At 36.5% G+C, this 138,336-nt stretch overlaps 10 protein-coding genes across 43 annotated transcripts; 5 read left to right on the forward strand and 5 right to left on the reverse strand.

The window, feature by feature from the left end:
• Window positions 1–9,287: 9,287 nt before the first annotated feature.
• LOC126628044 (RING-H2 finger protein ATL52-like) lies at window positions 9,288–10,715 on the reverse strand. The gene has a single exon (XM_050297625.1). It carries the CDS (start codon window positions 10,533–10,535, stop codon window positions 9,450–9,452), a length of 1,086 nt encoding a protein of 361 aa, XP_050153582.1. The 5' UTR covers window positions 10,536–10,715; the 3' UTR covers window positions 9,288–9,449.
• Window positions 10,716–11,742: 1,027 nt separating this feature from the next.
• Window positions 11,743–12,515, reverse strand: LOC126628045 (uncharacterized protein C24H6.02c-like). The gene has a single exon (XM_050297626.1). The coding sequence runs from the start codon at window positions 12,407–12,409 to the stop codon at window positions 11,864–11,866; it is 546 nt and encodes a 181-aa protein (XP_050153583.1). The 5' UTR covers window positions 12,410–12,515; the 3' UTR covers window positions 11,743–11,863.
• Window positions 12,516–32,713: 20,198 nt separating this feature from the next.
• Window positions 32,714–43,499, reverse strand: LOC126628047 (uncharacterized). Of its 4 annotated transcripts, XM_050297629.1 has the most exons (21): window positions 43,166–43,499; window positions 42,787–42,907; window positions 42,383–42,642; window positions 41,306–41,384; window positions 41,151–41,228; window positions 40,973–41,032; window positions 40,744–40,848; window positions 39,679–39,789; window positions 39,019–39,060; window positions 38,200–38,322; window positions 37,953–38,095; window positions 37,132–37,250; window positions 36,943–37,049; window positions 36,797–36,839; window positions 36,575–36,666; window positions 36,418–36,466; window positions 35,983–36,053; window positions 34,862–34,981; window positions 34,381–34,466; window positions 34,136–34,181; window positions 32,714–33,048 (listed from the first exon to the last, which is right to left on the reverse strand). In XM_050297629.1, the coding sequence occupies exons 3-21, from the start codon at window positions 42,457–42,459 to the stop codon at window positions 33,016–33,018; spliced, it is 1,584 nt and encodes a 527-aa protein (XP_050153586.1). In that variant the 5' UTR covers window positions 42,460–42,642; window positions 42,787–42,907; window positions 43,166–43,499; the 3' UTR covers window positions 32,714–33,015. The 4 variants fall into 4 exon arrangements, with proteins under 4 accessions (XP_050153586.1, XP_050153587.1, XP_050153584.1 ...); XM_050297630.1 differs by lacking the exon at window positions 42,787–42,907 and having other exon boundaries at window positions 42,383–42,604; XM_050297627.1 differs by lacking the exon at window positions 42,787–42,907 and having other exon boundaries at window positions 42,383–42,628.
• A 14,288-nt stretch (window positions 43,500–57,787) lies between these two features.
• LOC126628049 (crossover junction endonuclease MUS81-like) lies at window positions 57,788–67,213 on the forward strand. Its single transcript, XM_050297633.1, has 12 exons — window positions 57,788–57,957; window positions 58,053–58,131; window positions 58,224–58,310; window positions 58,408–58,542; window positions 59,102–59,336; window positions 59,610–59,758; window positions 60,312–60,369; window positions 62,590–62,748; window positions 64,792–64,871; window positions 65,703–65,940; window positions 66,441–66,527; window positions 66,902–67,213. Exons 1-12 carry the CDS (start codon window positions 57,894–57,896, stop codon window positions 67,004–67,006), a joined length of 1,476 nt encoding a protein of 491 aa, XP_050153590.1. The 5' UTR covers window positions 57,788–57,893; the 3' UTR covers window positions 67,007–67,213.
• Window positions 67,214–67,745: 532 nt separating this feature from the next.
• LOC126628050 (probable pectinesterase/pectinesterase inhibitor 51) lies at window positions 67,746–70,151 on the forward strand. Its single transcript, XM_050297634.1, has 2 exons — window positions 67,746–68,949; window positions 69,348–70,151. Exons 1-2 carry the CDS (start codon window positions 68,028–68,030, stop codon window positions 70,025–70,027), a joined length of 1,602 nt encoding a protein of 533 aa, XP_050153591.1. The 5' UTR covers window positions 67,746–68,027; the 3' UTR covers window positions 70,028–70,151.
• Window positions 70,152–70,798: 647 nt separating this feature from the next.
• Window positions 70,799–73,025, forward strand: LOC126628048 (probable pectinesterase/pectinesterase inhibitor 51). The gene is made up of 2 exons (XM_050297632.1): window positions 70,799–71,958; window positions 72,286–73,025. The coding sequence occupies exons 1-2, from the start codon at window positions 70,938–70,940 to the stop codon at window positions 72,963–72,965; spliced, it is 1,701 nt and encodes a 566-aa protein (XP_050153589.1). The 5' UTR covers window positions 70,799–70,937; the 3' UTR covers window positions 72,966–73,025.
• A 1,939-nt stretch (window positions 73,026–74,964) lies between these two features.
• Window positions 74,965–79,107, reverse strand: LOC126628051 (putative pentatricopeptide repeat-containing protein At5g37570). 6 transcript variants are annotated; one of them, XM_050297638.1, is made up of 5 exons: window positions 76,819–79,107; window positions 76,132–76,293; window positions 75,912–76,038; window positions 75,449–75,619; window positions 74,965–75,366 (listed from the first exon to the last, which is right to left on the reverse strand). In XM_050297638.1, exon 1 carries the CDS (start codon window positions 78,756–78,758, stop codon window positions 77,079–77,081), a length of 1,680 nt encoding a protein of 559 aa, XP_050153595.1. In that variant the 5' UTR covers window positions 78,759–79,107; the 3' UTR covers window positions 74,965–75,366; window positions 75,449–75,619; window positions 75,912–76,038; window positions 76,132–76,293; window positions 76,819–77,078. The 6 variants fall into 6 exon arrangements, with proteins under 6 accessions (XP_050153595.1, XP_050153593.1, XP_050153594.1 ...); XM_050297636.1 differs by having other exon boundaries at window positions 75,907–76,038; XM_050297637.1 differs by having other exon boundaries at window positions 75,728–76,038.
• Window positions 79,108–80,341: 1,234 nt separating this feature from the next.
• Window positions 80,342–85,349, forward strand: LOC126628052 (uncharacterized). The gene is made up of 6 exons (XM_050297641.1): window positions 80,342–80,586; window positions 80,721–80,770; window positions 81,217–81,322; window positions 81,407–81,465; window positions 84,900–85,253; window positions 85,312–85,349. Exons 1-5 carry the CDS (start codon window positions 80,473–80,475, stop codon window positions 84,949–84,951), a joined length of 381 nt encoding a protein of 126 aa, XP_050153598.1. The 5' UTR covers window positions 80,342–80,472; the 3' UTR covers window positions 84,952–85,253; window positions 85,312–85,349.
• A 32,528-nt stretch (window positions 85,350–117,877) lies between these two features.
• Window positions 117,878–132,541, forward strand: LOC126628053 (serine/threonine-protein phosphatase PP2A-2 catalytic subunit-like). Of its 26 annotated transcripts, XM_050297643.1 has the most exons (19): window positions 117,878–118,357; window positions 118,456–118,522; window positions 118,631–118,723; window positions 118,850–118,909; window positions 119,184–119,235; window positions 119,609–119,693; window positions 121,882–121,938; window positions 122,070–122,153; window positions 122,328–122,399; window positions 122,532–122,832; window positions 122,904–123,011; window positions 123,304–123,370; window positions 123,643–123,786; window positions 124,681–124,797; window positions 124,911–125,033; window positions 126,070–126,128; window positions 129,162–129,228; window positions 130,168–130,251; window positions 131,726–132,140. In XM_050297643.1, the coding sequence occupies exons 4-10, from the start codon at window positions 118,885–118,887 to the stop codon at window positions 122,562–122,564; spliced, it is 408 nt and encodes a 135-aa protein (XP_050153600.1). In that variant the 5' UTR covers window positions 117,878–118,357; window positions 118,456–118,522; window positions 118,631–118,723; window positions 118,850–118,884; the 3' UTR covers window positions 122,565–122,832; window positions 122,904–123,011; window positions 123,304–123,370; window positions 123,643–123,786; window positions 124,681–124,797; window positions 124,911–125,033; window positions 126,070–126,128; window positions 129,162–129,228; window positions 130,168–130,251; window positions 131,726–132,140. The 26 variants fall into 26 exon arrangements, 2 of the variants coding, with proteins under 2 accessions (XP_050153600.1, XP_050153599.1); XR_007625222.1 differs by lacking the exons at window positions 119,609–119,693; window positions 131,726–132,140 and adding exons at window positions 127,742–127,811; window positions 132,268–132,541 and having other exon boundaries at window positions 117,917–118,357; window positions 122,070–122,185; window positions 122,328–122,832; XR_007625225.1 differs by lacking the exon at window positions 119,609–119,693 and adding an exon at window positions 127,742–127,811 and having other exon boundaries at window positions 117,918–118,357; window positions 122,070–122,185; window positions 122,328–122,832; window positions 129,167–129,228.
• Window positions 132,542–135,872: 3,331 nt separating this feature from the next.
• LOC126630056 (uncharacterized) lies at window positions 135,873–136,929 on the reverse strand. Its single transcript, XM_050300224.1, has 2 exons — window positions 136,420–136,929; window positions 135,873–136,243 (listed from the first exon to the last, which is right to left on the reverse strand). Exons 1-2 carry the CDS (start codon window positions 136,927–136,929, stop codon window positions 136,241–136,243), a joined length of 513 nt encoding a protein of 170 aa, XP_050156181.1. The 3' UTR covers window positions 135,873–136,240.
• Window positions 136,930–138,336: the final 1,407 nt, after the last annotated feature.

The following is a 138,336-nucleotide window of genomic DNA, read 5'->3' on the forward strand; positions in this document are numbered from 1 at the left end:
ACAAACCAACCCTAGCATTAGCATATGATATAAGAAACAGAACACTAACGTGGAAGGAAGCAGATCCTCTCCGGATTACATTTAGAGCCCAACAATTCTGACTTTTAAAATTTGATCATACAATCAAAAACGGAGAACTTACTAAAAACTTTTGAAAGATACAATAATTTTGGATCAAATTTTGAAGGCAATGATTATTTTATCTTTGAACTTTGGAGGTATAGATCCATAAGGGATCTGCTCCCGTGATCTAACGGTTAATCTTAACCAAGTTGTTTTCAAATTAGAAAATATGGCGTAGGCCATCACATCCACAAATTAATAATGATATACCCGATGAAACCAAACTGAGATGAAATCATGATTCGTCACCACCATCGTTGTAGCTTGTACGTTTCTGTGGGCGGGTGAAGAGGCTGCGGGTACAAACCGTGTATCTATATGGTTCCTTCCTCCCGAACCCTACTTGCACTCTGGACTGTTATATTGGGGGTATCTCTGGCTTACCGACGTCGGTGCACCTTTTTTTGGAGGGGCTAGGCTCTTTTGGTTGTATTGTACTTCGAATCACCCACAAAGGTAGTAGAAAACAGTTTCCAATGCTATGTTTCATTTCGTGGTATGTTTTATGTAAGATTTAACTATATTTCGCCGACGTCAATATCGTCTTATGCCATAAACTTCACCCCCCTTCCATCGACATTCCCTTTTTCAAATTATTCATTCATCGTGTCCTTGTCGCCCCAAACTTTTTATTTCGAGAGAGAGGACCAAAATAATAGTATAGATGTAGAGAGAAGTGCAACAACTTGTGAAGTATAGAAATTTAGGTGTAGGATATTCTTTTCTACATTTTGTGTGGTCAAAAGTTTATTGTATGATAATATAAGTTATGAAACTTAGGTGTGCAAGTTATGCTAACGAACAGAGAATATGCTATGCGTGTAATATTACTAAATTGGCACAAGGAGTTGTATTGGCCAAAGTAGCTAACCTTAATGGTCAACAAGAAACCAATTCTATTGAGATTGTCATGACTTAAAAAAATAATGTACACTAAGAGATCAAAGAATGTTTATACAGAGTTTGTCATTCACAAAAAGATTAAACTTCAACTTTGAGAAAATGTGAATTTAGACCTAAACAGAAGGAAAAAACTTAAATGGGCCTTTACGAGCCTCTAATATATCTTTTATACCATGACTAATGCCCAGTTGGTCCTAAACATGTAACCCGCTATCAAAAAAATAATTGCAATAGTTAAATGATAGAGTGTAATATCAGTCAACCATAGACCTCAAGTCATACAAATAGAGAATGTTCGAAGGAAGACATAAGAGATTAGATGGTTGAATTGTTGATTATAGAATAGGCCCATAATGTGTGTTAAAAAATGTACATCTCCCAAAGTGCGTCAAAAAGTGTGTCGAAATGACAATTTTTAACACATATTTTGACACTATTTTGTAAGGCCACTTATTTTCTAACAATTAGACCGTCTATTTTTAAACTTTATTTCAAAGATCATGTTTATTAAAAATCACCTAAATCCAAAACTACATGATCATTGAATTAAATAAGTCATTTTAGTATTTATTCGTGAACCTGTGTTCGTCTATTTTTTTTACTACAAATTAATGTTTTAATGTTTCAAAATTTGTCTATTATTTTGCTAAGATGATATATGAATGACTATCCTTACAAATGAATGTCTTATTATCTTGATATTTCTTTGTGAATCCATATTCGTCTGTCTATGAATAATAGAGCTACGACATAAGAAAAAACAATTATATGGCATTTTAGAAAACAAAAATAAGAAAAAGAAACATATTTGCCGTATAATAACCGCTGAACATCTCTTGTTGCCACCTTTGGATTAGTCCATTAGGTCCTTTTTTCCTCCCATGAAACAAAACAACATAGCTGAACATAACAAGATAAAGCTGGTACTTTTGAAAGGCCTTTTTGTTTTTTTTGTTTTTTGGTGCGTATAGTACAATAAAGCACTATAAATGTAACGAATCGAACAACATTCACTAAACAAAACATGTTTCAAATCACATCTAATTCTCTAGTCAAGATCTAATACATATGAACGTCAACGTATTAGTTACGATCATTGTAAAGCATTTCAGCTAATTTATAAAAGGGAACTTTAACGAAAAGCACCCGGTACTGTTCACTTTAACGAAAAACCACATTTTTACACTAAAAAGTCAATCCTGGTACTATTCACTTTACCCTTTATTTTGTCCTTATCATTAAAACTCAAAGTTTTCAAGCCCTTTTCATGAGTTTTCCTTTTATAAAAATAACAGCATATAACTCACTAACTATATTTTTTTTAGGGTAATGTTAGGGAAGGTAAACTTGTAGACAAAATTTACAAACTAAATGATGTGTTATCAATATAAATGAGCACATCTATCAACGCTTAAGTAATAATCCAATCATCAACTCTTTTTTTTCATTTAGTTTACAAAATTTAGCTTATAAATTTAGTCTCTCTATCATTACTTTTTTTTTTTTTAATTTATCCAACAATGGTACACAAATAACTGAAGCCTAAGTCCACCTAATTTAGATGGTAAAGCAATTAGCTCAAATCAAATTGGAGAAAATCGGCTTTCAAGCAATTAACTCAAATCGATTGGAGAAAAACGACATTTCAAGTATAACAACAATGGCAACTGGCTCTTAGAAGAAATCAGTCTAAAACCAACTAAAGACTAAAGGATGGTTCTTTCCCGACTTAAAAGAAACCTCAAATACAGGGGTGAAACAAGAAAAATTACTCAAATCCAACTCTATAAACCAACTAGAAGTGGGAACAAAGATTTAAATGAGAAGTAGCCAGTTAAGGGAATTAAGGCGAAAAGAGCAAGAAAACAATTTATACAGAGAAAGCATGGTTGAACTTAACAATTTAAAAGTATGGATTATTTGATCCTTGAACTTTGAATGTGTAGATCCAGAGACAATCTGCTCCCGTGATCTAATGGTTAATCTTAACCAAAGTTGTTTTCAAGTTAGAAAATATGCGTAGCCCATCACATCCACAAATTAATAATGATATATTACCAAATTGAGATGAAATCATGGGAAAGGGATCCTCTTGGATCCCTTCCACTAAATCCATCAAGTTTGAAAATTCGGATCATTGAAATTTGATCTAACGGCTAAAGTTATTATAACTTTTAAAGTGGACCCTTTTTGTAGCCGTTTGATCAAATTTCAATAGTTCAAATCTCCAAACTTAATAGATTTGATAGAAGGGATCCGGAGATGACCCTTTCCGAAATCATGAACCGTCACCACCACCGTTGTAGCTTGTAGGTTTCTCGGGGCGGGTGACGAGGCTGCCGGTACAAATTATGTATTTATATGCTTCCTCCCGAGCCCTAATTGCACTTTGGACTCTTATATTGGGGTATCTCAGGTCTGGCCTACTAACGTCGGTGGACTTTTTGTGGAGAATCGTCTGGGAGGGGCTAGGCTCTCTTGCTTGTATTGTACTTCGAATTAGCACAACACTTATTACAATGCTATGTTTCATTTCGTGGTATGTTTTATGTAAGATTTAAAAAAAATAAAATTTAAAAAAAAAAAAGAACAAACAAATGATGACAAGTCATGATTATCCACTCATTCCGGACCCGAAGAGGCTATGGAAAATTTCACTATACCCGTGACCACAATCAAATAGACACACCAGCATCGATATCGTCTTACACCAGAAACTTCATCCCCTTCCATCGACATCCCTTCTCCCATATATACATACACCTTGTCACCCCAAATTTTTAGGAAACTTTAACAAAAAGCTCCCGGTACTGTTTACTTTAACAAAAAATCATATTTTTATACTAAAAAGTCAACTCTAATACTATTCACTTTACTTTTTATTTTGTTCTTATCGTTAAAACTCAAAATTTTCAAACTCTTTTCATTAGTTTTCCTAATTTTTTATGTTGAGAATAAGTACCAAAATAATAGTATAGATATAGAGAGAAGTGCAACAACTTGTTAAGTATAGAAATTAGAAATTATGTTTAACACTGTTTCGAGGAAAATAAATTTAACATTTTGATAAAAGTTAAATTTATAAACTAACTGGACTAATTTTTTTGTTTGGATTTATAAACATAAAAATTTAGAATTTTTTTTTCAGTAATGCACCATTATTACTTTAGTACTAGTTTAATGTGACGACCCGTCCCGAATTAAAACATATTTTATCCTCGAATGTGTGAAAATGACGAGTATACCCTCAAGTCATAGTGACGTGGATGTACATTTTTAGTTTTAAATTATTTGTAACGGACGTGAGTAAATTATACGCGACGTCACGAGTGCATGAATGCAAGTTTGGGCCGAGTCGGGTGTAGAGGAAATGTTGTGGAGGAATAAGGGAGTTGTGGGTTGTTTTGATTTAAATTGTTAGCCTTAAACCTTATGGCCCAATCAGGGCCCTACTCTTCTATTTCTGCCCAATCCCGTGAGACACACACACCTACACACGTGCTCCTTCTTCCCTAACTCTCTTTTTCTCGAACTCTCTCTTTCCGTACAACCTGATCTCATAGCTCTCAAAACCCTTCAAAACGTCATAGATCGAGTGTAAGGATAACACTATTGTGCTTCCCTCGACCTTACGAATCGAGCCGTACCCTTGGTTTGAAGGGAAGACTGGTAGAACTCGAGATACCCGAGCTCCGGCAAGGAGTGTAATTTTCTCCGACGTGATCGTCGAGGTTTTACTTGCTATTGAGACTTGGAAAGGTATTATTACAACTCCTCTAATGTTTTAGACTATTTTTGGTTAAGTTTGGACGTCGAAATAAGCTTGGTACGTATTATGAAAGAAAAATTGTGTTCTTTTTATTCTTGTAAAAATACATGACTTCAATTCTTTTGTGCTTTGGCGAGAGAAGAGAAGGAAAGTAGATTGCTCTATGCAAATAATAGATTTATCAATGCTTATGAAAGTGGATTGCTCTTTGCTTTTTTTTTTTTTTCCTACTACGACCGAGAGAAATGCCAGTAGAGATGAGCATACAAAATTTAACGTATGCTGGAAGACTGCATAAATTCAAACCAAGAACAAATCCAAATATCCACATATCACTATATTAATAATTCCAAAAGCATTTCCACAAATCCATCATGCTTGACTTGAAATAGAGATATTTGAAAATAAATATAATTTGCAACACATTACATAAACCACTCACCTTTGATAATTCGAGCTTTAACAAGATAACCCAACTGAAAATCTCCAGAAGTTAAGCTTACATGCATACTGACTAACTCCTTTGCATGATAACAAAGGAGCGCATTTGCTCTCCTGCTTATAAAACTCGGGCCTCTCTGTGCGTGCAGAAGAATGAGAGAGTTTGAGGGAAAGAGAGATGTAAAATAGAAGGACAAAGTGAGATGGCAGAAAATATAAAAGGAAGGGGGAGAGTTGAGTAGAAGTCAGTGGTAAGGGAGAGAAAGGAAGAATATTATATTGGTTGAGTGGATAGGTAGAGAGTGCGTGGGAGATGGATTGTTTGCTTCCTCTTCTCATATCCTTCTTATGCTCTCCTGTTTTATGCGATCACGGTTAAATCACGTCAATATTTTATATTAATTTATTTATAAAAATAATAAGATAAAAAATAAATATTTATATGACTGTGATCACATAAAACAGAAAATAAGAAGATATGAAAAGAAGATGACAGACAATCCATCTCGGAGTGTGTGTGGTTCGGCTGAAAATGGGGAAAAGAGAGTTAGTGAGGTGTGAAAAAGTAATAAAATAATAGAAGGTAATGATGTGCTGTTGAAAACATAAAAAGGTTATGATATGCTGGTAGAAAAAAGAAAGAAGGCCGGCTGATGGAAGTGGGGAAGGATCCCATTTTCTCATCTTAAAACTTCACAGAAACCTAACCAAATACGGGTTCTCACAAGTCTAATCATTGAAAATGAATGGAAAAAAACAACAAATGGGAACCGCTTGTAAAACTGTGTGAATGACCACTTCATTTAACTAAGGATAAAAGAATAGAAGTCAATATTGTAGGCTTAAATAGTATAAGTATACGAAAAATGAACGAAGGTTAACCAAAGTTTTGTGAACCTCTCTCATTTTTAGATGTGCATCTTGATAATGGGATTTTATTTCTCTCACTTTACGAAAATTGAGAACTATGGTTGTAATGGAAATATGCTTTCAATTAGTGTGCTTGTGAAGTATGAATTCCAACTATTTTCTCTCCTATGTTAGTATGAGGCCCTTTCACAAGGGAGTGTGATATTCACACACCATTTTTTACTTCTCACACACTCTTCTAATTTTCGACTGTCGGATTGGATGAATTGAAAAAGATCAACGGATAGAAATTAACAAAGAGTGTGTGAAAAGTAAAAAATGATGTGTAGATAGCACACCCCTTTCACAAGTGGTCCGCCATTGTGCAGGGCTTAATTTGCCATTAGTATGATAATGATTCAAGTGAAGTGTTACGTGTTTTAATTTTTAATTTATATTAAAAGAATAAACAAAAAATACCTAATAACTATTTCTAAATAGGAAAAATAAACAATTAAATTATAAACGTATCTCCTTAAGAATTCCATGAAAATGATAAAGGACATTCCTAATCCTCCCTACAGAAAACGAATATGATCCACAATTTTTTTTATTTTCTAATTATGATCTAATTAATCGAAGAGAAGTTGTATTCTTGACGGATAAAGAATCCCCGATGATTAATTTACAATTATGAATATGATAATTTTCGTAATTGTAGAAATGAATATAACATTTCTATCCCTAAACTGAACCATTACCATCCCTAACCGTTTTGAAGCTGATATTGAAGCAACAAAATAACAAAAAAAATAATAATTCCAAGAGTTGGCAAGGCAGTATGGATGAACTACGATGCTTCAACATAATTTATTTTTTAGACGAAATTATAGCAATTTATTAGAAATTAAGGATTGCAATCATTAAATTAGCGATGCTAAACAAAAATGATTTAGAATATAGAAAGAACTTACTAGATATTGAAATATTTCCAGAAAACTACAATCCGGGTACATATTTAAAAGGTACAAACATTTGAATGGCATAAGTAATTAAATCAATATTTGATACACAAAAATTACTTTCTTGATGAAGAAATTCTTATAAAAAGAAACCCAAGTCCACCTCATTCAGAGAATTCTTCAAAACTAAAGACATATATAAGAGATTGCTAAACATTTCAAGATTTATCTCCAAATCTTCCTCCTGATATGAGAAAAACAATGATTCCGGAGAGGGGACTATGTGACGGGTGGAAGAAAGGGGGCGGCGTACGACTATTTATAGTTGGTTTGTCTTCCTGAAACCCTAGTGTGCCGTGACAGTATTTGTGGGCTGCTGAGGTCTATCTTAGAAGCCCATATATTGGGCTTTACCTAAGCTTTTACAAAGCTCTATTTGTTGATCATGTTGGGCTTACCCACTCAATCGGGATGTCCTATCATACAATTTGACAATTTTTTCCCTTTCTTTTTGCAAATCAAACCTGAAAAATGAGTTGAGTGTTTACTAATTATTACAATAACTTAGTAATACGGTTTAGTGATATTCCTCTTTACTTGTGAATGAGAGACTTTAAGTTTGATTCTAGCCAATGATGAATTTGAATCAGATTATTACCAGTCAATTGTAAGACTTAACTCACTCTCAAACACCCTTAGTATAGATAATATCATTTATTCAATAAAATTAATTACTACCCACCTCTTAAGAGGTTGGGGTGTGCTTTACTTATCCATGGTCTTAGAGCATGTTTAATGGGAATCAATAGAGGTGGTAATGAATTTCTCATTATGACTTATTTTTAGTACAAGTTAATCACTTTAATGTCTTGCTTAATTATAAATTCACGTAATAAGGTTCAGTTCGGTTTTTTTTTTTTCAATGCACCAATTTTGTTATTTTGTTTTTCGGCAATGCACCTTTTTTATTTTAGTACTAGTTTGAGATAATGTTATTACTTAAATCCTGCACGAGATCAAGATTGAGATAATCTCATTTTAAGTAGTAGTACTGTACTAATTTTGCTTTATAAATACAATTGGATTCTCATTGAAGATGTTATGCTAAAACGTAGCTAGCCACACTATGAAAATAGAACTCATATCTTGAATACGAGAGCAAGTACTCTACCATTGGTAGAAATTTAGAAGGTATGGTCCTTGTGCGTTTTGAAAGTGGATTCTTGAAATTCTTGAACATGACCAATTTTACTGTCAATTTGCATTCACGAGGAAAAATCAGTACTAATGACCTGTGTCGAAATATAAAATTATTCATCGATCTACACTAAATTTCCTTATCATGTTATTTTGTGACACTGGTCTTACATTTTTTTCATTTCTAGTTTAGCGGTTGAGATTGTTACATCGAACTTTTTAATCCACATTACCAACACCGTTTGTTTTTTAAATCAAAAGTACAAGGAGAAAAATCTAGTTTTCAAAAGGATGTGAGATTATTTGAGAATAGCAGTATTTTGTAGATGCCCTGTCCATATCAGTAGTTGAGTGCCTTGATACTCTAATGTGTTCTATTGGTCCCAATCTAATTCTTCTACTCTTTCTCACTTGAATATCATGATATTTTAGAGTCTAGATGTTTATTCCTTAAATTCAAGTCTATGGTTTCAACTCAACCAAGTCATGATTGATTTCGTGGTGGTTTGTGATTCCTCCTTATGCTCTTCCTCAACGAGAATTCTAGGGTATGTACATTGACGATGACGTACTTTCATGAATTTAACGATAAAGTGAGTGTTCAAGAATTTAACATAATTTAATTGCTGAATGCGGTCCCCTCAAACCTTCATGCTTATGGCACCACTCAAAGATGGATGGGGCAAAATTAGGTAACCTTCCAAGCCTTTATTTCTAAGGAGCTTGCCCCAAAAGTCAGCCTCTAGACCTTAATGGAACCAATTTGGACTGATTTCCTAGATTTCTCGTTTACACTTTATTTTTTCGTATGTTTAGTGGACCTAACAAAAGAGTAAATGATGAAGATTCCTGACCAAAGGCAAATAATCATATAAATGGGGCAATTCTTATTTTCACAAGCATTTGTACTTATTGTGCCATAATATAAAGAAGTATAAAACAAATGAGTTCGAGAGTATTTAGTTTATGTTTTTTTCAAGAATAATAACAATGTAGTAATTTTTTTTTTAGACAACTGTCATTCATAAGATTTGAACTAAACATTCTCGGACAAAACGGAGAATTTATTCCATTAGATCAAATCAGTTAGTATCATATTTTTATGCATGATCTCTCCTTTTGTGTATATAATATGATACAAAAGCAAAAGAAGAAATTGTGGGGTTTTCACACTAATTTTGGAAAGGGGGAAACAATTAATGGTTTCAATTAGGAATTATAGAATTCTTTTCCTTTCCATACCTTGACAACACTAATCGCCCTGTTGAACTTGATCTCTTCAGTACCAGAGGACCCTTTACCAAGCTGAAAACTCCACTACTTCTAGGGTTGTTACTGGATTTGGAATTCTGTTCTTGATCAACTCCTTTTGATGATCCAATTTCCATGGAAAATTGAAGATTTTCGCTATAAAATTGGGCACTTCCCATATGATTTTCCAAGTCCTCGTCATCATCTTCACTATCATGCAAATGCAACACATCAGCAATGGAAACTGATCTCCTCAATTGCTGCTGGATCCCATGATCTTGTCCAATCTCACAACTGCTCACTCTACTCTCCAACTGACCAACAACCTCGTCCGAATTATCTTGAACCACCAAAATACTTACATTACTCCTGTGTTGGTATTCCGAAGCAGACGCGTTCACCTCCTCCTGTTGATTTCCATCGACCGGAGGCACCGCTTGTTGTTGATGAGGCACCAAAGCAATGGCAGGAGCAGCAATGTTCGACCGGCACAGCGGACAACTAGAATGAGATTTGAGCCAAGTATCAATGCAAGGAACATGGAAAGCATGGTTACATTTTGGCAACAGCCTCAGGCTCTCATTTTCTTCAAACTCACTTAAGCAAACCGAGCAATCTGTGCCTTCCACAAGCTTATCACCTTTCTTGTACTTGTGAACCGTGATGGACTTGATCAGGGACTCATCCAGACCGTTATTTGAGCCTGGCATCGATTCACTAACTAGGCTTGGATTCGAGCTGTCCATTTCCATGTGTCGAGCGCCATCACTGCCTCTTCGCCGGCAGTATCTGGTTATGATGGTGTAGTAAGTGACTAGAATGAAGGCACTAGCAAAGATGCCAATGATTGCTATAATGAGAGGAGAGAGATCTGTTGGGGAGTCTTGTTGGTTTTGATCATCGGCTTCGGCCAAATCAAATGCAGGTGGAGGACCAACGATATAGCACCACTGAGGGCAGTAGATGCTGCAAATCCCTTGGGAACAATCTTTGTATGTGTCATATGTTGCCCATGGATTTTGGTTTCCTGCAGAGCCCATATGACCAAAAAAAACTCAATAACCCTAGCGCCTGCCAGATCTTGCAAGTCTTTTTCTTTTCTTAATTTGGTCACTCCCCTTTTACTTTGCTTGATTTATGCTAATGTTAGAGAGAGAGAGAGAGAGAGAGAGAGAGAGAAAGGGAAGCAAAGTAGTAGAGGAGAAGGGAGGTGGATTATTGATGTGACTCCCTTGTATTCCACAACTTTTTCTTTAATTTGTTTTCTTTTTCTTTGGAATTATTTGTGGGAGGTGATGCTTTGTTATCTTGTATATTTGGAAGTAGATGATTGGTAGTTGAGTTTCTATCAAGTGATTAACCTAAAAGCTTAAGAAAGCATCAAATCCAAGTCTCTGTAGTCGGTGAATATAGGTGGGAGTGTACTCTTTGCGTTTTAAAAATATGCAAAGCAACACCACACTTCAAACTAACTCAACCCTCGGCCTTCTTGCCTCCTTTGAAAAAAAGGACTCAAGATTCTTACATAATTTAATATGATTTTTTTCCTTTTAAAAGGGGGACAATTAATGGCAAACCAGGGTTATCCATCTTTTCCGGAGGCTGGAAAGATTCACAGAGACATTTCAGCCTCCTCTTGACCACAATCAAGCAGACGCACTAGCTTGAAGCCTCGAATGCGGGACCTCCCTATTTCTTGTATTTTGAGAGCCGGAATCCGTGCCCTTGGCACCGGACTACTTGCTTTTCAAGACCTTAATCTAATCAATTTTGTATGATTGTCACTTAGTACTACGGTCTAATGATGTTTCTCTTCATTTGTAAGCCTTAGATTCTATTCTCATCAAAGACGAATTTAAACCACATTATTGTTAGTCCATTATGAGACTTAGTCCATTCTCCTACTCCTTTAGTGTAGATAAATTGTCTGTTTAAAAAAATCATTTTGTATTATTCATTTGTAAGAAAATAATCAATATTTTATGTTTAGTTACTATGACAACCTAGTTAAAGTCGCCAATTACTTTAGGAAAATTTTATTTTAACCCATCTAACTTATTTCTACACCCAACTTACTCTTTGCACCCATTTGGTTTTTCACTGAACTATTAATATCTCTTTAAACCGAAATTTAATTCCTAATATACCCCGTAAACCTAATTCAATTATAACAGCACCAATCAAAATCGAATTATACATATATGGGTTGCTTTTCTTGTATTTGATCAAAAAACACCACCACCAAATCAAAATAAAATTAAAATAATACTACATAAGGGTTAACGCCGAACACAGAAGCATATTCGTCTAAAAGAAAACTCTAATCTACATGCCATTAAGCTTCTGAAACTATTCAAATTGCTTAAGTTCAACCCTGAGGTTTTATTCCGGCTATGTCTTCGAGAGTCAGATTCAACGTATCAGCAGAACCTTTCTTCACCTCTTCCCCACGGGCAGCCAGAAATTGCTCAACGTTGGATGGTTTTCCAAAATACCCGAGATGATCAGCAATCAGGTGGAGATTGTTACACCCACCACAGCAAGCTACCACCACACCTTTCTCGTATGATTCTCTACTGCACGTCTTCATGGATCTTGTTTCACAGACAGTGCAGGTAAAAAGCATGGCCAGGTCATGCCTTGGGGATATTTTCTGCTCGAAAGAAGCAGAAGATTTGGTATCGGAACTGTTGATAGCGTTCGCATCATTATTCGGTTTCGAACTGCCATCTTCAAGATTTGCCAAATCCTCATTAACCAGATTAGTTGGATTTGTTTGTGCCTGAAGATCTATTTTGTCAAATCCATATCTTTTGAGTATAGAACTTGTAGAAGGAACAAATTGATTTGCCGCCAACAATTTGTATGAACAAAAACAAGAAAAGTTAAACGGAATAGTATACAGTTTAAGCATGAAAATATTTATCTTTAAAAGAAATCCATGGAGAACGTATAAATGACGGACTGAACCAACAAGTTCTTCAGCATAAAGAGAGAAACAAACGGAGGACTTCGATGGAAATAGATCAACAAATTCAACTTAGTATACAAAAACAAGAATAGTTTTCTGTGTCTAAATTGATGGATAGCATTATCAGATACTATGGGTGTCCATTTTTGTGTTTTGTGCGAACAAACAAGTAACGCGGATATGTCCGTACACCATCAATAAAAGAGTAAACAATAGCCATCTACTTATGAAAAATTTCTGAGTTTCCTATATATTTTCCACCATCACATTTCTTTTTCTTTTCTTGATTAGCAATCTTCCGCAAAAGAAATGAAATGAACGTAGGGTTTAATTATAGTGTTTGGGTTTATTGATAAATTTGAGATTTATTATTAATTTCATTTTGTACTTAATAGTAATTATGCAATAGGGTAAAATAGACAATTAACATTCAAAATTTTAAGTTGGATGTAAAAAGAGGTTGCATAGGTTTAAATAAAATTTCCCTTACTTTATTATATTGTTGATTCTGTGATTTTCTTTTGTCGATAGTTAATTATAACATTATCTATTAACTATAGTCTGGTGAAGTCGACAATAATTTTAATTTAGTGGTGCTTCCTTTGTAATGTTGAAAAATATTCATATGGATAATGCTGGGGGACACAAGGATTTTTCATCTAAAATTAGTATGTTTCATCCCAATTGATTAAAGAAAAAGGTAATGCTAGGAAGATTATATATTTTGTTGATGCACAAAACCGGAGGGGTCTTGGAATAACGTAAATCCGACCGTGAATATGCAAGAAAGTAAATAACACAAGATGTATTGTGGTTCACCCCAATGTTTGGGCTACGTCCACACATATATTATATTTCTCTGAGAGGATTGTGAGGGTGAGGGTGAGAGCTTCTGAGGGTGAGAGAGTTCTTCCCATGGCCTAAGAATTGGCCTCCCTTAATGAGGAGAGTGAGGGATCCTTTTATAGAATAAGGGCTCCTTACTTATTACATATTTGCCCCTCCATTTATTGCATAATGACATTTGAGTCCCCCGAGCATTTATACAAGGTCTAAATATGGAGGCCCTAAGTATGGTACAAACAGTAGTCCCCCAAGTCTTCAGTCAAGAAAGTCTTTTGGCTGGATACTTGAAATTTAGTCCATGTGTGGGCCGAAGTAACTAGATGTTGTCTTGAACTGATGCTCGATATGATATGCGAGACTGCTCGGTTTGTGGCTTTTGTTACTTTGGTTTGCTCGGCTTGTGGCTTTGAAGGTGAGGGAGTCCCTTTCATAGAATAAGAGCTCGCTCCTCAATACATAAGTGATGGGCTAAGAGTTGATGCTCGCGGCGAGGCTGTTGCTCAGTTGGCGGCGATGCTCTCTAATGATGGTGAGGGGGTCCCTTTTATAGAATAAGGGATCGCTTCTCAATACATAAATGATGGGCTAGAGTTGATGCTCGCGGCGAGGCGGTTGCTCAGCTGGCGATGATGCTCTCTAATGATGGTGAGGGAGTCCCTTTTATAGAATAAGGGCTCGCTCCTCAGTACATGAATAATGGGTTAGAAGTGATGCTCGCGGCGAGGCGGTTGCTCAGCTGACAGCGATGTTTTCTAATGAAGGTGAGGGAATCCCTTTTATAAAATAAGGGCTCGCTTCTCAGTACATAAATAATGGGTGTTCTCTAATGAAAGTGAGGGAGTCCTTTTTATAGAATAAGGGCTCGCTCCTCAGTACATAAATAATGGGTTAAGTCTCCCAAGTATTTTACATGAGGCCCAGTTGAGGCCCAATATATGGTACATAATATAGTCCCCCAAGTCTTCGGTCAATAGAGTTTGTTGGTTGGAGACTTCAAATTGAATCCATGTATGGGCCGAAATGACGGTTGTTCGGAGGCAGTATTTGCATACCCTGAATTGAAGCTTTGTAGGTGAAGCTTTGTAGGTGAAGCTTTGCAAGTGAAGCTTTTGAAGATGGAGTTTTATAAATGAAGCTTTTGAAGCTGGAGCTCTGTAAATGAAGTTTTTGAAGCTGATTGACATGAGTGATGCTCATGAATGTTGACATGAGTGATGGTCATGAATGTTGACATGAATGATGGTCATGAATATTTATGTATGATTGACATGAGTGATGCTCATGAATGTTTATGTATGATTGACATGAGTGATGCTCATGTATAACTTTGGAATACTGGACGTACTTTTGATCACCTGGTTGGTGATAATAGCGGCAGGCTGCCGAATAATTTTGGAGTACTGGGCCTTTTGATCACCTGGTTGGTGATAATAGCGGCATGCTGCCGAATAATTTTGGAGTACTGGGCATACTTTTGATCACTTGGTTGGTGGTAATAACTGCAGGCTGCCGAATAATTTTTTGTAGTACTGGACGTACTTTTGATCACCTGGTTGGTGATAATGGAGGGCATGGCTCTTTTGGGCATATGAGCCTTCGCCTTCCACATAACATTCCAGCCCTTTTTTTTTGGGCTTGCTGTTTTTTTTTTTTATAATTATTATTACCCTCTCGATGGAGTTTATACAGATGTCTCCGAAAGATAAGAAAAATAAATTACATCATTCAAAAATAAATAAAGCAGTCATTAGGGACCAGACGTGCTATCCATCGTGCTGTCATCTCTCTGTGGACCCCTTTCCAGCAAGACCGATTCCATTGCCTAAAATTTCAGAAACCCCACTTTACTCCATTGTTGGTCTCTCTGTTTCCGCCAATGTGGCTAAAAATCCTCATCTTTTTTTTTTATTCCTTATCCTCCTCCTTTTTCTTTTTCTATTCTTTTCCTCCTTCTTTTTCTTTTTCTTTAACATCATGGTGTCGTCTGTGAAGAGTGGGAACATGCACTCCTTCATGATGAGAGTCTTTATCTTTTTCAGAAGTTGATGCCTTTTTGAATGGCTCTAGCTATCACGTTTGAGAGCATCTTCTGTAGCAGCATCAAGCATCTCAATCATTGAGGGGTGAACAAATGTAGTAACCAAAGGTATGCCTTCTGGAAATTCCACAAAGATTGGTCGTTCTAAATCCTCAGTTTCCTCAGGAAAAGGGGCTTCTGTTTTGGGCGAAAACTCATTAGAAGTGGAGAGAAAGAGACGAAAAGCAAGACCCATCAGAAGGATTGCAACTCTAAACTTCACCATCAAATGCTTGTGCTTGTGATTAAACCAGTCCATTCAATTCAGCTTCATTGCCTTCACTGCGTGCTTCTTGCTTTCTTTCTCTCTAGATCTTTGAATGTAGTGGATGTTGAGCTAGAATTTTCTTGGAAAATTCAGGCCGGATTTTCCCAGAAAGTTGTTGTAAAAGCTAGAGCAAGAGCTGCACTGCAGTACCTTCGGATGAGGTGGCCAGGGCGGGGAGCTTGGAGATAAGGCAAGGGGACGCAATGGCAGTGTGGAACGGTTGAAGAGAGCTCAATTCTCGCTGCAACAGCCTTGAGGAAGGGGAGCGACGGGCCATGAAATTGGACGGAATCGAAGGGCATGGCGCTGCTAAAATTCTTGTTCTTGCTGTTGACATCGCTGCTCGGAAAAACGCGCGCAGAATTGTCGATCTTCCAGCAATCGAAGCTGACATTTTTTTTATCTTTGTTCGTCTGTGTATTTCGATTCCAAACCCTAAAACCTCTGTTTCTCTCTGGCTCCATCACCTTCTCCTACTGTAGGCCCCGAAGCCATCACCGTGACAGTATAGATTTGATGGATGGCTAAGATCAGTTGGAGGTTAATGGCCAATTGGTTGTGTTATCTGTCTCTGTGATTTGCTTGTGGAATTGGAGGCTATTTGTCAGCGGATTCAAGAGAGATGCACCTGAGTTTCTCTTTCTCTCTGTAGATTGAATGGGTGTGTCTCTGAGTGTGGGTGTTGGGTTCCTGCAAATTCACGGCAGAGGTGAAAAAATGAAAGATAACTGACACAACTTTTCGTATTGCTTCACACAGCGACAAATGTTGATGCACAAAACCGAAAGGGTCTTGGAACAACGTAAATCCGACCGTGAATCTGCAAGAAAGTAAATAACACACGATGTATCGTGGTTCACCCCAATGTTTGGGCTACGTCCACACTGATATTGTATTTCTCTGAGAGGATTGTGAGGGAGAGGGTGAGAGAGCTCTTCCCATGGCCTAAGAATTGGCCTCCCTTAATGAGGAGAGTGAAGGGTCTTTTTATAGAATAAGGGCTCCTCACTTATTACATATTTGCCCCTCCATTTATTGCATAATGACATTTGAGTCACCCGAGTATTTATACGAGGTTTAAATACGGAGGCCCTAAGTATGGTACAAACATATTTAAATCATATTTTGTAACTCATATGACGTGATTATTGATGATCAGATTATTACTTAAGTATTGATTAGCATGCTTATTTTCTATTGGTGACACATCACATGATTTGCAAATTTGGTTTAAAAAATTAGTCTACCTAGCATTATCCTAAAGCAAATGATAAACACACGTACTTTTTCTCCATAAACACACCCCTATTTTTTTTTTTTGTTTTTTGGAAAACAACACACCCCTATTTAATCTTACTAGTTGTTTTCGTTTGAGATATTAAAGTCAATGACTAATTTTTTTTTAATTATTATTATTAAGGGGAGGGGAAAGACTTCAAAAATATTACATTAACTTAGGTGAGAGAGAGTTTCGAACCCAAGAAGCATAAGTAGAAATCCAGCATATCCACTAGAATAGCGGACCACATGCAATTCGATAACCAAAAATAAAAAAGAGTGAGAAGCTAAAATAAGTGTCACAATCACCCATTAATTAATTAGATAAATTTGATTTTATTGACAAATATTATGTCAAAGAAATAAGAGATTTATGATAGCCATTTAATTTTCTACCATTAATCTCCACTTGTTAGGTCATCTTCATTGGTTGGGATACCCCCCCCCAACAAAAAAAAAACCATCTCCAATGATTGAGCTTTAATAAGTAATGGGGAGACATTTAATTTTCTACCATTAATCTCCACTTGTTAGGTCATCTTCAGTGGTTGGTATACCCCCCCCCCAACAATAAAAAACCATCTCCAATGATTGAGCTTTAAATAAGTAATGGGGAGAAAATAACATTTTGGGCTAGATTTCCTCCCCATTTTAAGCTAGGGATAAGAAACTGGGTCAACCATGCACGTTCACGCGCTACACAAAACATCACACACGAGGAGTTGACGCGCCTCACTGCCCCTCGTGACAAAGCTGCTAGCGGTGGAACCCATTGGCTACAACATTGTCAGCCACTTGTTTTGAGCCCAACAACTCTTTTCTTGATCCAACGACTAGCGTGACTAGACCGTTGGTTAATCCAACGGTCCAAATTCAATTTTTTTTAAATTTATAATTACATTAATCGAATGGTTGTGGTCGAATATAAGCAAATCTAACTATATAAAAAAGAGAGGATTTGACGGTACAAATTCATGTAGTATTTTAATTGTCGTTTGTATTATTGTTTTAAGATCGAATTATGAACTTTTGTTTAAGAATGGGGTAGGTTGTGCAATTTTTCATTATTTATCAGAATTTAAATATTTTTAGATCAAAATATTCATAAAAATAAATTAGGATAATCCACATAAGTTTTATTTTTCAAAGAGTTAAAAAAAAAAAGCTAAAATCAATTTTTAATAATCTCGGGCTAAAATTTTAAGCCATAACCATTGGAGAATAAAAATTATTTCTGGATTATTGCTTAAAATTTTTTGGTTTAAAATTTTAAGCTTCATCTCCAACTATTGGAGACGGTCTTAGAAGACTTTGTTTGACAATGGTGTCGTTGTGAAATAGAACAAAGGAGAACTATTCTAGGGAATGTGATTGTAATGGGATAATTTAGGTGTTACCGTATCATGATTACATGAGTTACTAATTAACTCATATTATAATATTTGTATATAAATTAATTTTTCTTCAAGTAAATATGTGTTGTTGTCTCATTTAATACGTGAACTAATACTATTACGTGCATAATAATATTACAATATAACAATAATTTCTCAATGCAAAGACTTTCATATCCTTGCTTAATCCTATATAAGTGTCGTTGAACAAACCTATGAGGCTTTAAAGATTCCCGAATTTGAACGAAGTTGTCTCCCTAAAATGAAAATAAACATTGTTTGAGTTAGGCTTTTTAGTGAAAATTATCTTTGAGACTGACATAATGACACACCCCGTCCCGAAGGAGGGCATGCTGGCCGTCACGTGAGAGTGACGTAACCATTTGCACAGTACGGAAGCTTTAAGATACAATTTATAAGTTGATACACCCGAAGGTGAGTCCTAATTTTGTCCATTCTGTCAGAACACCGTCGAATTCCTCGTAGTCACCACACCTTTGTGATTCCTGAACCTGGAGGGGCGCAAAACCAAAATTGAGTGGGTCAGTAAAACAATTCTTTTCCAAATCCAAACATTTCTCAAAACGTTGTAACCCCTCTCCGTAAAACCTGTATACTTTCCCAGAAATGTAAAATATAAATATACATATATATTCTCAAAACTTCATTTTTACTATCTCAACATTTTTCTTTATCAATCATGCCATGCCATGTCTAATTCAACAGTTAAGTATGGATGCATCAACAATAATCATATCAGGTGCAAGAAAGTAATCAACCGGAGGCCCTCTAATAGCCCTATACGGTTGAACCTAGAGCTCAAAATCTATCACTCTCACTCTGCCGGAGTCACCTCTGTGACCTGTCCGGCCTTCTGCACATAAGTTACGCTCTAGTGCTTTCTCATCAATCATCTGTGCACATAATCTAAGGTCACCCACCAGTCGAAATCTCACTAACACTCTTCGACTGGCCCGTCGCACCCACTCCGCGTGGACTGTGCGACCAGCATCTACTTGGATCCAAGGCGAGCGTGCGATGCGGTGAATACTATAAGCACTAAACTATGGTGCAGGATTTGAGCTCAATATACATCAACATCATCATAACAGTAATTAAATACTCACCTGATACTCACCTGTGCGTCCGCCGCACCATTCATTCATATGCATCATATCTCAATTCATACTTTTCATATCATTTCATGCATGGCAATTCGATTCACATTTCTATATACTTTGCATATAATTTTATGCATGGCATCTCAATTCACATCTCAATATACTTTTCATATAATTTTATACATTGCATTTAAAGCATAATTTCATGCATTTTCAATTTCTGGGAAAACGGTAAGTATATATGTATACGGAAAACAAAACTGCCCACTCACCTGGAGTTCGCCCTACAACTCCCTAGCACAATACGCCAAGACGTCATGACGATCGGCGCCTAAAACAATAATCAATTCCAACCTCAGAATTCATATCGATAGAATATATAACTTATATAAAATACGTCACTACGTAGTTCAATCCGGAAGATCCACTACTCAGATTTTAAATCCATAACTTCCAGAGGTCCACAATATATCTCTAGGATAACATCCTAAAATTTCATTACCATCCAACGGTCGGATCGTCAATTCACATTTTCACCTAATGCGAAAACTATAAAACGTTATTCGAACACCTAACCAACAATCCTTAATAACTTTCTCATACGGTGCTCAATTTGGGTATATGAATATACCACAGTGATCTACTCGACGTCACGGACGTCGACATATTTTTAAAATAATTTTTTACTGTAGCACGCGCCCCCACGCGCCAAGGAAGGCACGGGTCCACGCGCCCCCACGCGCACTTCTTCTTCCTTGGGTCGCCGGACTGGTTTTTCCGGTGACCAGAAAACTGGGCATTTTTCAAATGCCTTGTTCTCCTTCGTTTCTCAACCATTTTCTTCGTATAATATATCAATTTAAAGCCCTCAACATGTAGAATCACAATATACTACTTTTAAGCTTCAAAAACAACTAAATCTCACCGGAAAAATCCAAGCAAAACCGGCCAAACTTAACCCTCGTGATCCCGACGTCCAAATCCTTCCAACGAAGCACTCCGAGCTTCCTTGGGACATCACTAAGCTCACTATGAGCTTGGATTGTCCTAAAAATCAACCAATTCAAAGCTCATGAACAGTACACATTCACGGCAACTTTAGAAACTAGGGTTTTCGAAGTGAAACTTACCTTAAACTGGTACCTACGTGATCGTGGAGTCCTCAGGAGTGCAATGGTGGTTTTAAATCCGGCGTTGGTAATAGTTTTAGGTGGTTTTGATGGTTGCCCGTGTGTTCGAGAGGGTGAGAGAGAGAGAGTGAGGTCTGAGGAAGAGAAAGAGAGTATGAAGGACAGTATACGGGAAATGGGGAGGGAAATAAGGAATGGGGATCCCACGTGGTCCTTTTCCAATCCCCAACTCTAAACCACAAAATTTTAACCTAAAAATCTAAGTTCCATCCTTATTAAATTCCATTTTATTTTCAAAACTTAGGAACCTAGATAATTATCAACTTGAGCTTCACATACTTAGTATTTCTTAAGGGCAATTTCGTCCATTCACAGCCACGAATGTAATATTTTGGAACGGGCTGTGACGATCTCCCCTCCTTATAGAATTTCGTCCCCGAAATTCCAGCAACCAACTAAATCAACCATACTCCAACAATAGCTTCGGGTAAATCTCTCTCATCCGATTCTCTTTCTCCCACATAATTTTCTACTGAATGATTTCCTTCACAAAGCTTTTACCACTTACTTTGTCTTAATTCTCAGGACCTTCTTTTTCCAATCCAAAGTCGTCCTTGGTTCCTTAACAAGTCGAATCCAATTTAATTCTCAATAGTTGCACCAGAATCTCATGTGACGACTCTGCCACCTAGTGACAACGCATCGAAATATAATACATTATGCACCTTAGCCAATTTTGAAGGCATCACAAACTTATATGCAACTTCATCGATTCTTTTAATGATCAAAACGGTCTGATGTGTTTAAGACTTATCTTGTCTTTCTTTCCAAATCTCACTATTTCTTTTCTAAGATGAAATCTTAAATGATATAAATCATCTACGTTATACACTTGATTAGTGGCATATCCATCTGTTAATCTCTTTTGCCATGCTTGGCTACTTTCAGGTTAAACTTAATCACCTGAATACTTTGAGGAGACTCATCCATAGTCTCAGGGTCTACTAAAACTCTTTCTTGATTGAATCTTTCTCTATTCAGAAGCATTTCATTCACACGACACGCTTCAGGGACCCTATGGCGTTATTTCGGAAACTGCGCACCCAACATACTTAAGAAACTCAGCAGTTCCGTAATCCAATTCTCTTTCCATAAAACAATTAAGTACCGTTGTCCTGTCTGGGAAAAAGTTATTACTCAATACTGGAGTAAATATACTAACTTGTTACGTTGCCCAACCATCACTTCACATTCGATCGTAACCATCTTGTATACAAGGAAACTTGTACACATAGTCCAAAGTAATATCTTTCCATTTCCGTTTCAAAACAGACAATAGTTATCTCAATCCAAAGGTTTATCTCTTTCTGCCTCAATCTGCTGACCAATAAAAACTGTCGAATGGTATGATAAATCTTATTACTTTTGGAATATTGCAGAAGTTGAACAGTGAACTTCGTCCAATATTTGCTTGCTTCAAATCCTCAGCATTAGGCACATACTTTTTGTTTTCTTATATCCACATACCATTTGATTCACGAATCATGTACTCATTCTTTTTCCCTTCTTTCTCTGCCTTGGTTAATTCTTAAATTTCCTCATCAAACATTTAAGTTTCGAGTACGACCTTACCAAACAGGCCTAACTTGAAAATTAGCAAGTAGAGCTTCTTCTCGATCTCCAATTCTCAACTTTACTTCAGTTGATTTCCAATCCACAAGAAGATAATCTTGGCAAGCGTACCAAGCATTAATTCTTACTGGAGTCATCTCATCAAGTGCTTCAGCTACAACAATTCACGATCACCCTGATCGTACAATCATAATCACTAAGTAATTCAATCCACCTTTGTTGCCTCATATCAAAATCCTTCCGAGTAAACAAATATTGGAGACTCTTTTGATTTGTAAAATCTTGCATTCTTACCAAATATAATGTCTCCATAACTTCACAGCAAGAATGGTAATCATGACTTCCAAATCACCAGTAGGGTAATTCATCTCATGAGGTTCCATTTATCGTGAAACGTATGCAATCACCCTAACATTTGCATCAATACGCATCCAATACCATTCAAGAAACATTACTAAAAATTTATGATTACCACTATTCTCTGGGATTACTAAATTATGTGCATGAGTGAGGAAATACTTCAGTTGTTGAATCCTTTGCTCACAATTTCCTTCCCACTCATACATAACCTCTTTTCTCAACAGTCTCGTCAATGACAAAGCAATGGCTGAAAAATCTTTCACAACCATCCAAGATAGCCTGGTAAGCTAAGAAATTCCGAATCTCAATTATGACTTGTGGTTGTTCCAAATTTTTAATTTCTACTACTTTTTAAGGATTCACTTGAATACCTTAAGAATATATAACATATCCCAGAAATGCTGCTTGATTCATCCAACATTAGCATTTGCTAAACTTAGCATACAACCAACGTTCTCTTAATCTTTGCTTCACCGACTTAATACGTTTACATGCTCTGCTCTGGCTCAGAATATGCCAGAATATCTTCAATGAAAATGATATCAATTTATCAAGGCATTATTGGAATACTTCATCCATCAACTCATAAAACAGCATGAGTATCCATATAGCATCACCAAACTTCATAAAGACTATAACAAGTCCAGAAAACCATCTTATGATCAACGTCACTTATAATATTCAATTGGTAGTAACCAGATCTCAATTCAATCTTTGAATCTTCGCAATTACTTCTGAGCTGGTTAAATAAACATCAGTACATCACCATGGATAACGGTTCTCAATCGTTACCCAACTCCATTGTCTATAATCAATGGATAGCCTTAAAAATCCATTTTCTTCCTCACCAACGAACTGGGGTTCCCCCAAAGCGTTGTACTAGGTTGAATAAAACTTTTATCAACCAATTCTTTCAACTGAATTTCCAATTCCCTTAACTCATCCTGAACCAATCTCCAATATAAATTTATACCTGGTAACAAATCAATAATGAACCTCATATCTCTGCCTGAAGACAATCCAGGTATACTTTCAGGGAAAACATCAAGAAAAGTCTAACCCCTTTTTCATTTTTTCACACTTCTCCGAGCAACATCTTTTAGTACCACATGAACTAAGTATTTTTTGGGCAGCCTTTCAAAACAATCTCTTTGCTCTCACAGCATAAATAACGGCATGACTCAATCCACTTTGCATACTTACAAAAGTAATCTCTGGTCATCCAGATCGATGGAAAGTACTGGTTTCCCGTAACATTCCGTCTTGTCACAATTATAACCAACCAATCTAATGGAACAGAATTAACTGATACAATATATATTCTATTATTATTAAGCATTCTAAATAAGTACAATACTAACATAAAATAATCTACCGGGTTGCTTGCTTAACGAATCCACGAAGGAGTTATTAATATTACGGTCTGCAGCCCGCAATACTGATAAATCATCGTTGTCTCGATAAGTAAGCAACAACTCTCAAAGATATAACATTACTATTTTGTCACTCAATGCAAAATACATACACTCGTCTCTACTACATTTATTTACTACTCTCTAGGTAATAACATACATAATAAGAAATATATCAGCCGAAGTCAACTAGAATGACCAATACGGCTGATTCAACTCTTATCTCAATAATACGTCGGCCGGATCCACTCCGCGTGGTCGGTACGGCCGAGCCTATAACTCACCAATTTCTCATGCGTCAGCCAGATCCACCTCTCATGGTCTGTACGGCTGAACATATAACTCATCAAATCTCTCTGTACCCACGGTCAATCCGACCAAACTACTAAGTTCATAAACTTGCTGAATCGACACTACGCTGTCATAGAAAACTGTTGGGTACAACTGATTCTAGGGACGATTCACAATTCTGTGTCCCCTCTGTTCACATAAACACATTCATTAATTTCACACTTCCCAAAGTGTTAATTTTGTACCTGCTGCACAAAGTACATTTCCTTTACTCGAGACACCTTGTCTCAAATATCTGGGATTACCAGTATATCCATCACTTTTACTCTGACCAGCGACATTAAAACCTCAGCTGGAAGAATTAACTCTAGCTTCACTTCTTTCGAAGCTCTGAATCTTTCTATATCCTTGATAAGACGAATCATTAACTTTATCGTCTTCTTTTAATTCCCATTCATTTCTTATTCTTCTTTATTCTCGTTGATCATGTTCTCAGAGTCCTCAAGACTCAACAGCATCTCGTATATTCCTGGTAAGAAGTATAATGGATAGTGGTCACCCAAAATACCACTTCCCTTTTTGCCACCCAGCTTAAAACAACATAACACCTCCACCAATAACAACCATATCTGGATGGAACGAGGCAAGTCTGAAAACTTTCTATAATATCCCTCGATCATCACCTTCCTTGTCTCATATTTGTAAACTCTTGTTTACTACCATCGATAAATGCCGGAGGGATAAACTTTTCCTTAAACAAGTCCTTAAACAATTTTAAATCGGCTGATTCCTCTGGTGACAACAAATCATACTCCTGTTTCCACCAGGATACAAATTCATACCCAAAACCAGGTAGTCGTCTCGACCCCTTGTCAGAAGGAAATTTCCTTTGACTTGCATAATCTGAAACATCTTTTCCAAATGGTTAAACCGTTACTTCGCTCCCTCAGGTTCATCATTTCATAAGGTGATTCAAATTCAACTCATAACCCGTCTTAAAATGTCCATTTTGATAATATACTGAATCACCATAATAATAGTTTCCCCCTAAACCGCTAAATCAGGGAGACTAAGTTCCTCTAACTACGTGGCTTGCTACGAGGCGGTGTAGTTCTGACAGAATTCACTAGAACTTCTCAAGATGTCCAAGATTGCAACCATGCTCTGATACCAACTGACACACCCCGTCCCGAAGGAGGGCATGCTGGCCGTCACGTGAGAGTGACGTAACCATTTGCACAGTACGGAAGCTTTAAGATACAATTTATAAGTTGATACACCCGAAGGTGAGTCCTAATTTTGTCCATTCTGTCAGAACACCGTCGAATTCCTCGTAGTCACCACACCTTTGTGATTCCTGAACCTGGAGGGGCGCAAAACCAAAATTGAGTGGGTCAGTAAAACAATTCTTTTCCAAATCCAAACATTTCTCAAAACGTTGTAACCCCTCTCCGTAAAACCTGTATACTTTCCCAGAAATGTAAAATATAAATATACATATATATTCTCAAAACTTCATTTTTACTATCTCAACATTTTTCTTTATCAATCATGCCATGCCATGTCTAATTCAACAGTTAAGTATGGATGCATCAACAATAATCATATCAGGTGCAAGAAAGTAATCAACCGGAGGCCCTCTAATAGCCCTATACGGTTGAACCTAGAGCTCAAAATCTATCACTCTCACTCTGCCGGAGTCACCTCTGTGACCTGTCCGGCCTTCTGCACATAAGTTACGCTCTAGTGCTTTCTCATCAATCATCTGTGCACATAATCTAAGGTCACCCACCAGTCGAAATCTCACTAACACTCTTCGACTGGCCCGTCGCACCCACTCCGCGTGGACTGTGCGACCAGCATCTACTTGGATCCAAGGCGAGCGTGCGATGCGGTGAATACTATAAGCACTAAACTATGGTGCAGGATTTGAGCTCAATATACATCAACATCATCATAACAGTAATTAAATACTCACCTGATACTCACCTGTGCGTCCGCCGCACCATTCATTCATATGCATCATATCTCAATTCATACTTTTCATATCATTTCATGCATGGCAATTCGATTCACATTTCTATATACTTTGCATATAATTTTATGCATGGCATCTCAATTCACATCTCAATATACTTTTCATATAATTTTATACATTGCATTTAAAGCATAATTTCATGCATTTTCAATTTCTGGGAAAACGGTAAGTATATATGTATACGGAAAACAAAACTGCCCACTCACCTGGAGTTCGCCCTACAACTCCCTAGCACAATACGCCAAGACGTCATGACGATCGGCGCCTAAAACAATAATCAATTCCAACCTCAGAATTCATATCGATAGAATATATAACTTATATAAAATACGTCACTACGTAGTTCAATCCGGAAGATCCACTACTCAGATTTTAAATCCATAACTTCCAGAGGTCCACAATATATCTCTAGGATAACATCCTAAAATTTCATTACCATCCAACGGTCGGATCGTCAATTCACATTTTCACCTAATGCGAAAACTATAAAACGTTATTCGAACACCTAACCAACAATCCTTAATAACTTTCTCATACGGTGCTCAATTTGGGTATATGAATATACCACAGTGATCTACTCGACGTCACGGACGTCGAAATATTTTTAAAATAATTTTTTACTGTAGCACGCGCCCCCACGCGCCAAGGAAGGCACGGGTCCACGCGCCCCCACGCGCACTTCTTCTTCCTTGGGTCGCCGGACTGGTTTTTCCGGTGACCGGAAAACTGGGCATTTTTCAAATGCCTTGTTCTCCTTCGTTTCTCAACCATTTTCTTCGTATAATATATCAATTTAAAGCCCTCAACATGTAGAATCACAATATACTACTTTTAAGCTTCAAAAACAACTAAATCTCACCGGAAAAATCCAAGCAAAACCGGCCAAACTTAACCCTCGTGATCCCGACGTCCAAATCCTTCCAACGAAGCACTCCGAGCTTCCTTGGGACATCACTAAGCTCACTATGAGCTTGGATTGTCCTAAAAATCAACCAATTCAAAGCTCATGAACAGTACACATTCACGGCAACTTTAGAAACTAGGGTTTTCGAAGTGAAACTTACCTTAAACTGGTACCTACGTGATCGTGGAGTCCTCAGGAGTGCAATGGTGGTTTTAAATCCGGCGTTGGTAATAGTTTTAGGTGGTTTTGATGGTTGCCCGTGTGTTCGAGAGGGTGAGAGAGAGAGAGTGAGGTCTGAGGAAGAGAAAGAGAGTATGAAGGACAGTATACGGGAAATGGGGAGGGAAATAAGGAATGGGGATCCCACGTGGTCCTTTTCCAATCCCCAACTCTAAACCACAAAATTTTAACCTAAAAATCTAAGTTCCATCCTTATTAAATTCCATTTTATTTTCAAAACTTAGGAACCTAGATAATTATCAACTTGAGCTTCACATACTTAGTATTTCTTAAGGGCAATTTCGTCCATTCACAGCCACGAATGTAATATTTTGGAACGGGCTGTGACACATAACTTCTTATTTTAGTCCATACCAATGAAAATTAATAGTCCCTGAATTTGTCCACCGTAAATCATTTTGGTTATTCCATGAAAAATTTGTCAATATCCTCGTTAAATTGTCACGTGAACGACCACGTGATCACCTTTTAAAAGTATTTTTGTCAAATAAATCTCTCTACTTGACGAAGATAATGACATTTTTTTTTCTTCAGAATAACCATTATTTATGGTGGACAAACTTAAGAGCGACTTCAAAAAACTATTGATTTTCATTGGTCAATAAAGTGAGGAATTATATCAATATCAGAGATCGTTTTAATTGAATACATTAATCGAATGATTGTGATCGAATATAAGCAAATCTAACCGTTAAAAAATAAAAAAAAAGATGATTAACGGTAAAAATTTATTTAATGTTTTAATTGTCGTTTGTATTATTGTTTTAAGATTGAATTATGAACTTTTGTTTAAGAATGGAATAGGTTGTGTAATTTTTCATTAATTATCGGAATTTAAATATTTTTAAATTAAAATATTTATAAAAATAAATTAGAATAATCCACATAATTTTTATTTTTAAAAGAGTTACCTAAAAAAAATGCTAAAATCATTGTTTAATAATCTCAGGTTAAAATTTTAAGCTATAACCATTGAAGGATAAAACTTGTTTCTGGGTTATTGCTTAAAATTTAAGTTTCATCCCAAACCAGTGGAGACGGTCTTAGAAGACATTGTTTGACAATGGTGTCCCTGTGAAATAGAACAAAGGAGATCTATTGCAGATAAAGTTTAGGGAATGTTATTGTAGTGTAATAATTTTTAGGTGTTACTGTATCATGATTACATGTGTTACTAATTAACTCTTATTATAATATTTGTACATAGATTAATTTTTCTTCAAGCAAATATATGTTGTTGTCTCATATTTAATACGTAAACTAATACTATTACGTGCATAACAATATTACAAATTTACAACATAAACAATAATTTCTCAATGCAAAGACTTTTGTATACTTGCTTAATCCTATACATGGTGTTGTTGAACAAACCTATCAGGCTTTAAAGATTCCCGAATTTTGAAAGGAGTTGTCTTCCTAAAATAAACGTTATTTGAGTTAGGTTTTTTAGTGAAAATTGTCTCGGAGATTGACATAACTTCTCATTTTAGTCTCTAACAATGAAAACTAATATAAGTGATTCATGAGTTTGTTCATCGTAAAAAGGTTATTCCATGAAAAATCTGCTTATATTCTCGTTAAATTGTCACGTTAACAAACCACATAACCCTTTTAAAAGTATTTTTATCAAACAAATCCCTCTACTTGACAAAGATAATGACATTTTTTTCTTCAGGAGAGCCATTATTTATGGTGGACAAACTGAAGAGCAACTTTAAAAAAACTGTCGATTTTCATTGGTTAATAAAGTGATGAATTATATCAATATCATATGTCGTTTTAACTTCAAACCCCTTTAATTAAGGCTCTACCAAATTGAATATGAGATGTTTATCCTACGTAGACGCAGGCAGGCCTTAGGAGGCCGACGTTAGTTACAATGATTATTCCTTTGCATTAAACAAATTAACAATAAATCCTATAACAAAACTACTTGAAAATGAAAAGTTAGTAAAGTAAATTATTTAAATCCGACAATCATTTTTCACTTAGGAGAGAAATGTGATGTGAGTTAACCACGTGCAACCATGTGAGTCTCATGCAAGGACAAGGATTGTATGCCCTCTTACTTTCGGTGTCATTTTGTTTTGTGTAATCACTGTTAAGCCACGTCAACATTTTATATTAATTTTTTATAAAGATAATAAGACAAAAATGAATAGTAATATAAAATGTTGACGTGCCTTAATTGTGACCACACAAACAGGAGGGTACAAGAGGGCACTGGAAGTGGAAGGGCAGACAATCCTTGTCCCTCATGCAAGGCCTAGATCTGGTTTATCAGCTCAAGAGAATAAATTGGGAATTGGGATAAATGACTTATACAAAACTGATTCATTGTTATCAAAGCATCTCAATATGATTATATCATATTATTTATAAATATTTTTTAAAAATGATATTACATTATTGAATCAAATAACGATGAACCTATTCTATATAAGTTGCTCTTAAAATTTTGACTAAGGATTTCCATGCATTGAGATAGGAGTTTTACCCATCCCAAAGTAGCATAGAAAATTGGGTAAATTACACAAAACTACTTCAATTATGGGTCAAACCACAATCTTATACCTCATGTTTTAAACATTACAATATCATACCTCAATTTATGAATTTGTTGCAATATTAAACCTCTGTTAAATTTTCTGTTAATTTGACAGTTAAATTATGAGGTGGCAGGGGCAGGATCCACTCCTCCTCCTATTGAAATAAAAAACTAATTTTTATTAATAAATTAATAATTTTTTATTTAACAATATTTTTAATCCCTCTTTTCTTGTCTTACTTTCCTTCTTACTGGGCTCTTCAATTCGCAATAACATCAGCTGTCAAACTCATCAAATCCATCTCTGCCGAACCTGCATCTCGCCTGCAACCACCCACAAACCTGCATCTATACTCGTTGGCACTCCCATGTCGTCGACCCACCTGCACCGCTCGAACTCGTTTTTGACGACTTTGAATCAACCATGTCGGCAGCATCGTGTAAAAGGAATCTAGAGCTTGATGGTATGCCCAGACCCGTTTTTTACAAAGCCCATACCAGATCTGGAGCCTGATGTGCTCCGCTCGAACCCAGTGGACTGGCAGAGGACTTGGTGAAGGTTTTGGCGGCGAGGGCGGGAGGTTTTGGCGTGGACGAGGGGTTTGAAGTGCGAGTAGAAAGAGGAGGAGGGCAAGAAGGAGGGAGACAATGGCTGCCATTGATCTCTGCAAGTTAGATTAGAGAGGGTGAGGGAGACAACGAGAGCTTGGAGAAAAAGGAGGCAAAATAAAAAAGTAATAATTTATTAAATAAAAATGTATTAATTGTTTAATAAAAATTATTAATTTATTAATATATATTTTTTTTATTCCAATAGGTATAGGAGTGGGTCATGCTCCTGCCACATCATCATTTAACAACTAAATTAACAGAAAGTTTAACAGATGTTTGACATTGCAACGAATTTATGAGTTGAGATATGACATTGTAATATTTAAAACATGAGGTATGAGATTATGGTTCGACTTATAGTTAAGGTAATTTTGTGTAATTTACCCTAGAAAATTACATGAATGCAACACCACCCAATAGTGCCTTTCCAATTTTGTGCCGTCCAAATAGGCCTGAAATCCTCCCCGGCCAAATAAAGACGGCTCCAAACTTGATCTTTTGGCTCTTCCAAGTTCCAGCCAGTAATAAAGAACACACCAATTTGCAAATATTTTTTGTTGGAAACTGGTTTTGTTCAATTTTTGGGCTATTATTGGCCAAATGCTCTTGGATGGAGACTATTTTGTTCAAATTTGGAACTAATATTGGCCAAATGCTCTTGGTTAGAGATGGCCTCACCGTCATCCTAACTTCCAGATCCAAACACATGTCATAAGGTCTCATCTGTTCCTGTTTTGGCCTTATCAAGTTAGCCTAATAATATGTTGTCGTTGTGAATACAATGATAAAAACCAGACGAAATCAAACTCAAAACCTCAAATGAAAGGATGAATACTCATAAATGATTTACAAGCCTCTTACACAGTAACATGTTTTTAATAAATCACGTTAACGTTCAATTACTTATGCTATATAGTAAGAGTTTTAATATTTGTATTAAAATTGAGAACAATCCAGTAAAGTGCAATTACAATACTCACTTTCTCCTTTACACACTACTTCTTTCTCCATATCTACTTCAGTAACTTCAGAGCACATTTATAATATTATTTAAAACTTGTATTAAAGAATGTGATTTTCACACACCTGTTTCGTTTCTCACAATTTCTCTTTATCTATGGTCATCGAATTGAATAAATCAAACAAAATCAACAACCATAATTAAACAAAAGTTTGTAAAAAACTTAAAAGGGTGTGAAAATCACATTTTGCGCTTGTATTAATCCTAAGTATCTCTATAAGCTGAAATATCTACAAAACATCCAGACCTTTTTTTTAAGGGTATGTTATCCACACACCTATTTTTACTTCTTACACACCCCTTGTTAATTTCTGTCATTTGATATTCTCTACGGCCGAAAACTAAAAAGGTGTGGAAGAAGTAAAAAAGGGTGTATGGATATCACACCCCATTTTATTTACTTATTTATTTTTAAATTGCCTACTTTTGGCCCAAAAGAAGGGCTCTAAATGTTGGACAAGGATTGTCTGCCCTCTACTTTCGGTGCCCTTAATGTGCCCTCCTGTTTTGTGTGGTCACGGTTAAGCCACGTTAACATTTTATATTATTTTTTTTGTATAAATATAATAAGACAAAAATAAATAGTAATATAAAATGTTGACGTGGCTTGACCGTGACCACACAAAAGAGGAGGGCACGGGGAGAGCACTGGAAGTGGAGAGCAGACAATCCTTGTCCCTAAATGTTAGCCTAAATGATACTCAAAATGGCTCACTACCAATTTTGCCTTCATTTGCTCCACCACATTGATCATGCTTTCAAAATTCAAAAGCAACTTATTGTCCCAAAACAAACTAGAGAGATTACAGCCTAAACCTAAAGGGTGCAAAATGACTTTTTCGAAGTGCCAAACAGTTAATTTTATTACGTATGGTCAAAACCAAGGCACTCGACATGGATCAAGTGGTAGATCGCCATGATAGCTAGTCTTCTTCTTCAACCTACTGTGTCCAGCGTTCAAATATTGAACGAGAAGGAATACGGATAAAGAAAGGATTCCAAAATATAAGATAATTTGACTAGTAAGTCATATCCTTACGCAGATGCAACAATTTAAACTAACTAATTGATCTTCACTGAACGGTGAGTCATTATAATTTAAAGTTGTAACATCATTATCACTCTTCTACAACAGGATACAAACTCAATCTATGCAAAAAGTATACATGGTTGAATAAAAGATGAGTTCATACAACATGATACTGTGGTTCACAAATAGACATTTTACTATGTATCATAATACAAGTTATAAACGATTTTCCTTTTTATCTTTTAGTTACACATTCTACAATTTAAATCGCCGTCGTCTAATTCATTATTTCTCGTTTCTACTATGAATGAATAATGGGTATAAACATTACGCTCAAATACGGGCTATGCTCTTCCTTTCCTTCTGTCATCCAGTGCCTGCTCCAAAACACAAAAGAAACGAAAGTTTCCGCGGTTGATGGTCAGAAATGATTAAGAGTACGTATGACCGGAAACTAAGCATTCCAAATAGAAACATGTTCAACGATGGATGGAAGTTCAGATAAAAACGTATACATGCATATTAACGATCCACTGATATACAAATTAACCATACAGAAGGGCCCTTTGTGGGTTAGTCAATCACAATTGTTGATCGAATACACACACGACACATTTAGACGATATTCCACTAAATCAAGAATCTTAATCAGCAGTCTAGCAATATAACTTCTTGATTGTCTGCAGATCATGTGTTCTGTGTATTTGTTTTGTGTGTGCATAATACATACGCATTGATTCTCTTATGTATCCATCCGTCGTTATAATCGCTCCTTATCAGAAAATGATTGTTTCAAATATTTCCATGCTTCTTCAATCAAAAATAGAAAAAGTATCTCCATGCTTCAACTTGTTGAGTTTTATTGTAATCCAGATATTCTGGTTTAGGTAAACTAACATCAGAACAGTATGATGCAAAGCATCTCTTTGTACTCCAAGAAAGGTCAACTAAATCCGTACTGCTTTCTTGACTATGACACAAGTATTTTATTCAGTGTACGCAACAGAATAGAGCTGCAATATTTTCATTTGTGACAAAACCCCTGAACTTAAACAGTGTAGGTTAATGATGGAGTCGCATCGACAATCCATAAACACTACCACAATCCCGTCTTTTGTATTGCTCACTAGGAGGAATCAATTAAACATTTGTATCGTAGGCAAGAAAGTGGCACAAATTCAATTGACCTTTTATAAGCTTGGAGTACAAAGAGATGCTTTGTAACGTATTGGTTTGATGTTAGTTTACCTACAACAGATTATGTGGATTAGAGTCAAACGCAAAAGTTGAAGCATGGAGATACTTTTTCTTTTTTCGGTCAAAGAAGCATGGAAGGAATTATATCAAAAAGAAATTTCTCATCCCAAGTACTAAAAAAAAAATATCCCCATTAATATCTTAACCATAAAAGTATGGTCCCAGAGTTAGGCAAAATGTGAAGTAAATTTAGGTAAGAAGGAATACCTTGCTTTGGAGTATTCTCATGGTCAACACGAGAGTATCACGCAACCTACAAAAGAAATTGAATAATCATATTAGATGAGATATTCTTGACAGAAAGAAGAGTGTTTAGTATGCTTCAAATAAAGGGAAAATAATAATAATAACAACACAAAGTTATTATCAAGATGTTCTGTTTTAATATATAACTACAATAATTTATGGAAAAAAATTAAAATCGACACATAAATATAAAATTAATGTATTACTGAATACTGTATGTTGCACAAGGATGAGAAGATCCATCAGAACGTGTCAACACAAATTGTGTCGAGAAGCCACAAGGAACTTTGATCTGCAACCAGAAAATTATAGAATGTTGAGTATACTTTGGAAAATACAAATATCCAACGATACATTTTATATATTGTTTTGATTAGTGGAGAAATCTATAACTACCATCATGTGCTTAAGGATATTAGCTTTAGCTTTTACTTCTCTGAGGAATACGTATTTTCATAAGGAATTTTCACTCATTGTGAGAAAGTGTGAGAACATAAAGTTTGATCAACAACCTTTCCTAGACCCACTTGATACAACTTCACTTGATACCATTGTATACTACTAATTATATTCATTAGGATAATGCCGTTAACTCAGCCAATACTTAAAACAAGCAACTTCAAGAGGATCTCATGACATAAAAACTTAATTACTCAAAAATGAAGTATCACCAAGTAAAGAACGTACCGATAACTCCTTCGAGAACTTTTCTTCAAATAAAACAGCGTCTGCACTATTGATCCTGATTTGATAGCCTGACCGTCTCAGAACCAGAGTTGCTGGCTCCCAATCATCAGAAGAGTCCATCTGTTTTTCAGCAAAAGTATATGGGAAAAGTTTTTTCACATGATACATAAGCCATAAGTTGGTTGCAACAGATTTTGAATATTGTTTATATACAAGCCAACTGAATTAGATAATGGAAAGGAAAATAATCTGTTGCGATAGGTACAAAGGGATGACTAAACCATATAGCTAAATTGATGTCATTTTGACCAGACAACGTCCTTCGCCCTACATAACAAAAATACAAAAACAAAAAACCAAAAAAGAAGAGCCTGGAAACAAGACACTACTAAGATAAGTAACCATATATGCTAGTAAATGTTTGTTAATAAGTAGATGAGGCCATATTCCCCCAGTATGGAACAGGTTCCCAAGCTTGCTCCACAATCCAGGAACAAAGTATTAAGTACAAAATCCTTTGAATCAGAAGTCTCAAAGACACGAAAGCTCTGAGACATTTGAACAAGGAAAATGACTTTCTGAATTCAAATAATTGCCCCATTTATAACACATTTGAACCTATTTTCCATAAACTCAGGTCATCATGGCAGTTTATCTGTGCATAGAACTTGCAAAATATACAGATAATGCAATTTGGGTGCTTAACATAATATTTTCCTTTCTTCCGTCCCAATAAAAGTACGGAGTAATACGTACTAATTATGCAACAAGTGATTCAATCTAGAGCCTTAAGTTCCATATGCATACAAGTTATACAAGGTAGTAACGCACGAGGAGGAAAAAAAATGTGAACAAAACTTTAACAATGCGTTTAAACAACGATGGCCACAATTGGTAAACATCATTAATGAAAATACCTAGACTGGAGTTTCCTCCTAATCTAGAGCCTCAAATCATTATATTTGAAATTTCACCAAGCAACAAATTTCCAATAAATTAGCATTTTAAATTACTGTCAGGGGATGGGTTAACCAATCTACACTAAAGATGGTGACTGATCAATAAGTGATGCTTCAAGAAAGAGAATAAAAATATAAACTTGATGAAAACAATAACCATACCAGTAGTAGAACACTAAAATTGGCTTGTCCTTTAGAAATATGTGTGTCAATCTCCATTTGCATGTCTGGGTCTAGAAAGTACCTCAGTGAAAAAACAATGCAAATATTACAATTCAGATGGGGCAAGAAAACCAATGCGTTGGAGGAGAAGAGTTGGTGACAAAATCAAAACTGGAAAACAAGAAACTAACTTAAATTATCAGATTTCAGCTTTAAAAGTACTGTAGTTGATATTTTCGATTATTTTTTCACTTAAGTTACTTGGGTTTAGGTCACAAATATTTTCGATTTTATGACAATACTCCATGCCTTGGTAAAAAATTTGCTTTGAATTTTCAACTAGAAATAAAACCTAAATATAAAAATAATATAAAATAAAGCGTCGCCTTAAGAGTGTTTACATCAAATGCATCAATACAGCATAAATGCACATACCACATCTAATTTTGTTCTGATCATTAGCAAAATGCCTCACTAGCTCCCCCTGACAATGAAAAATAAATTTATCAGGAAACAAAATAGTCATAACTGAAAAGTTTAAAATGAATGGAATCACTTATGACACTATGCACATAAAAGGTAAGCAGAAAACCTGACGGCCTTGTTCATCCATCGGTATGCAGTCAACAGCAATTATCTTATCAACATCATCAGCAGTGACAATATATTCTGGATTTGTGGCACCTGATTGAAGAAAACACAAAACCAAAATGGAAAATAAAATAAAACAATACATACATGGATACCGAGTACACTGAAAGGACCCAAATCACAAGAAAACTACCAAAAAATAAAAAATCATTTAAACGTCTACCTTCAATGACCTCCCTAGTTCCATCCTGAAGATGACGAACCCACTGATATGCAAACAACGATGATGTATAAGGAAGGAACTCATAACATATGCAAACTGCTTAATAGATGGAAGTTTACGAGTGAAGAACGTTCAAGGAGTTTCACCTGAAACACACAAAGTGAGGTCCCACGTACTGGATATCCACAGCCAAGAAGTTTGCCTCCCGGAATAGCCTCACCAATAATCTGAAAATTCTCTATTCCAGGGCCCACTAAATGAAATAACACTTATTAGATTTCATGAATGGGCAAGCAACCGAATCCCTTTTTTATAAAAATGAAAAAATCAATCACCTTCAGAAACAGAGGGAGCAATCTCATCTTGAGTGGTGTAAGGAGAAAATGAGGTGCCATTGTTCATACTCCTGCCTCTCACATTTGCATCATCTCTATTAATAAATCCAGCCATATCCCTGAGAATTGTATGATTCACAGCCTCAGTTAAAGGAAGAGCGGTCATATAAAAAAAACTCCTCATCTAAACCCAGGTGCGTAGAAACTTATTCTATAATGTTATGGTTACTTTTTAAATAACCCCTTGCATTTTAGTTATATATATGAACTTCCTTCAGTGTAAGAGTCGATCCAAATTTATTGACGAATTTCATTGATATGAAGCTATAAGATGCCGCTAATACACTATATTACGGAACAATTTACGACTACTTGTAACTTTCAAGAACTTGATAAGAATTACTCAAAAGAAATTAATGTGTGTCCAAATTATTCAGTTTTATTTCAAATAGCACCATGCTTAGTGGCCAAGGTCGTCTGGCAGTGTAATTGATTTTAGGCAATGACTTGCGAATTATCAATTTTCAATTACTAAATTAGAATTCAATTGTACCAACCACAAATGCTGTAACCAAAATAACAAACAGAGGTGCGGAGCAAATATGAAATTTCAACAGAAGACCTCACTGCTATAAAGAAATTGTATGCAATTATCAAACATGGTTCAGCATAATACCGGGGTCTTTAACTATATAGAGCTGTTTATAGAAAGTTAAAATTTTGATGCAATCAGTAAGATTTTTTGTTCCAAACACATATATGCTTACTAATGGTGGGAAAATAAAAGATCAAGGCAACCAAAATGAATAATTAACACCAACCTCTCTGCATTGGTTGTGAACTCAGGCGGAATTTCATTATTTACTAGCATTTTCATCCCATCGATGTCAGTCACATATTTCGGCAATGTGTCAGTTGGCTCCAAATGTTGGTCATCAGTATAACGATCAAAGCCTTGCCGTCCCTGCATTAGGAAAAACAAAGAGAGACGGTGTTTTCAGTAAACAAGAAAATAAAACAATCCATGACAAAGCTCAGACCAAAAAAAGTATATGAGTAGGTTTATACCATCAGTACTGTGGATCTATCAGGAAATTGGCCATTCAAAATGGCAGAACCATGGCTATCTTTACCATGAGATTCACTTTCACCATGATTGTCCACTGCGGAGGTTAATTGTCTAATTTTATCCTGCCATAAAGTAAGAAGATGCCTTACTGCATTTGTCAAGATAAGATGCTTCTGCTGATTACTGGGGAATAGTGAAAAATCAAATTAAACAGTAGAGGTATCACCAAAATCAGGAAACAAGGTACTTAATTTCACACAAGTGTCAACCTTATGAAGTACGAACTGAAGTAAAAACCCCAGTGAGATCCATACAATGTGGTGTTGGTGAACAATACTAATTTGCAGATTAAGGTGCTCGTTGACCTATTCTATTACTAGGTTCACTGATTGTGTAACTTTATCATCTTTCCAAGGTTTGTCATATTCTCATGTTTCTGATATAATAATAAGGTGAAATGGGATGCCTACAATAAGTAGGAATTATTCATGGTTCAGGACAGTACAAAAATATGCCTTCAAGCACAAAGTTTGTCCTCCTTACTTATCCAATGCATGAATCCTTTAGCAGGTAAATCACAGTCCTGCTCCCAACTTAATCATTTCAAGTATTTCAAAGAGGAACGGACTCGAGAAGCCATATGATCTGAGAAGATTTAACCTTTACTCATAATTTTTTTTTTTTTTTTTTTTTGTTTTTTTCAGTAGGGGCTTCGTGACAGTTTTCTATACATAAGGAAGAGTAAGCAATGCATTCTACAGTATATGAACAACGAATAAACACTAACAACAGCATGAAGTCACAAGAGTGCTACTTACATGGGAAGTTCTAATCTTCCACTGCAATTGATCATGTAGATGCTGTAGATTCAAGAAAGCAAAAAATCAATTAAAAGAAGACAAAATTTATTGCGCTAAGATTCTGGGCTTGTCTATCAACTAATTTTGTTTTGCTCTGCTTTTTTCATTATAAATCTAACATTAGATCTGATCCCACTTGTCTATTCTGAACAATTATCAGTGTGCCAAATAGGTCACCTTAACTCAGCATTAATTGGATGTTCATTGGCTTGATCTTTTCTTTTTAATCATCTAAGACATCTCAATTTCAGGGAAGATTATCTTACTTATTACTATAAGCTTAATGGAATGCACTATATTTTATGTACACCAGACAAAGTATCCCCAATTTTTTATGACACAATACATTTAGTTATCAATTCCGCAGAATGACAAGAGTAGTATATAAATATTTTTTTAGTGGAAGTTCCTTCCACAAACTTTTAGACTGAAGAGGACTAATATATTCTAAACTGGTATGTATTCTGTAAAAGTTAAACCTGTGAGACTATCATGGACATAGGAAAACAAAATATAGCGTAAAATAAGAACAATCAAATGTAGATATCTCCTTAAAGGATGTTACAACAGAATATGGCATCACCCATGACACTTGTTCTTGTAGCATATGATTGTTACCTTTAAACTGTTCGATATGGCAGACGCATTTATGACATGGGGCCAAATCCCATATTCACCCAATAACCCTAGCATGGATGACATGAAGATATACTTCTCATCGTCTGCAGCCTAACAAATACATAACAATCAGTAGCTGTAACAGAAATTGAAAATAAAAAAAAAAAAATCTGGCAGTTTTTAAAAGCACAGACATAAGAAATGCAAGGAACAAATAAAGATGACATATCCAAAGTTATTCAGGCAAACATATAGAAACTCTGGACATGTAATAAACTTTATCCTGATTAGAAAACAATTGCTGTCGACTCACATTAGGAAACTTTATGCTGACAATCTGACATAAGTTCGTGTTTACATCCATTCTAAAACAATAAACAAGTGGTGAAAGCTCACAAGGCACCAAACAAACCAATTAAGGAAATTTCGAATAAGACCAAAATTTCCCGGCCCATATGGTTAAAAATTCAAATGATAATTAAAGAGCTCTAGCGCCTACACTTTTCTATGTAAGTTCTGTGAACCAATGGAACACCATACTTCAAGCAGGGAAGAATAAGCTTGTTAAATAAATGAGTAAAAAATGGCATCTAATCTTGTCCATCAGATAGATTATACACAAACTATCATTTCTTTCTCACTCTCTAACCGGTTAAATAATACCATGTACCGACCAGCTGGAGCTCAAACTCAACCTCCACCCATTTATTTTTAGGAAATGTCCACACAACAGATATATCCTCTGAGCTTTTATATTTTCATCAACACCCTTACGAGTTTTTGGAAAAAAAAAAAAAAAAAGCTTTCCTTTTCCAGGATATAAGCCAAAAAGTTACTTCTATTTTGTATTGTCATGGAGGTCTTCTGAGAAACCCAGTCAAAGAGCTTTTATTGTCATGAAATAGAGTCAATTGTAACATATGGTATTGCAACCCATTTTCCCAATACGATATCTTGGGCATCATTGTTGCTATTTTTTCTATAAACAACAAAGAATAGGATTTCCTGTTACAAACTACCATAATAATCTAAAATAGCTCGTAACATTTTCAATGATTACTTTACCTTCAATTCATGAGTTAGTTTAAGATTTTCTTGAAGATCTCCTTTTCTGCGGGCCAACTCATTTAATGCAGAAGTAGTGGCTTCGTTCTGCTTCTCATCAATTGCCTATCAAACGAGGTAATATTATTTCATACTTCAGAACTTGCAAACAAAGACTACAAGTATCTTCAATTTAAAAAAAGCAGAATTCCAAGAAAAAACCATAATAATTCTCAAGCGATGGACAAACCATCCGTAAGTCAGCAAATTTCCTCTCCAATGCATACTTCTCATTCAGCAAGCGCAATTCCTGATACAATGAAGACCACTTAATCCTCACATTTGAGTATGCAAAATAACACCAATTCAAAAAAAAAAAAAGCAAATATTTGTGGGAAAAAAAAAAGGCAAGCTATGAACTGATATACCTTCACACAAGCAACAGTAACTTGCCCACGAAGAAATTGGATCTCCTCTTCCTGAGCTCTGGCTCGGGAATAAAGTTCCTGTTCATTAAATTACATAGTGTCAAAATATCAATAAAGTTTCATTTTTTAAGTGTAGATTAATGAAGTACCAGTACCATAGCTTCTGGATCTTTGATATGGACACCATTGTCATCTTTTAAATTCTTTGGAGCAAGCTGTGTTTCAGAGCCATGCCTACAGATGGAAGGGGGGGAAAAGATGCTTCACATCAGGAAGATACCACAAACCACTATAAATTACGTAAGTAATGGGGATCTGTATTTCATGGTATTGATGCTCAATGAAGGAAATAATTAAAAATTTCATAAGAACTTAAGAGCTTTTGTGCACAGTGCACCTGATGAGACTTATCAACTACATATAAGTTCTTATATGTGCAGAAAAGCTCTTAAGTTCTTATGAAAAATTTCATAAGAACTTATATGAAGTTGAAAATTTTCATAAGATTCTTATTTGCACCGGATGAGACTTTTCAACTTCATATAAGTTCTTTTTCAACTTAAAAAGAATATTATAAATATTTATTACTTATCATCCAGATAAGACTTCTAATCCTAAACGGCTGTCCTGTGACTCCAAGGCTTCGTGTTGTCAACCTTTTTAATGGACCAAATAAGAATCTCGCTGTTCTTCTTAATCAATATCTGTTTTGTCGGTTACATTCTTCATTACCATTTTCATTGTCTAGAAACTTCTTAACTAGAAAAGCAATAACTAAGTCTACAATCCACGTCCCCCCCCCCCCCCCAAAAAAAAACCTGAACCATACAAACCACAACTCAAGTTCCAATTTTCAAATATAAAGTTATCTCAACAGTTGATAAAGCATAAAAGGTTCCTACTGTTCTTAATACCAAAAGTCTTTTCCCCAGCAATCTCCGGAGAAACTCTCATGTCCACCATTTTGAGCATAACTAAATTCTAGTCCGTAAGGTCGTAAAATCATTGAAAAAATAAAGTCCATGAGCTACGCAACCTCATTCGCGCTCTAGGCTAGCATGAAATAATTAACAAGTGCAAAAGAAGTTTCCATCAATTTATTTCCTTCCTTACCAAAAGGGATTTATAACAACGCTCAACTATTAAAAACAGAGAAATACCGAATCAATCAACCTAGAAACACAATCCTGGTTAATAAATACTATTTATAATAAGCTGGTTTATGGTATTACCTGTTGAAGACATCAGTGCTCCTATTCTGTGTCCCACGATCCGTCAACTGCTGAGATGCACTTTTACTCAAAGACATCTCATTGGCAGTTCAAGGTTCTCTTCAAGACAACCTCCGATATTGACATAACTGATTGTTCCCATTATAACTAAGTGAATCTTGCATTTTACTCCATTTCATTATCTCATTCCCGAATTTGGTTTGAAAACTTTTGTATACACCACTGCCAAAAATTGCAAGAAGCTCCCTACAATTAATAAGCTATAAAGAAGTCATCAAACTGTAAGAAATATCAAAACAACAAACATTAGGTTCGTACGGCGTTTACCACGAAAACCCAACTATCCAAAATACATATTACAAATGCAATTAATTACAACTAGAGCTTCAATTAGTGAGAAATACCCTTCAAACCCAAATCATTAATCCATTAAAGAACCAATCTTTGTCTTGATTTCAATTTCCTTTTTCCATTAAAGGATGGTTTTCGTCCACATTTGGTAATTCAGCTGAATCACAGTCCCTCCTAAAACAGAAAAAATAACAGAAACCCAGTGACCCACGATCAGTGTTGAAGCTAAATCTTAACTCTCCACCCAAAATTCTCAAACCCAAATAAAATCATTCAATTCCGCCCACAAAAGTAACGAACCAACCCAGTTGTTCAAATTTAGCAACTCTAAAATATTTTCCCGAAACCGAAAACAAACAAAATTAAAAACTTGGGAACGTCCCGTAATGGTAATAAACGCAGATAATCATGATTAGAAAATGAATTGGGTACCTGTTGATTTTGCAGAGGGAGATATCTGAGGGAGCTATGAAAGGAAACCCAGCTGCAGATCTGACACTCTGCCTGCCTAGTAGTTTTAGAGAGAGAGAGAGAGATGGGTTTGTTCTTCCGAAGTCAATGGCGGATTAAGCTGGTTGAAGTTTTTTTCCACGTTCCATTAATTCCTGCAAAATATGGAAGTCTTGGTTGGCAGATGGAGGATTGGTTTGAAAACGGGATTTTTCCTCCTTTTTTCTACAATATTAAAAATAATAATTGAGATTTTTGTTTATTCGTGTTTGTGTGTAGTTATGGTGGCCAAGTGGATTGGCGGAGTGTGAAACGGCGGCGTCGTTAGAAGTGGGATTCCTTGGCGACTCTAGCAGGTTGTTCTATTCGGATCCGGTTCCTCTCCGGACCCTTCTGTCCCTACTGCGGACCTGCTTATTCTGACCCTTGATTCAAATCGTACGACCATAATTTAATTTTAAAAAGTATGTGTAGACATTGAAATTTCGGTGGCATAAATGTTAGCCATTGCATTAAGATTACATTTGTAAACATTGAAATTTTGGTGAAATAAATGTTGACCATTGTATTAAAATTACAACCTTCATTCACTTCACCTACATCATACATTAAGTTCACCTACAACATCCACCAAGTTCACCTACAACATCCACCAAGTTTCACCTACAACATCCACCAAAATTCACCTACAACATCCACCAAAACAAATGGATGGTGGTGATTCGTTCCCAAAGCTTATAAATAGGCTCCTCCATCAAAGAATCAAGAAACCAATTCACAAATACATTTTTCTACTCCCAAAATGGAAGAGAATACTCCCCACACATCCAAAATCCTTGAAGCTTTGAAACTCTAAAGCTTTCAAGCATCCAACCTCCCAAATTCAAGCAAATCCCGAAGGATTAAGAAAGCCATTTTCGTTCTTCGTCAAATCCTCCTTCAAGATCAAGCCCTAACAGCCCTTGAAGAAATTTCTCCTTCAAGATTAAGCCCCAACGACCCTTGAAGAACTTCCACCAATTCAAGATCAAGCATCGACGGCCCTTGAAGAAAGTGTTCAACAAATCCACACAACTGTTCATCCTAAGATCAAACCCCGACGGCCCTTTTGGATCAACAACATCATCAAATTCACATAACTGTTCATCATAAGATCAAGCCCCAACGACCCTTTGGATCAACAACATCAATAAATCCACACAACTGTTCATCCCAAGATCAAGCCCCGACGGCCCTTAGATCAACAATCATCTGTTCTTCAAGATCAAGCCCAAAAACCCTTGAAGATCCGTTCATCACCGTTATTCAAGATCAAACCTTAACGGCCCTTGAAGAAACACTCATCCTCAAGATCAAGCCCCAACGGCTCCTTGAAGATCCGCTCAAATCCACCTTCAAAGATCAAGCCCACGGCCCCTTGAAGAAACTTCCAACAGTTCATCCAAGATCAAGCCTCGACGGCCCTTGGATCAACGAAACATCCACAAATCAACACCTTACGGAGATCGAATCAGATGATCAAATTTGAGAGAGATTGTAACCCAAAATCATCAAACACAAATATTATTTTGTGCACGTTGTTCTTGTCTCTTTCGTTTCAGGAATTTTCTGTGTTCACAAATTGGCACGCCCGGTGGGATCATCTCTACCTCTCATCTCTTTCTCCGTTCAAGAAATTCGAGCACACTTCCAAAATCAATGGCATCAAGGAAGGCTCAAGTTGTTCCCACAACCAACACGAAGAACAAGAGCATCTTTGCCGCAGGCGGCGCCATTTCAGGCATCGTAACTGGAAGCAAGGCAAGAGCTCTTGTTGCCTCCTCTTCCACCCCTACATCAACCCTGCCAAAGGAACAAGAGTACCTGAGGTACGAACCTGTGATCACCCTGGCCTCGTTAAAGGCACCAAGGGAGGAAAGCCCGAAGAAGTACTCCGAGTCTTTATTTTCAGATGCTGACTCAAGCGACATCACATTCATGCAAGTTATGGCTACCGGAGCAACTTCAATCGATGAGCAGCTGGCTCAGATGAATGAAGCAATTGCAAGGTTAACCCGAACTGTGGAAGAAAAAGACTTACAAATTGCAGCACTCGTCAACCGACTGGAGGCGTAGGATGGCGAGAAACCTAACCTGAAGATTGATCATCTGAAGAAGGAAGACGACGAAGAAGACGAGCCCCCGGTGAAGAAAATCGATGTGAAGCCGGAGCCAGACCAAGCAGCGGCACTCATGGGATCTCTTTCTATCCAGCAGCTGCAAGAGATGATCACCAACACCATCAAGGCACAGTATGAAGGAAGCTCTCATGCCTCCACGTTGTACTCGAAGCCTTACTCCAGGAAGATTGACGCCTTAAGGATGCCGAAGGGCTATCAACCGCCGAAGTTTATGCAATTTGACGAAAAGGGAAACCCAAAGCAACATGTCGCACATTTCATCGAAACCTGCAACAATGCAGGGACGGAAGGAGATTACCTCGCCAAGCAGTTTGTGCGCTTGTTAAAAGGAAACGCCTTTGAGTGGTACACAGACCTGGAGCCCGAGTCCATCAACAACTGGGAACAGTTGGAAAGGGAATTCCTCAACCGTTTCTACAGTACCCGCCGCACTGTGAGCATGCTGGAGCTGACGAGCACGAAACAATGGAGGGAAGAACCAGTCATGGACTATATCAACCGATGGCGTAATCTAAGCCTCGACTGTAAGGACAGGCTCTCCGAGATTTCTTCAATCGAGATATGAATCCAGGGCATGCAATGGGGTTTACAATACATCCTTCAAGGTATCAAGCCACCGACTTTTGAAGAATTAGCCACCCGTGCCCACGACATGGAACTGAGCATCGCCCACCATGGAAAGAATGAGCCAATCACCGATTTCAAAAGGGATAAGGTGTTTACTTCAAGAGCAGACAATAATGGGAAAAAGCTCGCCAAGGAAGCTTTTACCACCAAAACCATCCCTATCAAGACCTCGTCCGCACCCGTCAAAATCTCCTTTAATAACAAAGCAAATGAGATAAAAAGAAGTGAGCCTTCCCACACCCAAGATAGGTACAAAAACACTTTGAGGGAACTGGAGCAGAAGGTATACCCTTTTCCGGACTCCGACATGGATGCAATGCTGGACGACTTGCTGGAGAATAAGGTGATTGAGTTGCCTGAATGCAAACGCCCTGAAGAGATGAATCGTACCAACGATCCCAAGTACTGCAAGTACCATCGTATCGTAGGTCATCATGTGGGCAAATGTTTCATCCTAAAAGAACTCATCATGAAGTTGGCACAGCAAGGGCGGATTGAGCTCGACCTAGAAGACACAGTCGCAACGCATACCACTACGATCGTGTTCGGGTCCTTTGATCTCGTGCCTCTTCAAGAAATACCTGACCATTCCTATCAATGTACAATCTACATGGCACCTTCTGCACAACCATCATTGGGGGCAAACGACCAGGATGCACCTATCAATGATGAAGAAGGGTGGACATTGGTGACCTATAAGAAGACGAGGAAGCCAAGACCACAAGCTATAAAGCCAAATGGGGAACAAGCGAGAAAGCATCGTCGCCGCAATAATAGGAAGCCTAAAAGAAGTATAAGAGCTGCTAAGTCAACATATGATGGGGAACCTATGGAGCAAGAGCCACGTATTCCCGTCTCTTTGCACGAATACTTCCCGGATGACTTCTTCCAACAGTGCACTATCAGTGCATGTCACATGGTCGAAGTAGAAATGGAAGAACCCTCAAAAGGCAAAGTTGTCACCACTGAGGGGGAAAATACTCTTATAACTGAAGAAGGTCTGCCAACACACCTTAGCATCGAATGAGCGCTCCGGTTGCCAAAGGAGATGCGAAGAGCACTGGCAGCGGTCTTGGCAAGTCCCGACGACCAAGAAGTGCAAGAAAGCAAGAACGAAAGCTTGAAGCTTCGGCCATATGAATGTGCCATATGCTGTGCCGCCGAGGACGCAATCCACTTCACCAATGAAGACTTGCTGCTAGGATCCAAGCCTCACAACCGACCTCTCTTCGTCTCTGGGTACGTAAGGGAGCATAAAGTCAGCCGCATGCTTGTGGATGGCGGATCAGCCATAAATATCATGCCAAAGTCAACAATGACCACAATCGGCATCAAGGTGGATGAACTATCCCTAAGCCGTCTACTAATCCAAGGTTTTAACCAAAGAGGACAAAGAGTGATGGTCATGGTCCGAGTGGAGATGACCATTGGTGAACTCAAGTCAAGCACAATATTCCACGTGATTGATGCAAGAACTTCCTACGGTTTGCTCTTAGGAAGGCCTTGGATCCATGCAAATGGAGTAGTACCGTCCACCCTTCACCAATGCTTAAAATTTTACCGAGAAGGAGTGAAGGTGATCTATGGCGACACCAAGCCATTCACTGAAGCCGAATCACATTTCGCAGACGCCAAGTTCTACATGGATGAAGACATGGTGCCCGAAACTCTTCGAAAAGAGATTAAATCCATGGGCAAAGCAACACCTAAAAAGCAGGAGTGGCAAGCCGTGCCAAAAAAGCAAGAAGAAGAAGTTATGCCATCTTCAAGCAAAAACAACGATGAGCTTGCTAAACCTGCAACAACCAAAGGGAGTAGAACGCCCTCAAATGGACCAAACATACCCGTTTTCCGATACATCCCGACGTCTAGAAGAAAGAATGGTCAATCCCCGTTTGAAACTGCAGCAAGCAAAGCCGATGCACAGCGGCACATGGATAATGTAAAGTTGCTTAAAACAAATGCAATTCTGCCTTTAACACAGCTAGGCGACACTAAGGTTGCAGGACCATCACAAGGCTTCATAAAAGGCCTGCCAAAAGGGGTAGAACCAAGCTTTCTCCCAACCAGGAGGACCGAAGAAGGTTTTGATCCAAATGCCTACAAACTCATGTCTAAAGCTGGGTACAACTTCACCTCCTCTGCAAATTTGGGAAAGAAGGGTTTGAACACCGTCAAAGACAACAAACGTGATCTCACTAAAACTCAGAAGAAGTTGAAGGAACATGGTTACGGGGTCAACAACAACAAAGCTGGACTTGGCTTCACACCAAATGCACCGGTGAAGATCTCCAGCAAGACAAAAAATGCTAGCGCTCAACACATCAGCGTGAGCATTATACAAAATAAAGAAGAGCCTCAACCTGCCCCCCAGACGTTAGTATTCGATAGAATGAATCGTTCAAGACCCAGAGTTTCGGCAACTAAACTCATTGGCGGTCAAAACAGAACTTCCGTCTTCAAAAGGCTTAACACGTCAGCATCTCGAAGCTCTGTTTTCAAAAGGTTGTTGAAACCTAAGAAGCAAAGCAATACGACTAGCTTTCCTCCACGACAGTCAGTTATGGAAAGACTTAAAGAAGCCAAAAAGCCTTCCAAAAGTAGAAAAGATCGATCGTCTGGCAGAAAAAGATGACGTTCGAAGTTCCATTCCTTCAAGAATGAAGCGCCAAACAATTTTGGAGGTTAACATAGTTGGATCACTGAAAGTAAAAAGGCGCACCATCATTTATACTGGACAATCTTCATGCCAACAAACTCAAGGGGTCAACATCGAAGAAGAGGCCCAAGACGTCTTCCACATCACAATCCAAGAAGGTGAAGAAGATGAAATCCTCGAGGAAGATGTCATTACAGCGCCGTCACAACTCAAAGATGGGGGGCAAGCCACATTTGACGATCTCAAAGAACTCAACTTAGGCACAAGTGAGGAACCAAAGCCTATCTTCGTGAGTGCATTACTAAGTGCAGACGAGATAGAGAAGTATTACCAGATGCTATTAGAGTACAAGGACGTCTTTGCTTGGACTTACAAGGAAATGCCCGGCCTCGACCCCATCATTGTTGTGCATCATCTTGCAGTCAAGCCTGGAACACGACCAATAAAGCAAACTCAAAGACGCTATCGATCCGAGCTCATCCCGTAAATCGAGGCCGAGATTGACAAGTTGATCGAAGCAGGCTTCATTCGAGAGGTGCAATACCCCAAGTGGATCTCCAATATCGTCATAGTCCTTAAGAAATCTGGACAAATACGTGTTTGCGTAGAATTTCGAGACCTCAATGATGTTTGCCCAAAGGATGACTTCCCCTTGCCAATCATTGAAATCATGATGGACGCAACCACTGGCCATGAGGCACTATCATTCATGGACGGCTCTTCTGGATACAATCAAATTCGTATGGCTCTTGAAGATGAGGAACTAACAGCATTCCGCACTCCAAAAGGTATCTACTGCTACAAGGTGATGCCCTTTGGTCTGGAGAATGCTGGAGCTACATATCAACGCGCAATGCAGAAGATCTTCAATGACATGCTACACAAGAACGTAGAATGCTATGTAGACGATGTGGTGGTCAAGACAAAGAAAAGATTAGATCACTTGAAGGATTTGCGAGTAGTGTTCGAAAGGTTGCGAAAATACAACCTCAAGATGAACCCGTTAAAATGTGCATTTGGCGTCACATCTAGAAAGTTCTTTGGCTTCATTGTCAAGCATCGTGGCATTGAAGTGGACCAAGCAAAGATCAAGGCCATTCAAAGCATGCCCGAGCCAAGAAACCTGCACGAGTTGAAAAGTCTACAAGGACGGCTAGCCTTCATCAGACGCTTCATCTCCAACCTTGCAGGGCGTTGTCAACCGTTCAGTCGACTCATGAAGAAAAATGTTTCGTTCGTATGGGACAAAGCATGCAACATTGATTTTGAAAGCATAAAGAAGTATTTATCAAGTCCACCTGTCCTAGGGGCACCTGTACCAGGGAAACCGCTCATATTGTACATCGCTGCTCAGGAAAGTTCAGTCGGAGCACTCTTGGCACAGAAAAATGAATCCCAGAAAGAATGAGCGCTTTACTACCTCAGTCGAACGCTCACCGGCGCTGAGTTGAACTACTCCCCAATAGAAAAAATGTGCCCTGCCTTGATATTTGTCATCCAGAAGCTCAGACATTACATGCTTGCTTACACCATCCACTTGGTTGCTAAAGCTGACCCGGTCAAATACGTCATGTCCAAGCCAGTTTTGACAGGACGACTAGCTAAATGGGCATTGCTTCTCAATCAATACGAGATCATCTACGTCTCAGCTAAAGCCGTCAAGGGACAAGCACTAGCAGACTTCCTTGCCGACCATCCAATCCCAGCCGATTGGAAAATCTCAGACGACTTGCCTGACGAGGAGGTGTTCTACATCGACATATTCCCGACATGGACGATGTTCTTCGATGGATCTGCACGAGCAGACGGAGCGGGGGCAGGAGTAGTATTCATGTCGCCACAAAGGCAAATACTACCTTATTCATTCCAACTAAGCGAATTATGCTCCAACAACGTCGCTGAGTACCAAGCACTGATCATCGGGCTCCAAATGGCGATTAACATGGAAATTACAGCCCTTGAGATATATGGCGACTCAAAGCTCATAATCAATCAACTCCTGACTGAATATGAGGTGAGGAAAGATGATCTCGTCCCATACTTCCGGCTGGTAACGCAATTGCTGCAAAAGATCAAGGCAGTAACACTAGAACACATGCCAAGAAAAGAGAATCAAATGGCAGACGCTCTCGCCAACCTAGCCTCGAGCATAACGTTAGGAGAAGACGAAGCCACAAACGTGCCAGTCTACCAAAGATGGGTAATCCCGCTTGTCACTGAAATGGTACTAAGTGATACAAATGTTATTTCCATACTTCCGATCAACGTTGAAGAATGGAGACAGCCGCTGATCAACTACTTGGAGCATGGAATACTCCCAGATGATCCAAAACACCGTTCTGAAGTACGTCGACGAGCGCATCGCTTCCTCTATTACAAAGGGACACTCTACCGGTGATCTTTTGAAGGAGTACTTCTGAGATGCTTAGGCGATGAAGAAGCCAATCAAGCCATGGAAGAAGCACACTCAGGAATATGTGGAGCGCATCAGTCCGGACCGAAGCTTCATTTCCAGCTCAAAAGAATGGGTTATTACTGGCCAAGCATGGTAAAGGATTGCCTAGAACACACCAAAAGGTGCCAAGCCTGCCAATTTCACGCCAACTTCATACATCAACCGCCTGAACTATTACACCCTATAGCTACTTCATGGCCATTCGATGCATGGGGATTAGGACCAATTGCGCCAAAGTCATCTGCAGAAGAAGCTTACATCCTGGCTGCAACAGATTACTTCTCCAAGTGGGCTGAAGCCATACCCCTGAAGGAAGTCAAGAAGGAAATTGTCGTCCGTTTCATCAAGGAACATATCATCCACCGATATGGCGTGCCTCGCTACATTGTCACTGACAACGGAAAACAGTTCTCCAACCGACTCGTGGACGAGCTCTGCGAGAAATACAAGTTCAAGCAGCACAAATCCTCCATGTATCATGCTCCGGCCAACGGTCTTGCAGAAGCATTTAACAAGACATTGTGTAACCTCCTGAAGAAGGTAATCGGCAGAACAAAGAAAGACTGGCATGAAATAATAGGCGAAGCACTTTGGGCATACAGGACGACATATAGAACGCCTACCCAAGCTACACCTTATTCTCTCATATATGGCGTGGAAGCTGTTCTACCGCTCGAAAGTGAAATCCCCTCGCTAAGGATGGCTTTACAAGAAGGCTTGACTGACGAAGAGAATGCAAAGTTGCGCCTTCAAGAGCTGGAAGCCCTGGATGAAAAAAGACTCGAAGCCCAGCAACACTTAGAGTGTTATCAAGCACGACTCTCCAAAGCCTTCAACAAGAAAGTTTTCCCTCGTTCTTTTCAAATGGGAGATCTCATCCTTTCATTGCGTAGGCCTATCATCACAACTCACAAGACAAAGAGCAAGTTCACGTCAAAATGGGATGGACCATACGTAATACAAGAAGTCTACACCAATGGCGCCTACTTAATCATGGCGGAAGACGGCTTGAAGATCGGCCCTATCAATGGCAGATTCTTGAAATGCTACTACCCCTGAAAGGCGACAACTCATGCTCTTTGTTCGCACGAGCCTAAACTGCATGAACCAAAGCTCCTGGCCCGCAAGAGCATAAACTATGTACGGCAAAATCATCATCAAAATTACTGTTAAATTCATCACTCATTTGAACTACGTTATGGCTTGATCTCTTCTTTGGAAGGGTACGTAGGCGGCTCGAACATTCAATTTCGAGTTCAGTCATATCAAAATAAAAAAAAATATATATAAAAGTTTTATTAAAGAAAGTCAATTTTATTACAAAAGAATAAATAAATAAATACATATGTTATTATGTATTTACAAAAAAAAACAAAAAACAAAAAAAAACAAAACAAATGCATTGAGAGAAATAAAGTCCGTTTTTACTTATTTTTTCTGGAAATTTTACATAAATTTGCATTATACATACTTAAAAAAAAAATCAAATCAAATCAAATTTACAAGAGGGGATCTTCAAGGACGATCAGGTGCCGCCTCACCACTCGGCAGAGCTCCAGAAATGAGAGGCGCCGGAGGTTGACTGTTTGAAGCCACACCACTCGGCGGAACTCCAGGAAGAAGAGGAGCCAAAGGTTGATCATTTGGAGCTTCATTACGCGGTACAGCCCCAGAAGACGAAGGCAAATGCTGCTAGAACAAACCCACAAACCTCTGATGATCAAGTAAAATCGGACCATCAGATTCCTGCATCTGGTCAATCTTCCTCTTCATGTTTGTCGCATAGCTATGTGCGAGCTTATGCAATTGTTTATTCTCCTGCTTAAGCCTTCTAATCTCCTGTTTGAGACTCGTCACTTCAGCCGCCAATGATTCAACTTGACGGGTTCGAGCAAATAGGCGTTGTGCCATATTAGACACAGAACCTGCACACTGGACACTGAGAGCCAGAGAATCCTTAACATCCAACTCATCAGACCGTTTGGAAAGTAGTCTGTTATCTCTGGGAGTGACAAGGTTTCGGGCCATCACCGCAGCGGTCATATCATTCTTCACCACCGAATCCCCAACGGTAAGAGGACCAGTAGGGGATATGAAGGATGGGCGCCATATGTTATCTGGAGAATACGGGACTACCTCTTCACCAAGGTTCAAATCAAAACGACAGTCGGAGGGTCCAGACATTTTCAAAGGTGTTGAAGAAAGAAGAGGTCGGACAAATCAAGATCTTAGAAGTGCAAGAAGGGAGTTTCTACAAGCGAAAATTCAAGTGTGCTTTGAAACGAACTGCATGCCTCTATAAAGATCAACACTCGACGGGATTTCAAAGATCGAAGAGGCGAGCTCAGAATTCGAAGAGGCTAATTCAAAAATCAAAGAGGCAAGCTCAGAAATCGGAGAAGCATCTTGCTTTTCCAGACGCGTTAGCACCCGTCACGCGCAAACTCAGCTTTGCGGAAATCACGGGCAATTTGTTAAAGCGCCAATCCCAGATATCGAAGAGGCGCCAGTCTTTTTCAGCCTCGTCAGCACCCGTCACGCGCAAACTTAGCTTTGCAGAAATCACGGGCAATTTGTCGAAGCGCCGATCCCAGATATCGAAGAGGCGCCAGTCTTTTTCAGCCTCGTCAACACATGTCACATGTACACTCAGCTTGACAAAAATTACGGACAATTTGTCGAAGATTTCTGATAAAGAAGAAAGCACGTGAATCCATACTGATCAATCACGCATTGGTTGCCGACACGAGTAAAAGAATAGTACCTCTACAGGTACTAAAGAATTTCCTATAACTGTCCACCTTCACCCTCCATAGCAAGGCAGACATACATAACCTTTCTTCATCTCCGAGAATGTCTTCCCAACGAAGCCTCTCGAGTCACTCAGTGTTTCTTATTCATTGGGGTACCTCTACAAACAAATGACACCAAAGCAAAAGTATTTCATATCACCAGGGTAGAAAGCAAGAGTATCTCATATCATGCGTTCTCCCTGTCCTTTTCTTTTTCCTTGTTCTTACCTACAAAGACAAGGATAAAGAAAACAATATGCCGGAACCTCCACTCAAACTCGGATGCCACATTTGCCTGGAGAACAAATAAGGCAAGTGAAAATGATACCTTGCAGCATGTGGAGACAATGTGCAGAAGAAACAAGCAGAGAAGAATGCAGTCTTCACAGTCAGCTCAGCAGAAGGAGTCCGAGCTGAGGAACTCAAGAAGCTGCCACATCTGCCTGAAGAAACAAGCAGAGAAGAATGCAGCATGCACAGTCAGCTCAGCAGAAGGAGTCTGAGCTGAAGAACTCGAGAAGATGCTACATTCTACCAGAAGAATAGATAAGACAAGGGAAAATGATACATTGAAGCATGTGGAGACAAGCACAACAAAGCACGTGTCGATTCATCTGCTACTTCTTCAAAATCAAAAGTATCTCATATCATCAGGTTTGCAATCACTTTGGGTGGAGGACTCGTTTTGACCCTCAAATTCTTGGGTCGACTTGCTAGGCGTTATGGGCTGCATGTGCCGTTTCACCACCCTTGAATCAAGTCCTTAAAGATCAAGTCACCAACTGGAAGAAGAGCCCATCAATCTTGAAGATCATACCGTTGACCAAACTGCTCAGGTGTGAATTAGAAAGATTGAACAAAGCAACAAGTCGTCACCTTCACCTCGTGCCTGCTTGCCATGTGTTCGAGTCAACCTTCAAGAATCAAGCATCAACGGCCCTTGAAGAAGTTTCCGGCCAAATTCAAGATCAAGCCTCGACGGCCCTTGAGGAAATCACAAGTCCGATTCAAGATCAAGCGTCCACCATATTTGAATCAAATCCAGTTCAAGAATAAGCTGTGGAAAATCAACAATTGGAGGAATCCAAAAAAATCCTCCAACCCAGTTCAAGATCAAAGCTGTGGAAAGTCAACAAAGCGCAAAAATAAATACGTGCCGATTCATCCACTACCAAAGCCAAAGATCATCTACCACATAAAGCTCCTTGTGGTCCAATTTCAACCTTCAAGATCAAGCCTCGACGGCCCTTGAAGAAATTTCAAACGAAGTCCAAGAACAAGCCTCAACGGCCCTTGAAGAAATCTCCAGCCTAATTCAAGATCAAGCCTCGATGGCCCTTGGATTGACAACTACATTAAGGGACTTCAAAACGCATCTCCTACATGTAACAAGCACATGTATACAACGCGCCTTGAAGTGGGGGCATTTGTAGATATTGAAATTTCGGTGGCATAAATGTTAGCACATTGCATTAAGATTACATTTGTAAACATTGAAATTTTGGTGAAATAAATGTTGACTATTGTATTAAAATTACAACCTTCATTCACTTCACCTACATCATACACTAAGTTCACCTACAACATCCACCAAGTTCACCTACAACATCCACCAAGTTTCACCTACAACATCCACCAAGTTTCACCTACAAACATCCACCAAGTTTCACCTACAACATCCACCAAAATTCACCTACAACATCCACCAAAACAAATGGATGGTGGTGATTCGTTCCCAAAGCCTATAAATAGGCTCATCCATCAAAGAATCAAGAAACCAATTCACAAATACATTTCTCTACTCCCAAAATGGAAAAGAATACTCCCCACACATCCAAAATCCTTGAAGCTTTGAAACTCTAAAGCTTTCAAGCATCCAACCTCCCAAATTCAAGCAAATCCCGAATGATCAAGAAAGCCCTCTTCGTTCTTCGTCAAATCCTCCTTCAAGATCAAGCCCTAACGGCCATTGAAGAAATTTCTCCTTCAAGATTAAGCCCCAACGGCCCTTGAAGAACTTCCACTAATTCAAGATCAAGCCTCGACGACCCTTGAAGAAAGTGTTCAACAAATCCACACAACTGTTCATCCTAAGATCAAACCCCGACGGCTCTTTTGGATCAACAACATCATCAAATCCACATAACTGTTCATCCTAAGATCAAGCCCCAACGACCCTTTGGATCAACAACATCAATAAATCCACACAACTGTTCATCCCAAGATCAAGCCCCGACGGCCCTTAGATCAACAATCATCCGTTCTTCAAGATCAAGCCCAAAATCCCTTGAAGATCCGTTCATCACCGTTATTCAAGATCAAACCTTAACGGCCCTTGAAGAAACACTCATCCTCAAGATCAAGCCCCAATGGCTCCTTGAAGATCCGCTCAAATCCACCTTCAAAGATCAAGCCCACGGCCCCTTGAAGAAACTTCCAACAGTTCATCCAAGATCAAGCCTCAACGGCCATTGGATCAACGAAACATCCACAAATCAACACCTTACGGAGATCGAATCAGAGGATCAAATTTGAGAGAGATTGTAACCCAAAATCATCAAACACAAATATTATTTTGTGCACGTTGTTCTTGTCTCTTTCGTTTCAGGAATTTTCCGTGTTCACAGTATGTTTCATATCACATTTATTGGAATATGATTTAGAAAGTATATTTCATAACACATTCACAAGATATCTATTCTACTGTTGTTCTATTAAGAGAAAAGCTCTTGTCAACTTTTTTTTTCTTGTTTTTTTCAATTTTACCCTCATTTTTGAATACACAATATTGACATGAGGAGGGTAAAATAGTAATTTGGTACATTTTGACAAAATGACAATCATATCCTTATTTTTCCTATTTTACCATCACTTTTGATACACGATATTTACATTTTTTCATACTCTTTTTAAAATTTTAAAAACTAATGACACTCCTTAATAAAAAAACAAAATAAAATTGTTCACGCACAGAGAGTGTGTGCTCATCGGCTAGCATTGATAATAAAATCACATTAGATAATAAGCATGAATAAACTATCAATCAAATAATTTGAATGAAGAGTATTAATGTAGACCGTGATCGTAATTCCAATTACATAAGTTATGGGTGGTTGATTGAGTATGTTAATATTGATTAAATTAATTAATCAATTATCGTACGACGTATTGGGTTTTAAAAGTAAGTTTCATGAGTAGGCCTATTGGGCTTTTGATCTATTGGGATTGTAAACCAAGTTGTACTTGACAACTTAAGTGAGAAAGCCCAAAAGACCCAAGGAACCTATTAGATTTGGAAGTCTTACAGATCTATCAACCTGATCCTAAACGATACGAAAAAACAAGTTTTGAATTGGCACGTTAACTAATTGGGTTGTTATTAGGTTACACGTTAAAAACATAACAATTTTACCCGCGAGTAAACTCATTTCAATCCGCTAAGAAAAAAGTTAGTTTGATACTTTTAAACTGCTAAAATACTTTACTACAACAGTTATATTATTTAATCTCAAATAAGTGAGGTTAAAAAAAATTCCAAAGCACATTAAAATTCATAATAATTAATTTACAAGTGTTGAAATGTGAAAAAAAAAAAATTGCAAACGTTCATGATCGCATCCTCTATGCTTTGATGATGGGTACATCTTGTTTGGATTTTTAATACCCTACATAGGGGAGTTTCAAAATAAAAAGAATAAATAAACACTTGTGATTACATCTTCTACACTTAAACGATGGTTATACCGTCATTTAGATTTTTAACACCCTCCAAACCCTCGACAAGAGGTTTTTGCATATTAAGCCCGCATTGCATAGTGTTTGCAAAAGAAAGGAGACTTGGCCCGTTACGCTACATCTACTCTGACCCACCCAGACTGCCTATTTTGATTCTGATGGCCCATTAATTCTTCCCTCCCTCCCTCCACTACCCACCTCCTTCATCCCTCAAACGGAGAACGGAACTCCGTTTCCAAAAGCAGTGAAGGAGAGTGGCTTCATGCAAGGGCTTTCTCCGACCACCCGTTCCGGCAGTTCTGAACCGGAAGACTTGACTAAAACCGGTAGTTTTCACCGTTCTTTGGATTTACATTCTCTGTTTTTACCACCTCCATGTTGAATTCACCAGTTTTACTGCCCAATTTGCCTTGTGTTTTAGATAAGAGAAGTAAAGGAAGCAGACGATATGTTCCGCAGAAGAATTCCGTGGCGTATGCATTGTTAATCACACTTTACCGGTAATCTGGACTTGTATTTAACTTTTTTTTTGTTTTGATTTGTTTTGTCATATTTTTGGAAGTAGGAGTTAGTAATGATTAGTTTTTATCAGGGGACTTGAAAATGGGAATGAATTTATGCGTAAACAGGAGCTTATCGATGCAGCTGAAGCGAGTGGACTTTCTCGTGTGCCTATTATGTATGTTAATTTGGCAGTTAAATTCTTTTTTGTTTGTAATTTGTGTTTAATTTTGGGATGTTTGTGATGTTTTGAGACATGGGTTGTGTGTTATTAGGCCAGAGATGGGAAAGGGAAAACCGGGAGGTCCAGGACGCTTTGCGGGTTCTGGAAGGGAATGGTATAGTGGATGGTCCTGCATGAAGACATTGGTAACCAAGGGGCTAGTTACAAAATCAAGCTGCCCAGCAAAGTATGGCTTTTGTTTCTGCATTTGCTTCTCATGTTTTTGTGCTACCGAGGATTTATATATTTATTATGTATTGTTTTTCTGCCTCTGAACTTGTTAATTTGTAGCCGACCCCACTTAGTGGGAAAAGGCTTTGTTGTTGTTGTTGTTGAACTTGTTAATTTGAATGGTAAAATAAGCCACACTGGTTTTGTGAAAACTGAAAATGAACTATTTATAAAACAATCATCATTTACAAATTATACAGTACGAAAGATCTACTTTGACGTGGAATTCATAGAACCTTCGTTCTTTATAGAAGAATGCCTTGTGAACAGGAACATGGGTACATGTTTACATTCTAGGTAAATGACATTTAAGTTGTTTACAACCTTAAGCAAAATATATGAGCTGTGAACCTTGGTTTTTATGGTTAGTTTTGAGATGAGTTAGTACTTGCCTGAAGCAAATGCTGAAAAATCATATGTATTATGGCAGTCAATTCTTATAAATTTACAAGTTGTTGAGTTACACTTGGATTGATTTTGTAACAGCAGATGTGTAATGCATGTTGCAAATGTAGGTACATGCTTACTGAAGAAGGTCAAGAAGCTGCACGTGAATGTCTAACCAGGTCTGGTATGGCAGGTCCTGTCAGAAAAACTGCTAATGCCAAAGGGCTTTCTGTTCTGGATGTGGATACTACTTCACATCAGGAGCTTGATCATTCTGACTCTGGGGAAGACGTCATATTGTTATCAACTAATGTGACTATGAATAAGAATTCGCTTGATATTCCAGAGGAATACATCGGGAAGGTATATGTCTAACTAGCTTCTAAATATTTACTTGAACAGTTGCTCTTTTGAATGTATCATGTTAGATTGGAAGTGTCAAAATAGCGCCTATACAGAGTTTTACAACAACCATAATTTAGGAGTCACAAGTTAACTTCTGGCTATATATTTACAAGACTGTAGTGGATACTTATAGCGCTTTTTTCTTAGATTTGAAAGTCACCTTTTTTCCAGTATTGTTGAGTACAGCTGATATACTGTTAATATGTTGCTAATTGACTTCTTGGTTTTTAGAGTTATCCTAAGCCAAAGTCTACTTTGGATGGTTTTGAAGCAAGTCGGAATGTTTTCTCATTGCCACCTCTAAGCTTTGGGGAGAGATTTGAAGATGCATATGAAGTAATCTTGGTTTTGGATGATCGAGAGCAATTTGCCACTAGGGGGTCAGTAGCTTATTATTTTTTTTCTTCTGCCGTTTCTTTTTATGATGAAGCTAGTCAATGGTACTTTTTGTTCTTTCTTGACAAGAACAGAGTTTTGGGGTTAAAAATAGTCAGCAACATGAATGGTCCTTGCATACATGCTCTCTTTAGATCTCATCACTAGTCACTATCCATATTTCTTGTGTAGGGTTGACAATAATGCAGGAGCTAGTTGTCCATCTTCATCCCTACCTTCACCACTATTACTTATCCCCATCCTTGCCCCCCTCCTTGTCACAGAAAGTGCGCTGCCTAATTATTAATTTCCCCATTTTCACCTTGTATCCATATCCCCATATCTGAACAACAAATAAAGGGAAAACAAAACACCAAATGGATGAAAAATTGATTCAACCAAGTAATTGTTAATATGGCAAGTATTACCAGTTTTCTATTTTTATTTCTTTTTTTTGTTATTTTACTATGTTCAATGGTAGTGTTCCTTCCTATTATTTGTCCATTGTTCTGCTAGTGTTTTTAGAATTGTGACTGATTTGGTATATATTGTGTCTAGATCGCGGCCTGGAAGAATTATTGAGAATGTTCGCACTCAATTCAAAATCAAAATAGAGGTCAGTTTTCTCACTCTTTTATATGCTAGTTCTTCCAACGGTTTCGTACATTAACTAGAAGTAGAACGTGTAGCCTTGGTTATCATTTTATTTTCTTTATTATTGGTTTTTCAAAACAGGTCGACTTTTAAGACTGCTTGTTGTTACCTTGTTTGTATAGTTATTCATCTGCTTCATGTTTGAGTCAGGTGGAACATTTAAATACAACGGAAAATAAATTGAGACATTCTTGCAACTGGGGCTCATTAAAGCAAGAATCCCATGGTCCACGGGATTTCAGTTTTTCCTCTATGACTCTATGAAGCACTCAACTGATTTAGTCTGTTCAGCCTTGGTTAAGTACGGCATAAGCTCATCAGTTTCACTTTCACCGTACTGGGACTAACTTGGTAGTTTAAGTAGCTAGCATAGGACTCAACTGCCCTATTTGTTGCTGCTTTGAAAATATTTTTACATGGTTCTCTTGATACTTTTAGGCAATCTATCTCTTACGAAAATCGATGGAAAGATATAGAGATATGAAAAAGGATTTGCACATGGTCTTTATAGATTTGGAAAAGGCGTATGATAGGGTCCTAAGAGACATTCTTTGCAGGATTTTAGAGAAGAAAGGAGTACGAGTAGCATATATCCAAGCTATAAAGGATATGTATGATGGAGCAAGGACTACCATAAGAACTCACAAGAAAGGAGTACGAGTATCATATATCCAAGCCATAAAGGATATGTATGATGGAGCAAGGACTGCCGTAAGAACTCACGAAGGACAAACCGAAAGCTTCCCCATAACTTTAAGGTTACATCAAGGCTCATCTTAAGTCCTTACCTATTTGCATTGGTAATGGATGAGTTAATGGGACATATGCAAGATGATATTCCTTGGTGTATGCTTTTTGTAGACGATATAGTGTTGATAGATGAAACTCAGGAAGGAGTAAATGCGAAGCTTAACCTTTGGAGAGAAGTGTTGGAATCTAAAGGTCTTCGCCTAAGTCGGTCAAAGACAGAGTATATGGAGTGCAAGTTCAATGCAAACGGAGGCTCAAATGAGTTAGGGGTGAGGATTGGAGATCAGAAAGTGCCAAAGAGCGTCTGCTTTAGCTACCTAGGATCTACCTTGCAAAAGAATGGAGAGTTGGATGAAGTCGAAGAGTGCATCCAGTGTGTTGTGTGACTGTCGTATGCCCCTGAAGCTCAAGGGAAAATTTTATAGGACATCAATAAGGCCGGCAATGCTTTATGGCACGGAATGTTGGGCGGTGAAGCATCAACATGTACATAAAATGGGCGTAGCAGAGATGAGAATGCTTCGTTGGAAGTGTGGGCACACGAGAAAGGATAAGATTAGGAATGAGGATATCCGAGGTAAAGTAGGAGTAGCCAAAATTGAAGGAAAGATGAGAGAAAATTGGTTACGGTGGTTTGGACATGTGAAACGAAGGCCTACTGATGCTCCGGTTAGAATATGCGATTATGGGACAGAGGTTCAAGGCCGAAGGAGTAGAGGAAGACCTAGGAAGACTTTGGAAGACTTTGGAAGAGACTCTAAGAAAAGACTTAGAGTACTTGGATCTAACGGAAGAAGTGACACAGGACCGAGCACAATGGCGTTCTAGGATTCATATAGCCGACTCCACTAGTAGGAAAAGGCTTTGTTGTTGTTGTTGTTCGTTCTCTTGTTACTTTTGTTGACAGTGAGATAAAATCAAGCACATTATTTTGCATCTTCTAATCTGTTCTACTTGTTGTTTTTACCTTTTGGTATGTCTCCACGGGCGAAATCCAAAGTCCAATTTCTGAATTTGAGTATGTTACTCATAAACTTCAGTTATGATTCTAAGAATTTTCTTAATAATTATTTGGCCATGCCATTCTTCTTGTTACAAATGTTTTGGGTCTGTTGTAGTGTTCCTCACGTGTTTGCTATTTCAAGTATCAAGTTGTTGCGATTGACATAAATGGCATCGTAAGACTATTTTTGATAAATTCATAAAGAGAAATAATATTGTAGGTACTACCAGCCAGCATTTCTGAGTGGTATATGGTCCCCTAGAATTTCGCCATTTGTACACTTCTGGAATATAATAGAAAAATTTCCAGCCATTATTTTACTATGTAAATAATTGTAGTAGTGAAAGATAACTCCTTATATTAGTTCTTGTTGCAATATATTTTTTTCCAGCTGTGGAAACTGTATTTAACAATCTGACTCTTCTACAGGTTAGAAGGTTACCAGTTGGAGATGGAATCTGGATAGCTCGCCATAAACATCTTCATAGCGAATATGTGCTTGATTTTATAGTTGAGAGGAAGAAAGTTGATGATTTGCGCTGTTCAATCAGAGATAACCGTTACAGGGACCAAAAATTGAGGCTTTTGGTATTGATTCTTAAGACTCATGGGTTTATCTTTATTAACTATACAAAAATTTGCTATAATATGTTGATACTACTGTTTTACAATTGTTTCAGCATAAACTAAGCTGCTCCTTTACATGCTTAGTATCAAGCTATTTCATTGTGGAAACTTGGGTTTCTCCTAATAATATATCTTTACCTTTTAATATCTGCTTTCACCGCATTTAATTGGAAAATGTTGAATTACAAACCTTAAATGTTACAGCATGAAAAGGAGAATACCTAAGTAAAAACCTGAAACATATTCCTATCAGTTGTTGTTCTTATTTTCTTTCCTCCCATAACTATGGATATTATAAATTGAACATCACATGGTTGTCCCTTTTGAGGATTTAATGTTTAAAACATTTTGTCTGTGCTCATTTCATTGCTTAAGTATCTAGGATGAACAATTTGATAAAGGAAATCATGCATCTCCTATAAAATGCATTACCCAGGCGGGGAATTTGGTGGCTGCAGTTTTAGGCCAGATGCACTTGTGACCGTGGCATTGGGTGCATACTGCACATCTTAATGCTTATTTTCCCAATCTAAATTGACAGTGTTTTTTGGTAGGTATTGGCAATAAACGTCTTTTTTTTTTTATTGAAAGTAAATAAATCAAAAGTTTGTATGCATCAAAAACTTGTTTGAAGAAACAAAGTAAATGATTGAAGCATTCTCTAGTTTGGAGAAAACTATTGGGAGTTTTGAGCAAGAATAAATTAGCATTCTCTTGGGTAGTGTTTGTTATGGACTTCATACGTTGTGTTTAATAGCTTAGTGAAACAGTGGTTTCATTTTACGTATGAATTTATTGCCACTCCCCACAGTCCTCATTCCAGACTCACTGACACCGACCAGGTTGGGTCGTTTAGGCTGTCACACCTGTTTTCTGGCATAACCGAACAGAACCGTAACCAATGGTGGTGGCGGTTCTATCGGCAGTTGAGTGGTGGGGGTGGGCCATACCAAATTCCCCCACCCCTAACAAGGAGTACTATTTGATTTAGCAGTGCTTATGAATGCGGAATTTTCTGATTTATTTAGTTACTTGGCAGAGTAAATTTGTTGAGATTGAGTTTTCATGTTTGCTGAATTATGGTTTTCCTGATTTTGTTGTAGTGATATTAATACCTTGTTTTGCATTATACTTCGGATACTAAAGGAATACATGCTTTTACAGTGAAACCTCTATATAGTCATAATGTTGGGACCAAACCAATTTTATAACTTTAGGGAGGTTATTACTTAATAGAGGTGTAGTTCAAAAAAAATTATTTTTTGACTTAGTTATCCTTAATGAATGTTGAATGGATACAAAGAACCACATTAGTAGTAAAGCATACGAATTTCCAAGATGAAGCTTACGAATCTCCAAGATGAAGCACTAGAAAAAGAAAGACACCTAATCTCCAAAATATTTTATTTCATCTTAAATTTTTAATTGTAAAAATATAGCATATTCTTTGACATTGACAATTATTACTATGTGGAGGCAAGTTTCTTAAGACAGGACCTAGAAAAACTCACTTTATTACAATATGGAGTTTATTCTTACATATAACTGGCCCAAGTTGGGACCATATTTTTTTTATGACTACATGGAGGTTTGTTCCTTTATAGAGTATCACGATAGAGAGGTTTTACATGGCCCAAATTATTACACCATAATTTTAAATATTTGGATTATAATATATAAGCCCTCACCATTTGGATTATAATATATAAGCCCTCACCCTTGGTTTGAAGCACTTGAATTGGGATCTAATAGATCCTGACCTTGCGTTTATGTAAGGTATGATTCACAAACTAATGAGAACGTACAAAGGCTGATTTGTATTAGTCTGTCATTGATTTTCTTGTGGTGCTTCATGTTTGGTTCTTTTGTCTCTCACTGTCTACTAGAGAGATTTGTTTGCTTCTAAAGAGATTGTTTACCTTTCCTGAGAACGTTGGGTTCACTGTGAAATATATTATTTCATGTTTATTCTGACATGTTTGCTCCTTCAATTGCATGTGGCAGAGATGTGGTCTTAAGAAGCTGATATATCTTGTGGAAGGTGATCCAAATTGTTCTGAAGCAGCGGACAGCATTAAAACAGCGTAAGCATTTTTGTGAATATTCCTAATGGCCACGTTTCTTCCTTGACTATTCCATTTAAAGAAAATCATTTTTAAACTAAGAAGTAAACCTCTCATTTGTATAAGTGATCAATTGAATGGTGATGAATTTTCCTTTACCTTCTGTTTCCGTAAGTCCTACATTAGTGTAGTACTGGTTTTCCAATACCACAACCCAGCCAAAATATTCTCGTGGGTACTGTTCACAGCCCTTTTAAGGCTCAAATTAATTCTTCCATATCAAGTAAGCCCCTAATTCAAACCCTAGTTTCTGCACTTTTGAAACCGTAATCTCTAGCCATTGCACTTCACATAGTCTTCCGAAAGAATGCCCAATATCAAACCTCCTTGCTGCCTTATATATCTGTATTATCAAACGGGAAATCTAGTCCCTCCAAACCTGTATTCTGAGTTGTCTTTCGTATAATAATTATGGTCATTGAAGTAGGGTTAATTTTGAAGGGTAAACTAGAAAAAGATGGCATATTCTTACTATCTCTGGTTTCGATTAAAGGTTCTGTTGTGTATACTTTAAAGTTAGCATGTTAAGAAAAACTAAAGAGATAAGAGATATTAGTTTTCAATTTTAATACACGTCTGAGGATCCTATAATCCTATTTTTTGGGTCATGTTCTCAATTTGCCAGTCCAGTTTTTAGGTACCCATGATGATTTTGCACTTCTCAAAACCCTTTGTGTGAGTGACTGAAAGTAAATCATATAATAACTCTTCTATTTATGTCCTAATGATTGCAAAAGAAACAATTATCATTTGGAATCCATCTTCAACAGTTATAGTTCTCATTTTGTACAGCTGTTTCACAACTGAAATTTTGGAGGGATTCGATGTTCAAAGAACCAGTGGCTTGGCTGATACACTGAAGAAGTATGTTCATCTTACTCAAGCGATAACTCAGTACTACAAATCAGAGTATTTGGAGGAACAAAGTATGAATGCTGGGGTTTGCCCTTCTTTTGATGAGTTTATCAAAAGGTGCCAAGACCTGGATAAAATGACAGTTAGTGACATATTTGCCATTCAGCTCATGCAGGTATGAACTGTTTCTGAGAGAAAGGAATATCACCTCTTATTTGGCAGTTAACGATGTCTTGGTTGGCTCTGATCCCTTAATGTAACAATGTATAGGTTCATTTATGGATAGTCAAATGGAAAGAAATTAAATTCTGTGGGTTCGGCTTTTTCCTTTTTACATGTATATCTAATATATACTGTCAACTTCTAGAAAGAGAAATAAACTAAAAGGTGCATTTCTAGTCTACCAAGGTATGTCCTGTGTTGGATTCCTCTGGATGTTTTATCCTTGGTCTATGGTATCGTTCTACTTACTTTTTGAGCATCTAAACTCCATTAAAATTAGTTAGTGTCTGGAATTGTTTGATAAAGAATTCAGTAAATTACTCCAGACTCAGAGCTATTTAGAACCAAATTTTATGATACGGTTTGGTGTAATTGCTTGGTTTGGAGAACTAGGGCAGTTCTAGTGACAGTGGGTTGAACAACGTCTACATTCATCTTGAATTATAAATGCAGGTACCCCAGGTAACCGAGGAAGTTGCCATAGCTGTTCTGGATTTGTACCCCACGCTTTTATCTCTTGCCCGTGCCTACTCTCGACTTGTAAGTCCTCACTCCCTTGTTTGGAATTTGAAATGTAATAGCCACCTTTGGTGTTTCTGTGTGCAACCCTTTTTCTGCTCATAACATTTCCCTCCTAAAACATTTTCTACTTTACGTTCATTAATTTGCAATCTTTTAAGATTTCTAGTGATCTTGTTAAAAATAAGAGAGTTAACGCTTGCTGGGTCATGACCGCATGGGACGGAGGGATTAAAGGTGGAAACAGAAACACTTTGTTGTATCTTCTAAAATTCTATTTCAGTTTGGTCTGATTACATTACCTAATAGCGTTGATCTGTTTGTTTACTTATTTAACCTTGTTCTAACATTTTTATTCACTCAAATTTCTTCATTTCTTTGTAAATTGTAAATAGGAAGGCGACGTCGATGCACAGGAGAAGATGCTTAAAACGCAGAGTAACAACGTTGTCAATGCAGGTGCTAGTAAAAATATATTTCAATTCGTATGGGGAAAATGACTGTTTCTTGTCCTAGGTCGTGAACGGACAATTGCTCTTGTATTCTACAAATCTTGCAATGTAAATAAGATGGAAGGGAAGTTAGGGTTATAAGAGTATATATGTTGTTGTATGTCTTCTCTTCCTTTTCCTTTTCTCCTTGCCCGTTTGAATTTTCTTTTAAAAGTTATTACAGTTTGACCAAGTCAGAAACTCATATTGGCATAATTGAGGCGTATTGTAAGCAAAATCAAGTCAAACTTTGTCCGCAAGTAATTTTAAGAGTCGCTTATCCGCGTAGCCGGCTGAATTTGACACGTTCATCGATTAACGGATAGACTAAGGTAGAAAAATCAACGTTTGCGTTCGGAATGAGACATATATCTCTCTCTGTCGTTTTCCCCCTTGACTTTTACAGTTACACAAGGCTTTCCACTGAAACTCAAACCACCACCTCGCACATCTCACCATCAATAATTCTCCACCCCAAATTTTCCAATCCATCCAAACAAACTGTAAAAATCTGTGAATCCATGAGGACGCCCCCTGCAAGGAGCGACGTCAGCGTGACATCAGCGAGCACACATAGGCCCCGCGACGAGAAATTAAATCAGTGGCCAACTGCTCTCTGCTGGAGTCGGTATCTCGGGCGCGGATCGCGAAGGTCTTGGTCCCCTGCAGGTCGTAATTGACGAGAGAGTCGAGGGTGGTGGGAGGAAATTTGGTGGTGGGAGGTCAGCAAATTGGGTAGGTTCGGTGAGGAGTAGAACAAGAGTGTTTCTTGGGGTTTGACTACTGGTCGTTTGTCCTTGTCTTTTTCAAACTGTTGCACTTGCTCTTACCCGCCCACGACTTTCATCGTTTACTTCTCCATCTTCTGGAAAATCAAATCCCGACCACTTTCCCAAATTCCAAATACGACCCATTGATTCCGCACCCAAATGATTCAATCACCTCCAATTTCCACAGAAAACCCACCAAATTTGTTATAAACCCACCACCTTGCTGCTCCTCCAAACCCAAATCCCTAATCCTCGCCTTCATGGCCTCCCTTCTCTTCCTCTCTCTCCTCTCCCTCACTCTCTTCCTCTCTCTCTCCTCCGCCTCACGCCACCACTCCATCTCCCCCCAACCCCAGCTCCAGCTAGCCTGCAAGGCCACACGCTTCCCCGACGCGTGCCAAGCCTCCCTGGGCAAGCTCGTCACTGACCCAAACGCCACCCCTCTCGAGACTATTCATTTCGCCGTCAAGGTCTCTGATGACGGCCTCAAGACCGCGCAGGGCATGGTCCACACTATCCTGGACTCGTCTGCGGGGAACATAAACCGCACCACCGCCGCGAAAAACTGCCTCGACGTCCTCGCCAACTCCCGGTACCGAATTTCTCTCACCACCGGTGGATTGTCAAGTGGTCGCGTTAAAAACGCACGTGCCTCCATGAGTGCCGCGTTGCTCTACCAATACGACTGCTGGTCGGCTCTCAAGTACGCAAACGACACCCAGATGGTCAACAAGACGATGTCGTTTCTCGACTCGCTGATCGGAAAATCCAGCAACGCGCTCGGCATGATTTGGTCGTACGACAACTTCGGAAATGACACTAAGAAGTGGGGGCCGCCGAAAACCGAGCGGGACGGGTTCTGGGAGCCGGTCATGGGCGGAGGGTCCGACCAGGGATTTCGGGGCGGGATTCCGTCGGGTTTAAAGGCGGACGTGACGGTGTGCAAGGGGAATTCGTGTGATTACAAGACGGTGCAGGAGGCGGTGAATGCCGCGCCGGATAACGCGGGAGATAAGAGGTTCGTGATTGGGATAAAGGCTGGGGTTTACGAGGAGACCGTGGGGGTGCCCCTAGAGAAGCGGAACGTGGTATTCTTGGGTGACGGGATGGGCAAAACGGTCATTACCGGGTCGTTGAATGTGGGCCAGCCCGGAATATCCACCTACAACACTGCCACCGTCGGTACGTTTACTACGCGTCACTTTTTGGTTTTTTAGTTTTCTTTTTAATTTTTTTTATCTGCCGTCCGTGGGTATTTAGTTTTTTTAAGATTTTTGTAATATGACGTCACATTTGGTTGGCGAAAAAAATGCATGGTGGATCATATGTTTAGGGCGCGTATGATACGTGAGGTGGGAGAGCACAGTTGGTCTGAACACGCTCGTCCAATTTCGTTTTGTCCCAAACATAGCATACCAAATATAGCACGGAACCTCTATTTCGTCCCATTTCGTCCCGTCCACGTACCAAACTCTCCCTTATGGTGTGACCCCGCACCCACGTAATCTCAGAAGTTGAGGTTGGGGATGAGGATGGGTGCTGTAATTGCTGATTGTTTGTCAATCTTATATGTATCACAGGAGTTAGTGGTGATGGGTTCATGGCGAGTGGTCTCACAGTCCAGAACACAGCAGGTCCCGACGCCCACCAAGCAGTTGCTTTCAGATCAGACAGCGACCTCTCCGTAATCGAAAACTGCGAATTCATAGGCAATCAGGACACTCTCTATGCTCATGCCAACCGCCAATTCTACAAGTCGTGCACCATCCAAGGCAATGTGGATTTCATCTTCGGAAACTCTGCCTCCATCTTCCAGGACTGCACCATCCTTGTTCGTCCTAGACAGCTCGAACCCGAGAAGGGCGAAAACAATGCAGTCACAGCCCATGGAAGAACAGACCCCGGGCAGTCAACGGGCTTTGTATTTGAAAACTGCTTGATCAATGGCACGGAAGAATACATGAAGTTGTATCGGAGCAAGCCGCAGGTGCACAAGAACTACTTGGGGAGGCCGTGGAAGGAGTACTCGAGGACGGTTTTCATAAACTCGAGTATGGAAGCTCTTGTTGCACCGCAAGGGTGGATGCCTTGGGATGGGGATTTCGCTTTGAACACCCTTTTCTACGGAGAATTCGGGAATTCCGGCGCGGGTTCTGATTTGTCCCAGAGAGTGAAATGGAGCAGCAAGATCCCACCCGAGCATGTTAATACGTATTCTCTGCAAAATTTTATCCAGGGAGATGAGTGGATTAAAACATGAAATATTAGCGGGATTTTAAATTATTCCCCTTTTAGTAAGAAAATACTAATTAGCGAGTGGAGTATGAACTCAAGACATTACGTTGCATGAATCAATTAAAGAAGGAAAAATCAATTTTGCTTCATCTATCTTCCACTTAAATGATTTTCTTTTCTTTTAATGAAGAAAAATCATATCATTTAAGATGTATATACAGATTATATTAATACATTTCATAGAACTGACACAATATAAACGTACCAATCAACTATGTTTATGAAATTAAATGTACCAAAATTGAAAATCGACAATGGTCTATACATAACATGTGGCACCTAAACCTAATAATAATGGTACATAATAGACTATTGTTGATTTTCGAGTTTGGCATGTTTATTTCCAAAGTCATTTGGCATTTCATCATCAAATTTTGAACATCTTTGTAATCTTCCTTATATTTGATTCAACAATGTTCATTTCGATTCAACAATGTTCCTTGCAATATTATCCCAAACTAATCTGTGATAGGTCTGGTTTTAAAATCCGTTTGCGGGGCCTCGTTGTAAGTTTACTTTTCCGTTTAAAAAAATAATAAAATTTCAATAGCGATTAGCAAATAGAGAAATTTTTCGTTGTGATCCGAATATGATACACCATGTGTTTTAATATAAATATTTGAAAATTTTATTTTTTAAATTGTTAACTTTTTAACATATATATTCTATTATTTATAGAATGATACGTATATTACTTTATTTAAATTACATTAAAAAAATCTCTTCGAGACCGGCCCCTTCAATTACTTTATTGCAACTGAAATTCTTTTCTTATCCATCCCAAAAATAAATAAAACCAACAAAAAATCAGCAACAAACCAAAATCCCGACATATCACATGAATTTCCAAATCCTTTACTATATTTGACCCATCAATGCCGCCCTCCTTATTTAAACCTCCATGGCGATGGCACTGGCAACGCTGTTCATCTCCTTCTTCTCCCCGCAAAACCAAATTCCTCCTTCTCATGGCTTCCCTCTTCCTCTCTCTCCTCTTCCTCACTCTCTACCTCTCTCTATCCTCCGCCTCCCATCACCACCACCAGCCCACATCCCCCCGACCTCAGATCGAACAAGCCTGCAAAGCCACGCGCTTCCCCGACGCGTGTCAAGCCTCCCTCACCAACCTCGCCACTGACATCAGCACCACCCCTGTCCAGACCATCCAATTCGCCGTCCAACTCTCCGGCGACGGGATCGAGACGGCGCAGGGAATGGTGAAAACCATCCTGGACTCGTCCGCTGGCAACCTAAACCGCACGACGGCTGCGAATAACTGCCTCGAAATGCTCGCTAACTCCCAGTACCGAATTTCTCTCGCCACCGACAGTCTCTCGCGCGGTAAAATTAAAAACGCGCGTGCCTCCATGAGCTCCGCGTTGCTCTACCAGTACGGCTGCTGGTCGGGCCTCAAGTACGCCAACGACACCAACATGGTCAACGAGACGATGTCGTTTCTCGACAGTTTGATCGCCAAATCCAGCAACGCGCTCGGCATGATGGCATCGTACGACAACTTCGGTAACGACACAAAAATATGGGCCCCGCCCAAGACGGAGCGAGACGGGTTCTGGGAGCGGCTGGAGCACGGAGGCCCCGACCCTGGATTTCGGGGCGGGGTGCCGTCGGGTTTAACGACGAACGTGACGGTGTGCAAGGAGAAATCGTGTGATTACAGGACGGTGCAGGAGGCGGTTAATGCCGCACCGGATAACGCCGCGGGAAACGAGAGGTTCGTGATTGGGATAAAGGCTGGGGTGTACGAAGAGACCGTGAGAGTGCCCCTAGAGAATCGGAACGTGGTGTTTTTAGGTGATGGGATGGGTAAAACGGTCATTACCGGGTCGTTGAATGTGGGCCAGCCCGGAATTTCCACGTACAACACTGCTACCGTCGGTAGGTATTTTTATTTATTTTTCTATTTTTCAGAAATTACCGTAAATATTGTTTTTGTTTGATAATTTGAATACTATTACGTCAGAAGTTGGCGGTGAAGAGTGCATTGCCATCGTAACGTAGAGTATGGGGAATTAGGCGCATGTGGTATGGTGGGTTGTAGCTTTTCCCACAAGTAAATGGAACTCGCTCTACGATATACGTTTTGATCGCTAACGTTTTTGTAAATATGATACATGTATTATTACATGACATATAGAATTATAGCTAGCTCAATAGTACCTTACTGCTTATCGTATTTTGCTAATTTGTTGATTTATGCGACAGGGGTTGTTGGTGATGGGTTCATGGCAAGCGGACTCACAATCCAAAACACAGCAGGTCCCGACACCCACCAAGCGGTTGCTTTCCGATCAGACAGCGACCTCTCCGTGATCGAAAACTGCGAATTCATAGGCAATCAAGACACCCTCTACGCACAAGGCAACCGCCAGTTCTACAAATCATGCACCATCCAAGGCAACGTCGATTTCATCTTCGGAAACTCAGCTTCCATCTTCCAAGACTGCAGCATCCTCGTCCGTCCACGGCAACTCCAACCCGAGAAAGGCGAAGACAATGTCGTCACAGCCCACGGAAGAACAGACCCTGCGATGACAACAGGTTTCGTGTTTCGAAACTGCTCGATCAACGGCACGGAAGAGTACATGAAGTTGTACCGGAGCAAGCCGGAGGTGCACAAGAACTACTTGGGGAGGCCGTGGAAGGAGTATTCGAGGACGGTTTTTATAAACTGTAGTATGGAAGCTCTTATTACACCCCAAGGGTGGATGCCTTGGAGTGGGGATTTTGCTCTCAACACCCTTTTTTATGGGGAGTTTGGGAATTCTGGACCGGGTTCTGATTTGTCCCAGAGATGGAACTGGACCAGCAAAATCCCATCTGAACATGTTAATGCGTATTCTGTGCAGAATTTTATTCAAGGAGATGAGTGGATGTCAACTTGAAATATTATTATAGGCTATTTTTAATTATGAATATTAATGGGAAATAATTTTTATACACTACATTTTATAAACTGTTTAATTTTATTTAATTCAAAAGCCGTTTGTTAAAAAAAATAAAAAATAAAACACTGCAAATAAAAAGGATTATTGTGTAGGTGACGAAAATAGGAGCGTGAAAATCATTTTGGGCTTTTAACAGTTGCCGTTACTCAATATTATAGTCTGGTGATATTCCTCTTCACTTGGAAGTATTCATCTTTACTTGAAAATGAGAGATCTTAGGTTCGAATCTCGTGGATAGCGAATTCGATACCAAATTAGGCTACCTATTATGTGACTTAACCGAACTCCCCCTTCCTTTTAGTGTAAAAATATCCATATACTAAAAATAAAAATAAAAAAACAGTTGCCCAAAAAATTGAGTTTAACTTCATTTTGGAGCTTGAAAATCATTTTTGCGTCAATTAGAAATCAAAGTCCTACTGTGGGCCGAAAATTTTGGGTATTATGAGAGTGATTGCAATACAAAAAGGCTTATTTTATTAACACTCTACAAATTGTTGAATAAACCTCACATACTTAATACACTCCACATTTGTTTTTTCAATTGAAAATTATCTTAATACACCCCACTTCCTTTCCCATAATAACCTCACACCCACATTATTAATATACACTATACATTTTCTACATACACCCCACATTTTTTATACACCCCATATTTCTCAAATCTTATAACACTCATTTTTTATTTTGCCGAATGATTTCAAACCATCTGAACATTAGTTTGCCAAATACTTTCAAATTGAATGATTTGAAAAATGTTTAGGTTCCTTTGAACGTTTTTCAATAACAATAATAACGACCATGATTCCACATTGCTCAACTTTTCCTTCGAGAAATTGTGTGACTATATGGAGTGCCTCGGTCTATTACTTCTTACCGTGATTCAACATTTCTCAATCATTTTTGGATTACCTAGTAGAAATTATTTGGTACAGATTTGCGGCGTTGTACTATGGCTCACCCACATACGGATGGTCAAACCGAGGTTACAAACCGCACCATGGGTAACATGGTTCGTAGTGTTTGTGGGACCTTGCTCTTCCTCAAATTGAACTTGCCTACAACATTGTTGTTCATAGCGTAACTGGCAAGTCTCTTTTCTCCCTGGTGTATACTACAGTCCCGTAATGGACCTCATCAAGCTCCCTAAGGGTCCAAGTGTGAGTGTTGCTGCTGAAAAGATGGCAGAAAGCATCCAGCCTTTTAAGGCAAAGGTTTGTGAACGTTTGGCACAGACAAATGCAAAATACAAAGCGGCGGTTGACCAACAAAGGGGTTCCCATGTGTTTCAGGTCGGTGACGCTATGATGATGTTTTTGAGGAAAGAAAGATTTCCAGTCGGGACTTACAGCAAGCTCAAGCCTCGCAAGTATGGACCCTATAAGAATCTACAGAAGATTAATGATAACGCTTATGTTGTGGATCTTCCCTCTTCTATGGGCATATCTCCTACCCTCAATGTTGCTGGTCTTTTTGAGTTCTAAGATTAAATAATTATCGTTGTCATTGAAATCACTAAAACAATGAAAAATATGAAGTCTTACCTAATGTGAAAATTTCGAAACACCGATTTCGCATTCCATTTGTCAAAAATATTTTTTTTTTAATCAACATATTTGTAGTTCCATTGGTTAGGGTTTTATTCAACAATGGAAGGTGGGACAAGTTTTGATAGTTGAAGAAGATAATTAATACGTTAAAAGTGATTTAGAGTGTATTTAGAATTTTTTTATTTTTTTAAACCTAATAAGGTCAAAATTGTCATTGTATAGTAAGGTAAATAAGTTATTAATATTAAATTTTAATATGGGGTGCATTGAACATTTTATGGGACGTTAATATAAAAAGCCTACAAAAATGAGTAATTGTAGAGTAAAAATTACATGAGTTTCACAATTAATAGATAGAACCCACCTTTATCAAACTCACACGATTGATACCTAACAATTATGTTATAAGAATCAAACTCAAGGTGATAAATTATAACATATAAAAGTTAAACTCGCTAAAACCACTGTGAAAGGCCTCAGATAACAACACATATTTTAGTGGAATGGAATTATACAAGGATTTGATTGGTTGACATTGGAAGTGTACCAACCAAAGCCATTGCCCGTCTCTTATCCCATCCACGTTCGATTTACATCTTCTCATAAAACTCCATCATTGACTTTGATCGGTGTGGACCGAGTGATAAGCCTCTCAAGTGATTCACTTGCAATATCGCACAATAATGTGACATAAACAAAGTATCTAAAGCACGACTTGTTATATGCCCGTAAACCTCCTCAAGTGATAAACCACATCAGCCTGATGAAGAACTAAGATGAGAATCCTACCATTTCAAAAAAAATATTGGCTAGAGTCATTCACGTGTAAATACAAGGATAGAAAAAGATACGGGGAAGATATTTCACAGGAAGAAGCGTTAAAACACCCATAGGAACAACTGATACTATGTCGGTCGGAGTTCTCTGTAAACCTTTCTTTTCTTTTTCTGTCAGTTCATCTCCATGAAAGGCCCTTCTAAGCAACCCCATAGCGGCACCAACGTCAATAGCCAGCAATTGAGTTCCTTGCCACACATCCTGCTCATCATTTTTGAGAAGAAACGAAAATAATTAATGAGAAGGAAATTGGAATCTGTGAACAAGTCCACAGGAACAAATGTAAAACTACTAAAACTCATATTTTACAAAATGTAGGAGTCAACATCCTGCTTTGTGGTATACGCAGAGGTTTCCAGTTGTTCGGAAAGGGGGCTCTACAAGGAATCAAGCACGAACCAACACATATGGAAACAACTAAATCCACAACCAAACCAAAAAAGCAATATCAAACTTAAGTTTTATCTGTCAAAAAAAACCAGGCCTACCTAACAAAGAATTGAGGGCAAGAAACTTTGGCTTGACCAAGTTTTGTCATTGCGGCGTTGCATGTCAGTGCAAGCGTGAGGATAGATGTGTCACTTGTGTTGCTAGACCCTTAGTGCGTTACCTTCCTAGACCTGGAAGCAGATTGAAGCAGGATTAAATCTATATAATCTTCAAATCCATCTAGAAAAATTATAAGATACATTAAACAATAGAGGATAACATACACATTAGTAACAGCAGTCAAGCATGGTTCCCTTCAAATAATTAACAAAGGAAGTTACCACCACGGAACTTGCTTAGAGATAAACCACTCATAAGCTTCAGGTTGCTTGGCTGATAGTTGATCCCAGACTAAGCTCTCAAGGGAAGAAGATTGTATTAATAAACTGCAATGATGCATTAGTTAAACATATTGAAAATCTTCAACCAAATAAGAGGAAATCTTTGGGTTAATAAAATCTATAAGCAACCAAAGTGGATAGAAGGCACACATCAGTTGCATTTGAAACCTTTGAGTGAATAAAAACGCATAATTGAAATTTCAAAGTCCTCAGCATAGTCTTCCAAATCCCCAAAAATAAAGCAGACCACATATTTTCACTTTCGTGCTAACAAATTAATCTACTTAATTTACAGTTCAAAAATAAAATAAGGTTGTTGAAGCTGATCCTGAAAACTTTATGGTCGCCTTATTACAACTGACTGTAAAAGGGATGCCATTTTTATGGAAGTGAGGAATGGACCGGTCCTTAATTCATACACAGGACTACTCATACTTAAAGCTAAGTTTAAAATACATCCTTATTAGCAGCACTGGCAACATAGGAAATCACAGTTTGAATGGACTAGCTACAAAACTGATCAACTTCCACACATGAACTCTTAAGTTTTGAATATAAGTGGTGTATTACCTGTTTTGCACAAAAATGTTTGTGTCTCTGTCTCTACCATCTCCTCAGGATGCAATCTCACTTGAAGCTTGCAATAAGGAGTGTCGTAGAAGGCAGCCTCGGCAGCCTGGTTACTTGAGCACCAATAAGTTAGGAGTAGAACTAAATCATTTTTATCAATTCCAACTCCACGATGTGGACACCAAGGAAGATGGTGTGTCTCTCTGTAGACACTCCACTCCAGGCACTGCATAAATAGAGTTACCAAGAAGCTCAGCCTTTTAAACTAAATAACTGATACCAGGTATCTTTTTAATCCCTCGCTCTTCCATTTTGGTTCTCACAGCAGAAACATCAAACCAGCGGCCTGTTGCTGCATAGATATCGGACAAGAGCACATAATTACCAGGATTTTGGGGTTCAAGCTCAAAAAGTCGATGAGAAACTAACTCTCCTAGCTCAGCATTACAGTTTAGCTTACAGGCTGCTAGTAGTGCACCCCAAGCGCCAGCATGAGGCTCCTCATGCATTGATTTTAGAAGATCATAAGCTGCTTTTAACCGTCCTGACCGGCTAAGAAGACTAACCATACATGCATAATGATCAGGAGAGGGATTTAAATGGTACTTATGTCTCATTGATTCAAAGAAGTGCCAACCCTCCTCAACGAGCCCAGAGCGACTACAAACTGTCAGGATGACTGTAAAAGCAACCTCATCCGGAGCTAAACCTTCAGTTAGCATCTTATTGAAGAGGGAAACAGCCTGATCCCCTTGACCATTAATCGACAACCCTTGTATCATAGAACAATACGAAATCAAATCCCGCTTAGGCATCTCTTCAAACAAACGTGTTGCTCTTTCCATATTCCCACACATTGCATTCATGTTAATCAGAGCTGCGAGAACATAAGCCTGACGAACATCAATGGAGCTCTGGCTCAGGTAAGAATCAACCCATTTAGCCACCTGCAAGCAACCCACTTGGGAACAAGCTGACATCAAGCTCACCATTATAAACTCGTCAGGCTTAACATTCTTCGTACTCATTTCTTGAAATATCTTTACAGCCTCGTTAGGTTGACCATTTTGAGCATACCCTGATATCAATGCCGACCACGCAACGATATCTTTATCCGAGCATTGCTCAAACAAAAATCTCGCAGACGCCATATCTCCACACTTGGCATATCCATCGATCATAGTAGTATAAGAAACCACATTCTTCTCAGGCATTTGATCAAAGATCCTTCTAGCATTGACCAAATCCCCCATCTTTACAAACCCACTAATAATCGCATTCCACGACACTGCATTTCTCTGGGGCATCTGATCAAACAGCTTGTTGGCCTCCACCAAATCCCCAACACTAGCATACCCAACAACCATAGTCGTCCAAGAAACCACACTTCTCTCAGACATTCCATCAAACACCTTGCGAGCGCAAACAATCTCCCTGCATTTCCCGTACAAATCAATCAAAGTGGTGCCTACAAACACATCCCCGTCAACTCCACACCTCACCGCCAACCCATGTATCGCCCTTCCTTCCCAGACCCTCCCCTCACTAGCACACGCCTTAAAGAGAGACGGGTACGTAAACCTATCCAGAAGGCCCTCCTCCCTCTTCATCCTAACAAACAGAGAAACAGTGCCCAAAAAACCAGACCTTTCGCAGTATCCTTTGATCAGACAGTTCCAGAGAAAGGTGTTGGGGCTGAGGACGCGGTCGAGTACGGCGGTGGAGTAAGAGAGGGAAGCGAGAGCGTTGGAGAGGCAGATGAACTGGCTTATGAGGAAGCAATCTTGCTCCAAACCTTTACGGACAATGTGGGCGTGGATTTGTTCGAGACGGAATTGGGTTTTGCAGCCTTTGAGTAAGGTTGCAATTGAAGGCAGCAGAGAAGTGGGACGGCGGCTGTTGGGCGGAGCTAGCGATGAGTAGAGGGGGATTGTAGGCATGGGTCTCTCTGTTGCAAATCCAATCACACCGTTAACTTTCCACGACTGGAATCTGCTACAAGGAACACATTCTCCGCTTCTCTAAAGACGTTATGGTACAATTCAATGGCCATGTAACAGCTGAGAGAGAAAAATTGGAGGGAAAACTTGCTTGGTTGCCGAGAAAAACACCAAGAAAATGGTGACAAAGGCAGACAAAATATATTTTCCAACTTGTTTGCCTCGGCTTTAAAGGCGGACAACTTCCTAACGAAAACACAAGGAACAAGAAGATGACGAAAGCAATCATCACATGCAGACAATATAAGACAAGACAACCGCTTACGTAAAATCTTTGCTTTCCAAGTTATTCCCATGGACGGGATTCACTAGCCTCTCAGGGACGTTTGTTGCGCTGGACTATCTCGGACTGGACTATCTTCAAGGACTAAGCTGGACTGGCTTAGACTAGACTAAGCTGGATTAACTTAGTGAAGCGTTTGGTGCAGTGTTGGACTAAGAAGCTGGATAATAACAAATTCTAATATTATATTATTTAATATATAAATTATTAATATTTTATTATGATCTAGGTGACCGGAGATGACGAGGATTCTATCAGGAGTGGTTGTTGAGCATGACGAGAACGAGAGAGGATAGTCTTAGCTAGTCCCATGGTTATTGGGGGGTCTCGCTAAGACCTCTTAGTGAAGGGTTTTGTCCATGCTAGTCCCCTTTAGTCTCATTAATGTTAGTCCCAGCATGGAACAAACACAATATTGGACTAACAGTTAGTCCAGTCCAGTCCAGTCCCACTTAGTGAGGGCAAACAAACGCCCCCTCACAGTCTGGGCAACGTAAGTCCAAATTCTAGGTTTCGACACAATTGATACAACAATGCCATGTATCAGCAAACGGCGAAATGCAAAGGTCCGGGACTAATGTGATACCATTAAAAGTTGTCACGCTCCTGATTCTGGGATGCGTCCAAAATCGATTCGTGACAAAAAACAGTAGTGCTATAAGAATACATAAAGTCAACTGGGTTCATACATAATGTATGTCAAATATTTAACGAAAATAAAAATACAATAAAGAGTAACAAATTGAAAATGCACTACTGTCACTCACACGAACTTCATAGCTTATTCAAATTCTGTTTTTCCGCTGCATATATCTGAACAAGCTATGAAGCTTGTGTGAGTGAAAATAGTGCGCCGTTGCATATATAAAATAATCGTTACTCACAAATATCAATTGAATCCACACGCATTTCAATTATCAGTTTAAAAAATCCCTCAATCATCAGTTTCAGAGCACATAACACCAGAATAATTAAGGGCATGTTGACTAAAAAATCAATGTTTGTCAAAATATCCCTACTCTATTCAACAACAATAAATTCTTCAATCCGAAAAATCCAAACCTCGAATTTCTCATTTCCTTCCCATCACCTGGGCAATGGCAAAACGGATGAAAAGTGTCATTAGAGGCCCACGTAACTATTGACCCAAAAAAGGATGATATTGGACCCTTTTTCCCCTCAATATTGGGCTATTAACTTACGCAGCACCGTCCCCTTTGAGCCCAAATCACTTTGGGTGTCCGTTTTGTACGGTTCACAATCTCACTGCTGCAATTCAAGGACGACGAAGAGAAAAGAGGCACATTTGAATTTGATCGATCGTCGTCCCAAATTCAACTGAACTCCCAGAATCAGAAGACATAGAACACAATGGCAAATCATAATTTTTCATCTTCTTCCCTGCTCAGAATTCTAATTCTTCTACTAGTATTCTTGCACTTCTCTCCCATCAATACAAATGCCAAGTCTCGTCGCCCAATCTCTGTATTCCAAATTCTTCTTCTTCTTCTTCTTCTTCTGTTAATTTCTTATATGCTTCAATGTTTGTGGGCCTTTATTTTTTAATACTAATTGTGAATTTATGATGGGTTCTTTTTTGTGTGTGTTATATTTGACAGGATATTGAGACAAGGCAGAAGAAGAGCCAGTGTTATGCTGACATTCAGAGGTATATCCACTTCCTTCTCTCTCTTTTTTGATTTCCCATTTCTATCTTCACTAATTCTTGCTTGGAAATTATAACAATTGTGGCAAGAAAATTGAAACAGTTTAATTTCACAGTTTAATTTCTTTTTGAGCTACGGATGTTTGATTAGAGTGGGATTTGATTTAACCCCACCAAAATATTTGAGTTATTAGTTTTAAAGAAAGCCACTTTATTTGTTTTCACTTAATGCAACAAGAATTTCTGCTTTTCCTAGTTGTATGATTGACATGGTCTACCTCCAAACTGTATTGAATTAAAACTGTTTGAGAAAATTCTTTCAATGCATATAGAACTCGTAACTCGTTGCTTTAAAGTATGTGATGATGGATTGGCACGCAGTTTTTATTTTTTATTTTTAAAACCGTTAGTCTCTGACTGCTCCTTTTTGTTTTTGATGATTGGAATAGCGGATTGTGGGGTTGGCAATGCAAATCCTCCTTGATAGCAAAAGAAAATTGCGCTTTGCGATGCCTTTCTCCTACTTGCTATGAGCTTATCTACGAGAGCGATCCGGTAAGATGGACTATATTAGATTCTCCATTATTGGATTCGACATGTTACATTTGTTATTTTACATGGGTTGTGTTCTTATTGTAGCTTGAAGAAGGTGAAAAAGATATGCTTAGGGGCCAAGAGTTCAAATACTGTATGCATAAGTAAGTTCCAAGTCTTTATGGATATGAAATGTTATTGCTATATGATTCGGTTTATGCAGAGTGATGATTATATTTTTTTTTTAGGATAACATAAGGACCACAATTACAAACTGTTAGTTTTACATTACATAGCCGGATTTCTGTTAGGGTTCAATTATGGATACAAGAATCTCCATAACCATAAAATAGAATTTATTAACAGTGGAAAAATATGTTAATTGCAAAATATTACTGGGAACATCAAATCACCGAGTTTCTTATTTCCTTCCAAATGGCTTTTATCTATTTTCTTTTTTCCTTCTGCCAACTGGTTCACTGTGAAGGTGAAAAACTTGGTCTTTGTTCGAAATTTCTTGCAATACTTTTAGACAACATTACAGAGGTTGATTGAAGGAAAAGTTTGTTTTTGGTGTGCATTTTGTAGTTGAGTGTTGGGGCAATTTAGGGGCTTCATTGTCAGTTTGGTTTCTTATTTTCTGGTATTAACGGGTTTAGTGGCTAATTTTTATCTGTTCATAGATACTCAGTGTGTGTTATAATGGGTTTAAGGTAGTAATAGTCAAGGGCAATGGTTGGATCAGTCTAAAACCTCTTGAAGAGCAAAATTGCCGGAATTATAATGAGATATAATATGTTATTTTGAATCATCGATTTTCTTAGATCTGTACTGACTAGGAAATAGTTGGCATTCATAAAGATCCCCTACCAAATTGAGGATGACAAGCTGGGGTCACTCAAGTGACGTTCTGGATATCAAACCTTTTTCACCATTGTAAAGTGTTTTTATATTTTCCCAGTAATTCAGTGCTAGCAGTGCTTATCAGGTTATGCCAACAACCACTGTCTGTACTTATTAGCACAAAGCTTTTTGATGAATCGGATAAAGGGAGAAGAGTGCATTAATTTAGCGTGATGTTTTTTTAAGTTGATTAGATGGATCCCTTCTAAATTTCCATTGCAACTTGATTTTGTGCAATGGCTTTTTAAATAAATTTCTACAAAAAATAAATAACAGATGTTGAGTTGTTGACAAAGAATAAACTTAGGTTGAACAAGTTACAGAGAGTATTTTTATTTAGTGTGTTGAGAGAACCATACTGTCACTTGTAATAGTAGGATAGTTATGTCGGTCATGCATATTTGGTCTACACATTATTCATATTATACAAAGGCCTTTCTGGAAGTGGCTTTGAAAACTTGGTGAAGAATTCTTTGCTTTAGGACAGTGGTGTTTTCTGAAGGCTGGATGGAATGCACTCATATTAAGGGGGTTACATGTGTTATCTCTGCATCCTGAGGTGTTAGTAACAAATTAACAATAGGTTAAGGACTAGAGGCGATGTGTTGGCTGAGGAGTATGGCGTCTATGCATGCTGTATACTTCCTGAGATAGATGCTATAAAAAAGGTATATTGGCATAGTAGGTTCTCGTATTGTTGATATAAATGCGACCCTGCCATCTTTTAGTGGAATTTGGACCCTTGAAGGATTAAGTAAAAAGTTGTGGGTTTCCTTTAACTGAAAGCGCAGATATGAGTAATCAGATAAAGTACTAATCCCTGTGTCTAAGAAGCTAAGAAAATACTTAAAGTTACTTCCTTGTGCTTTTATGTGGTAATTGACGAGCAACACTTCAAGCAAATGAGTGGCTTGGAAAATTATCAAAAATTTTGGTTCAACTTTAGCTTGCTCTCTCGGAACTTATCTTGCCATTGCTTTATTGCGTAAAAGGGTTCATAAATCAACTTATCTTTACGTAGTGGAGAAGGTTCGGATAAAGTTGTCCTTGGGGGAAAATATAATGCTTTCTATGGCAGGTAGACTCACTTTAATTAAGTGTGTTGCCTCTGCTCTTCCTGTATATGCTATAAACTGCAAGTCTCCTTATCAGTATTTGTGATTCTCTTGATAAAGTTAATAGAAATTGTCTATAGGGTACTATTGGGGATGATAGAGCTAAACCTCATTTGGTAAGCTGGAATAAAGTTTGTTGCCCTATGAATAAATGAGGGCTAGGCATTAAGAAGTCATATCAGATGAGCAAGGCTCTTCTTGCTAAATCTGGTTGGAGGTTGCTAAAAAAGGACAATGACTTACGGGCTGATCTTTTCAACAAAAAACTTTGGATTGCCGCTTCTCCTTCTTGGATGTGTATTCTTGATATGTGGAGACGTTACACAAAGCCCTTAAGTGGAAAATTAGAAATGGTAGAAATACAAAGTTCTGAACGGTTAACTAATTATGCTCTGCCTTTAGTTCAAGAATTGATCCAAATTTAAAAGCTGCAGATTTCATTGAGAAGTTGCTGGCATTAAATTTGATCCTACTTGTAAAAGTTGTAAATGTTACAAAACCACCTGATCCAAGGAAGAGCATATGGAATTTTACTATTGATTGACTCAAAGCCACTGCTGCCAATGTTGATATATCTAGTAAACGCAACCATGTCCAAGATTTCTTAGCTTGGGAACCTCCTCTTTTGGAACTTTGAAGCTGAATGTTGATGGTGCTAGGGTTGGTTCCAATGGGGTGAATGGAAGTGGAGGATTTATTAGGGGTTGGTGTGTTATATGGATTATTGGTATAGTTGCTAAGAAAGGGGTTGGAGAAGTTTCCATGCTGAGCTTTGGGCATTGTTTTATGGTTTGAAGATGGCTAAAAGAAGAAAGTTTTCTCATCTGATTGTGGAGATGGATTCTTCTTTAGTGGTCAATCTTTTTCATGGTTTTGCTAGCATTAATCATCCTCTTGATGGTCTTTGTCTCGGAGTAGAAATTTTATTGAAGGGAACTGGAATATCAAGCTGCAACATGTTCATAGAGAACAAAATTTTGCAACATACAGGTTAGCCAAGTTGGGTCTAACTAGTGAGATGGATTTTCAAGAGCGTGCAGAGCCTCTCTTGATTTAGTCCAAACTAATGTTGATGATTGCTCTGGTGTTGCCAGAGCTAAATTAGTTGTTCTTTAGTTTCTTCTCTCATTTTCTCCCTTGTGCCCGAAAAATTATGAGCAATACTTATTTTTCTCTTAACAAAAAAATATGCACAAGTCAATTATTAGGCTACTCATGTAAGTAGTGTAGTTTATTATATAGTATCCAAAAACAACATGCCTGTTCTTGTCCTTGGCGATAAATAGAATGAGCTGCATGTCGTCCTAAGCGGCCTGGTTTAGCATAGGAATGTTTTCTGCAGATGTTTCAAGCCTTATTGGCGGATTGCTTACCTCTGCCCTATTCTTTAAGTTTCTGCCTGCTTAGCCAGGTTAATCGGGGCATTTTGATTAATTAGTTCCTCCAACCTTTTCTTTCTTTCATGTTAATCTTTTTCCCATTGACATTAGAGGCCGTTTACCTGCATAAATAATCGCATCATGGCAATTGACGAATTAGTTTACGTTGTTTTGTAACTCTCGACTCATGTTGCCTTGCAGGTTATCTTTGGGGGAGAGCCTTGAGGGTATTAAGGGTACATTTAATTATTAAACATTGAAGGCAATGTTGCTTGTAGAATAAGTTCATATGAAGCCATGGATTTCTTCTACACCGGAAAAAAGAAGAGAAAAGGTAAAATAGAAGTCGGACTTCATTTTCCGGTCATCCCTTGGGTGTATCCCCTTGCATGTAGTGCCATGTTCTACAGGATGAGCTCCGCACCGGATTCAGGCTGTCCAGAATGTCTGGCATTACGGCTCATGTTCTCGTTCATCGACTTGGAAATTATCTGTAAGATTGCGAGTTTACCAAATGAGACGTGAATGTTTTTCTTTAACTTGTTTGATAGTACTGTAATATGATTCCGTCAATAAGCACCACTGATCCCGCCCCAATCTTCACGTTCCCCAGAAGAGTTGCACCAGCACCAATTAGTGTACCATCATCAACCATTGGGTGCCTGTGTCCGTCCACCTTTCCAGTCCCACCCAATGTCACATGGTGCAATATTGCCACATTGTTGCCTATGACTGCCGTCTACCCAAACACCACGGTTGTCGTGCTGTCGAACAGAACGCCGTCACGGATCCTTGGGGCTGGGTGAATGTCCACGGAAAACACATCCGCAATTCACGAGTGGAGTGCAAGTGCTAGTGGTCCACGTGACTGACCACAACTTATGAGCCACTCGATGAGACTAACAAAATGAACACAAACTTCTTCTTCTTTTTTTTCTCTTTTTTTTTTGTTTTATTTTTTTTATTTTTAATTTCATTATAAATTAATCCAAAAGAAGATAAAAAGCTAAGGGTAATTATATATATATATATATATATATATATATTAAAAAATGGACCAGTTAGTGTCTTTGTCATGATAGTTCATCCTTCTGGAGGGTCATGAAGACTTCAGATAGGCATTTAGTTTTCACCTGGCTACTATGGTGTGGTTTACCAGCGTTACGAATTGAATTCAGGACGTGCCGTGTAGAATACGAGTTTGAAATTTGTCATTGACTAGTGAGCCACCCAGTCACTTTAGTACCCTTAACTAGGTGTTTTTCATCTCACCTTCATACCCAAATTTTGATTTTTATGTCACTTGCATAGTTTCATTAGTCAATTTGTCAATTGCATAGCTTGACCAAACAATTTTGTACCATGTGAAGTTTTAACATTAAATAAATTAATTAAGGAAAATTTGAAAAGAAAAGGACAATCTTTCTCCTCTGCCTTTGTCTCCATTGTCCTTCTGCTATCTGTCAGAAACTTCATGCTCAAACTAATAATAGGGTTTAGTTCAGAAAATAGCTGTGTATTATGTGAGAGTAGATGCCACCATATGTAAGTACATAATTCTTGCCAATATCAATAAGGATTCCCAATTAGGAAACTAGACATGTTTCCTACAATTTATTAGTTTAAGGGTAATGTTAGAGAGACCAAATTTGCAAACTAAAAGATGTGTTACCAATAAGAATTAAGCACGTTAATCAACGGTTAAGTAATAATCCAATCATCAACTTTCATGTCATTTAGTTTACAAAATTTAGTCTACAAATATAGTCTCCCTAGCATTACCCTTAGTTCAATGCCATATAACAATCCTTCTTAAATAAGAATTAGCATTCCTCTTCGAAAATGACTTTCTTATACAAATTGGATTCAATTAGCCAGTTTTAAAACACCTAATCTCATGCTCATACTCTAACATTTTTCCACTTGAGCATGAAACCAATTTTAGACACAGCTTCACCAATTATCAAGAAGTGATCACATAGCCTTATTTAACATCACGACGAATGTTCATTGCATTTCAAAACATAGAAACTGAAAGCCTTCCAACTACAAACCAAAATGTAGTATTGATTCTAAGCTTATATACAAAGTAACTTGTGATCACATAAAGCCTGAATTTTTTTTGCTTTATTTTAGTATTTGGGGTTGCATAGATGTGTAATTAGTGTGATTTTTTTTTTGCACAGGTTCTTTCATGTTTTCTATTAAGATGGTCACTTACCTTTAGAACTTATGTTTACCATCCCACTAGTCTTTGTGTATTCTGCCTGGTCATATTTAATAATCTATTCATTGATAGAAAGTCGGAATTCAATAACTTAAGTTTTGGATTTCAGTTTTCATTTCGATTAAGTGTAATTTCTAAAATATAATTCATGAAACTTCAATATTTTGTGGATTGAATATATTTGTTTGTCATGAGCTAAATCAAATAACAACATGCAAAAATTGTTGTCAATAAGTAAAATGACAACATGCAAAAGTTGTTTTCTAGAAGGTACCTTTGGTTTCATCAAATAATAACACCCAAATAGTAGTATTACGAATTAACTACAATTTCAAAGCAAACGCTAAGGTATTTTTGGCGCCATCAAATCGCCGACTAGGCTTGCTGGGAGTGGATTGATCTCATCCTCATCAGTTGGAGAAGCAGCTTGTGCCATGAACAACTTTTTGTTTTTCACATATAGAATCCAAATAATATTGAATAACATTTCTCACCAATTATTATTATTATAAAAATAGAGAAAACATAAAACATTCATCTCAAGAGGAAACTATGGGCATTAAGCTTAAACTTGATTCAAATGGTAGTCTCACCATTTCTGTTGAATGTGAACTTTTATTCAAATGTGATTAAAGGCTTCAAAAATATCAAGGCTAATTTTTTATGCAGCAAATGACAATGTGCATAGGCAGTGGCCTATGTCATTTATGGCTTTTTTTTTTTTTACATTCCAAGTTGATTTCTACTTGTCCTTTTTCAACTTATACATATATGCAGTTGGTAATGTTTATGTGGCTTTAAGCATATCATTGTTTGCTTTTCCTTCTCGTATTTTGTTAAATAATATAGTTAATGGACTTGACCTTATTCAGTCTTAATGGATTAATACATAGAACAATTCTCTTGCAAAAAGTACGGTATTCATTGATCATATTAAGAATTTGTATAAAGTGGATATGATGTTTTAATGGGCCTCGATAAAAATATTGCTAAAGATTTCAATGCTGTTGAAAACAATAAAGTCTCACATCACAACTACATGTTAGCTATCCTCTGTCAAGCGGTCTATTATTAAGCCCAGAAACTCCTCACCAAACAAAATTTTGTGTTGTTAAACCATATCGTATCTGTTAAAACATAAACTCAAGGCCAAGATTTAGTAACATAAACCACAATTGACCAAAACACAAAACCTAAATTCATTGAATCAAACAAATAACACTAACCTCGAGAACTTTCATTCACAGAAGTCATGGTTGAACAAATCGCATAACACTTCCATTAGTCATTCTCTTCTCTATCAGAAACCTTATGCTCAAACTATAATAGTGGTTAGTCTAGAAAATAGCGTGTATTATGTGAGAATAGAAACCACTACATATAAGTATATATAATCCTTGCCAAAATCAATAAAAATTCCTTATTAGAATCCATATAAGAAACTAAATATGTTTTCTACAATTTATCAGTTTAATGATATATAATAATCCTTCTCAAATAAGAATTAGCATTCCCCTTCTAATAAGACTTCCTTACACAAATTGGATTTAATTAGTCGGTTTTAAAACACCTAACTCATGCTCATACTCTTAATATTATCCTAGTTGAGCATGAGACCAATTTTAGACATAGCTTCACCAATCATCAAGAAGTGATCACATAGCTTTATTTAATAGTTTAACTTCACGACCAATGCTCATTGCATTTCAGAAGATAGAAACTGAGAACTTTCGACTAGAAACCAAAGTGTAGTTTGATTCTATACTTACATATATACAATCTTGAAAAATAACTCGTGATCGAACTGATGCTATCAAACCCAGTTTGCTCCCACTTTATAAAAGATTAAAATACATTAACCGCATGTGAGAGCAACATTTTTGATATCTAAATTGACAATTCATAACTGCTCAACCAAACAATGTTTTCGAAGCATCAAATGAATTGTACTTGGGATTAATTTTTCTTTCAAATATACAAATTTCTTTATTTAGGAAGAAATGAAACTTAATTTGAAGACATTTACTGAAACAAAAAATTGACTACCAAAACTAGTTGCAAAACTAGCTCAAAACCAAAAGGAAAATTAAAACTTAACTTCATTAGGATTGAACCGACTGCATCAGTCTTTTCAACTTCACAATAACAATCCCAATCTTCTGGCAACAATGAAAACTACTCTCACTGATCACAACTTTCCAGCACATCCATCTGAGAAACATGAGACTTAAACTTTCCAATTGGCAATGCTTTGGTCAGTGGATCATCAAACATCTTAGTTGTGTTCGTGTACTACACATCAATAATATGTATCAACCCACACAAACATTACCAATTGCATATATGTATAAGATGAAAAAAGCAAAGTAGAAACCAACTTTGAATGTAAAAAAAAAATCACAGATAACATAGGCCATTGCCTACGCGCATTGCCTTTTGCTGCATAAAAAAATTAACGTTGATGTCTTTGAAGCCTTTGATAACATTTGAATAAAATTTCACAACCAATAGAAATGGGGAGACTACCATTTGAATCAAGTTTCAAGCCTCACACCCATAGTTCCTCATTTGCTCTTGTTTTGATGCTAATGATAAAATCATTATGCTTTGTTATTGGCATTCTCACATCTCTCAACATAAGGTTTTTGAAAACATTAATTCTAATAATTTTATTCCTTAATGTGTACTAGTTAATTAAATTACAATCGAAATATATGCTTGCTGTAATTTTATTTTGGCTGTAAATGTGTAAATCAAAAAGTTGTTCATGGCATAAGTTGCTTCTCCAATTGATGAGGACAAGATTAATTCACCGCCATGAAGCCCTGACCGATGATTTGATGACACCAAAAGGTATATGTATGTGTATGCTTTTAAATTGTAGTAAATTCGTAAATACTATTATTTTGATGTTATTATTTGACGACACCAAAGAAACCTTTATGACAACAACTTCAGTACATTGTCATTTTACTTATTCACAACAATTTTTCATTTGTTATTTGATTTATCTCTTGACAAACAAATATCATCGATTCACAAATTGATACTTCATTAACTATATCTAGAAATTTACGCTTGTTCAAAATGGAAAAAAAAAACCGAAATTCAAAACTTAAGTTATTGAATTCCGACTTTCTATCAATGAGTAGATTATTATGTATGACTTGGCAGAATACAAGTATTTATAGTAACTAACTTGCCGCTAAATTTTATAGTGATTTGTTATATCATCTTAGCAAAAGTAACTTTTCGAAATATAATTGTGGTTGATTGCTTATTTGTGATAGAAATGTATAAGAAGTTTGAGACAGACGCATAAGGTTGGTGATCCTGTTTAAAGCACTCTCAAGTCAATTCAACCCATTCACAAGCCGACCCAAGCCACTTCATGCGACTCGCAAGCCGTTCCGAGCTAATCCAACCTGCCTCCTCTTCTTGAGCACGAGTTTGCACTAAAATGAAGAATTCATGATTCATAGGTGGGCACTGTCTAACGCGTATTTCTATTTTATGCTATATATAATGAACCTTGATCAATGTGTTTGAAGCTACCATTTAATCACATTTCATTAAAGTTTCACATCCAAAATACATGGCATTTGAATCTCGTAGCTCCTCCACTGCTCTTGTTTTGAAGATGAAGATACTGTGGTTAATATGCTTATTATTGCCTCCGTTTGCAACTATCTAAAGGTGAGGGTTTTGATTAATACACCTAATTATTTAATTTATTTCTTTACAATTGAGATACATTTTCCTATTTCGCTCTTTTTTCTTTTTAATATTTTGCTCTCTATTTCTTGTTTTTTAGTTTAATTTTTCTTGTGTGTGAAAAACACGAAGATTTTCATGGCACAAGATGCTATTCTTGATGATAATGATATCAATCCATTGGATGGAAGCCCAACAGTTGGTCTAATAACACCAAAGGTACATATGAAGTTTCAAAATTAAGTGTTGTACATTGCATGTCGTGGATCTGGTTATTGAAAATTCAGAATTTTCCCCAGTATTCATGGCATCCATGTCCATATTTTGGAAAAGATTCACTCTATTTAGGGTACTTATGAGCCAATCTTACCCACTTGTGAGCCGACCTAAGCCACCAAAATTTACTTGTGAATCGCTCTGAGCTGATCCTAACCCGCTTCCATTTCTTGAGCACAACTTTGCACCAAATTGTAGATTATGTGCTTCATAGGTGGGAAGTTTCTACACTTATTTTTATTAAACATCGAAGAAATACTTTGTCAATCACTCTATTAATTGATTACGTGACATAGCTCTTACTAACTTTATGCCATGTGAAGTTTTAAAATTAAATAAATATTTTCTTAATTATAAATATATAAAGAGAAAATGTCCAATGCAATTTAGCCCCTTTTAAAAACTTAAACGATTATAATGATTAAAAGTTGCAACTAGAGGATGGACACCCCAAATTAAAAAAATTAGTTATCTTATTTATTTATTTCGCCAAGGAGAAAGAGGATTTTCTGTCTCAGGTGGGTATATGGAAGATGATGATATAATAAAAAGTAGCAAAATGAAAAAGAGATCGTATAATAAAAACTCTTAATAAAAAGTTGCAAAAAGAAAAAGAGATGCATATTAAGAACTTTAAGGGAATGTAGTTTCTACATTTGGAAATTACTTACAACTAACATTGGACTTACTCGCAAAGGAAGCCAACTCTCACTAGGTATATGATATGAAGCTTTGGTTCATGTGTGTGTGTATATCAAGCCTTTAATCACATTTCAAATGGGATGACTGCCATCTGCTCTTGTTCTGATAATTATATAATATATGTTTTTATAATATATTTGATTCCCACCTTACGACCCCCCCACCTAGCCTCATGACAGAAAAAAAAAATTGAAAGAAAAGACTCAAAGAAACCCTTCACCTTCAGTAACTTGGTTCTCTCCCTCTCTCTTCAAACACTTCTCATTCAGCGATCGACACTCCACACTCATCCATTTGGAGTAACATCTCTGCGTCAAACACTCCCACTGACCTAACCTAACTAATTGATTTATACTTTATTAATTGGTTCTGGTTCTGAAGGTTTCATTTGATGGAAGAGATATTGTTAATTGGTAGTCAATTTTTTAATGATGATTGAAGTTAATATGATAATAATATTGTGTCTTATTTTGGGTATTAATGAATTAGGTGAAGATGAAGTCTAGGATTAGCTAAAACAAAGTGACAAATACCATTACCATACCATCTCATCCCGCACTATTTGGCATACCAAATTTCGGTATACCTAAAGTTTAGTACAAGTAATGGTAATAGATTTTGCAAATCTGAAATTTTGGTACGGTCTTTGGTATTGAGGTTTTGGTATAGTAACCGTATCGAACCCATCCCTACTAGTAAGCCTAGCCGATAATTTGAAGACACCAAGGGTAAGTGTCACATGATAATACCAATGGATGTCACATGATGATGATATTGTAATTATTAATAATAATACCAATAGATAATTAATAATAATACCAATGGGTGTCACATGATGATGATATTATTATTATTATCGTCGTCATCATCATCATCATTAGAGTATTCATGTGAATGGTACTCTTGCATATCAAACAAGATAAGTTATCAGTAGAATTATCACAACGCCATGTAGTAATCAAGCCGAGAGACCTAATTAAAGAATTTAAAAGATTGGTAATTGATCAATGTAACATGATGGATAAACTGAATTGTAACTTAGCCAAAGAGTTTAGTTAATCTGGTTTTCTATTTTACATATGGCCTTACTACAACTGAATCAATATCTAATGGTATATTATCAACATACAGATCAAAAGAATCTCCTTTTACATATGGTCTTACTGCAATTGAAACTCTATATTTAGTTACATGTTATTATGTAATACATAATACAAAATAAAAAGTAGCAAAAAGAAAAATAGATGGTATAATAAGAACTCTAAGGGAATGCAGTTTCTACATGTGGAAATTACTTACAACTAACATTGAACTTACTTGTAAAGGGAGCCAGCTCTTACTAGGAATATGAAGCCTTGATTCATGTATATATATGAAGTCTTTAATCACATTTCAAGTGGAGAGACTGCTATTTGCCCTGGTTCTGATATGCTTGTGTTTTGTTGCAATTGTACCAAAACTTATATACCGATATATTTATACCGAAACTTATGTACCAATACATTCATACCGAAACATATGTATAGATACATTCGTACATAAACTTATGTACCAATGCATTCACACTGCGACTTATGTACTGATGCAATCGTACGGCTACATACTTACCGAAACTTATGTACCGATACATTCATGTTGAAACTTATCTATCAATGGAATTGTACCGAAACATATATATCGATACATCGTACCAAAACTTTGTACCGATACAATTGTACCAAAAATTATATACGGATACATCGTACAAAAACTTTGTACTGATACATCATACCAAAACTTATATACCTATGCAATCGTACTAAAACTTACGTCCTGATACTTCCTAACCTATGAGGGTTTTTTTTAAATACAAATTGTTTTTGTATTGTTGTTGACTTTTTTTAATTATAAAAAATGTGCTATTGGAAGCTTAACTTTATAACAGTGTGAGAAGTCAATACTCACATGCAATGTAAAATATTGATGATTTCAACCGATTCTCCTTGAATTTTGACATATTATACTTCACAAGCCAAAATAGAACTTCATGCAAAATACAATCACAATCAAGACAAAACTAAACTAAATTCATGTTTAAACAATATATTAATTAGGTTGAAATAATAATTTAACTTTTGTATGTAGGTTATATATTGATCCTTATAAACAATAAAAATATTATTTGACAATTATTATTAAGTTTCCACAATTAAAAAAACCATATATATATATATATCATATATTCTTCATTGTGCGTAAATTTCTCTCTCTCTCTCTCTCTCTCTCTCTCTCTCTCTCTCTCTCTATATATATATATATATATATATATATGCATATCACATACCTATGTATGTACTATAGTTATGTGCCGATACATTTTGTACCAAAACTTATGTACCGATACATTCGTACCGAAACTTATATACCTATGCAATCGTACCGAAACTTATGTACCAATTCATTCGTACCGAAACTTATGTACCAATTCATTCGTACTGAAACATATGTACTAATACATTCATACAAAAACTTATGTACTGATGCGTTCATATCGAGACTTATGTACTGACGCAATCATAGCACTACATTCGTACCGAAACTTATGTACCGATATATTCGTGCCGAAACTTATGTACCAATGCAATCGTACCGAAACTTATTTACCGATACATCGTATCGAAACTTATGTACTGATACATCGTACCGAAACTTTGTACCGATACATCATACCAAAACTTATGTATCTATGCAATCGTACTGAAACGTACGTGCTGATACTTCCAAACTTATGAGGTTTTTTTACAAATACAAATTCTTTTTGTATTGTTGTTGATTTTTTTTAATTATAGGAAATGTGCTATAAATACTTAAATATGGTAAGTTTTGATACTAAGGACTTAAAATTAGATTTATAAAACCATCCAAGTTAAAATCTTAAAAGAATCTTACTTAAGCCCTAAAATTTAAAATCTCCTTTTTACTTATCTTGTGCTATATGTATAGATGCCGTATTTTAGTGATATTGCACCATCGGCAAGAACACCATGCAAACCATCATCCCACACTCGAGTCATGATTTTTTGGTTTGTCATGGCTTTTATCATTGGCTTCATTTTGTGGGCTATGGGACATTCTCTATATCGTGGATGGAAAATGAGAAAACAACAAGACCTTGAAACGACACTGTCTGATTCTACGTGTGTTACATCTGACAATTCTCAAGTGATTCCACCTCCAATATTTGTATCACCCAGTGACAATTCTCATGCGATTCCACCTCTAATATTTGTATCGCCAAGTGCTCCACCACTTCAAGCATTAGCCTGCCATAGATGTGGTTATCCGGAGTGCAACATCCTCCCTTAGCAGCTTGTGTGCCCATGTTGTGGGAATATGTTGCCACTTAATTAATGTCTACACGTTTTAAGAAGTTGGTTTTATCACTGTCTTACCGACGTAATAAATAATTGTAGTACAAACTAAAATCATCTTATGTTTTATTGGAAGCTTAACTTTATTACAGTGTGAGAAGTCAACACTTACATGCAATGTAAAATATTGATGATTTCAACCCATTCTCCTTGAATTTTGACATATTAGACTTCACAAGCCAAAAAGGAACTTCATGCAAAATACGATCACAATCTAGACAAAACAAAACGTAATTCATGTTTAACAATATATTAATTAGGTTGAAATAATGATTTAGCTTTTGTATGTAGGTTATATATTGATCCTTATAAACAATAAAAATATTATTTGACAATTATTATTAAGTTTATACAATTAAAAAACAATATATATATATATATATCATATATTCTTCATTGTGCGTAAATTTCTCTCTCTCTCTCTCTCTCTCTCTCTCTCTCTCTCTATATATATATATATATATATATATGCATATTACGTACCTATGTATGTACTATAGTTATGTGCCGAAACATTTTTTACCAAAACTTATGTACTGATACATTCGTACCAAAACTTATATACCTATGCAATCGTACCGAAACTTATGTACCAATACATTCGTACCGAAACATATGTACAAATACATTCATACAAAAACTTATGTCCCGATGCGTTCATACTGAGACTTATGTACTGACGCAATCGTAGCTTTACATTCGTACCGAAACTTATGTATTGATATATTCGTATTGAAACTTATTTACTGATACATCGTACCGAAACTTATGTACTGATACATCGTACCGGAACTTTGTACCGATACATCATACCAAAACTTATGTACCTATGCAATCGTACTGAAACTTACGTGCTGATACTTCCGAACCAATGAGGCTTTTTGTCAAATACAAATTGTTTTTGTATTGTTGTTGACTTTTTTTATTTATAAAAAATGTGCTATAAATACTTAAATATGGTAAGTTTTGATAATAAGTGCTCCACAACTTCAAGCAATAGTCTGCCATAGATGTGGTTATCCGGAGTGCAACATCCTCCCTTCACAGCTTGTGTGCCCATGTTGTGGGAATATGTGGCCACTTAATTAATGTCTACACATTAATTAATGTTTACATGTTTTAAGAAGTTAGTCTTATCACTGTTTTACCAACGTAATAAATAATTGTAGTACAAAATAAAATCATCTTATGTTTTATTGGAAGCTTAACTATATTACAGTGTGAGAAGTCAACACTTACATGCTATGTAAAATATTGATGATTTCAACCCATTCTCCTTGAATTTTGACATATTAGACTTTACAAGCCAAAATGGAACTTCATGCAAAATACGATCACAATCTAGACAAAACTAAACGTAATTCATGTTTAAACAATATATTAATTAGGTTGAAATAATGATTTAGCTTTTGTATGTAGGTTATATATTTATCCTTATAAACAATAAAAATATTATATGACAATTATTATTAAGTTTCCACAATTAAAAAAACCATACACATATATCATATATTCTTCATTGTGTGTAAATTTCTCTCTCTCTCTCTCTCTCTCTCTCTCTCTTTCTCTCTCTCTCTCTCTATATATATATATATGCATATCACATACCTATGTATGTACTATAGTTATGTGCCGATACATTTTGTACCAAAACTTATGTAGTGATACATTCGTACCGAAACTTATATACCTGTACAATCGTACCGAAACTTATGTACCAATACATTCGTACCGAAACATATGTACTAATACATTCGTACAGAAACTTATGTACCGATGCGTTCATATCGAGATTTATGTACGGACGCAATCGTAGCACTACATTCATACCGAAACTTATGTACCGATATATTCATGCCGAAACTTATGTACCAATGTAATCGTACTGAAACTTATTTATTGATACATCGTACCGAAACTTATGTACTGATACATCGTATTGAAACTTTGTACTGATACATCATACCAAAACTTATGTACCTATGCAATCGTACTGAAACTTACGTGCTGATACTTCCGAACCGAACCTACGAGGTGTTTTTTTTTCAAATACAAATTGTTTTTGTATTGTTGTTGATTTTTTTTTAATTATAAGAAATGTACTATAAATACTTAAATGTGGTAAGTTTTGATAATAAGGACTTAAAATTAGATTTATAAAACCATCCAAGTTAAAATCTTAAAAGAATCTTACTTAAGCCCTAAAATCTAAAATCCCCTTTTTACTTATCTTGTGTTATATGTATAGATGTCCTATTTCAGTGATATTGCACCATTGGCAGGAAAGCCATGCAAACCATCATCCCACATTCGAGTGATGATTTTTTGGTTTGTCATGGCTTTTATCATTGGCTTCCTTCTGTGGGCTATGAGACATTCTCTATATCTTGGATGGAAAATGAGAAAGCAACAAGAACTTGAAACGACATTGTCCGATTCTACGCGTGTTACATCTGACAATTCTCAAGTGATTCCACCTCCAATATTTGTATCACTCATGTGATTCCACCTCCAATATATGTATCGCCAAGTGCTCCACCACTTGAAGCATTAGCCTGCCATAGATGTGGTTATCCGGAGTGCAATATCCTCCCTTCACAGCTTGTGTGTCCATGTTGTGGGAATATGTGGCCACTTAATTAATGTCTACACGTTTTAAGAAGTTAGTCTTATCACTGTCTTACCAACGTAATAAATAATTGTAGTACAAACTAAAATCATCTTATGTTCTATTGGAAGCTTAACTTTATTACAGTGTGAGAAGTCAACACTTACATGCTAGGTAAAAAATTGATGATTTCAACCCATTCTCCTTGAATTTTGACATATTAGACTTCACAAGTCAAAATGGAACTTCATGCACAATACGATAACAATCTAGACAAAACTAAACGTAATTCATGTTTAAACAATATATTAATTAGGTTGAAATAATGATTTAGCTTTTGTATGTAGGTTATATATTGATGCTTATAAACAATAAAAATATTATTTGACAATGATTATTAAGTTTCCACAATTAAAAAAACCATATATATATCATATATTCTTTATTGTGCGTAAATTTCTCTCTTTCTCTCTCTCTCTCTCTCTCTCCCTCTCTCTCTCTCTCTATATATATATGCATATTACGTACCTATGTATGTACTATAGTTATGTGCCGATACATTTGTACCAAAACTTATGTACCAATACATTCGTACCGAAACTTATATACCTATGCAATCGTACCGAAACCTATGTACCAATACATTCGTACCGAAACATATGTACTAATACATTCAAACAGACACTTATGTACCGATGCGTTCATGCCGAGACTTATGTACTGACGCAATCGTAGCGCTACATTCGTACCGAAACTTATGTACCGATATATTCATGCCGAAACTTATGTACCAATGCAATCGTACTGAAACTTATTTACTGATACATCATACCGAAACTTATATACTGATACATCGTACCGAAACTTTGTACCGATACATCATACCAAAACTTATGTACCTATGCAATCATACTGAAACTTATGTGCTGATACTTCCGAACCTATGAGGTTTTTTTTCAAATACAAATTATTTTTGTATTGTTGTTGACTTTTTTTAATGATAAGAAATGTGCTATAAATACTTAAATAAGGTAAGTTTTGATAATAAGGACTTAAAATTAGATTTATAAAACCATCCAAGTTAAAATCTTAAAAGAATCTTACTTAAGCTCTAAAATCTAAAATCCCCTGTTTACTTATCTTGTGTTATATGTATAGATGTCGTATTTCAGTGATATTGCACCATTGGCAGGAAAGCCATGCAAACCATCATCCCACATTCGAGTGATGATTTTTTGGTTTGTCATGGCTTTTATCATTGGCTTCCTTCTGTGGGCTATTAGACATTCTCTATATCTTGGATGGAAAATGAGAAAGCAACAAGAACTTGAAACGACATTGTCCGATTCTACACGTGTTACATTTGACAATTCTCAAGTGATTCCACCTCCAATATTTGTATCGCCCAGTGACAATTCTCATGTGATTCCACCTCCAATATCTGTATCGCCAAGTGCTCCACCACTTGAAGCATTAGCCTGCCATAGATGTGGTTATCTGGAGTGCAACATCCTCCCTTCACAGCTTGTGTGTCCATGTTGTGAGAATATGTGGCCACTTAATTAATGTCTACACGTTAATGAATGTCTACACGTTTTAAAAAGTTAGTCTTATCACTGTCTTACCAACGTAATAAATAATTGTAGTACAAACTAAAATCATCTTATGTTCTATTGGAAGCTTAACTTTATTACAGTGTGAGAAGTCAACACTTACATGCTAGGTAAAATATTGATGATTTCAACCCATTCTCCTTGAATTTTGACATATTAGACTTCACAAGTCAAAATGGAACTTCATGCACAATACGATAACAATCTAGACAAAACTAAACGTAATTCATGTTTAAACAATATATTAATTAGGTTGAAATAATGATTTAGCTTTTGTATGTAGGTTATATATTGATGCTTATAAACAATAAAAATATTATTTGACAATGATTATTAAGTTTTCACAATTAAAAAAACCATATATATATCATATATTCTTTATTGTGCGTAAATTTCTCTCTCTCTCTCTCTCTCTCTCTCTCTCTCTCTCTCTCTCTCTCTCTTTCTCTCTCTCTATATATATATATATATGCATATTACGTACCTATGTATGTACTATAGTTAAGTGCCGATACATTTTGTACCAAAACTTATGTACCAATACATTCGTACCGAAACTTATATACATATGCAATCGTACCGAAACTTATGTACCAATACATTCGTACCGAAATATATGTACTAATACATTCATACAGACACTTATGTACCGATGCGTTCATACCGAGAGTTATGTACTGACGCAATCGTAGCGCTACATTCGTACCAAAACTTATGTACCGATATATTCATGCCCAAACTTATGTACCAATGCAATCGTACTGAAACTTATTTACTGATACATCATACCGAAACTTATCTACTGATACATCGTACCGAAACTTTGTACCGATACATCATACCAAAACTTATGTACCTTTGCAATCATACTGAAACTTATGTGCTGATACTTCCGAACCTATGAGGTTTTATTTTAAATACAAATTATTTTTGTATTGTTGTTGACTTTTTTTAATTATAAGAAATGTGCTATAAATACTTAAATATGGTAAGTTTTGATAATAAGGACTTAAAATTAGATTTATAAAACCATCCAAGTTAAAATCTTAAAAGAATCTTACTTAAGCTCTAAAATCTAAAATCCCCTTTTGTACTTATCTTGTGTTATATGTATAGATGTCGTATTTCAGTGATATTGCACCATTGGCAGGAAAGCCATGCAAACCATCATCCCACATTCGAGTCATGATTTTTTGGTTTGTCATGGCTTTTATCATTGGCTTCCTTCTGTGGGCTATGAGACATTCTCTATATCTTGGATGGAAAATGAGAAAGCAACAAGAACTTGAAACGACATTGTCCGATTCTACACGTGTTACATCTGACAATTCTCAAGTGATTCCACCTCCAATATTTGTATCGCCCAGTGACAATTCTCATGTGATTCCACCTCCAATATCTGTATCGCCAAGTGCTCCATCACTTGAAGCATTAGCCTGCCATAGATGTGGTTATCTGGAGTGCAACATCCTCCCTTCACGTCTTGTGTGCCCATGTTGTGGGAATATGTGGTCACTTAATGAATGTCTACACGTTAATTAATGTCTACACGTTTTTAGAAGTTAGTCTTATCACTGTCTTACCAACGTAATAAATAATTGTAGGACAAACTGAAATCATCTTATGTTCTATTGGAAGTTTAACTTTATTATAACATGAGAAGCTAACACTTACATGCTATGTAAAATATTAATGATTTCAACCCATTTTCCTTGAATTTTGACACATGTTAGACTCCATCACAAGCCAAAGTGAAACTTCGTGCAAAATACAATCACAGTCTAGGCAAAACTAAACGTAATTCATGTTTAAACAATATATAGTTCATAGTTCCTTTCAATTTCCTTTGGTCACAACGAGAAGGATTATAGAGTAAAAGTTATATTTGAATAACCTACAACAACTCGAGAAAATGACCAAGATTCCCTTACTATTTCTTGCCAAGTCTAAATAAAAAATAGTTATTGAGGGAGAATCTTGTTTCGAATGATATGATCTATGGTTTCTCGGAGTCAAAATTTACTTACCGCCATGTTAGCCTCTTTAAATCCTTGCCCATAATTTTTGTCCATATTGACTTCTGTTTTGTATGCTGCATACTTTTGCAAGTTTTTTAAAAATAAAAGCCTGTTCATACCTGGTGTTGTATGGCTCTAATGTTGGCTGAAAGGAAATGAGGACAGCTCAGCTGCCAAGTCAACATAGGACAACTCAGCTGCCAAGTCAGCACAAATTAGTTAAAGGAAGTTAGAGAGATAACATGAAGTTAGTTAGGGTGGTTAGAAGTGTAATGAGTAAGATACAACAACCTATAAATACAAGGCTAGAACAATGTAATTGATTCATTCTGTCTGTAATACAATCTACTTCCTTTCTCATTGCTTCTTCTCTCTCTCATTCGATACATTCATCTTTTACATTTCTGCATTTCTTGCAAACCTTCATTTTCTCCAGTTTCGTGGTTCTGTTAATGTGGTATCATTGCCGAGGAACGACTGGGTGAATCTTCCGCTGTACTATTCTGCAAGTGATGGGTTTTCTATGGTGATTTCTGAGTTGCTATCGTAGACGAATATCAGGTTCTCTATGTTCATATATGTTCTTGTTTTCGTATATAAGGTGTTTATGATATTGTCTGAGTGAAGTTTGATATGATTTTCATGAGTAATTGATTGAAGGCCGATGCCATTTCTTGTCATGATATGATATGTTCGATGAATGTGATGAAGAATGTTTGATAAGGTTGATGTCAATTGTTTAATTTCAGTGAAATTAATTGAAAAATATGAGTTTCTTACTAGTGAAGAATTGTTGAAAAATAGTTGATTGAAAGATTGAGTGTTTTGTTATCAAAGGCTGAAGTTAATAGTCAAGAAAGTGTGGTGTATCTTTGCTGATTAGTTGGTTGCTCTTTTTAAAGATTTCCTTTGTTGATTCTTGAAAGTAGTATGTTCTTGGAAAGGCATAGTATCAATCTTGCATGATTTGTGAAGCATATTATATCAGAAAACACTATGAAAATTGAAGGGCTCCTTGGAATATTGACTGTGAAGCTTCAGGATGATAATTTTGTAAAATGGTCTTATCAATTCCAACCTATTTTGCGTGGATATGATCTGTGTGATTTCTTTACTGTGAGAGTCCTTGTCCACCAAAATTTGTTATTGATATTGAAACGGGTGTTACGAAGGAGATAACTGATGCATATAAAAGCTGGGTTAAAAAGGATATGGCATTACTCAGTTTGTTAATTGCAACTTTACCTGATGATGCAATGGAACACACTATTGGTTGTAAAACTTATCAAGAAGCTTAGACTTGCGTGCAAGATAGGTTTGTTTGATTTATGTTGCGAGAAGTAATCAATTAAAGACTAAGTTCTACACTACCCAAAAAGGAGTACATTTAGTTGATAAGTTTTTACTGCGATTGAAGTCTATCAGAAATCAACTTATTTCCACAAGGGAAAAGGTTTCAGATAATGATCTGGTTATAGAAACTTTGATAAGATTGCCACAAGAGTTTGATATGATAAAAAAAATGTGATATTGGCAAGAGAGACATCAATTTCAGTGAAGGATTTTATAGCACAACTGTTGAGTGCAGAATTGGAAAATGAATCCAAAATTCATCTTTAACTAATTCTATGTATGCACATGGTGAAAGCTCAAATTCAAGTGCCAATAGGGATCAAGGAAGATATCAAGGGGAAAGCTCAAACATGGGATCTGACAGTTATCAAGGGGATTCAAGTCAAAAGGCCCTATTCTTCTCAAAACAAAGGGTCATATAATTCTAACAGATATTCTTCTGGAAACAATTTTTCAAGGCCATATTTTGGGAATCGATACAAAGGCAACAATGTTTTCAATCAATCTAGGTTTAGTGGTGTTACTTCCACTAATGGTTCTAAACAAGGCAACAATTGGGAAATTGGGAATGGTAATACAAATTACAAATCGTCTGTGTCACCTAAATGTCAAATTTGCTCTCAATGAGGGCACACTGCACCAAACTGTCACTTCAGATCTACCAATGCTCAGGTTAATGTGTATGTTCCACCTATGGTTTGTCAAATACGTGGGAAGGAATGTCACATTGCTCTTGAGTGCTATCACAAAAATAACTACTCTTATTAAGCTTCGGCCCCACCTACTTCAATCACTGCAATGATAGCTCAAGGATCTCAAAGGTTTATTCCTAACAATGATGCACAACAAGTTCATGATTTCAATGGTGCAGACACATGGGTGCTCAATACTAGTGCAACACATCATATGACATCAAATATGGATAAACTTAATCAACCAAGGCCTTATAAGGGAGAAGAGAAAATTATTATAGGCAATGGTCAAGGTCTGGAAGTAAAACATGTTGGATCTACAATATTATTTACTCATGATTGTTTCTTAAATTTAAAGAATGTATTACATGTTCCTAGTATAACTGTGAACCTTTTATCAGTTAAGAAATTATGTCATGACAATGGATGCTGGTTTATATATGATGATCTTGTGTTTTTCATACAGGACAAGATTACAAAGGTGATATTGTACCAAGAGTGATGGGGATTTGTTTACAATACCTATGACAGTATTTTCAAGGAATTTCTCTGTTGCTGGAATGAATAAAGAACTGAAAGCTGGTTTGATTGGGAAAGTGGTGAAGACATCAACATGGCACAACATGCTTGGGCATCCATTTGAGGAAGTCTTGTCAGCAATGTTAAAAGCTTCTAAAGTCTCAGTTAGTAATATTCATCTAAATCTGTTTGTTCTTCTTGTGTTCAGAACAAAATGTGTAGGCAGTCTTCTGATGTTAGACAAAGTAGTGCAAGTTGTATGTTTCAAAAAGTACATTCAAATGTATGGGGACCTTCTCCAAATATATCAATATAATGATACATATATTACATCAGTTTCATTGATAATATTCAAGATTCTTATGGATCTTTCCTTTAGTTAATAAATCTGATGCTTTTGCTGTTTTTGTGGAATTCAATGCATTTGTTTCAACTCAGTTCAATACTTTAATTAAGTGTCTCCAAACAGATGGAGGGGTGAATATATAAGTAAAATGTTCACTAGTTTTCTGGAATCAAAAGGCATTGTTCACATGATTTCTTGCCTCTACAAACCCTAACAAAATGACCTAGCTGAGAGGAAGCATAGGCGTTTAATTGAGATTGCACTTACTCTCATGTCATAAGTTTCTTTGCCATCTACATTCTGGTATCACTCTTGTTCATATGTAGCCTATTTAATTAATAGGATGCCTTATAAGGTTTTGGGAATGCAATCACCATATCAGAAGTTACATAATGCTGCACCAGATATTCAACACTTGAAAATATCCCCTTCTCATACCATATAATGATCATAAGTTGCAACCAAGATCAGTTCAATGTGTTTTCCTAGGATATGCTATGGGATACAAGGGGGTGATCTGCTACAATATTAAAACTAGCAAGTTCATAATTTCCAGACACATTATTCATGATGAATCTCAATTTCCATACAAGTTGCAGACAATTTTGAAATATAGAGATATCTAGGGTTCTTAGTTTAACTTTTAGATACCAATAGTGGTTCAAGTTCTAATACCAGGACTACCAATGCCTTAGAGTTCACAAGTACATAATTTTAATCAAACTGATGACGGGTTGTCTGTTTCAATGTCTGAGAACAGTCTTATGTCAGGGAATGGATCAAGGTCACATGTCTTTTTCATCAACCAATGATTCCCATCACTCCCCTACTACTCTTCCTGGTACATCACCAATGTTACATATCCATAATGAAGCACAATTAGAGGTAATTCTCCATTTCTCTTCTACTTCATTATCATCACAAAGTCATGATTCATATACTATCATTTATGTTCATCTTATGGTTACAAGACTCAAAAGTGGGGTAATAACACAGAAAATCTATAAAGGATATATGGCTTCATTTCCTGAGCTACTAAGTTTGCAGATTACTGAAGAAGAACCCCTTGTTGGTGGATATTCCTTTGTTGCTTCCATTAGTGATGTTGTAGAACCATCAACCTTTAGAAAAACAGCAACTATACCACATTGGCAGTTAGCAATGCAAGAAGAATATGATTATTTAAGAGCTCAAGGCACATGGTAGTTGGTTCCACCACCTAAGGATAGGTCCATAATTGGTAGAAAATGAGTATATAAAGTCAAGAAGAACCCATATGGATCAATATCAAGGTATAAAGCTAGATTAGGGGCTCAAGGGTTTTCTCAAGAGCAGGGAATTGATTTTTTTGAAATATTTAGTCAACTAGTCAGACACACAACAGTGAGGATCATATTAGCATTGGATGCAATCAACCATTGGGAATTAAGACAATTAGATATCAAGAATGTCTTCTTACATGGAGATTTACAAGTGGAAGTTTATATGAAACAACCTCGAGGGCTTGTTGATCCAAGCTATCCAACACATGTATGTAGATTGATTAAGTTTCTATATGGTCTGAAACAAGCTCAAAGGGCTTGGAATTCAAAATTCACAAGTTATTTGCCATCAATGGGTTTCACAGTTTCATCCTTAGATTCTAATTTGTTTGTTAAACAAGATGGTGAAGATGTTACCATTCTACTACTTTATGTAAATGATATAATTTTGACTGGTTCAAACTCTCAGAAGGTACAAGTTGTGATAACTGAGTTAGCTGCAGTGTTTGAATTAAAGGACATTGGCAAACTAACAAACTTTCTTGGATTGCAAGTTAAGTACAAGGATAATGGGAATATGTTTGTAAATCAGTCTAAATATATTAAAGATTTGTTGCATAAGGCTGGGATGGACTCATGTAAACCTGCATCCACTCCATGTAAACCCCATAATCCATTATCACTCAATGAAGCAGAAATGTTAACTGATCCAAGTTTATATCGACGTTTAGTAGGTTCACTACAATACCTCACTTTCACAAGACCTAATATAGCCTTTACAGTGATTTTAGTTTGTCCATTTATGGCACCTACTGAAGTACATTTTGGAGCTGTTAAACGCATCTTAAGGTTTCTTCAAGGAACAATGAATCATGGAATTACATTTTCAGCAGACACATAGTTAGGCATCACAGCTTTTAGTGACTCAGATTGTGCTACAGATCTAAATACTAGAAGGTTTGTGATTGGCTATATAGTTTATATTGGTTGTAATACAGTGTCATGGCAATCCAAGAAACAACTTTCAGTTTCAAGGAGTTCTATAGAGGTAGAATATAAGGCACTTACTCACATAGCTGCAAATGTGGCTTGGATTCGAGCAATCTCAAAGACATGACTGCATTCATACCAACACCGTCGATGATTTACTGTGACAACAAGTTAGCTATTACACTAAGTGCTAATCCTGAGTTTCACTCAAGAATAAAACATATGGATACAGATTATCACTTTGTAAGGGAGCGAGTACAATAAGGAGAACTCACAGTTCAATACTTGCCTACTAAAGATCAAACTGCTGATATATTGACTAAGGTCTTCACAGTCCACTTTTTCTTAAACATTCATACAATCTCAAACTAGGGATCCTAGTTGAGATTGAGAGGGGATGTTGGCTGAAAGGAAATGAGGGCAGCTCAATTGCCAAGTCAACACAGGACAGCTCAGTTGCCAAGTCAACACGAATCAGTTAAAGGAAGTTAGAGAGATATCATGAAGTTAGTTAGGGTGGTTAGAAGTGTAATGAGTAAGGTACAACAACATATAAATACAAGGCTAGCACAATGTAATTGATTCATTCAGTTTGTAATACAATCTACTTCCTTTCTCATTGCTTCTTCTCTCTCTCATTTGATACATTCATCTTTTACATTTCTACATTTCTTGCAAACCTTCATTTTCTCCAATTTCTTGGTTCTGTTAATATCCAAACCCTTCTTAGAGCACGATGTCAACCACTTGTGCCATTACTTCACAAATGCCTTCTGAAACCTCTTTTTTTTCTTTTTTTTCTTTTTTTCCAAATGCTTACAACCTGTTGCAAATAAAATATTCATCAATTAGGATAATTTTTTTAGTGTAAATGTGGCACCACCACTTTGTTTTGCTTAAAATACATTGTCATTTTGGGTTAAAATCAACTTTTTATAGTAATACTAATAAGTATACATGCTATTATAATAGGTAACGTAAATATTATAGTATTGCATGTCTGGAGTTGTAATTCAAATATTAATTGTTTGTTGTTAAATTTCTACTTCTTGTTGTTTAATATTAATTATTTGTTGTTTAATTTCTACTTGTTGTTTAATTTCTACTTGTCATTAAATTATTTGTTGTTTAATTTGTACTTGTTACGATTAGGTTGCTCCCATTATTTGTTGTTTAATTTCTACTAGACAATACAAATATTGCTAGTCATGTAACGTACATTGTAGTTATCTATGCAAACGAAAAGTGGATGATCATAAATTGGTAATATTCTAACCTTGAAGAGCTAACAATGCATGCCTCAGCTTATGCGCCAAAGTTGAACCAATCATCACCCTGTATGTATGTAATAAAATATCAGGTAAATAAGTACTATTTTGAGAGGAAATTATGAACGTTTAAAGTTTGATTTTTTTTTTTTGAATCACTTGATTTCCTTGAGTATTGAAGAAGTTATGAACGTTTAAAGTTTACCCAGTTTCCGGCGAGTTTTCAAGTTTTCACTCAGACCAGTCAACTTTGAGGTTATTTTCCGGCCATCTTTGGCAACTATTGAGCTTCAAAATAGGTATAATCTTATTCTACACTTTTCTATCTTCATTTTGATATATTATGGGTCGAATTTGGTTAGGAAACAATTGAGTTATGAAGCTTTGAAAATTGCCCAAACTTCTGGCTAAGAGCTTTGAGACACTTAACGGAGTTTTTAACGGAATGACCAAAATGATGGATGGTGGACAATCTTAGGGACCACTTTTATCGATTTAGAATCTTAAGGACTAAAGTAATAAGTTATGCAAATCTCTGAAACCATTTTGACGACTTACCCTAAAATATCAGGTAAATAAGAACTATTTTGAGAGGAAGATTAAATATAATTTCGACAGTAAGGTAATTGAGAAGGACTTGGATTGTCTGTCCTCCCATTTCGGTGCCCTCCCCGTGCCCTCCTGTTTTGTGTGATCACGGTTAAGTCACGTCAACATTTTATATTATTTTTTTTATAAAAATAATAAAATAAAATAAAATAGTAAAATAAAATATTGACGTGGTTTTACCGTGACCACACAAACAGGAGGGCACGAGAAGGGCACCGAAATAGAAAGGCAGACAATCCAAGTTCAATTGAGAAAGAGTACTTTGGTTGCCCGAACAAAAGTAAAATTGATGACACTTTGCCCGATGCTTACTTCTTGATTTCATTTTTCTGCACTTCATCATTATCACCTATCCTTGAACATTTTGAAATCTGTTACAACCCAAACATAATCGGCATATAGCTATAAACATAAAAATATATTTATATTATAAGGGCGACGATATGTGGGTGTGTGTGTGTGTGTGTGAAGTTAAAGTTCCATATTAAAATGTTATAAGAAATTAAGTTTTAGGTTCAATTGTTAATGGTAGCTGTATTGTAGAACAGACTTTACGAGTAGACTCTTACCGTCATGATAGTAAGAGCTCCGAGACACTTAACAGAGTTTTTAATGAAATGACCAAAATGATGGATGGTGGACAATTTTAGGGACTACTTTTATCGATTTGGAATCTTAGAGACCAAAGTAATGAGTTATGCAAATTTCAGAAATCATTTTGACGATCAGGTAAATTATTACTTTAGTCTAAAGAAGGCTTTTCAATTGCACTGTACCAATGAACAGTGTTTTGAACCACATTTCAGTTTATTTACAAGATTGCCACTCGGATGCTTTTAACCAATTTTCACTTAATTTACAAAATTGCCACTCAGGCTTAAAAACCTATTTTCAGCCGTTGGCTACATTTCACGTTTGACTCAGCGAGAGAGAGAGAGAGAGGGGAGCCTGACAAATTGAAGAAAGACAACAGCTGGGTGTGCCTCTGGCGAGCGGAGAGAGGGGGATAGAGCGACTACAGAGGAGGGAGACACAAGGCCTGACAGATTGGAGAGAGATGGGAGCTACGGGTTTGGACTGAGTGAGAGAGATATTTAGGTAGGTGCTCTGCCAGGCTCTCTCTGCCGCTAATCTTGATGCACACGTGTTGATGATCGTGGGAAGGGAAGAACGATGGTAAAGCTGGCCTTTTACATTTCCTTCTCAAACCCTCATTGCCTCTTCCGTCTCCCACACCCTGCGAGAACGACGGTCTCACCTCCATCCTATCCTTCAGTCGCCGCTACGACAAAAACCACCTTGGAGCCAGTATAAAGGGGTATGAATTTGGATCTGAAACGAATACCTTTGTATATTTGGTTTTGTAGTTAATTTCACCTTCTGGGTTTATGCTGGGTTTTAGTACAATTTTAAAGGGAGGTATAATCTGGTGAGGTTTCTCAAGACCATGCAGAAGGCAGGGCTTTATGCTCACCTTCGCATTGGCCCTTATGTTTGTGTTGAGTGGAACTTTGGGTAATTTTTTTCTCTAGATCTATCATTTTGGCTTTTTTTCTTTCTTATTTTTTAGGATTTTCCACTCATTCTATTTTCCTCTCCTAATTTTAGAAAAAAAGTATTTAATTTTTCTGATTGTGTGGTTTGTAGGGGTTTTCCTATTTGGCAGAGGCAAGTTTTGATTTTTACTTTTCTTTTTTCTCACAGGGGGCTCTCGGAGAAGCATGTAATGGAGACACCACTTCTGTCATTATCTTTGGAAGTATTTGATGGTTGACTGGATGATCCTATTAGCGTGTCCTTCCGAGGAGGTTTGTATTCATCTTTCCACTGTTTTTGGAAAAATGTGTAGAAATCATAAAGATGCTTCTGAAGATAGGTAAGCAACAATTTCTAAAATTTTAGTGTAATCTTTTTTCATTATGAAGTTGTTCTAATGCTAATTAGTGATTTCAAACAAATTATGTGAAGTGAAAAGTGAAATTTTGTATGTTAAGCCACCACCACCTAGAACAAAAAATAAACATCCGCCACTGCTTTTCAGCTGTCGTCTCCTGCGATCCATTCAAATCTCCGATCGAAACAGGTATTTACTTCCGATTCCATTGATTTCAGATCGTTCAAATTTTCATCATAATTCGCAATCAATCTCCCAAATTTGTTGGATTTAGGGCTTTGTATCTGAATTATTGCTGAAATTGTGTGATGGGTTGAATGCAGAGAGAAACTTAGGGAAAGATGAGCGACGTATTCGAAGGGTATGAGCGCTACTACAGTGAGCTATCCGCCAACCTCACCAAAAAGTGTACGGTAGCTGGTGCTCTCAATAGAGACCAATTTTTTTTTCTCACTTTTCCTTATTTATTTATTTTTGTGAATTTAATATATACATGTAGTTGCGTTATATTTTAGATGATTTATGTTGTATTCAGTTGTGCTGGTGTCCTATTCAACGATTACTTTTGTCTCGAAATCTTCCGTTCTAGCTCTCCATACAAAACCGAAATCTTTGGTTCTCTCTAACTTCCTTTCCTCTTTTTTTTTAGTTGATGTTAATCTCGCGCCGATGGATCCCTTCGATTTGAAATGGTATACTATTGCTACTTCATTTTGCAGCTTTATTATTTTCATTTGATTTTTATAATTTTTTTGTATTTTACTTGCATTTAATTTGTTGAGATCTTTTGAATTCAGCTGCTTGAGTAATTAGGGATTTGGTTCCTTGGAGTGTCCTTAGGAGTAGCAGATTGAATCGATGAGATCGACGGCTTTGCCGTTTGGGATTCCGAAGTTGTTGCCGAATTTCCGACGAATTTCCAGCCCAGTTTGTGCGCGGCCTGTCTTCAGATCATAGTGAAGCGAGTTTTATTCAACTCAGGTACTGTATTTGAGTTTTAATTTTGGATTTTTGTTAATTTGGACGACACCCTAACAGTTTGGTTTTGCGGTGAGTTGTGGTGCTTTGTCAGGGCTTTCCCAGCTAAAAGGGGATTTTGCGTTTTGTCTCCTCAGTTGATAAACCTGAGATTTGACAGTAGCTAGAACGCCACTGTTACTTTTTGGGTATGTTTTCTGTCCTACTTTTTCCCAATTTGAATATGTATTCATAGTTGTCGGAATAAAACATATCTGTAGTTTTTGGGAAGAGCTGATGAATGATGGTATCTGTTCCTTCCATGTTAGAAGCATTTCGGGGTTTTATTTCATCTTATCTGCATGATTACTTGCCACCACATCCGCTGTTTCCTGTATTTTCTCGATTTTTTTTGCCTGAACCAGATCTATCTGATTCGTCTAATTCTTAACTTCGTGTGGTTTAGTCTTAGATTTTGAATATTGAGAAATTTGGATCTTCATGTGATTTACCATGCAGGATATTGAGTCTGTATGACATCAATAAGGAGGACATTGATGGTGTCATTGATCGTTCTCAGCTTTCAACAGTAACACAACCATCTCCACTCCAGATGCAGCTACCCATATTAGAGTTGCCAAAAGTTTGTTCTTCTCCATTCTGTTTATTTGTGATATTCATGTAATTTCAAACCCAGCATAGGGACATTAGATGCTACTAATTGTGTTGCGTTTATCTAGAACCTCCAAGGTGTTTGGTGCTCCTGCCTCCCTCCACCTTTCTGGAGTTGTTATTGCGTCTACTTAGTTTGCCTGAGTCGGCATGAAATATCTTAGTTGTATCTTTATGATATTAAAGCGAGCATGTTTATGTGTGTTCAATTACGTCTAGGTTTCTTCTTTATATAATGTGGTTGTCACCTTCGTTGGAATTTCTGAACTTTTTGAGATGTGAGATATCTCCATAAAAATAATGCTCATCATATGACGGGTAATTTAGTAGAACAATATTGATACCGTTGCTTGAGTTGCGGGCATTCTGTTTTCCTCTTCTAGAATTGTGACTCTAGGAGCTTTTTATGATTCACCGTTTCTGTTTTGCTTCTGTGATGATATTTAGGTTGGGATTCCTATTTCAGTGTCGTTTTCTCTCATCTCTATAGGATATCTTTGCCACAATTAATCACCCCCAAAAAAATTATTTGCATTGATTGTTTCCATCACTGGTCAGCGGACACAGGTTCTGTAGATCAGTTAGCATGTTTTGTTCCAATGTACTGTCATGAACAACTGTTCCTGAGAAGTTGAAGAGTACCATTCAACTTTTAAAGTTTTGGATTTCAAAAGATTAATCGACTCCATAAGCTATTAATAACTTGATTCTATAGAGACACCGAAAGGTCCTAATAAAGCCACTCAATCTGCAAATGTCAAATAAAGCAACTTATAAGTCTTATATATCACTCACCCAACGCATATTACTTTGTCTGCAATGGTACTGAAATATTGGTATACATCCCAACAGTGAGCATACATTTTCAAATATCTGCCACTTCAAGTCTCTGTGTGTGTTGTTTACCCCAGACTTTACACATCAATTTGGTTCTGTTTTCTTGATGGTTTGATGCGTTTTGTGTAATGTTTTTCGGTCAATTGACTAGGTTCATATGATTAATTCCCATGGTTTCCATGCCATATTGGTTGAATTTATTTTAACTATATTTATTTTTGGTGCAGGCATATCCTAATATGAACAACAAGTGGAAGGTTTACAGGACATTAACCAATTAGTTGGGCTATTAGTTCCTTTACTTTGTGGTGTCCCTATTGTGAGTGAAAAAAATGTTCAGGTACTTTATAGTTGGGAAGATTTAATGATGCTTTTTCTATGTACTTTACTTTATTATGTTTTGATAAACGGAGGTTCAGCAACAGGTTATTGAAATTATCACTTATATATATAACCTCCACCACAAAGTAATTTCCTAAGAAATGTGTAGTACTTTGTCTTCTGGGTTAGTGTTCTCTAATTTAGATTAGACATTAGGGCTTTGAGCTTGGTAAGGTTTCTTTTCTTGATGCACCTCATTTTTTTATTTATTGTTTTTCTTTTTGGAGTTTTTGATTTACAGATAAATTCAACATTTAAATTCTCTTTTTGTGATCGTGCAGATTTTGTCTCTGTAATCAGATGGTTGATATCGATGTCTGATTTCGTTCTTCTTCACTTTCAAGAAGCACCGGTGTTTATTGAAGGTATATAATCCGTTTAGACATTTAGTTTTCAATGTATCAAGTATTTTGCGTTGTTAGTTTTCTGTTACTTTTGTTGCTGCCTGCCTTTTTTTTCTATTTTTTTTCATTTTTATCCGCTTCTCTTTTACTTTTGTGCAACCCATTGTCCTCAGTTTATAATCTTTCGTTGGATAATTTGATCGCCTAATGTATTCTCAAGTGATATCTTTGGTTTTAAACTGTTCTAAACAATTTAATCTTTAAACTGTTCAATGTTAACCCCAACATTTTATTTTCATTCTGTACGCATTGGAACCAAATTTAATTGGTGCTAAAAACGTACAGAGCCTTTAACTATACCATGAATGCAATGTTAGCCAATAAATAATTATAAAAGTAACTTTGTCATGGGCTATAATCATATCCAGCATCGTTCCATGATTGTTACCAACCTTTAAAATCAAATTTAGCATCAGTATGTTTTACCTCTCTGTTTCAATCTCAACCACTAGCAGCTACAATTTTGTATTAATCACCGTTATCGATTGTTCTTAACATATGATCATCAGATCCCAATATGTCGACCATCGTTTTCCCTACCTTATCGTATGTGAAACGATTATATTTGCACTCACTTTTATTTATTGGAAACAGTATTTGTGTCTCTCCATATCCAATCCTTGGTGCAAAATGTTTACAATTTGAATCTGTTTCATCTTCCTACAGCCAAATTGGAATCAATCTGAAAGAACTGGGTCTATTCGCGGTCTTCAAGGTATAACATTGATCACTCTCAAATTTCTTTTTCAACATTTTTTCCTTTTGCATTTCTAAAAAAAAAAACCTTTATTCAATATATATTGATATGGTCACTTATAGCAGAACAAAACTTCATCTTTTTTGTCAATATTTAAGTTTTTTTTATTTTTCTTCATGAACCAGGTCAGCCCATAACTCTGTAACCATCCACGTATAGAACTTATCCATTTTTGTCATTGTGGTATCAATACAAATTTACTCTTATTTTTTGAGGTGGGATTGGTCTTAAAACACAGGAACCAGAATTTAATTGATCCCATTGTTCTGTACACAAAAATTCCATCAACCCAAAAACCTCACGTGGAAAACAAACGTATTTACCTGTTTTTTTTTTTCTGCTTTTCCTTAGTTTTAACCTATTTTTTCATTTTTTTTCCGCATCATTCTCTCTTTTCATGATTAGTTTTAGCGCACAGTTTTTAAACCTCTTAAACCCTGTTCGTTTTAATGTTTTGCTTCATTATTAACATTCATTTGGATTTGTGATTGATATCAACTTGGTCAGGTTTTCATTACTTGCAAAGCATCTTTAGAGTAATGCCTTTAAACTGTGTCAATTTTTCAATGAAAAACCTTGAGAACCTTATTCAGTATTTGGCGATTAGATGAAACATCAACATAATTTCCCTCGCATTAACCGATTCTCTGTGATTAAAGTCTGGAAAAATACAGTGAAAAAATGCAGCTTTTTTATGGGATTGACAATTTTCGGCTTAGTTTTGGCTAAAAAAGAATTAGAGTGTTACTTAGTAAGTTGAGTTAACAAATTTGCAGGATGCAACAGAGCACATAGGACAAGTTTTCAAACGAGTTAAGAAGATCCAGCTGAAAAGAGCATACAAGATAGAGAACTGGTATGCTACTTTGTCTTTGTGTTGGATTTTGATGTTTAGGTTCTGCTGCTCAGTAGACTTCATAGTGTTCTAAATCTGTATTGTAAATGTGCTAAAAGATTGGACATGTTATTGAATATTAGCCATGTAGTTTGAATTGGATATGTGATTGAATATTAGGTATTTAGTTTGAATTGATTTGGATATGTGGTTTATTGAATTGGAATTTGGATATGTGCTAATTTGAATTGGATATGTTGAATTAGAGATGTGCTACTTTGAATTGGATAAGTTGAATTGGAGTGTGCTATATTGATATATGATGAACTGATGGTTACAGAACACACACGCACACACTCACTAGTCATCACATACTCTGGGGCTGCATAACCATAGGTTCCCATGACTTGCGTCGGAACATGAGTTTTATCACCCTCAGGATTATCTTTCGCAAGTTCGAAATCCGAAAGCTAGGCATTGTAATCCTAAAATAACTCATTCATTTAACACATAAAAATTGTGCATTTTCATAATTAAAGTTTTAAATTGTCATCATTCTGTTCAAATGCACCATTTCTGTTTTGTTTCCCTTCTCTCATCTTGCAAGCACTCATGGTGTCCATTTCCTTTTAATTTTGGTTAATGCAGGTTTTGAAATTTGTGATGATCATTTTCATATTTCTATAAATTTTGAGAGAAAAAAGCATGTGAAAAACCACATTAGTCTCTAGGCATAAATCACATTAGTCTAATTATGGCCAGGATAAAAAACCATGTCATAAAATGTGGCTTGGTTACATTGCAATTTCAATTTGGGATTTGAATTTATTTACAAAATTACGATCCTTTTTAAAATTTAGAAAAGAGCATGTTAAAAGACCAATTTTCTTTACAGGAACTTGAACAAAAAGTAGGCCATGAGTGAAAACCAACCAGCAAAGATTATTATGGTGATTCACTAATTTAAACATAAACTAGCTTTGAGAGTCATGCTCACCCATTGTTGGTTTTCCTTGCGTGCATATTTCCTACCCAAAGTTTCCCAAACTATGTTCTCAAACCGCTGCATCGGCATATCTTTCCAACTTCTAATGGTCTTTGGTGCTAGAACATCTTCTAACTTCATTCTAAAAAAATTGATTCATAAGTAAAGACACCTAAAAGCAGCTAAGTAAACAATTTAATCAAGAAGCAATTCAGAAGTAGAACCAAATAAGCCACAGTTCAACTTTCGTACACCCTCCGGCGTAATTTAATATCAGAAATCGTCTCCTGAATTCAAGTTTGCCTAGAGCTTCTAATTGTGTGTGCCCATAGTGTCTTTCTTGGTCTACAACCAAGGACTGATTAGTGAGAGCTTCAAAAATAGATAGTTGTCATAAACAAACAATTGATCACGGTGATGTCTATGTAATTTGGGTTTATAGTGCTTCTAAATGCTGTTTTAATTGAGTTTTCTGTGTTTGGTCGATTTGTTGTTGCGGATGGGTGATACGTTTTTTTTCTTTCAGTTAAGAAACAGTGCCTTTCAGAGTTTGTAATTTTTTGTTGGGGTTTTTTCAAGCTGCTGTGTTAAAGGTATATGATGTGTTTTTTTCTTTTCGCTTTATTCTTGCTGATTTGGGATGGTTTTTACATGTTTTCAAAGGATGTTAGTGTTCAAGCTCTGCTGATATTTTATTCTTTTCATTTTGATTTTGTTTTTCAGTTGTGGTTATAGGATTGTTTTCTCTTTTTTTTCTTTTCTTTTTTCCCCCTTTGTACAGCTTTTCCAAAATTCAACTGTTGTTCTCAATTTGGTTATTTGAACCGAGGCCAGTTAGGCTCTGCCTTTGGAAGGTCTCACTGCTTTTAAAGTTGAATGGTGCTAACTGAATATAATGCGTTCATTCTTCAGTGTGTGTGAGCGTATGTGTATGGAGTGTATGTGAGTGCATGCAGTGTGTGCAGTGTGTCACTTGGGCCGTTGGCTTTTTTAGGTATGTTCATTTATAGAGATTTTGTAACTGTATTGTTGAATTTTTAATGTATGCTTGGATTTTAAAGGGGCACCGTATTTATGGGTTGTTGTACGATTCTAGGGAGATAAAAGAGGGGATTGAGAGGTCATGCTAAGGAGAGTATATTACTTGCCATTGAGGAATATACTTCATATAATAGCAATGTTATGATGTGTGGCATGCTTTAACTAAGGGATATTTTTATGTAGTAAGAAAGCCATATAGAGAGTCACATTTTTTTTTTTTTTTTTTTTTTGGATTTGGTAACTGAAATTTTGTGTAAACAAATGTTTCATAAGAAACAACTTTTTTGGAAACCATCTCTTTCTAATCAAAGACGTTCAGTTTCTTCCCACTCATTGTACAATGTGTTTATATACCAGCTCACTTGAATGTATAAAAAAAACTGTTTGTTTATAATTGTGTTGAATTTATTCGACTTAAATATGTTTTATTCATCCGATTACACCTGAAACAATAGGTTCCCGCAGCAACGCGGGGGCATATTTTCTCGTCTATTCTAAAGTAGGGGGAGGGCAGGCACTGTTCACGTTTGTTTTGATTTTGCTTTATTTACAACAATACCAGCCGAATGGGAGTGGGTTGGGAGGGTAATTCTCAAAATTTCAGAGGGTGATTTTGTCCTTTGAGGTCAATTCGTCCCCCCTCGATTTTGCTTTATTTACAAAAAAACCATGGGATTTGAGGCTGGGTTGGAACGTAGTTATTAAAAGTTAGGAGGGTAATTTTGTCATGTACGCTTGAGACGGATTGGGGTGGGTTTGGATATGCTGTCATTCAGTGAGGGTTTCGAGGATGGGAGGCCATGCCTCCGATAGAGAGAGAGACAGAGCGAGAGAGAGGGAGAGGGAGGAGTGGGGATCTCAGTGCCATTGCTCCAGATCCTCGATTTCATGAGTGGGAGAGGGGGGACAGTCAGAGAAAAGTATGGGGGTACTCCGATCTCTCTCTCTCCTCCGTTTCTCTCTCTTAATTTCCTTTTGGTTTTGGAAATCTCTGACCTTTTGGGTGAGTGAGAGATTATTGATGATGAGAAAAGTATGGAGGTCTGACCTTTTGGTTTGGGTATGCTTTCATTCCTCAATTTTCTCCATCCGAGCAATGAAAAATCGAATTGGGTTTTCAGATTATTGATGCACAGGGATTTACGGACAGAGAAGGGAGAGAGAGAGTTGATTGAGGGAGTTGGTGAGTGTGGGCTTGCACAGAGGGAAGATAAAAACAAACGTGAAAAGCGCCTGCCCTCCCTCCTAAGTGGGAAATGGCGAGCGTAGTGGACCCAATTTCATGGCAGGTTGGTTTAAAGCAATTCCAAAATTTGGGATCGTTTCGTATATTTTTAGGTTTTTCAATTTTTCTGATTCATTATATTTTAATTTTTATTGAATTCAGGTAACCATCTTCAATTTTTCGGTTTGATTTAAAGGAATTTTTTAGGCAGAAAAGCTAGGGCTTTCCGGTGAGTTCTTCAGGTTGTACATCCGGGTGGCTTTAATTTGTTTAAATTTGGGGCTTTTGTGATTTGGGACTTATAAATGGTTTGAAATTTACATTTTTCTAATTTCAGTTCCCACTCAAAAGTTTGTACTGCCTCATCATTAGAACTGTTTCCTTCTGCTCTTCTCCTCGAAACAAGGTCGCAGATCCACAGGCCATCAAGGTATGTCATTTAATTATATATTGTATATGTATGTATTGTATTATGCATGTGTGTGAATGTGTTTTTCTCTGTTAATCTGTATTGGTTTTCTTCTGATTTAGTTAATGGACTTTGTTTTTATTTCAGATAATTTGGTTCATGCTAAAGTTATTGAACGTACGATGGAACCAGTGGTCTTTCAAAAAGGTTGGTTCTTCTATATTTTTATCCTTTTGGTCGTTTTGAATGGACTTCCTGTATTCTGAATGAAGCTAAATTGAATAGCTGTTTTTCGTATACTGTATTTTCTTTTGTTAAATTAGTTATTTTTTTGTTGAAAAATGTTATTTGGTTTTGCAGATCAAAGTTTTTCAGCAAGAAAATTATCTGTCAAATTAAATTTATTGTTATAATTCTACATGTTCTTGGTTTGCATTTATTTTACTTGATTGTGTTAGTGGTTGCTTTTGTTTTCACCCAGCTACCAAAACTTTGCCTACACTGTCCATCTCTGTTCTCCGCCGTCCGTTACTGTAAGTCCCTTTTTCTTTTTCCAGATTTTTCAATCCTTTATGTTTCATTTTCTGAAATCTTCATGTTTCTGTGCATATATATATATATATATATATATATATATATATATATATATATATATGTGTAAATATTGTTAGATATGGGACTGTAAGCAGTAGTGGATTAGTGTCAAATTGCACTTAATTAGTGGTTGGGGTGTAAGTAATGTGCTTATGCGTACCTGTTTCTTAGTTTTAATTTAAGTTTTCTGCATTTAAAGAGTGGTTAAAGAAAAGTTTTATGTAATTGATTTTCTGCTATAATGTTTTGCATTCTTTAGTTATATAGTTCTACATGTTCTTGGTTTGCATTTATTTTACTTGATTGTATTAGTGGTTGCTTTTGTTTTCACCCAGCTACGAAAACTTTTCCTACACTGTCCTACACTGTCCATCTCTGTTCTCCGCCGTCCGTCACTGTAAGTCCTTTTTCTTTTTCGAGAATTTTCAATCCTTTTATGTTTCATTTTCTGAAATCTTCATTTTCTGAAATCTTCATTTTCAATGCATATGCAAATCTATGCTGAAATTCCTCTCTAGGGATTTTCATTTGTAGTAGGATTGAATCGTTTAAATTCATCTTTATCATTGTATGAGAGTGGCCATGTTTTATTTTGTTGTCATCTTTCTTGATATCCTAATTGATTTGACTGGGTTAATATGCACTTAGTAATGCATTCTGGCAGCAGTATGCATGTTAATTCAACCGAAGAGTTAAGGTTCTATCACACAACAGGAAACTGGATTGATACCTACTACCTGGCTATCAGTAAATGCTTAATAACAAATTTATACAGATTATAAAGGTTCATGCATTCACAATCTCATTTTAAACTTGAAGGTAGTTGAGCTGAATATACTGAAAGATAGAGATGTGCGCACCGCTTTCATCATTTCAGTTATGAAAAAAATGTTTGAAAATAAAATATATTAATTTTTGGTTCTAATTATTTAATCCACATGAGAGCTATTGCCTTAAGGTCATGAGTTTTTTGTTGTAATTGGCGTTTCTTATTGGTCAACACAATACAAGCTTTACCAGAGCACTAGCTAATACTTTACTAGACTAAAGTAGAATGATTGTGTTTTCCAATTTGTCTGATTGTAATCAATCAATAATTTATTAAGCCAGTAGACTAAAGTAGAATGATTGTGTCTTCCAATTCACTAAAGCACTAGCAAACAATCAACTGAATCCCGATTTGTTTGCAGCGTGTCAGCAATGAATTAAAACATTTTATGGTGGATAATCAATTGGAAACAGCTTCAAATGGGAAGTTGGGCTGAGTTGGCACTTGATTGGGCTTTAGACTGAGAGAGTAATCTGGTACAATAGAGCCGATACTAACATCTGGTTCTGTCTAGACTCTAAATCACATCTTTAGTGGTCACATTTGAAACTTTGAATTCTTGAGTTTATATAAATTTTAATTCTCATTAGTTAATGCTTAACATTTGGCCTTTTGTTTAGAATAAAATCATTCCAATTTTTTTGTGTCTTTTTAGGTGGGATTTGGGATATGGTATACGTTTGGCCTATGTGAGTGATCCCTGCTACAGGAATGGACCTCTGTTAAATTTGATTTTCCTAAGCATTTTCTTTTGTTTAGTGTCAAAACTATTTATAAGTTATATTTATAAGCAAGTGTTTATATTAGGAGGTTGTATGTTGACTAAGCTTTTAAGTTAGAAGGTGGAGGTGTCTTTAAGGTTTAATACAATAGATAAGTGGGTTAGATTTCTCAACTTTTAAATTGAATGTACCACTGATGTGGGTTTTCGACCTTCTATTGGATTTACCACTGGGTTAAAAATTCTAAAGAAATGCATGAACTTGGTGGTTCTAATGATGTGTTCTGCTGTTCGGGTTGGATATTGGCAATGTGGGTCAGATCCCATTTTCTGTGACACTGCAGGTTTCCGCCTTCGGGATTTGTGAAACAGGAAAAACGAATTTTGGGTGTCTGAGTCCATGGCCATAAAAACCGAATCTTTCAACAGATTTATAGACCTTTGCAGAGTTATGATTAACAGAGACTTCGTGGAGTGCAGTATTTGAGTCTGGTTTTGGCTAAATGTGAACATTCTAATACATTGTTAAGGAGATACCTTGAATTTTCCCTTATATGGACAGTACTGAAAACAGTAATGTGAAACCATCTTAGTTTACGTTCCATTGTTGGAGGAAACTCTATACGACTTTTGATTTGCCAAATAATGTGCATGTTGTGTATATGCTTTATAGTGCATATAAGCATATCAATAATTCTTGGGGATGGATGGAGGGTTGTGTGGGTATGCTAGGATGATAGCATACTTTATAAGAGTGTTAGCTTCAAAACTGAGTTGCTATGGTGCTTCTTGGATTTCAGAACATTGGCTATGCTATATGGTACACCAGCCTATACAATGTTATACGGAATATGACCAAAATATTTACTTTTTGAAAGCGCTAATGAGCAAGAAAACGGAAATCTGTTATTGAAATGCAAGCATGTTCAATTTAATGTTTGTTAAAAGACCTTTTTTTTATTATGGTTTCTTCGGAGTTTCTTTTTCATTCAATGATGTAAATAATTTTCATCTTAATTTGTTTGTTTAATATAGGTAAGGGTGCTGTGCGAGAAGGCCAAGGAAATATTAATGGAAGAAAGCAATGTCCAGGTGGGCCTTTTTAGTTGCAAGTTTCTGTTTCATGTCTTTATTTGTATTGTTTCATACAGGTTTTGGACCTATAAAGATTTGGGCATGTCATGAGGTAAATGAATAACCATTTTGGGTTTTATGTGTTGTAGCCTGTAAAAAGCCCTTTAACTATCTGTGGTGATATTCATGGACAATTCCATGATCTGGCGGAGCTTTTCCTCATTGGAGGAAAGGCATTGTTCTGATTTGGGCTATTTAATTTATCGTATGTGTTCTTCAAGGTTGTTAATTGGTTGCTACTTATTGGTGATGTTTTCTCTTTCTTATTTTGTAGTTTTCTGGTTTGTTCTGTTGGATGTTTCACTTTCCAAAAATAACATTAATTTCCTGTTGCAATTTTTTTGCAGTGCCCAGATACAAACTATTTGTTTATGGGAGATTATGTGGACCGTGGCTATTATTCAGTTGAAACAATGACTGTAAGTATTGAGTATTTTTATTTCTACTTCTTATCTTTCAATTAGTTAAGCTATAATTTTAGGGTTCTCCTTCTGGCACTAAGATAAAGGTATTTTGGAAACTCTGTGCAATGATTTGGGTTGATTATTTAGGGTTTTGATCAATGGCAAGCCCAAAAGGCCTAACTATCTGCCTCTGGAGGTATGCCAGTTCCTTTTTATTATCATATCATTCTTTCTCAGACTCTTAGTCTTATCTTTTTGGAACTCCTCTGTCTGATATCTAGATTTGTGCTTCCCCATGGGGTTTCTCTTGGTGTTTTAGCTTTGTTCATTAGTTTTGCTTCAACGGTATACAAAAGCATTATCTTCAAAGCAGAGGGCATCCTTAGTTGAAAAATCAAGGCAGAAGGCTCAGGAAAGAATAAGAACTGTGACTGATATAGCTTTGCAGGTCATGAAAGGTTTAGTTTCTTTACCACATGTTGCAATAATTCTTCTTGCTCATTTGATTTACTATTGCAGGCTATGAAAAAATACCAGTATGATAATGATCCTGTGCTTGCTACATGTGGAATTTCTATAAATAAGGACTTGACTCAGGTCAAGGGCTGTGTTCTTGAGACTCCGAAGGTAAACTGTCACTTTATATATGGGCTTTGTGGGGTGGGGGGGGGGGGATTTGCAACTTGGATATTTCAAATGAGCTCAATAGGTTGTATCGAGTGCACAAATGAGCTCAATATGGCTCATCGGTTATAGAGAATTAGAATTTGCGACTTGGATATTTCAAATGACTAACAAACAGTAATCAATTTAACTTTTCTTCCCTGTCAGTTTTCGTGCTTTTTCTTTTCTTATTACTTTTAGGAGTTAATTTTTGAGATATTTTATGACTAACAAACTTGAATTTTTTGCTATTTAGTAGTGAATTTGTAGCACAGTGGAAATATGTGGAATGAGGGCGATGTCTTCTACTTGCTCATCCAAAGGTTCCAATTTTTTGCATTCTTTTGGGGTTTTTTTTTCTTAATTTTATTTATGAAATTAGATGACTAATTTTCAAATAATGAGAAATTAGTTCTTCGTTGTGAAATGTTCATTTTTCGGTGTTTCTATTAAAACAATGAAATCTTAATCTTCTATCAAATGGGCTGTAATTTCATATGTTTTAATGTAAACAGTTCACTGATTATGGTTGTAGTGGGTTGGTCTGAATTGCAGGATTATTAAGGTTTGGAAAAACTGATTATGGTTGTAGCAGGTTGGTCTGAATTGCAGGATTATTAAGGTCTGGAAAAGTTGCAGCCTGAGATGGACCAACTATCTGAGGCCAAACTTGAAGAGAGGTCTTTTATCATAATATGAGGAGAAGATATGCGGGATGAAGAGGTGAGCGAGAGAAACGGTGAGGTTTTATTTTCTGATTTGGATTGTGAAATTGAGTAATTTTCTGCTTTGTGTCTTTTGAGCAGGTGTGGGATTTAGTTTCATGCCAGGGGTTGTAATGGGTGGATTGGATGTAAAAAAAAATTCAATCCCCCCTAAATCTCTTCATTCCAACCAAACATTTGAGGATTTGGTTTTAATTGTTTGTTTGGACTTTTGAGCTTTTGACCAATTATTTGGATGCTAGGAAAATTTACATGCTATTTGGATACTAGGAATATTCATGGAACTCAAACAAGATTGTTTCATAATTTTTTGAGAAATGTGGAATTTCGTTTCAGATGGTATTGACTATTTTTCAAAATCCTATAATCTGATCGGAGTTCTGAATTTCCATTAAGATCAATATTAGTTGTTTTTGGTTCAAGAAATTCCAACATTCTTTGTTGGTCCTTGAAATTTTCATTAGCATGGAGTATAGTGGTTTTTGGGGCAGGTTTGCATGGAAGATGAGAAGACAATCTCTGTGTCCCTCGAAACAAGTATTTTGGGAAGCTCGATGATTTGTCTATGTTTTGCGAACAGGGTTCATTTTCTAAATGTTAATATTTAGTGTATTTACACTCAGGTGTTAAGCCATACATATATAGATGTATGCATGTTCTTTGTTTTCCCCATAATTTTCATATAATTTATGAAGAATGTATACGAACGACAATGATCGAGTGGATTATGCAAGTCTCACCATATAAACTGTAAATTCTACATGATTGTTCTCCTTCCCCCTCTCAAAACACAGTTTGGGTGGATTAACTAAGATATGTGTAGTTAATGTTTTTGTTTGTCTACAAGTCATGGTTTAGAACTTTTGATGCTTGGTGACTAACAATGTAACATATAATTAATGAGGCAGGTAGTGACACAAATTTGGGCAGGGCTTGGAGAGGCAAACCCCATATGGTGTATGCCTACACCAACATGACTAAGGTGGTTAACCCTGCCGGCTGGAGCGACGATAACCACCCTGAATGTAACGATAACCACCCTGAATGTAACAAGTTAGCAGATTATGTCATTTAAAACATGATTAAGCATTTTCATATAATTAGTTTTGAGAGTTAATAATATAATTTGAAATTGCAGCAATGTGGCCTGCGAAGAGTACAAGTGCATGGGTCCAGGTTCAAGTACATATAATGAGAAATTTGAGCAAATAACTGACTGACAAACAAGTCAAGCCTTTCATTAGCCTTGGATATATTCAGGGTATGGTTGCTTCCTCCTCCAAATCCAAAAGTGTAGTTATATATATATATATATATATATATATATATATATATATATATATATATATATATATATATATATATTACATATGTACACTACTAATTTTGTTAGTACTAGGAAAATAGTTGATTTTTCTACGTGCACATATACATATATAGGTTCGATTAAAAAATTCTGTCAATTGAAAATGATACTTTATGTTATCATTTACTTGGTACGTGAAGATGTTTCATTTTGAAAATAAAAGATAGACTATATACTTGGAACAAAATTCTGGAGACTGTTGAAGTGTGCCTTTGGATGCTAACTTGGTTCTTAGAGACTGTTTTGCATTGCTTCTTTCCTTACTACGTTATATGATATGGACATAATTTTTTGTTTATCATTTTGGAGGTTTTCTGGACCCTTGATTTTTTAACGTGCATTTGAGCTTTTCTGTTAAATAGCGTAGAATTGAGTACATGCTGATGGTCTCAATGAAAGAAGGTCATCATATACGGTAGAAATTGGTTTGAATTTCTGATGTCGTGTGAGTGGGTTTTAAATTTTTCAAACCACTATATTATCTTTTTAGTAAGCAATGAACATTCACAGAAGATGCAGTTTGGTTTCCTGTTGAAAATTTTAGTACTGATACATAAAATTTGCTAAATATCGTAACTCATTTTGGTCGTGAGTTTGTTCTGTAATTTTTTTTCCTCTGCTATTAATAGCTTACCACATGTGGTAGCAGAGTGATTGCGTTGGTAGCTTATGTATACAAGCAAATTCAGAAGACACAATGAGTTTGATATTCAAAAAAATGTCTGTTGGTTCAGTTTTTGAATCTTTAAAAATTGTCGAATCAATTTGAATATGTAATTTTATGTTTATAAAAAGTATAGAGTTTGGCTGTGTAAATGTGTATAGTTTTATACGTTTCGTTTAGTTGACAATATGATAATGGTTGAAGTGCATTCTTTAATGAAATGTGTTTTCTTTCCTCGATCGTAAATGTCTTTTTGGTATTTTGCAGATCGAAACAAAGTGAAAGCTTTTCACTGTGAATTTTACAACCGCTGCCTTGCTGCTTTGGTAAAGTCTCAACTTTTTGATAATATCATTTAATTTGGCATGTAATGTTAGGGTATTGAGTTGAATGCATATGCTACATGGCATAGGTCTAACATGATTAGAACTTTAATATCATGATGTGTGATGCTAATTAAGCACAATATGAGTATCTGTACCAAGAAAGACATGAGCATCTATCTGTTCCTATTGAGTCAAGTAAGGCATTGTATGCATAAGCACAAGTCATGACTAATTAATGTCCTATTGTTGGTCCAAGATGCCATTTTTATACCTTATATCATTTGGAGCTTTAGTTATATAACAAGTTGGTGCACTGAGTTGAATAAATGGTTGATAGGTTTGGTTTCATATTTATTGGAAAAGGAAAAATGGAGACATGGGAACACAATTATATATAGCATTGCTTATTTTTCTTGAAAGTCAAAGATGTGCCGATGGTGTTGAGGAGAATACCTAATTTAGTTTGACTGTTCTCATTTCTTTGAGTTTTGTAATTGCATTTTTAAAGCCAACATAGTTATCTAAGTTTGTTAGAATTTATGGTATTTTTTTAACAAGTTTTAAAAGATTCTGGTCATTTCGGTAAATTAAAGGTTTAAGATATCCACATTCATTTAACACATGAAAATTAAGCATTTTCATAATTAAAGTTTTAAATTATCATCATTCTGTTCAAATGCACCATTTCCTTTTTGTTTCCCTTCTCTCATCTTGCAAGCACTCATGGTGTCCATTTCCTTTTAATTTTGGTTAATGCAGGTTTTGAAATTTGTGATGATCATTTTCATATTTCTATAAATTTTGAGAAAAAAGCATGTGAAAAAGCACATTAGTCTCTAGGTATAAAACACATTAGTCTAATTATGGCTAGGATAAAAAACCATGTGATAAATTGTGGCTTGGTTACACTGCAATTTCAATTTGGGATTTGAATTTATTTACAAAATTACGATCCTTTTTAAAATTTAGAAAAGAGCATGATAAAAGACCAATTTTCTTTACAGGAACTTGAAAAAAAAGTAGGCCATGAGTGAAAACCAACCAGCAAAGATTATGGTGATTCACTAATTTAAACATAAACCAGCTTTGAGAGTTATGCTCACCCATTGTCGGTTTTCCTTGCGAGCATATTTCCTACCCAAAGTTTCCCAAACTGTGTTCTCAAACCGCTGCATCGGCATATCTTTCCAACTTCTAATGGTCTTTGGTGCTAGAACATCTTCTAAGTCATTCTAGAAAAATTGATTCATAAGTAAAGACACCTAAAAGCAAGTGAACAGTTTAATCGAGGCAATTCAGAAGTAGAACCAAATAAGCCACTCCAACTTTCGCATACCCTCCGGCGTGATTTAATATCAGAACCTGTCTCCTGAATTCAAGTTTGCCTAGAGCTTCTAATTATGCGCTCCCATCGTGTCTTTCTTGGTCTACAACCAAGGACCGATTAGTGAGTGCTTCAAAAAAAGATAGTTATCACAAACAAACAGTTGATCAAGATGATGTTTTTTGTGATTTGGGTTTATAGTGCTTCTAAATGCTGTTTTAATTGAGTTTTCTGTGTTTGCTCGATTCATTGTTGTGGATGCCTGATACTTTTTTTTTCTTTCTTTTAGTTAGGAAATGGTGTCTTTCAGAGTTTGTCATTTTTGGTTGGGGTTTTTTCAAGCTGCTGTGTTAAAAAAGGTATATTATGTGTTTCTTTTTTCCCTTCCTTTTGTTTGCGGTTGAGACTTTTTTTTTTTTTTTTTGGCTTTATTCTTGCTGGTTTGGGATGGTTTTTGCATCGTATTTTTTATATGAGTTTATTGTCCCTACTCATGACTCTGCCCTTTTCCAAGCAACCTACCACACTGTATATCTATATCTGAATTTGATTTGTTTATATAGTTATATTTTCTTTGTGAGGAGATTTCTGTTTGCTGAATAAATGCTCAAGTAATTGGATCTTCAGGCTTAATTTAATTTTGGTTGGTTTTCATCATAATTCTTTTTGCTGCACTTGGTTTCTTAGCAACTTGGTGGAGGAATGATGTTAGAAAAAATTGCTTGGTGGAAAAGAACCATATAAGATGAAGGTTGAAGAAAGGGTGGCGTTTTCACATATAAGTCATTGACAATGTTACACTTCAAAGAAAAATAATTCGAACTAAATACTTCAGGAAAAACCCCAGTTGACTTTGTAATGAGAGAAGGGCACCAAAATCAATTTGAGCATAGCAAGTGGACAGACGAGGCTCCTGAAGTATTTTTGTATAAAAATTATAGTTGTTGGGATTTTTGCTAATTTACTGGAAAGAGGGAGTCATTAGGTGAGTGAGCTTATGGTTTATAGAGAAGAATGAAGCTTGCCTTCTTTCTTGCTTTGATAGTTTGTATGATTGTTATATGTAGGAAGGAACTAATGGAAGGAAGATTCATATTTGAGTTTGTATGTGGATACATACATTAAAAGTGGTATGGTAATTGGATTGGGGTCTGGCCAAGCTTTTGGTATGGCCATACAGTATATAGGTCTGCAACTTGGTGCTGGTGCTTTGAAAGATATAGTCGGGATACGTACATTAAAAATAGTGTCTTTATGCTGTTAACGGTCCGTTTGGTTGAACGCTATTATGTGATATGCTCTCTCTGTTTGTAAAGCAAAATAAACAGGTTGGAGTATCTTCTAATGAGCTGCTCCAATCTATAAATGGGCTCCTGCAATCTTTTTAATTACTCTGTTATTTCCATTAGTTATAGGTATCTGACTTTCTGTTTAATTTCTATATATGTCGTTCCAATGGAATCAAGTGCCAAAATTAGAATAAACATCCTTTGGTCAAGTTGGACTTTTTTCCATATAATATTTGGTTCAGGGATCCCTTATACAAACATTATCTTCTTATGTATTTCAATCAAACTTGACCCTCATGGTTTAATAAGTGTGAAAACTGTCTTAACTATACAATTGGAGCGTTATAGTTTTAGTTAGTTTATTGAATCTGTTTGTTAGCGGTTTGAATTCTCACTCTGAATCTCACTCATTTTTTGTAGTTTAGATTGGACTCTCATTACAGCATTGTAATCTGCTCTTGCTGCTGCGTTTTGAATAAACACTTTGGTATGTCACTTGAACTTAAATGCATTCTTTTCCCATTCTTTCTGTTTGAGGCACCACAACTTTATGATTTTATGATTGATTGTTTGGTTTGATCTCCTTATGTTATTCGTTTAGCGTCCATAATGGCTGCCTTTGTTACATTTATGATTTATGTTTTTTGCTATACTGTCGAAGATGTCCGGTCCCAGAAAAAGTGAACCCCATGGTCTCCGTGATCGAATGCTGCACACCATGCTGCATATTTTTTTGTTTGAACATCTATGGTTGACGACTTGCCTGCTCAAACACCACTTTTTCTGTGTTTTGCTAACTGCTAAGTGAGGTATGTAGGTTGCAGAGCATATATTTTGCCGTCTTAACTGCAGGAGCAAAATATGTGTAAACTCCAGCTTGCTTCTGTTTCTTCAGTTTCATATGGAATAGACCTGGTTTTTTGCCTTTGAACAGTTGTGGTTCCAAAATTAGCTACTTGAACAAGTCTTCAACACTTCTGTTTTAAATTACCTGTTGAACTAGCTGCTTACATTGCAGGACACATATTATATGTGTGAACTAAATGTTATTTTTTGAAAACCATCTCTTCCTAATCAAACACGTACAGTTTCTTTCCACTCATTGTGCAATGTGTTTATATGCCAACTCACTTAAATGTATATAAAAGCACAACCGCTTCTTACTGGCCTCATTCGCTCATGTATCCTTTTGTTTGTTTGTAATTGTGTTGAATTTATTCAGGTTAAGTATGTATAAAAGCAAAACCGCTTCTTATCGACCTCATTCACTCATGTGTCTCTGTTCATTCATGATTGTATTGAATTTATTTAGGTTAAATGTGTCTTATTCATGCAGTTACGCTTGAAACAGTGGGTCTCGCTGCAACGCGCGAGACTTATTTTCTGCCTATGGTCTGATTGACGTTGGGTTTACTCGAGTTTACAGGTTTATGTGTGCAGCAAGCAAAATCCTTTCATTCATATGAGCTTCTTGGGCCTCTTTTACCTTCACAGCAGCTTACCTACCTGGGTCAGTAATCTTAAATTGATTCCTTCCAGCTTATTTCCGTCTGCAGCTTTTCTTTTGGCTCCAGAATACCATATGGAGACATATCATCTTTCTCTTCTCTCTCTCTCTGTCTTTCTCTCTTTATGAGCGCTGTCTTTCTTTCTTTAGTTGCGCACCATCAGGGACCGTAGTTACATCTTATCTTTTTGCTATATTTCTTTTACCTTTGAGTATTATGAGGATGGGATTTTAGACTCATCAACGACAAAAAAATTTGCTTTCATTTTATGAGTGAAAGATTTGATTTTTCATGCACTTATCTTTTAATTTTATTTGTTTATTTAGTTTTCCCAATATTTTGGGTGAAATTCTACCCCATGCATTTGGGTTTTAGTCTTTTCTAGGCCAGTTGCTAGAAAAAAAAGGCGTTTTAGAGAGAGAGAGAGAGATGACGGCTTGAAAAATTTAGTATCTTGAAGTGATAAAGCAAAGAGATTTCCAAAGCTAATCAAATTGTTATCGTCAGCTTGCTCTCTTTGGATTAATTGATGTTATAATGCATTTTGAAGCTTAAATTATAGATTCCTTTTCTGTAGCAAACCTTGATTTATCAGTGGAAAAAAAATATCAATTCATTTCAGTTTAAATATTTCTGAAAAGTTAGAGATGGTTTTATTAGTTTCAAATTATATACTACTGAAAAGTTTAACATCTGCTGAGCACGTTGAGCGTTTGTAAATTAGCCAAATTATAGGGTCATGTGCAGGTGTTCTGTTTAAAACTTCTTTTTTTCATGAGTTTTTATAAAGCTTTGTGACTTTTTTTTTTGTATCTGTTGATTTCTAAATTACTATAATTAAGAACAAGATTAGTGAATTTATAATTTGCTGCTTAGCTTAACACGATCCTTGAATAAAATTTGAGTCTTGGTTAAACTTAGGTCATATTTTTAAGAATTGTAAAAACTAAGGAAATTTTTTGGGTATCTCCTATTAAACTTTTGTTGGCAAATTGGTCTTTGCTAATCAATGTTATTTTTGGGTGCTAACTGTTTTGGTCTTTATAAATTTTGGTAGCGGTGATTTCTTGTACACTTATGATGTGACAACGTTGTGTAATGATTGTAGGTTTTTGAAAATTTTGAGCTTCACAAACTGTGGAAAAAGAAACAAGTTTTGCTGAAATCAATTTAAAGGCACAATAACAAATGTATAAAAAAAATCTATTGGATGATGTAATTTGGTTTGGATTTGTAAATTATGCTTTTCAATGTGGATTAATTGTTTAAGTAATTTTAGATTATGCTGGTTGTCTGTTTTCTCTTATACTTATTTTGTGTTTTCCAGCTATTTTTCTGTACTTATCTTTTGTTTATATTATAGGACAGGTTTGTAATTCTTATTTTGATAATTTTTTCTCCTTTCTCTTTTTGATACTTTGCATGTGTATTCACTTGGAAAAAAATACTTCAGTCTAAATGATATTAATGCTGAAGGATATATTTTCTTTTGGAGCCATAAAATCTGCAACAGATTTCCAAGAATACAATGAGGTTGCTGGCGTTTCAGCGCTTGACTTTGGTTACACAAATAACACTGCAGTGTACCATACAAAAGTTTTTTTCCTTCCCTTTTGCCACTTTTTTGGGATATTAGTTACAAAATCTGTTTAGAGCATAGATGTGAAATTTACAGGACGGGTTAGTAAGTTAATTAGTTAATTTAATTCTCAATGGATATGAGTTATTGCGATTTGCAGAGATAGACTAAAGACTAAAAGAAAATAATGTTTGTTTTGAGTACTTCTCACTTCATTGAGGCACAAATGTTGTTCCTGCATTAATTAATTTTTTTTATATCGAAATTGAATAAATTTAATTTTCCTTGATATCCAAATGTATTAAAGTAATTTTGATTGAAGTTTGTTTATGTCTACTTTCCAAGATTTATTTTTTGGTTACCAGATATCTCACTTTGTTTATGGTTTGCTTTTTTTTAGTTAATTGAAACAGATGCTTTTTATTTTTTGTGTTTTCAGGACTTCATTCACTCTTTACAAGTCAACCCTGCAATTAGACCTGTAAACGGATCGGGTTTATTGGGTTTGGGTCGGGTTCAACCTAACCCGTTAAGTCAGCCCTGCAATTTGATCCTTTTTTTTTTGTGTGAAATTATAATGGAATTGCAAGTCAAGTATATCTTAAGATTCTTGGTTGCATACCCACCTTCCCACAACTATTAGTCTCTTGATTGGATGGATTTTTATAATTTCTTGGATCTACAGTTACAATGCTTTTTATAATTTCCTAGATCTATCATTTTTGTTCGTTCATGATTATGTTGAATGTTTTTCAGATTAAATGTGTCTTATTCATGTAGTTAAGGCTGGTGCATTCAACTCCCGCGGCATCGCGCGGGCTTATTACTAGTAATAACTATTTTGAGAGGAAGATTAAATATAATTTCGACAGTAAGGTAATTGAGAAAGAGTACTCTGGTCGTCCGAACAAAAGTAAAATTGATGACACTTTGCCCGATGTTTACTTCTTGATTTCTTTTTTCTGCACTTCATCATTATCACCTATCCTTGAACATTTTGAAATCTGTTACAACCCAAACATAATCGGCATGTAGCTATAAACATAAAAATATACTTATATTATACAGGCAACGATATGTGGGTGTGTGAAGTTAAAGTTCCACATTAAAATGTTATAAGAAATTAAGTTTTAGGTTCAATTGTTAATGGTAACTGTATTGTAGAACTGATTTTACGAGTAGACTCTTACCGTCATGACAGTGTAAGGATGGTGTATGGTAAGACCAACCACCATATGCACACATGCAAATATAATATAAGTACAATGGAACGAAATAAATTTGGTATACTAGCTAGCATCTGTGCAAATTCTATATTAAAAAACATATATACAACATATGATTTGTCAAGTTGATTACCTATTCATCCGGGTGAATTCTTCCCATCTCATTGTCCTCGACCAATAAAATAGGAATTTCTTTATCCACTTTGAGGCCTAACTTTTTATAAAACTTATGCACAATTTCAAAAGGACGTTTGCATTTACTTGGATGAAAGATAGCAGTAGACAAATGATGCAGTAACCAAGGCTCTCATGCATGTATTGGAATCTACCAAGAGTCTCATGCGTATTGGTACCATCAAATTTGAGTTTTAGAGCAACACAAATAATTAAGTAGTCATTTAAGAACATTTTAAATATTTTTGAGGTAGAGCAAAAGTCCAATTTGGACTAGAGTTTCATTGTGTTGTATTCCTTATAAATATATGTTTACCATTGAGAAAGAAGACTTGAATGAATTGAAATATATTTTGCTTTGTGCAATTGAAGTGAATGATTTCTCCTTCACCAATCAAGCATTTGACTTGGTCGTGTAAGTGAATCCATGATTAACAACGTGAACGAGTTCCGTTGTCCCTAATTGAGTAAATCCCAAATTATTTATCCCTCGTCTCCTCGAGACCCCTTGGTTCTTCCTGCCTCAACTAACATTCCGAGCAAAGATTCACATATTCATCATGCCCTGTTGTCTGACAAATGAAACTTCCTAGAAGTAATATTGTTTTATAGTTGAGCTTATATATGTTTGCATTAATATGAACTTTCTCGGTACATGTATTATAATCTAATAAATTTTCATTAATATATTTGCAAAAAAAAAGGAGAGAAAAAAGGATCAAGTGTGAAGTTGTTTGCATGCAGACTGATCCAAAGCAGTCCCCCAGCCTCTCACAGTTAGAATTTTGCTTTCTTAAGTATCAAATCAAAAGATAATAAACAAGGATTGAGAACTAACTAAATACGAATTAGTTGAAATCTCAATCGCTCACTCGTGACGAAAAAATGTGAGGAAGAGAATCGTACCCCACGACCATTGCAGTCCTAAAGGGCATACATATATACTATGAGTTACGTTTTAGGGGTTTAGAGAAAGGAAGAGATCAACACTTTTCCATTTATTATTAAATAAGAAAGCCCATTCCTAGAGCCGAGGATGGGAATAGTAAAGCAAATATATATTTAGCTAGGAGAGAAGCTAGTTCCAATCAATTCCAAATAAATACTTTTCTGTACAAACCTTGAATCTGTCGCAAGTATTACACCTTGGAGGTCCATCAGATTCATGTATCTTGCAATAATCTCACATTATTCTGTAAGAAAGAAAAAAACGTTGAAATAGTGTAAAATTACAATAACCATATAAACTATTTTAAAAAGTTCCAAAAATTTCAAGCAAAATCAATAAATGAAAAGATATAAATTAGAATGGACTTGAAACAAAACATTGAAGATGATAAAGAACTTACATATCTTGTAACAGATGTGTTGCAGACATCGCATACAAAGTAATTTGGCCTCCTCCAGTCAACAAGAAATAAGCCAGTATCTTCCATCAAGTTGAACTGTATAATGTAGCATGCATGGTTAGTCAGAAACATAGGCTAATAGCTAATAGCTACAGATGTGATGCTTTCTAATTAGTAGGAAATTGTTTCCCATCAAATACTAATACAAGGAAATTAATGTCCCCAAAATATTTATACATGTATGGAACTTTTTTTTTAGTGTAATAGTAAGACAACTAGGGCACCCTTTAGAGGTCCTATGCGAATTTAATAAGGTCCTACGTATTTAAAAAGTAATAATATTTTTCGGAACAATATATTCATACACAATTCAACAATCAATATTTAAACTTAATTGAAATAAGCATCTCACTCTTACTAATTGAATAATTTTTAATTGCCATTAAATTATGACCAAAGGTTCATCCATTAAAAAGGGAGCAAGACTGAAAAGTAAAAAAGATATACGGAAATATGCTTGTGGTTGTAGAAAAAAAAAAAAACTCAAGTTAGTTTTTTATTGCTAGAGAAAAATGAAAATAAAGTAATACACAATTTTTTCTTAGAGAAAAGAGAAAAATTAAAATATTAAGTATTGGCTCTACTTAATCAACTGTAATATAGACAAAATTATATGATGATGATTTTTTATTTTCAGTCAAAAACTTTTTTATTAGAAAATTTATATTAATATATAATATGTAAGAGGATGAAATTTTTTGAAGATCTTCATAAATTCGGGACCCTATGCCACCACACTTTTTATACACCCTCAACTTCGCCTCTCAAGAGACAACATGCAATATTAGACCACCCTTTTCTACAATATCTAGCTCAGCCCTTGCTTTGACCCATAAATCATGCATATTATGTAATCTACTCTTAAATAATGGCTTAGACAAAAGCGATATTGTAAGAAGAAAATAAAACACCAAACCAAAAAAAAAAAATATAATCATCATCATAAAGTAACCTCAAACTGCAATTTTTTTAGGTCTTTTAGAGTTGATTTGAGAGCTGCCTCCAATTTTTTACTCAAATTATTTGATTGCTTGAGTAATTGGGATTTTATGGCTTTGAACAAAAAAGAAAAGGAAAGCAGTTCTCGTTACTTAATCCTGGAAACTTGCATTTGGGTGACTTCTGACATATGCCATTTCAGAGTATATACCAATGAACAGTGGCGGATCCAGGAATCTTACCCCAAGGGGTCGCAGTGTAAAAGTTCAAATAAAAATTTAGGATGGAAAAACATATTGAAAATGAAATCATAGTACTTTCATTCATAATTCATAATGGAAACAATATTACAAACTATAATTGTCCACGACGAGGTTTCATATTTTGAAAACGAAGCATTATAGCTTCATTTTCAATACAAGCAAAAATATCTCTCTCAATATAAACAAGCAAGCTATCACTCAACCATTGATCTCCCATTTTGTTCCTAAGTGGACCCTTAACAATATTCATGACAGAAAATGCTCTCTCCACTGAAGCAGTTGCAACTGGTAAAACTAAAGACAATGTAATGAGCAAATATACATAATTGAATACTTGATGCATCCTTGTCTCCGCCATTTTTTTTGCAAGATCACCAATCCCTTCCAATTGAGAGAAATCACTACTGGAACACACATAATGAATATAAATCTCAAGTTGATCTTCAAGTGCCAAACGATCTACATCCGAAAAGTCTTGAGGATAAAATTGAGCAAGACGAAGTAACTTTGGTTTATCAAAAGCTACAAATGAATCTTTCAGACTCAAACATGCCATACAAATAAGCAACTCGGTATTTACCTCATTAAAGCGATCCTCTAACTCCGTAATTTGCTCATCAATGACATAAATAAAGAGCTCCACACGATAATGATGACGATTTGTCTTTATTGGAGCATAACGCCTTGACCTCCCTGGAAGTATAAATGCCTCTTCCATGTTAGGAACATCAATATGATGTTTTTCACAAAAAGAAGATACTTCATCAACCAATGCATCGAACCCATTATTCCTCATCCAATATAGCTTTTCCTTGCATGATTTCACTAAAGCCATTGCATTCACAATTTCTTGATCTTTCCTTTGCAATGCTTGTGACAAATCATTTGTGAGTCCCAATATGACTTTCATCAAGAAAAGGTGAAACACAAACTCAAAAGTAAGTATCTCTCTCATTAACTTATTTACTTCACCCGCACTTTCATTGGGATTATCATCAATAACCATTTGAAGCACATGAACCACGGATGAAAACATAGAAATGATGCTAATCAAGGTACCATAGTGTGAGTTCCATCGTGTGAGTTCCATCGTGTGTCACCGGCACGTTTGAGACTTGTTTCTTGATTTAAGTCTCGCCCCGTTATAAGACAATCATTTTCAAAAGCTATCACAAGCTCTTCTTGAAGTTGCCCTCTAAGTGAATCACGCCGCTTACAAGATGCTCCAACATGATTAACCACACTATTAGCCGTTGCAAAAAAAGAGGCAATGTCTATATTCTTCTTTGCTACGGCAACAAAAGCTAGTTGAAGTTGATGAGCAAAGCAATGAACATAATATGCACAAGGTTGTTCGCTCAATATCTTTGTTTTAAGGCCATTCAACTCACCTCTCATATTGCTAGCACCATCATAACCTTGTCCTCGTAGCTTGGAAATGCTCAAACCGTTGCGAGAAAACAATGTGTCAATAGCATCCTTTAGTGAACTTGAAGTAGTGTCGGTAACATGTTGGATACCCACAAATCTTTCAATTACATGCCCGTTGTCATCCACATAACGCAACACCATAGCCATTTGCTCTTTCACAGACACATCACGTGCTTCATCCACCAATATTGAAAAGAATCTATCTTTTAGACCATCCATGATAGCATCAAGTGTTTCAAGGGCACATGAATTCACAATTTCTTTTTTAATGGAAGGAGCTAGTAATTTGAGATTCCCCGGAGCATTTTCCATCACAACTTATCTAACTTTATCATTATTATCTGCAAGGAATTGCAATAACTCCAAGTAATTTCCCCTATTGCTTGAAGTGGCACTTTCATCATGGCCACGAAAAGGAAGACCTTGTCGCAATAAAAACTTAGTGCACTTGATTGAAGCAATCAAGCATGTGCGATAAGCCTTACGAGCTTGGTCAGAGTGTTTGCTCACTGCCGTTTCAATATGTGTAGCTTGATTCATCAAATTTGTAGCAGCTTCTCTAGCCTTATTATGAACACTCCCAACCGGTCCAACATGCATCTTAAATCTTTCTCTCCCTTTCTTCCAATTCTTAAATCCATCTCCAGTGAAAGCTTCACTACCCACTTGTTTAAAATTGGTTTTAAAGAGATAGCAATAGAGACAAAATGCCGCATCTTTAGATACACTATACTCCAACCAATCAAACTCATCAAACCATTGGGGAATGAAGCGTCGATTAATTCCCGACATATTAGTTATTGGGAAATTATGACCTCTAGGTTGACAAGGTCCTTTTTGTAGATATAATCTTCGGACCTCATCTCTCATATTAGCGTCATAATCTATTATTCGAGTTCTTAATCCAGGATCCGCTTGAAGATTACCCAAAACATCATCTAACTGACTTTGTCTTGAACTTGGAGTTCTTGAACTACCAACAGTATTTGAACTATCAACATTATTCGAACTACCCGAACCGGATGATGACTTTCTCTTAAAAAACCGTTCCATAATAATGCTACAT

Source organism: Malus sylvestris, chromosome 7 (genome assembly GCF_916048215.2).
Source record: "Malus sylvestris chromosome 7, drMalSylv7.2, whole genome shotgun sequence".
Lineage (NCBI taxonomy): Eukaryota > Viridiplantae > Streptophyta > Magnoliopsida > Rosales > Rosaceae > Malus > Malus sylvestris.

Coding starts and splice junctions, on each gene's coding strand:
- LOC126628044 (XM_050297625.1), bottom strand. CDS start 10,535: ATGGGCTCTGCAGGAAACCAAAATCCATGGGCAACATATGACACATAC.
- LOC126628049 (XM_050297633.1), top strand. CDS start 57,894: ATGCAAGGGCTTTCTCCGACCACCCGTTCCGGCAGTTCTGAACCGGAA. Junction 58,132..58,223: donor TTGTTAATCACACTTTACCG/GTAATCTGGACT, acceptor AGTTTTTATCAG/GGGACTTGAAAATGGGAATG. Junction 59,759..60,311: donor GAGCAATTTGCCACTAGGGG/GTCAGTAGCTTA, acceptor TATTGTGTCTAG/ATCGCGGCCTGGAAGAATTA.
- LOC126628048 (XM_050297632.1), top strand. CDS start 70,938: ATGCCGCCCTCCTTATTTAAACCTCCATGGCGATGGCACTGGCAACGC. Junction 71,959..72,285: donor GTACAACACTGCTACCGTCG/GTAGGTATTTTT, acceptor TTTATGCGACAG/GGGTTGTTGGTGATGGGTTC.
- LOC126630056 (XM_050300224.1), bottom strand. CDS start 136,929: ATGGAACTCACACGATGGAACTCACACTATGGTACCTTGATTAGCATC.
- LOC126628053 (XM_050297643.1), top strand. CDS start 118,885: ATGGAACCAGTGGTCTTTCAAAAAG. Junction 118,910..119,183: donor ACCAGTGGTCTTTCAAAAAG/GTTGGTTCTTCT, acceptor GTTTTCACCCAG/CTACCAAAACTTTGCCTACA. Junction 122,400..122,531: donor ATTCAGTTGAAACAATGACT/GTAAGTATTGAG, acceptor TTGATTATTTAG/GGTTTTGATCAATGGCAAGC.
- LOC126628052 (XM_050297641.1), top strand. CDS start 80,473: ATGGCAAATCATAATTTTTCATCTTCTTCCCTGCTCAGAATTCTAATT. Junction 80,587..80,720: donor AGTCTCGTCGCCCAATCTCT/GTATTCCAAATT, acceptor TATATTTGACAG/GATATTGAGACAAGGCAGAA. Junction 81,466..84,899: donor TTCAAATACTGTATGCATAA/GTAAGTTCCAAG, acceptor GTTGCCTTGCAG/GTTATCTTTGGGGGAGAGCC.
- LOC126628045 (XM_050297626.1), bottom strand. CDS start 12,409: ATGCTTAAACTGTATACTATTCCGTTTAACTTTTCTTGTTTTTGTTCA.
- LOC126628050 (XM_050297634.1), top strand. CDS start 68,028: ATGGCCTCCCTTCTCTTCCTCTCTCTCCTCTCCCTCACTCTCTTCCTC. Junction 68,950..69,347: donor CTACAACACTGCCACCGTCG/GTACGTTTACTA, acceptor TATGTATCACAG/GAGTTAGTGGTGATGGGTTC.
- LOC126628047 (XM_050297630.1), bottom strand. CDS start 42,459: ATGTCTTTGAGTAAAAGTGCATCTCAGCAGTTGACGGATCGTGGGACA. Junction 39,790..40,743: donor AACTAACTCATGAATTGAAG/GTAAAGTAATCA, acceptor TGTATTTGTTAG/GCTGCAGACGATGAGAAGTA. Junction 34,182..34,380: donor TGTGCAACATACAGTATTCA/GTAATACATTAA, acceptor TTTCTTTTGTAG/GTTGCGTGATACTCTCGTGT.
- LOC126628051 (XM_050297639.1), bottom strand. CDS start 78,758: ATGCCTACAATCCCCCTCTACTCATCGCTAGCTCCGCCCAACAGCCGC.